Below are 144,179 nucleotides of genomic sequence, written 5' to 3'. Positions count from 1 at the left end.
TATGCTTTCAAAACATATACACGTTGCAAAGCATTTTGCATTCTGCCTTTCAGTTTGATTACAGAAATTTTGCAGAGGAATGTTCAGCTGGTTATTCTGGACCAGTAGCTGAATTTTGTTCTCTCAAGTTGGTATCAGTTTGATTTTTTCCTGAATTTGTGGTATTGTCAATGGTTACGGGTTTACAATATAATTTGCCGCAACAATAACCCAATATAATAATGAAATAATAATAGATTCAGATCATAACTGATAGACTCGCTTACCTGCCCCCAGAATGAAGAACTGAAATTTCTGTCATGGAATGTTCTACAAACTCTAGGTTGGCACTCAGCAACGTGTGATTATTCCAAGTTCTGCTGCAGGACAAGTTCAGTGGGTGCAGTTGTGTAAAGATTTACTTCATCTAGCACTGTGTTTACTAGTGTTAAGGGCTGAAGACCCTTATCGCAAGGGTCTTTAAGAAATCACAAGTCTGAAGGAATTTTTTATTCTTAAAACTCGAAATGTCAACACCTTAAAAATAAGTTATTGGCCCATTTTTGCCATCTCTTTTGCCATTAGCACTGAAATAGTGGGCTAGATTGTTCTGATAATTTCTTTCAGTTTTCCAATTGTAAAAGTCTAACATTACATTCATAAGAACTGGTAGATTCCAAGGTATGAGGCATTTTGGCTTTATTGGCCAGCAAACCAACAGACAACAGCACAGTACAGAACAGTATCTAAAATAGCGCCATTGCTAAAGAGGCACTAAAGGATGTGAAATAAACTACACACACAGATGGCAAGACATTAGTGTGAAAAAGCCCCATCCTTAGAGCTGCTTAAAGGTTCTTTTTCTCATGTAAAAAAACTGCTTGCAATAGAGAAAAAGTAATTTTAAAATCACTGCTCATGAAAAATCACTTGGGGGAAAAAAAATCATTTTTTCCACATGAAAGAGCCAAAATTTTAAGGAAACTTTTGTGAATTCTGAGGCAATTATGAATTCTCTGGGGAACAGAGCCCCAAAAGTGAAGCAGCAGTGAGCCAAATTCATGTCGTTGACATACTGAGAAATAGAGAAGCACCACTTAGTTCTGTGCCGGGATTCCAGCTTCAATATAGGAATCTGAAAGATTTGACATGTTTTAGCAGGCAAAATGAAGCAGTAAGCATGGTTTACCTTTCACAAATGCTCTGATCCACAGCTCTACGCTTTATTTCGGGGCAGCACAGTGAGTCACTGCTTCCCAATCGTATTCTTTAAGATGCTGATCCAGCCTGGTGTCAGGAAGGGCAGTACTAAATAGATTATATTTTTGGGAAAGTACATTCAAATATGAAGCATGTTAGCTGCATGCAAAAGCAAAGTGAAGACAACAACAAGCACCCCAGGTAATTAGAAACGTGCACTGGAGAGGGGATGAAGTGATCAGCAGATGGCATTTTTCTTATTACTTCTTCAGACTGCAGTGCTGAAGTCAAAGTTTTGACCTCATGTTGGGTCCCCTTTGACTGTAAAGCCAAGTCTGAATGACAATCATTTCCAAGAAACCTCTGTAACTGGCAATATGGAAAACACCAGGGAATAAAAAAATATGTACTTTTCCAGTAGCACTGCTCTTGTTCTGAGAGCTAATCACCTGGCTAAGGGCTGGTAAATGTGACAAAAGTATTCTGTAGTAAATGGAAAGCTCTGTCTTTGAAAAGGACAGGAATTTAAACTGAACATTGGATAGTGCAAATAGAATTATTCATATGCCTGTTTCACATTCCTAAACAAACTAACACAATTAAGATATTTGTTTTGGGGGTAAAAAGCCAACAAAACCCAACCCGCAATGCTTTCTTGAAGCAGTGGTTTTATGTTGTGTGAAAGCTACCAGGAATATCGTAACCCTTGTTAGTCTCTGAGATTTTATGATGATTCCTTATGACTTTTTCTGGCTTAGCTGTCTTAAAGCCTTTCCGCCAATATAGCTGTTTGAACAAACACATTTAGCCTTGTATTAAATGTGTTTCCTTTAGAATAATGCTTTCTCTCGTTAATCCCCCCCAGCCAGCATCCACCAAATCGGTAATGTATATGACACATTCCTATTTATTCATAATAAATCCATAGTCAAGACTGCAGGCTATGAAAGAAGAAAAGAATGTTATTGTTAACTAGCAGAATATGTTTTGATACTGTGTGGGCTCACTTTTAGTCTTAGCATTTGAGCCATATACAGATGTGTTACGGACCAAAGAGCTTAGGGTTAAAATGAGAATTACCCAACATCCAGCTGGGATAGGCCTTGTGAAGGGTGTGGAAATTTATTGGAATGCTTTCTGAAATAAATAATAAGCTAGAGGAAGGAGTGGGGCTGCTGTGTGGCAGGCGAGGGATACACATGATTCGTAGCAGTTTGCCTTGGTGCTCAACAAGGTTGGTGACTGAAGATAATGGCACAGCATACGGGCAAAGACAGACAGGTGATGGGGATTGAGGATGTAGTCAGAAACTGTCTGGGAAAACAAATGCCAAGAATGCACTGCAAGCAGATATGAGGTACTGCCCCCAAAATTGCAACCTGTAATACTAAGGAAGATCCCAGCCTATTCCAGTTTTTATGAATTTATAAATATATATATATAACTATAATACCAGATTAAATAAAACAGAGTAATGAAAAAATATGAACTGTAGGTGGATGAGTAGCTTTTGGTTTAACATCTCTCTGACTAGCCCTCACACACAAGAGAGGGAAATGTTTGTAACTTTCTGTGTGGTTTTTCAATGTTCATCTTGCTGGAACATTTCTTTTAATCAGATTTCTGCTTCTGAATTATAATACGATTTACATATAGTTAGTTATGTTTAAATGTCTTGCTTGTAAAGGGAATAAGGTAAAAGCAGTTTCTTTTTATCATAAACTCATGAAATTCTGTCTGTGATGCTTTGTCTCCTTTGCCGGCAGTATCAATCACATCTGCATTTGATGTTTTTATGCAACTATTTAGAGTATATCCCATCAAAGATAATCAAGTGTCTGATCAAATGAGAGACCCAAAAGAAAGAAAGAATGCAATATGCGATGTTGATTTAAGGGTAGTTGAGACTATATGAACAAAATTGTATTACTTTGACTGCCCTCGGGCCCAAGAAATTTCTGTTTACTTGCAGAAAAGTGGAAGTTTTGGATAATTTCCATCCTAATATTCTGAAAACACAAGCCTGGAGCAGGACTGTGCATTAAGAGCAAGAAATATTTTATTACGCTTTTGTTTAGGAGTGCATATTGGAGCAAGAAACTAAAAAAATGCAATACATGCATTATTAAAGAAGTTGAGGGAGAAGTGATAAGGCCCAAACCAGTCATTTGGTTTGAATTAGATGGGAGACGAAGGTTTGGAAATACATTTGTAGAAGAGAACAGCTTATATATAGAAGTAAAACGAGAAAAAAAGAAAAAATGTAATGTCAGTCTACAGAAGGTATATTGTTAGAATCATATTTTTCTTTAATACTAACACTGATAATCCAAAAAAAAAGGAAATTGAAGAAATTGTAGTAAATAATTTTTTTCTGTAGTAGTTGATACAGTATCACTTATGAAATTATGTATTAATTTGGGTAGGATAGGACGTAGCACCAATTTTATAAGGTGGTAAGGAAGTATAGTAGCTGTGAGGAACCAGCAACAGACAAAGTTCAAAAGGAAAGTACTAGACTAGGTAAGGCAATTAGTTTATTTCCTCAATAAATATTTTTAGGCTCCTGGCAAAAGAAACGGGAACGGGCTAATAAATTCCTTGTTGACCTGTAATAGAAGAAGATGAAAAGAAACAGGCAAAGAAAAATAAGTCGGGGTTACTAAGAGCAAATGCCATGAAGAATAACAAACATGTAACCACGGAACAGGTTGAGTCTCAAACTGAGACGCAACTACCAGGAAAGGTTAAGAAATCATTGCAGATGTGCTTTAATAGTAAACAGATGACCAAGAAAAACCTTGATTTAGTCAAAGACCAAACGCTGTCAGTCCATAACACTAAAAAGGGCAGTACATCAACACTCTTTCTGCATCAGTTAACAGCAAACAAGTAACATAATTACATTTAAAAGGGTCTGGAGGATAGGAGTGTTTCAGGAGAGGAAAAATGCAAATTCAGTTTCTGTCTTTTAAAAATATAGCAAGAGGAGAAAGAAATGATAGATTTTAAGAAATGAAATCCAAGAATATATGATAAACTTTGGGGTTTATAACAGTCCAAAATAAATGATCACATACTCTTTGTGAAATACCTGGCAGGTAACCAACCTCATGTGTCATAGGCTGTGTGAATTTTCCAAGAACAAACTATGTTGGCCAAAACAATGTATCTTGCTGGAAAGACAATGGGCGTTACGAGCAGAGCAGAACCAGGAGATGGCATGAATTCTGAATTAAGTTTGTCAGCAATTTACATGACATTTTCCTAATTACTGAAAATGTCTGCATGTTTACTAGAGGGTGGATATAAAATGGACTTTTCCAGGGTAGTTTTTATTCATTGGGTTAGGGTCAAAACATACCGACTAGTGGTCTGCAGAGTCAGATTTCAGTGTGTTCATTAATGATTTAAACGATGGAGTAGATAGTGGGCTTACTGAACTTACAGGCATAGCAAAGGAACGTGGATGGACTAAAACTGTATTAGAGAACAGGATTAGAACAAAATCTTTATAGTCTGAAGAAATAGTCTGAACCAGCTAGGACAGAGTTCAGCATGTACTGCATACAGACAAGAATATCAACTATGTAGTTACGGAATGGGAACTACTGAGAGGGCGTGGAGTAAGAACAAGTCACAGGCTGAAAATGAGTTAATAACAGCTTATTTTTTCAAAAGGAGTTACTCATAATGGGATGTAAAAACAAGAGAATAACCTGCACGATTATAGGCTCTCTATGGTCTGGCTTTGGTCACTGCAGTTTGAGAAAGGTAGAGAAAGTCTATAGAAAAGCGAGGGGGTTGGTCGGTAGTGTAGAAACTGTGATCCATGAGGACAAAAAAAGAAAACCAAACCCAAACCTGGGTTTGGCTAGCCTGAGGAAGAGAAGACTTAAAGCAAACTGAGGCATCTCCCAATATATAAACTCCCTGAAACCTATTAAAGAAACAACTTGCACAGTCTTCATGTTGCAAGGTGGACAGGAATAGCCTGTTCTCCCCGTTTGTGCTGAGTAGGAATGAAATTCTAGCAAGACTGAAGTCTGATGTTCAGCAAAAGCCTTTTTTTAGTGGTGAGGATATGGCAGCTTTGGAGTAGACTGCATGGTCAAGGTATGGTGTTCTCCATGCCTCTGAGTTGGAGAAACATTTCTCTCTAATGACAGTCATAACCGATCCTGTCTTCGTGCAGGGACATGGACTCTGTGACCTCTTAAGGTCTCTGCCAACCACACATTTCTGTGATTGTGTGACTGAATTTAAACATTTGTGTCAGGTGAAAGTTTTCAATTTACTATATTCTTTTGCCTTTCCGCTTGTCAAAATGAAAAATAGCCCATTCTGGCACAGAACTGTTACAGATGAAACTGTCAGCCAGAAAGCTGAATGCCGTAGAAAAGCTGCTTGGCACATGCATCCTGTAGGAGATTTGTTGAGCAGCCAGCATACCGATCCCAAAGGATCGGAAAGTAGGAAAAGGACTTGTAGAAGACAGTCACAACTTCACTGAAATTAGACATCCATCTCATCCTCATCATTGCCCTAGTATTCTGTGGTCAGTAAAACCTGGATAAATTGGACTGCTGTTATTCCACGCATGTGGCATTGCTTCAAAGTGCACAAAGGGTTAACTGCTCAAAAATGGGGCCTCAGGGATGGTGGAGAAACAACTGTGAGCTGGTGCATTCATCACAAATGTGGGCTTTTTTTTTCTAACGTTGTTGCTATACAGGCATAAAAGGTTTCAAGGACCAAATACAAATACTTTACAGAAGGAAGAATAAACCAATTGCCAGAAAACATTTAGTTCTCCAAATCAACCAACCCTAATTAACGGATTGCAATCCTTTTGAAAATGGGACCAGCAACGTAGTTTGGTCTATACCACTTAGAAAACAGTTTATTAAAATAGAAAAAAGCAAGAAGAAAATGTGCAAGTTCCTTGATAACCCAGGTTTCACTAAGCCTCAAAATTTTATACGATGTCATATTTTTGTACCTGTGTTTTTTACCTTTCACGTCACAGCATCCAATGATCAGTCTGATTCCAAAGTGAACATAACCCAGATTTCTTTTGGTTCCTTATCATTCTTCAGTTTAATTTGTGAGAGTAAAAAGATCTTCCCATTTCTTGGCCACTTCCTGGACTCTCATATTACCAGTATATTTGTCAGGTAGAAAGTTTTGGTTTTGTCGCTGGACCTTCAAAATTCATTTGGAGGCTGCACATGCATGTGAATGGACTCTAAGATGAACGTTAATGACTTCCTTCCCTATTTCGCCATTGACTTGCACCATTGTCTGTAAACAATTAATTAGTCTGTTTCTGTTGCTTATGGGCAAAGCTGAGATAGTGCTTCACCAGCTGAGGTGGCTCAGTGACATTACGGCATGTTACTCAACAAGTGAAAATTCTGCTACGGTTTTGCACAAACTGCACTATTTGGACTGTAACTTAAATGATGATTCACTCTGGCATCCATTGCCAATAGCCTTCATGAAATTTCAGGCAAAATGAACCAGTTGGGAAATGATTTCTGTAATCCTAATTTGAGTGCTGGAAGCAGGTTTTCAATTTGAGTTATAAACATATGTAAGGAAGCATAACCCCTGGAAAATATTGACAAGTTCTTCTTTCAAGAAAAAAATATTTAAATATTTTCTTTCGATAAAATTTATTATTTTGGTAACTCACCTCAGTGTTTAAGTATTTTCTTCTTGCCTTGTGCATATTTGGGTTTAGCTTTGCATCACACATTAGAGGGAAGAAATAATTGAACATACATTTATGGAACTGTCAAATGTAAAGTAGAAAATACCCTGAACAATTGTATTGGTTGAATTTAACTTACTATCTAGCATAGGTCATGGATAATTCTTTACTGACTGGCTATCCAGAAACAGTGAAACCCAGATATAGATTTGAATTTTGAGGATAATATTAAGCAACATATGCTTGCAGTAAAACATTATTAGTTATGGTTTTTAAATTACATTCTATTATGTTCTATGACTTCATGTAAAAATCTTTGTAGATAGGCACAGATTATTATCATGCAATAGTTCATGACCTAATAAAAAAATATCTAATGCTGTATATTAGGCATAATGCAAGAATTAAATTATACGCTTAATATATACTTTTACATCAACTCTGAAATGAAGACATGCCAGGAAGAGAAAAATTAGTAGTAGAGAGAAAGAGCATCTAAAGACAATAGCTTCTGTTCATTTACTATTATTTTCAAGTTAATTGAACATCTGTTTAAGGGACCTTGTTACACCAGAATGTCTTCAGTTTATCTTCAGTATTATGCTAGAACCTTCAGACACTTATATGGGTATAAAAGGAACAGAAATTTTCAAATAATCCAACTACTCCAATATCGTGGGAGAAAGATGAAAGATGTTGGCACTTTATAAGACTATGTCTTCACTTCAGCATCCAGAGAACAAATGTCCCTTTCCAGCATTTGCGAATATATCTGCCTGGCAGTGATGATCAGCAGTAGGCAATCTCACAAAATACAATTTCTAGTGATGGCACTGAAATTTGAGGGCTGTGTTTTCTTCAGCACCTGCCTTTCAGAATTCTGTCAGCTATGCAGTCTGCAGAATTATTAATTTCAATTATTTTTCAAACAGATCCCTTAATCTTCATTATAGCTTATGGTGATCTGGCATTTTATAAAAAGGAATAACTTCAAGAGTGATAAGAATTTTCTGATATCATTCCCAAGATGACCTAGATTTTTACAAAAGGGAAAGCTGAAAAATTTGAACTTAAGTTGTGTATCTGGGTGTGAACGTTATAGTGGTCAAAACTGGTGATGATAAGGCAAACATCTATAGCCACACATCTGTAAATACACGAAGAATGGTTGATTAGAGCCTCAGTGGGTCACAGGATGCCCAAGGTACCTTTCTATGTTGATAAGATATTAAAGTGGGGTTTGTTTGATTTCACTTCTTTTACCGTAAAGACAAAATAATAAACCGATATACAGTATGAACAGAAAGTGGAATTTTGTACCAGGATTGCAATCTTTCCCCAACTGCTCTTTTAGCCAGTCAGGATAACAAGCATCTTGTGATTAATAACCAGAAAAGAAGTTTCTGGGGATTACGTACTTCACAAATAATTCTAAATATCTTCATGCAGCAGGTTTCACACTAATACTATTTTGATCCACATCTCCAGGAGCCATAAACTAGCTTCAGTCCATTGCTTTTTGTGAAATAACCCTGATCTATACTAGCTGAGAATACTTTGCATTGTCAGAATTGTCACCGTGTAGTTTCATTACACTAGCTATGAAAAAACAAGCAGCAGCAGCCAAGGCTTATTTATAGTTGTGTTAAAGACGTAGCGGTGCGGTAATGCAATGCGTTTGGGAACGAACTGAGCTGCAGGCGCTCGCATTCACTTTGCAGATGGAGCAGTATTTCGGGGCTAGGGCTGTTCAGCAAACAGGTACCCTGTGACTGGCAATTAGTACCAGAGCTCCTTATGAAATTCCCCTTCTCATTCTAGCTATTCATCAGGGCTTGATTTTCAAGAGGAAAATGTAAGTAGAATAGTAAGGAAGCAGGTTACGTATTATTTCAGGACTTAGCGGACTGTCAGAAGAAAGTGGCAGCGCTTGCTTGGCCTCTGTTAGTATCACTGCTTTTTTCAAAATGTTCTTCATACCATCCTGTGTGAAGCTGCAAACCAGTGTTTCTTATTCCTTTGCTGATCCAGTGCTGGAAATAAACATGCAAGAGCTTGTCCTGGTTTCAGCTGGGACAGTTAATTTTCGTCTCGGTAGCGGGTGCGGCGCTTGGTTTGGATTTGGTGTGAGAACGGTGCTGAGAGCACACGGGTGGTTTGGTTGCTGCTGGGTGATGTTTACACCAAGCCAAGGGCTTTTCGGTTTCTCAGGCCCTGCCAGCGCGAGGGCTGGGGGGGCACGGGGAACTGGGAGGGGGCACAGCCAGGGCAGCTGGCCCGAGCTGGCCATAGGGATATTCCATACCATAGGACGCCATGCTCAGTTAACAAACTGGGGTGGGGTGGGGTGTTGGCTGGGGCCAGTTGATCGCTGCTGGGGCATCGGCTGGGCATCTGTCAGCGGTTGGTGAGCGACTGCATTGGGCATCAATTGTTTTTTTTCTCCCTTCCCTTTGGATTTCATTCCTCTCCCCTTCTCCTTCATTTTCATTATAACTGTTATTATGGGGTTTTGTTTTATTTTATTTCAGTGATTAAACGGTTCTTATCTCAGCCCTTGAGTTTTACGTTCCTTCCCGATTCTCCTCCCCATCCTTCTGGGTGAGGGGCAGTGAGTGAGCGGGTACGTGTTGCTTAGCTCCCAGCTGGGGTCTGACCGGAGCAGACCTATACTGCTCTGCCAAGTTCTTCACCAACATGAGTCCTCCTGACTTTTTTCTTAGTTTGCCTTGGCTCTGTTTTTCTGTGCCTGGTTCCACTTGTGATGCCTGTGAAACTCGAACAAGAGCCTCTGTAAGTTACTGCAGGTCCTGCTGTGCTAAGGCTTCCACGAACACCAGCCAGCAATGACCACTGTGATTCTGTCACCAGGAGACCTTGGGGGATGGGTTCTACAGGAACTATTTTTTTTTTCACTGATCTAGCACTGCCTTAGTTGTGTAAGAATGGCTTATAAATGCCTCACGGATATGTTCTCAGTACAAAACACAGTAAACTTTTCAGGCATTTGAATTAACACATGCCAAGAAATGAACTTTAGGAGCCAGACTGAATAAAAGGAATTGCAGATAAAATGAAATCCATGTCATCTTAAGGTCACTATCAAGTATAAATGAAGTCTTACAAATGTAGTTAAATCAAAGCTTATCAGTTTGAAGAACTTCTTGAGAGACCTGAGGTATGTGGATGCCAGTTCTCAGGTTTATTTTTAACCCATAATTTATTGTGCATAATTTAGTCATATTTGCCTCTTTATTTTGATAGAGATAAATACAAATTTGAGATCTTTCTGGTCTGGGTGTTCGTTGCCTAGTCCTCATGTATTACATTATATGGCTCTTTCATAATTGTAAGGATTTATCTACTGTCAGAATTCTTCCAAAACAGCTCTTCAGGCATAGTTCCAGCATAGGTTATACTAAATAGGAAAAAGACATTTAAAAGCTGAATTAGAGAGCCTAGCTTGGTAATTATTCTTGACTAGCTATTTTGGTAAACTTCCAAATGCAAACAAATCCTAAGAGTTCAGTTAAATACAACCACTGAATACATTTATTGCAGTTGCTGTTATAGTAACCACTGATTACTTTTTTTTTTTTAATTGCTCCATTAAAGTAATCATGGTTGTTACTTTTCAGGACTGTATCTGTCTTGTTTTATTTCTTATTTTCCAGCCAAACTTCACTCTGAATTAGACCAGCTTTTCAGTATGGAAAGCAAGGCTGCTATAATGCCATCTAGAAGTAGGATGAGATTTACCTACTTTCAAAACAGGAATTTTGTGGCTGAAAAATTACAGGCTGTATGGAGAAACAAACCTGGGGTATCTATGAGGTCTGGGGCACTGGCACAACGTGCACCTCCAGTGCCTACAGGTCAGTCACCGCTTTTGTCTTTTGCACCTGGATTTCTCGTTCTAGAGGATTCTGGTTCACATGTCTTCCCAAGGATTAGTTACCCTGAAATCCTTGCAAGCAGTGTGTGAGATAGACACAAACAGACAAACCTCTACGGGATCAGTAAAATCATACTAGAAATCTCCTATGGATTTGAGAAAGGCTGTTACAATTTAGAGAAACAATTTGCTGTGACATAGTTGACTTGTATTCAGTTATATTCAGATGTATGAAAATCTTGGTCACAGAAAGAGTGATGAAATGAGAGATGATAGAGGATAACGACCACGGTTATAGAAGACTTTTGTGAGTCAGACATCTCCTGCAACTCTGAAATGTACCTTGATAGGCTTTCAGTTTTGGGTCATGACTGCATCTCTATCAATAGTGGATTCACCAGTTTGGAGATAACAGATTACCTTTAATAAAGCAAGAAATAAATTTTCAACTAAACAGACACTTCTAGATTTTGAGTCTCTTCATTTCATCAGTTTCTAAATTAAAACATCTCTTTAAACTGAAAAAAAAAATATTTCATCTAGAAGACACTGAAACAGGGATCTGATTTTTTTAGGGTTTATTACAATTTAAATTAATTATACGACGAAACTGAAAGAATTCCTTGAAACTTTCAGCTCCACTTTTATTTTTGCAATTTCTATCTTTCATACTAAAAAATCTTAACAAAATGTTCTAAAACTGTCACTCAGCGCTGTCACTTCTTGGGCTTTGCATTTCTTATGCCTACAGGCTGGGTGCTGAGGGGGAATCTTGACTCACCTGTGATCATCCTGGCAGATGTGACTTGGATTCTGACGGCAAGACAGAACTCCCTCTGTAACAGTGACAAGGGTAAAAAAAAAAAAAAATAAAAAGCAGCAAGGTAGAGCCATGTATTGCAGCATATTTAGAAAGTCGTAGTTAGAAAAATGTAGTGTACCTTCTGTAAATTTGTGGATAATGTTAAAGGAGGAGGAATAATTGCCAAATGGTTGAGCTGGTGGTGAGGACAGAAATAATGACAGCCTTGTGAAATCGAACCAAAATGTTTTGCATGTGCTGTGGAATAAGCCTGTGCATCAGTATAGGATGGGAACAGCCCTGCTAAAAAAGGCGTGGGGTTGATGGTGGCCATCGAGCTGAGCACAATCGCCCAGTGTGCTCTCGCTATAAATGCCACCAGCTGCAGGTGTGGCTGTGCTAGGAGGAGCATGGCAAGGCGACTGACAGAAGTTGTTATCCCTCACCACCTGCCACTGGTATGGCTACGTGTGAAACACTGAGGCCAGTTTAAGGAGGGTATCAAGAATCCAGGAAGGGTGCAACTGAGGGCCATAGGACAGTCAGGGACCTAGAGCAAGTGTTTGACCTGGAGAGGAGACTTTGTAACGCAAGAGCAACCTTCAGCTCATTGACAGGGAGTACCAAAAGCAATGGAACCAAACTCTTCTGCGGTGGATGGTACAGCACAGGGGAATGGCATTGAGCTGCAGACTGGGACGTTCAGAATGGACCTGCTGGGAAAAACATTTTCACTGGCAGTAGTGCAGTATCACAACAAAATTTTCTAGAAAGGTTGTGGAATCTCCAATCCACAGGAGTTTTTAAGGTGTGGGTTGACAAAGCCATGGTTGCCATCATCCATTCTTTGCAACGGTCCCATTTCTAGTGGAGAGTGGGAGTAAATGATCTCCAAGGATTCTTTCTAACCAATACTTCTGTAATCTTAGAAGTAATAATAACTACTGCATAACTTTATCTCAATGCATTTCATTCCATTGAAATCTTTTCCACAGAGCTGGTCTCTGTCACCCTTTTCATTATACTGGCTGCTCATGAGCTTTCTCTACCTCCTCCACCTAGTCAGACACTGATTAGTTTACTAAAATTATTTTAATGGATGTATGTTACTTAATTAGTAATGTACAAATCAACATTAATATGTTGATATACAGCCATCCTTCAGAATTCATGATCTCACTGCCAGCTGTATTTCTGTTGTAGATGCTATTCAATTACAGCCATCTCTCTGATCACAGTTTTAAATCTTTAGATTTTCATGGCTTTTTTTTAAGACCCACAGATTTTAAAAGGTTTAAGAGGATGTGGTTTATTTCAATAAGAATTTGTCCAGAATAAGTGCCAGTAAGGACACTGAAGGATCTACTATAAAAAGAAGCACATGTTCTGCTCTTCAATAATAGTGCAAATTGATTTTTAAAACTTGACTATCCTAGCAGGGGTATGCTACCACCTGCTGCAGAATGCTGCAAAACTGTGGGGCACAGTTGGAATATCGTGTGATAAACATGTCTGTTGATTCTTTTAAGGGCAAAGGAATTCCTTTGAGAGGGTTTCTTCACTGAAACTGTTGACTGAAATAAGAGTTTGTTAAATTTTTTTCTTCTTTGCACTGCAGAACAACAAAACAAAACAAGAAAGGGGAGAAAAAGCTATATTTTGTTTTACTATTGCGGAAACAACACTTTGAAGTAACAGCACCTCTAAAACTAAACCAGGTGAAATAAAAGCTTGCCAAAGGAGTCACAGAATGTATTTCTTTAACTGCTGGCAGAAATGAAACAGAGCAAATCTGTCAGAATTTCTTCCATCTGCTCCAGCTGAAGAAATAAACCACATTAGACCTATTCTCCCATGAAGAATGGAAGAGATTCCACTGTCTTTCAGGAGCAGTACCTGCAGGTAAATTGGGCTGCAGTGTTCTGTAAATATCAAATGAAAAAAGGACAGCAAAATGGGTTTGGCTTTGGAATCCATCAGAATAAGTTCTCTAATGTGTACAATAAAACACATTAGTGTTTAGCAGTGTTTAATGAAATCATTAGTATGATGGAATATTAACCGCATTTGTGATTTTCAATGTCGTTTCCCAATACGACTTCATGTTGTTCTAGTTTAATTGGTTTTGTCAACTTGAGAAGTTTATTTGAGGAATAGAAGATGAGAGTTTAAAGGATTTGCCATATGTTAAGCAAACTGACTCGATAACTTAGCTCATTTTATATGCAAGGGACAGAATTAATGATATTTTAGATGGGTCTGGAAAATTACATTTGCTAACTCCTCTGACCCCATGATGGAAAACCCATCATTGCCATTAAGTTTTACAAATGCAGCGTCTGGAGCCGGTACACTAAGACTTTAGAAATTATATTACCTCTATTAAAATGAAGTTTTAATGCCTTTAAACAATTAAAGCTCAAATATTATATGTCTGTTAATGAACTTCATAAATATTTATAAGGTACCATTAAAGTGCACAGTCTAAAATGGGTGAAGAAAGACTTCAGCTGCCTTTGGCTTAATTTGAAAGGATTGTGTAGCAACTTTGAGACAAGCTAGCTATCTCTTCCGTGCAATTCTGTATCCTTTTACCATAGTAAATCAGAGGTAATTACATCAATGTCAGTGAGATTATACCGATGTGAAAGCATTAAATATGAAATATCTTACTGTTACACAGTGTATTCACTGGCTCCGCTCGGTCTGCACTTTGGCACCAGGACGGCTGTTACGGACACGAGGATGCAGGAGGAGCAGAGAGCGAGAGGGTTGTACAGGCAGGTTTAAATCACTACTTGTTCATGGGCATGTGGGTATATGTATATATATATACTTATGTGTGTATATATATATGTTTATATATATATAATTTTCAGATGTTTACAGTTGTGGTGCAGTATTTGAGAGCTACACTGAGAAATCTTTTCAATGCAGTTTGTCTCATATTCTAATGCCAAGAAACCCTTGTTCCACTTAAATCAGGGCCAGTGCAGTTAATGAAACTTTACTTATGTAGAACGGATATACCTGAGGGAAGGGATATGGCATAGTGGCTTTAGCTCTGCGTATAGCTTTAGATCCTGTTAAATGCTTCTGTCTGCTGAAAATCCTTATTGTAACACCCCCTCTCCGGTTGCAGTTGGGTAGCCATAAATATTTAAGTTGGATAGCTGGGATGCATGTCTGGATAACTGCAATACGTTTCTGTCAAACCAAATAAACCCAATTATATTTGTCATTTATGAGTATTTATGAGCATTGAGGTATTTCTGCTTTTAGGAAGCTGCTGAAGCTGCTAATTAAGGTGACTTGAAAAAATATTCTTGTAAACAAGTTAGTTTAGCCATAGGCTCATTGCACGCAAAGAAAAGTTTTTGAAAAGCTGTCCTTGTTCTGCTTGTTTCCCCTTGTATACATCTTAGTGTTTTCCTACAGATTGTCATAAATTCCTTTCAAATCAGTTCATTCCAACTCTTGGATCAAGACTGGAAGACAGAAAACAATTGCAATATATGTGCTTCTGTAAGGGGCTCACCTCCAGCTGCTACCAACCTGATGTCCCATCTCAGCCCACTGCCTTAAAGCATTTATTCTCCTTTTGTTCTCCTTTTGTTATCTGTCTTGGGGAGTTTTGGTTGGCATTGCACAGCTGCACTTCCACATTAATGACCTTTCATTGTATCTTTAAATACTATTCATATTCATTCAAAACCTATCTTATTATTTCTGGAGGTTTGTTTATTTCCCACTAGAAATAATAGATCTTAGCTGCTTTTCCTCGTATATCTGAGTTTCTTTACCATAGTTGCTGCGTAGCATATGACTTCATAGATGAATCTCTGTTTTTCTCTGTCCATAGCTCGCTGCATCGCTGCTGTTAAACAGCAGACCACAAGGCATTAACAATTGCTTCCCGGATTAGTGTGAAATGCTTATAGTAAGTGTTTGGAAACATGCGGCAGATGAGCATAGCAGTACCCTTTCAGCCCCCACTCTAGTGTTTTTTTTCACAAATTACAAGTCCTCTTCTAGACTGATGACAGATGGAGTTTTCTGAGAAATATTTTCCCTCTTTGATTCTTTAGGCCTTGCTATAGCTGCCTGAGTTTCGTCCTTGGAACCGACACAATTTTAGAGATGCAGAAAATATTCCCTTCCTGGAGAAAGCAGAACAGATCTGTTGATATGACAGAAGTGCCACTTTGTTTTAATAACATGAGAGATCAATAATGAGACAATTTTATTTGTTTAATCGAAGTTATTGTTGTAGCTTCCTGGAGTATTTACACAAGGAGAGAAGGACACTGCATGTTTTTTGACACCTATAGCCAACGGGCACCACATCTTTAACAAAACTTGTATATGAATTTTGCATACTGTAATTATGTAACTGTAATTGTAATTAAAGCTACAAATGCAGAGGTTTAAATCAGAGCTGACTGATCACGTTTAATTTAAATGTCTTAATGGCTGCATTTTGAATAGAACAAGGGTAAAATCCAGGTTTTCTTCACGCAGAGAGAATTATGTCAAAATTTCTAATACTTTGCTCCAAAAAAGCATATAAACTCAAAGATTAGTTCAGGCAACTAACAATTCCACTGAAGCCAGTAATAATCTTACTTGCTTGAAGTTCTTTTTGTATTGAATGGGTTGATATATCAAGAGCTTAATCTTGCAGTAACTTTTTTTTTTTTTTTTTTTTTTTTTCACCAGAAGAAAAACATTTTTCTGGAACATGAATATTTCCCTAGCCTCTGATTCTTAGGGGATGAAACAACAATCTGCCTTTTGCTTTTACATCTGGCATAGTGTATTCAAAGATCCCAAATCTTTTCCCAGGCTGTGTGGGAATTAATTCCATCCAGAGCAAAGTAGGACATTACTTACACCACTGGGGATAATGAAATGACTGGATGTATTTAAATCATAGGAAACGAGGGCAAGTTTTGGCATTAATGTTGGATTTCATCTAATAGAATTTGCTTCTTTCTTTACTCCCCAGAATAAAAAAGTATCCAAACCTTAACAATGGCTTTTTGAAGGCATAGACCAAGCAGTTTTAGGGATAATTACAAGACAGGAATAATGGCAATGTATTTTGAATTGTGAAATTTTTCATCTCCTCTCTTTTTGCCAAATCAGCATTTTTGAGGAGGAAAAAAATGTTGGAACATCATGAAAACACTTCAGTTTGAATTCTCTTGCCTAAGGTCATCCCTTTCGAATAATGACAGTGAATGGAAAACTGGAATGAAGTTTGTGAAATTGTTGGTGTTTAAAATTATATTTAAAGTTTGATACTTCATCTAGTTTTCAAAAATCACCTGTAAGTTCAACAGTTTCTCTTCAAAGATACTAGTACAGAGCTGCTATTGGAAAAGGTAACCATCGAGTAGCCATCTGCACACGGTACACACATATTTATGGCACCTCGTTAAGCTGATTTGTCATATACTGTTTCAATACCCACTGCATTTTACGGCTAAATTTTAAATTCCTGAGCCAACTAGATTTTTAATGGAGTTCTGACTTTATTCTTCTGTTAATCGCTTCCAAAGAGCAGCAGGAACGAGCCCAGTCTACATAACAATTAGGGCTGTTCAACCCAAACTCTTGTCTCTTTTCCGACTGGACTAGACTGACGGGTCATGGGCTTCGGTCATCTGGAAACGTAGCACAACTGAAGTACAGACAGAAAAATAGGTAAAGAACCACTGCTAAATATTTAAAAGAAGGAAAGTATGAAACCCAATCTGCCTTTATAAGCTCTGAGCCATATCTTTGGCTCCAGACCTCCCAAAGAACAAGGTAATAAATCCGTATGAAACCTGAACTTGCTGTGTCTGTGCTGTCCTTCAGCTAGGCTCATTCCCTGGACTTCCAGGCAGCTGCTGCTCTTAGCTTCTTCCTCATGGAGATGTTTTAGAAATATCCATTTACAAACACAGGGAAAAGTTGATCTTTCAAAATTTTTGTTTCCTATGACTTCACAGCTGTCTCTCAACATAGAAAGGGAAGTAACTGCAGTTAATTTCTGTTATCTATCAAAAAATGCTGACTGTATTAATGAGATTAATTAGTCATTTAGAGGTTAAACAGATTAGATGCTATCTTATTTTAATTTTCTGTGTGCTAATGAATATTTTATATTATACATTAATACATACATATTATAATTTTATGCATGCTCTCTTCTCAATGCTTCTGTTTAAAATAATATTAACAGCTCATACACTCTAGGCAGTATTTCATGAATTCAGTTCCCTATCACATTATGAATGTCTTTTAATCAACTGTTTTTGCATGGAGACCTTTTCTCCTCCTTCATCTGTTAAATCATATTCAGGCAAACTTTTTTCCAGACATCAAGAAGTATTCAGGGGCTCTATCCACAGCTTCATTTCAGTAAATTCAGTTTTATTTGGAGAGGCGCCTGCATTCATTCAGTTCTGAAACCCTGACCATGGGAGCTACAGACTCCCGCCCCGTTTTCCCAAATGAGCTTTGTTAGGTCTTTGTTTTGAAGGTGTCTCTCCTCTTCAAAACATTTAGTACCTCTGACTTAAAGTTGCATTCAAGCACAGCAAATATTCAAGATGTATTCCTAGCTCAAAATGTAGTCCAGGCTGTTAACCTCCCAATAAAGGAACTGCACAGAGCTTACAGAATGTGACTAACCTCTGAAATATTTATAGATGATCTGAGAAACGTGGGAAAAGGGTGGCTGTGAAGGGGGAGTTTAAAGGCTACTGCTCCATTTTCTCACTGTTAAGACACAAATTACAGAGCTCTCAGTGCTTTTGCATTGAGAGAATTCTAGAGCCTTAATCTACAATTTAGTAAATTTTATTAAGTCAGCCCATTCCCAGCAATGCATGACACCCATTACCTGAGTCCTGCCACTGTGTTTTTGTTGTTATTGCAGCACATTTACAAAATAGCTTAATGACTTGTTTGACAAATATATAAAATATTAAAGACATTGCTAGCTGTTCTCAAAATGTCAGCATATTCTTCCCTCGGGTTCCCCAAAGCAAGGAGTGCTGATGAATGTGTTTCGTTATTCAGGGCAGCAGTATGACAGAATATCTATGACCTCCGGCACCTTGTCATGGTCCTGGCCACAACCAGTCCTTGTGCTCCTTTACTCCACGTGTAACAAATCTATATTGACCTTCCTCTTGCCCACTCAAACTTGGGCAGAAGCCCTCCATTCTCAGTGGTTGTGGTGGGAGTGACAGCTTCTTAAAACAGTGCGGTGCCTTCTGATACCAAATGAAAACTATTTACAGTAACTAAAAGAATGTAATTTCCCACCAGCCTTTCACCCGCAGATGGGAGAGTGTTTAATTCTCTCCATTTCAAAATAGTTTTAAACTCCAAATGACTGCAACAGGTGAAAAACCAGTGAGCATGGTGTACCCTTTCTTCTTGAAGGTGTTCTGTCATACACATTTTTCAATGCTCTCTCAAAACAGTATATGAAAAATTGCAGCTATGGATACTACCAGACTCAGGACTACACCTTTCCAAAATTACTTGAGTAATGTTGCCTATGCAATGCTGTATCTATTTTCTATTTGTAATAATGGCAACTCAGTTTTATCAATAATGTTTTGGAATGCATAGTTTAAAAAATTATAGTACCTATACGTGTGACAAAAGCCACCAAACATCAAATCCAGCGGCACATTTTTACTTCTGTTAATGCCTGATGCCTTTGTTTGGGAGTTCTGCATCATGGCTAGTGACAATGAGGATGTTCAAGATCACAGTGGTTTTCCAAAGAGAGGAGTACTCAGAGTGAGATGTAAGAAGTCAGGTGGAAGTCCTGGTGAGGATCTCCAGCGGTAGGGTTCTCCCCTGCTCAGACCCTCCAGCTGGGATTTATTTGCAGACTCCACTGAGACTGTGCAGATTCAAGAGACCACAGAGCAGAGACTTTGCATGGATCTGGATGTACTATTTATCAGTAAATAACACCCTTTTTCAAGACCATACCCTGTTGAGTACTATTTTTTTGGATAGGTTTTTCTAGGAAGAAGTCATCAGAGTTCACATTCTTGCTAGACCTGCACCTGCTTTTTGGAGGAAGAAGAAAATCAAAACCCAGTTCCATTTAGCTCTAGTATCTAGAATAATGTGAGTTCTTTTGTGATGCTTGGTTGATTAAGATCTCAGCCTTGGGAATATATCACAATTTCATCTTGTGTTTGTGGTCCCCTTCTTTCCAGTTAAAAGCCTTATCTGATGGATCTCGGCATCTTCCATCCCTGTGTGACCCTGACAGGCTCAGCTCGTGCATCAGCAGCCCTGAAGGCAGTAGCACTGCCTGTAATTACACTGAAAAACCTGCCTGAAAACTTATTTTGTTTAAATTTTTGCTGCACTATGTACACCATGATGTTACTGGTCCTAGCACCGTGGCATTGGCAGCCAATAGGATTTCTTTCCACCGGCACTGGCTAGACCACAGAAGATGCCAGGTGAGGACAATATTTTTGGAATTTTTTTTCGGTTTATTATTAGGTGTTTTGATGCCATGTTTACACATATAAGTGTAACACTTTGCAAATGGGCTATCTGAGCAAGCACTAAGGCAAGGCCTGATGCCGTGGCAGTGCAGATTCACCCCAGCCTCGTGAGCCAGTGCATGCAGCCCCAGGCAGGGAACAGGGAAGGGCCTTGGATCCACCGATTACAGCTAAACCCTTCCCTGAAGGAGTGTGTTCTTGCAGGGGAACGAAGGCAGTGGGTTGATTGACATCGATAACATGCACCTGTGGCCTTGCCTCCAAGGCAGTGGGTTGATTGACATGGATGATGTGCAGCTGTAGTTCCTCCTTACAAAGAGGTTAAATAGCCCTGAGGAAGAGGGGGGGAAGGAGAGGGAGTTCTGGATGTAAAAAGCTCCAGATGAAGGAGGAGCTTGGAGAAGAAAAACTCCAGTGTAGTGGAGACTGGGAGGAGTGTGGTCTGGCCTCTGGAGGATGGAGAAACAGCATGGACAGTAGAAGCAGATTCTGACCATCAGTAAAAGCTTTTTTTAGTTGTTTTTTTGGTGTTTTGTTTTGTTTTAGCTTGCTAGTTTGATAGTGCTGTGACAATTGGTGCCCCATGTGAGGTAAACTGATTTGGACTCAAACTGTTACAACTGGTGCCCAATGTGGGGCAAACTGATTTGGGCATTTGAAGCCTGTGTGAGACTGGAGCTAAAAAGGCTGTGATGACGGTGCCCATTGTCACTGAGACAGGCGGGGAGAGCCTGTGATCTGGATCACCTAACAGATGCCGTGAGAGGTGAGCCACGGGGGACTAACTGATATGGGTGTGTAGGAATAGTTCCTGGCTGCTACAACTCAAATGGCAACTATTGGTGCCCAACGTAGCTAGGAATTAATTGTTATGGGTGTGCAGATTTCAGCAGAGGAAAATTCTATATTAACAATGCTTATGGATATATTTGACTGAAGAGGCATAAAGTATGACAAGATGGCAATAAAAACTCTGCTGGTGTGCTGTAAAGAGAATGATTTGCCGGTTACAGCAAAAAATGTCTCCAGTGTTCAAGTACAGCAGAGCGCTGGAACGTTACTTTTTGAGGCTGCCTCAAGGGGGGACAAAACTGCAACATGTTCTCACCACATTTGCACTTGGATTTCACTTATTGTCTCAACCTGCTTTTGTGGGAAAAAGTGCGCAAAAAGTGTATACCAAATTGTTACAGTTTGTTTATAGGCTGCTGGAGCTACAGAAACAAAGATGAAGACAAATCTGAAAAGGATTTTGGAGTCGTCTATTTGGGAGAGGTCAACATTACCCCATTTTGTTTTCCATTAAACCTTTGCAATATTTAATTGCCTTTATTACCAAATTTTCGAAGTCATCACTGAATGAAGTATTGCTTTTTTCTTTTTATTAACTAAAACAAGGTGTGATTTTTTTTTTTTTCAAGGCATGAAATATTTCTACTGAAAACTGGTTTAATTAACATTTCAGTATTAAGGAAACTTTAGTTTTGACATAAGGCTCTGATTTTGCTAGTAAGAAATTGCAAATCTTTCTGTGTTTCATCTGCAAGTACATTTCAATCTTTTCAATTTCATTTTCAAATCATTATGATAAAACACTTTTTTTTTAGAAAAAACTTGTGAAGTTGACAATTCTTAAAAAAGCTATATATGTATGCCACCCTATTTCTAGTTATGGCATTTCTTATTTGAGCTGTTAATAGATATTTCTACCTAAATAAAATCTTTTTTTGAAATGTATTAAAAAGTTTTTAGGTTTAATGAACTATTTCTGAATTTAAATTAGGGTCCAAAAGATCCATCTTAAAATACCTCAGGGCACAGTTTTAAGCCAGTCTGCTGTGGGAGTGTTTCGTAGAAATCCCTGGAAATCCATTGCACATACTCAATTAAATTAATGCTCTCAAATGTCAGGTTCCCTGAGAAGCTGTAGGCTTTCTGACGTTACATCTCAAATTGTGGGTTTGGATTCTGGAAAAAAAATGTAAGTTTTATTCTGGTAACAGGATTTTCCCTAAAGGTGGAAACCTCTACTTTTTGATCAGCTTAGCTACTAATGTTGAACTGATACTCCAGTAGAATTCCTTTTCATTAGTTTAGACTAAATTACTAAGCAAGCAAAAAGACAAGCAATTAATGAATTTTGTTGCTTTCCTGGCTGTGAAAATAGCAATACACTAACACTAGAAACAGAGACACAGGAAAACTGTACTGTGCAAGGTGAAAAATTAAGTCAGATTACTAACTTGCAGAAAAGGAAAAATTTAATGTTTTCTAACATTTATACTTTGGTATTTTGTTTGATGTAATTGTCATTAATTCATTTGGGATTAAAAGCAATTTCATACTGTATTATCCCATTGTCGTGCTCTTGGCATTCAATTCTAATAACATCAGGATAAAACTGTGAGTATAGATTTTGCCAAGAACAAGAGAGTTAGGACAGTGCTTCGGGGGGGGGGGGGGGGGCGGGGGGGCGGGTTGGAAAGAGATGAGGTATTGTCATAGGCAGTAGGACTCGAGGGACCGAACAGGGTATTCGCATTATTTTTGTTTCTGTTGTTTCCATCCTAGTATTTGCTCTTTGTCCTTAATCATGCTTTGCTTTGACTTAATTGCTTTCTGCGATGAATATAAATTCAATCGCCTCCTAATAGTCTTGTTGATCCAAAGCCAGAGATGTCTGTAAATGGATGTAAACTCTGCATTGCTAAGCAAAAGCTAAAAAAGCTGTGATAACGCAAGAGAGACACAAATCACACTCAGATTAAACTGCACTTTCAGAATTTTCAGAGCAAGGAAGACATTCCTATTTGTCTCTAGTCCTGGAACTGGGAGTTCTTGCACATTTTGGGTGCCTGTATTCCCCATTGGATTTTTAAATGTCAGAGCATACTCGGGAGAACTCGCTGTGAAAATTCCCTTCCCACAATAATTTTCAAATTTCAAACTTCATGCCGCATGAGGTCATAAATATCTTTTCACTTTGTGCTGGGTGAATAAATCAGGGGGATGTTAGGGAGGCTTTGACTGGTAACCAGACAGACAGGAAAATTCTTCCTGAAGTTTTCCAACCTGTCTGAAGGCAGCAGCCAGAAAAGCTTTTCAGCAGGATGCCTGGATCCTGTAAGCATGTGGGAAAGAATATGGTGAAACAGAAGCCCAGGTAACAGGAATCAGCGCAGGAGCTTGAGACTTGGCTAAAAACATAATAGACCTCCAGTGGGAGAAGAGGAAAAGACCAGGAAGGCGGGGAGGAATTAATCACAGTTCTCTCTTTTGAGATTAAAGGGTATTATTTTTTTATGAGCAACATGGTGGCATCTTCTTGGCTATAATTGGCTTGGGGTTTCTCATTCTTTTGCATGGTAGAGTGAAAAATGCATTTTATAATATGTACTTGATTTGCTGAGGCTCATGTCACTCATGAAGACAAACGAGTAGGCATCGTATGCAGCTAAACCACTGGTTACGGCTCATGTCCTTCTCTGTGCAATTGTATCGGGTAGAAGGTTGTCACTGATACTTGTTCGAATAGGTGGGAAGGGGTATAATTGGGGAAGAGGTACCTTGCAAGGAGGATGGAGAATGATAAAGTAGGAGATGGGAAAATGTAGTAGTGGATCCTGTTGCACTTAGGAAAGCAGTAAGGTCCTGTTTGAGGATGGGTAAATCTGAGGTAAAGTGAGACATGTCAACGAAGAGCTGAGGATTGTTGTTGGAGTTACGGTGGCTCATAGGGTTGATGCTCATCTGCAGGATGCAAATTCCAGTAATTTTCTAGCATTCCTGCTCCAGATGTGTGCAGCATCTGGGAAAGAAGGGTAATTGAAACATAAGGCTTGGAGACATAACCAGTGGCATGAGAATAAAGGATCAGAACGTGGGGAGAAAGTGCAGAACTGATGTCCTGAAAAGTTGAAGACAGGAGCTGATGAAAGCCCTGAGCCCTGGGTTCCTGGGATCCATGGGCAATGGCTGGAAGTGCTTATCAGAAAGGTAAATGCCAGCTACTTGAATGGAGAGCTTCCAATAGCTAGCTAGCTGGTATAGACCGTAATTAAGGGAATACCATTGCTGTTAGCCTCTCTCTCTCTTAGCATTCTTGATTGTGAACACTTAAGTAAATTTTTCTGTCCTTTACTCATTAAATCATGTAAAGGGGTATTGGACCCCTTGCTCATGTGGCATATTTGCTAAAACACCTCTTAGAGGTGTGAGAGGAGGTCTTCCTCTACCTAATACATGTGAAAATGAGGGCTAAACCACTTTCCTTACTTCCCAGAAAAGTGCTGAGGGCTATAGGTAATCTTTGCAGAGGGTTTAATCTGCCATAGCTGTAGGGTTTTGTAAAATTAAGTAGTCTCTGGTCTGGAATGAAATAAAGATATCCACAATTGAGTTCACAGCCTACGGGTCAGAGTGCTCTCAGGACATGGCAGAGATGTGAGTCAGAGATGCATCTCAAAGATGCAGGGAATACTGAATCAGGTATGCTATGGAATAGCTCCAGCAGAAAACACTAGGCTATACCTAAGTCACTCTACTCTTTAACCCCCAGTTTCCTGATGCCAGAGAGTTTGGGTCAGTGAAGGAAGAGGAGAAAACATGAGCCTAACAATACTACTAATTTCTTGCTGAAGCACTTGCAAAGACAGTCTCTGAAAATTCTAGCAGATACTACCTGTATACTCACTGCTGTGCCGTGCGTTTATGATATGCCACTTGCCACCAACACTGAGGTTTGCTTGTGGAGCTGGATTTTGTACAAAGCCTGGAGTTCATAGGCTAATGAGCTACTATCTTTTTATAGGTGCTATTAATCTGATGAATTAACCTCAAGGCAAAATGTAATAATGTTCCCAGTCCCATTTCTGAAGGTAGGAGACTTGCCGTTACAGAAAATATCACAAAGTGAGACAAATGGCAATTTTGATGGCTGCTTCAAGAGGAATGTGAGGGCTGACGAACCGTGCCTCCTCCCTCGTTATTAGAGTCACACTACATTGCATAGGTCTAGAGAACAAAGACCATTCATTTGAGAATAGAAAAATTTACAGTGTTCCCAATCTGTATTGTGGCCAAATGGAGACCTGGGGGATGCCAGTCTCCGTGTTCCTTGGGACCCTCAGGGGCATTGGCCAAGAGGACTGCATCAGTCCAGGAGAAAAAAAAAATCAAGGAGTCAGATTTGCTTTCTGTTGAGGATTCTTATCCCTTTTTCATAGTTTGGATTCCTCTGGGCAGCAATGAACTTTTTCTTAAGGCAAAGGGGTTTTACTGCTAGTGCTTATTGTCTCCCTGTGCAGCCATATAGTTTTCAGGATTTTTCTGCCCTGATGCACTCTCCTAAGTTGGGTTTGCTCATCAAGGGGGAACAGACACCTTCTCCAAGGGGTTATGTTCAAAGGGAAGTCAGAAAAGGCAGATAAAGAACTGATAGTTCCATAGACTGGAAATTTGTGCCAAGTTAAGAAAAATACCAGTCTCCTTCATATAGCACAAAAATAGTCAGTCAGCTCAAGGGGAATATCAGCTCTTCCAGATATTAGAAAATTTATGCATTGACTCTGCCTACATAATCAAGTATATACCATCATTATGACAGATGCAATGGAGTTAAGTACTGTTATTATAACTGGTTGAATCTGTATGTATTATTATCAGCCAGCAGTAATATCACAAAGTTAAAATAAACCAAATCCATTCTGGAATTGATACACCACTGCATCTCCTCACACCTTCTTCTACTTAAAATTACTGGACACACAGTCAGTAGTCTCCAAGATATGCTAGTTTATCTGTTTCAGCAGTTTTACAAAAATGTCAGATAAGGAGACGCTGATCAGATTCAAAACAGCCCCAGAACTAAAGGCATCTAAAAGCTATTTTAGAAAGCAGAGTTAGAAACATAATTAGAAGAGAGACTAATGAAGGGCACCTCCTCAATTTCCCTGTGGCCCTTGCTAAGAAATTAAATCAAGTTTGTACTGTATAAGCATGACTGAACCGTTAGAAATGAGAGAAAGGAAAGATTAAAGTGTTACCTTCTAAACAATAAATACATAATGAACAGAAAATGAAAAAGAAAGCCTTTAAAAAAAAGAAAAAAATTCTTCTTGTTATAATGACAAGAAAAGAGTAATTGAATGGATTGTGTAACACCCAACAGTTAGAATTGGCACTAGAGTCAGTCAAGAGTTTGTTTTGATGGAATAACTCCCAAATTTTGGAACTTGAGTGGGAATGGGTTTCCCTGGTATTTCAAGAGTAGTAATGTGGAAGCTGTTTCTTCAGCCACCATCTGCCAGAAGAGGAAGACAAGATGTCCCTGCAGATAGGTAGGAGATGCAATACAAAACCTGTCAAAATCAAAATAAATCTTTCCATTGATGCCATTGGGCTCTGCCTGAGGCTTTAGCAAAACAGTTCCCCTCTGATTCTAGGATGAATTTCATGTGAAATCGCACCTTAGATTCCTGGGTGCCACAGGAGCAGAGAACTGTACAGACACATGCAGCTGGCGGAATAGCAGTAATATGTTTTGCACAGCTGGGAGAGCTGCAGTGATTCAAAATGTTACACACCACCAACCTTCATGCTCCAGAGCTGCCCTGCTTGCGCAGGGACTGAAGAGGAGACTGAGAGCTAAAAAGACAATACATAAGTTCTGCCCATAAAGAAAAAAATGTTTCAATGAAGAAAAGAACAGAATCTCATTTTTGGAGTGACAGCTGGGATGACCTCAATTAACTCCTTTAGCTTACCACAGCTGCTTGGAAAGCATTTAACATGAGGGTGCAAACAGCTTCTACCTTAATTGGGTTATATCTGCTACCTTGTTGATTTACCAGAGCTGGACATGAGCAAACTGAAGGGGTGTAGCTGAAGGTTTTACAATTACTAGCTAGTTAATCTTTCCTGTATATGGTTTGGTGGGGCTTTATGTATCGTCTGCTAAGGAATAAAAGTTGTTGCATGATAAAATGTTCTTATTGGCTTGATCTTGCAAGGCTCTTGCTGAATTTATTTTTTAAAAAATTGATTTACTCATTTAAAAAAGTAAAGTTAAAAATTTTGAAAATGCATGCATTTTCCCAAAGGCAAAAGCTGAACAGGCAAAGACAAGTTTATATCCCAAGGGATATTTGTTCCTTGGTTTTGGTGAGTAACTGATCACCTATATCTTGTGTTATTCTTTCTGCTGTCTAACTGGATAACTGAAACCTGTTAAGTTATAAATATGAGAATGGAAACCAATAAGTAGTTAATTCCTCTGTCTGGTTCTCAAATTTAAATTTGCATAAAAATATGGGTGTTTGTATCAATGTTTATTCCCTAAGTGATTTCTGCAAAAAACACAAAGCAGCATACCAACGTCTGAGCTAAGGCATGGAATGTAAATTTTGTGCATGTTTTTTTAACATCATTTCAGTTCCCAAGACCTTGTTTTCCTACAGTCTCTAATCTTTCTCACTCTCTGTTCTGATTTGTTTAGCTAAATCAACTTACTTTCCAAATACAATGATTGTCAGCACTCAGGTTACCTCTGTTTCTGGAATAAAAAGAGAAATCAGCAATCAGTTTGTGGAACTTTTCCAAATATGCCTAGAGGGCCCTCTTTAAAAGAGTATGAATCTTGGCAAACAACATGGTGTTGCATTAATTAATGCTGCAGACACTTGCTACACAAAAGAGGGAGAATGTCATAATTGTAGCAGATACTTTTTTTTTTTTTAACAGTCTGGGTCCCTATTTATATTATGGGCTTCTGGAACTCCCTAGACTTAAATACAAAAGCCATTTGCCTGTTACATCCTTTGCTTTATTTAGTAGTCTTAGAATAAATTACCTTTTTCCTACATAGCTTTTTCAACCCTCTTACAATGGCATTGCTACAGCTAACTCTCTTTTCTTTTCCCTTGTGGACGATTTTTTAATATTGGTTTGTATTTTTTTTTCTGAAAGCATAAAGTTTTTTTTTTCTCTAGCTACTGCCCAATTGCTGTTTTGGAATATGTTCTCTGTCTTCAGTAACAGGTTCATGAATATTAATACTCCAGCATTTATCACAAGTTATGGGAGAAAAGCCCTTAATCAAAGACACTTGGGTCTGTGAAGGTTACCTAGTACATCATGATAGATGACCCTCCATAGAGTCCATAGCTCACCTCTTTTACTGATTTCACATCATGATAAGCCTGCCCATCTTATAAAGATATGAATAATTTAACCTGCTCCATTACAGTTAATGTCGCTGAAAGAGATGTTGGTTGGGTAAAAATGATACACTTACAAACTTTCTGAAACAATAAAAATGATCAATTTTTGAACCAGCTTTTCCTGTGAAGCTAATTCCTGAGTAATTCATTTTCACTGATTAAATCTGCTGTCTGAAAGTAGGAGTTAGCAGATCTGTGCAGGAAAGCAGAGTCAGCTGCATTTGCAGATGGAGCCCAAACTCCCTGTAGAATGTAATGGAATTTGTATTGAATGAGTTAAATGTTTTATGTGTTTGTGTTTACTTACAGGAAAAACAGGGAATTGTCCCAATACTTAGGGAGTTCTTTGCATTATCATGTTCTTCTGATGTTTCACAGAAGGCAGCCTTTCCTAAACACAAGAACATGATAATCAGTGAAATTACAGTTGTATTGATTTTGCTGGCTCAGCTGGAGAAGGAAGGGTGCTACTCTTTCTGGGATGAAAAGAGAAAGTGTAGCATTTCTATTGTGAAAAGCAATTACACCAGGCATCAGCTGAGAGCCGCTCTGTAACTGGGGTTTCTCCAGTGCTCCCTGGCGAGCTCGCTCAGAATTTACAAGACTCAACATCTTGGAGTCTACTGAGGAGGAAAGGCAGATGCAAGAAATAGCTGCAGCAATACACACATATGAAAATATCATGCCTGTAATTAGCAACACCACCTCTGGAATGGCTTCTGAATCTGATCACAAACAATGGACAGATCCTTCTGGACAAGAAGGAAAGGCACAGACACAGAAATCACTGAATAAATACTGTGCAGTAGAGAAAAACTATCCAGACATCCTTTGAAAGGAAGGGAATCTTCTCAGGACAGTAGCTCGTGTAACACTCTGCGTGAATGTGTCCAAATAGGATTCTGGCTGTCAGTGCAACCTTTCAGAAAGGATAGTTGCCCTCTGGTTTTAGGGCAATAGTTTTAATTTATTAACTTGTAATTAAGGAATTAAGGCAGAAAGTCCACAATGGTTTGTGACCAGATCTAAAGGTGGAAAATAGATACGATTTAAAGCTATTTTGGCATCTTGATAGCTTGTTCGAATAAATGTTGTAAATTGTAACAGCATAGGGCAGAACCTTGATCTCTGCTCATGAAGTTCTGTTTTACTGATGTAACTCTGAATAATTCATTGAGGAAGTCAAAGTTCTTCTGCTGACAGCATTTATGCATGCAGTGATTCCTTGGGTGCATGGCTTGTGCTTCAGCTTGTTCGCAGCGCCCTTGGTGGGCTGCATGTTGAGAAGCAGCCACGTGTATCTCAGGAGGCACTCTACAAGCAACGGTCTCATTATTACGAGGTGGAAACATCAAATGTTACACACCTTCAACATTTATATGCTGTTATAAGGAGGCCCATTTGCTTCTAGATCCCTGTTCTCAGGAAAGTGTATTTCTGTAGGGAAGCATAATCGACCTTCTTTCACCAAAGATGGATACAGGAACCCCAGAATACACACTGGGAGATGTGAGCTGAGGTTACTCATACACTTCCAGGACACTTCAATCCCAGGATCCCTACAGCACAAGGACAGGCAACGACCCTCCACTAAACTGGAGTCGGAGTTTTGCAAAATTAAGCAGATAACATGAGGTATTTCCATTACAGATTTTTTGGCCTTGATTTGAATTCAAGCAAGGATTTAGGATGATGCCCTCTGAATTTGCAAGCTATTCTTCTGTTTCTTCCTGTTAACCTAACGAAATGCTACGGAATGGGAAGTGAAAGCAAAATATCATTCAGCCCATATGCCCACTGAAGATTTATGTGTGAGGTTAACTACATAATTATCCTGTTTAAGAACATTGTTGCATTTCTGAATTAAGACTGATGGCATAGAAGAACAAGTAAAGGTCATTCTTTGATGCATTAGTTCTTCATTGATGGGCAATTTAACACACAAATACTTTGTATTTAGCATAAAACCTCTTTCATGAAAATCACATCCCACTGCCTGTCTTTATAAATATTAATTCACAAAATGCATGTACTTTGTGTAGGTTCTGACAGCCTCTGTGGTGGAATTGACAAGTCAGTTGAAAAGAGGGAAACACACACACACAAAAAGGCTGTAAAGTTTACTCCAATGTGTCAAAAGGCATTAAGATACTTATTTAAATATAGAATTCTGCTGAGTTGCAGAGCATGAGGATCAAGCTGAAGACACTGCGATAGATGAAGATGGAACAGTCAGCAGTATATTCAGATCTTAAAATTCAAGCTGTAGGTGGGAACCCTCCCAAAAGAGCTATGGCAAAATGAAACTGCATACATCAGTTTCATCAAATTAAAATCAAATCAATCAAATTAAAAGAATCATCAAATTAAAAGAAACAAAAAACCCCAAGCCCAAAAGCAAGCAGTGGTTAGATAGTCTCTGAGGCAGAGACTACATGCCAAAGAATGCACGGTGTGAAATGAGAAAGTACCACGATCTGGCAAAAGGATACACCAAGAGGTATTGCCAGATTAATGGAAACTGAGATAGGAAGAAGGCATAGTGTGCATAAGCAGGATGTCAAGATGGAGTTTTGAATAGTTCATCTGGTTTGTGAGGAGCTAAGTCAGAATTTTCCTTGCAAATTGGCAAAAAGTACTGAGCCAGATGGAATTCAAAGGGGGAAAGGTGCTAGGAAAGATGAACTGCAGAGCTGAGATTGCAGGGGAAGTCTGAAGAAATAAGTGAACTGATAAACAGAACCAGCTCTGCATGTGGGTACAGTACGCAGGTCCTAGCAAAGCCGCGGTTCCTGCAGACGTGGAATTCACAAATCGTGCTGGTGAAGGATCAGGACAAGGAAATTCTGAGCCTTTATGAAACATTGTCTTAGAAGGGAATTATTCCCCTAATTCCCATGAAAAAGGTCAAGAATTTGCATTTACATTGCTAGCACCATGTTAAAAAGCTACTGTGCATATCGGTATTCTGGCCCCTTCTTTCCTACCTGCTTTGGTTATTCTATTACTCTCTTTATATGTAGACCTGAAACTGCATATGCTGTGAAGGGGCAGGGGTTTGGTTTCCTCTCCACATGAATATAATATATCACTGTCTGTCCGCTGGAGTCAATTAGCTTTTTCTTGCATTGCAGCCATTCCGTTACTCCAAGGAGCAAATAATTCAAATGAGAAATCTTTACTGAAATGCCCCTTGTGCAACAAGGAAACTTCTGTATATCACGGAGATAATATCACCTCTTGAATTGCTGTCTTTTCTTAGGTGCTTTGCCTTTAACCTGCAAAAAATCAACATGCAAATCCAATTTCAGTGATTAGGTGATCTGCCCCCTTTGCTTAGCTCCTATAAAGTCCCAGATTCCTGCCATTTCTCAAAACAGATGCTATAAAACATTTATCTTGATTCAGGGACATCTATAGCCACTGTACTAGTGCATATTCCAAGAAAATCTTTATAGAGCTAGATCATTAATTTCAAGTAAAGAGAAAATATATCAGAAGGTACAGAGGGATTTTCACAATGGGAACAGGCAAACATCAGCACAATTATCAGAGGTCATGTATTTCAGGGACCTGGCTAAATTCTAAACATAATGCTGGGATTCTTTGCTCCTGTCGAAACAGTACAGTGGGTTCCCATCTGAAGACATCAAAAGAGTTTTATTTCATTTGCCCTCTTAAAAATCTTTTCTGATGGTGCTATACACGTTGTAGTGTGGCAATACAGAAAAGCTGTTTCCAGATTTGTTGCAGTCTGCTTTTGATTTGGTTTCAATAATAAAAACTTGTCCTTTCTTGTTTTGGGACTCATTTCTTACTTTTTACAGTCTGGTCACTTGACAAGGACTACAAGAGGCTAAATCTACATTCTAAAAGTGTATTAATTTGTGTATACAGTAATAGCATTCTCAATATATATTTAGAATATTTTATTAAACTATAAATTCCAATTACTTTAATTGTATTAAATTATGTGATTCTACTCTTAAGTGTTATGTTAGCTCCAGATACAGAATACAAAATACTCTCCTGGAATTTAACGAGTGAACTTTCACTATGGGAGTCACTTTGCATTTCAGTATTACTATAAAGCACCTTTTATATTCCATAGTCAAAATGGTGTATACACATTTTCATCTTTTCTTCATAATACTGAATTCACACTGGTTGTATTTACTACAGAGGTAGCTAACTGCCTAGATTTCAAGAGCATTACTCAAAAAGTAATTTCATTTCTGTAGGACCAAACTAGGTAGTGGCATTACTGAGGGCTAAGCTGACTACATAAATTTATCTACATTCATTTGAGCAACAGAAAAGTGAGCCAGCCTAGAACACCATGGTGGTAAGTTTATTAATTTTTTTTAGATTCACCAGTACTCCACAGAAAACAAATTAATAACTTTATCATTTTATAGATTAGATACTTAAGAAAATACAGCAGAGAAAACAAATACTAAGAACAGGGAGGGGGGAAAGCCGTTTGTGCTTACAATAACCAAATTACAAAGAAAAGTTACTTTAAACATTTCCTTTGGTAGTAGCAAAGTATTATTACAAAGCTGTTTTCAGAGTACAGAAATCTTGAGCATGCTGGAGCAATTCCTGTGTTTTTCTTCATCCCCAGCATAGTTAAGGCTGGGAGGCAAAGATTTTACTGGAAGTACTGTTTGTACTTTTTCCCTGAGCTTCAGGAAATTGTATTGGTCCTGGCATTTATTTATTTTGATCATCCTACAGGAAGTCTACACAGTGGTTGCGCAAACAAAAGCAACCACTGTGTCCATCAAACATTACCCATTTTCATTACATTTTTTAACAGTAATCAAGCTACCAAAAAATTTAAATGCTTCCTGAATTGGAATAGGCAGCTGTAGGTTTTATGGCTGGCTCTGATGTGACGTGATACCAGGCAGACTATCTTACCACTTCTTTAATGAAAGATATAATGATTGAATTTCCGTGTTAAAATCTCTTATTGTTCTGATATTATTTAGTTGAAATTTTCTGTGGATATGAAATGGCTATGTATTACATACAATATTTAAAAGCTTTACTATTCAGAATAAAAGAATTTTTGAGAGTATCAGGGTGCAGTTGCATCACTGGGTTCATCATCTGAAGGGGTTATCTAAGCTGACCTCCTCCAGCTGCCAGCTCCCTCCTGCTTCTTTGAACAAGCACTAATATTCATGCAGTTCTGTGTGAATCATCAGACCAAAAATGTAACCTCCAAAAACTAAATGGTTCATTTTCATTTGAATAGTGAAATGACTGAATTTACCTGGTGGGCCACATAGCACCAACAATAACTTAAGGGTAATTATATCGAAACAGGACCAAGAGAAAGGATGGGATGGTTCCTTCTGGCAACAGAGCAGGCTTAGATTGGCTTCGTGTTGTCTTCTAAGACAATTTTGGGACAGCACTGGCATGCTGGTTACTTCAGAAATGCGGACTCATGGTTTACAGATCTGTGGTGGTCACATCATGTTGCTTCCTTTGGACCCGAGTATGAGTAAGCGATTTAGAATTTCCAGACCTCAAAAGGCAGACTAACCTTAGGGCACCTAGTACAGTTACAGAACCCTAAAACCATAGAATGGATTAGGTTGGAAGGGACCTTTAAAGATCATCTAGTTCAGCCCCCAGCCGTGGGCCGGGATACCTTTCGCTGGATGAGGTTCCTCAAAGCCCGATCTAACCTGAGTTTGACAACCTATGTATCAGGCACTGTTCAAGTCTACATTTTTGAGAAGTCTTGACTACCAACCATGCAACAGGAAAACCTTAGCTGGAGTTCTCATCAGAATCCTCACTTTTAAAAGAGGAAATTAAATACTTCCGTTAACTCTGATTTTTAAAAATTCCTTCAAATAAAAAGGTTCCCATTTCTATTGTTGATGGAAACATAACTATCCCTTCCTGTTTTCATATTGCTACACTCCAGAAACACCAGTCGTAACTGGATCCAGCCTCTGGTCTGTGCCAACCTGAAGTATCTAAGAAGTTCCACACTGAAGAGGAAACCCCCCTTGTACCACCTTAGCCCCTTCTGTAACCAGGCTGCTGTCCTAGGGAGATACAATCACAGAGTCTAGATGTTGCGCATGGAATAATTGCATCATGGTCTGTTTTTGACCTTCTAGGCAACTGCAGTTACACTATAAAATATAGTACATATTCTTGAAAATAAAGGTTATAATGCCATTTGAAGGGACAAGTCTGATACAAATGTATATTCATATGTGACAACTTCTACCCTGCTCTGCTGTACCAGCATATATGGTTCTAAAAATGTATTACTTTATCTGCTGCTTCAATACCTACATAATTTAGTCCCTTAGCAAAATTTCTTTCCTGGGATCCTTGCCAAAAGTTTAAATCCAGACTGATGGTAGTATTTCTGAGAGGATTATATCTCTACAAAGAGCCAAAAAGACTGCACGGGGAAGCTGTCACATAGTCATGCTTCTAGAGCTGTATATGACAAAGCAAAAAGCTTTAATGTCACCGTTAACAAATGTACTATCACTCAGCCTTATCACCTCCCAACACCCCATGACTCTCTCTTCCCAATTTCTTTTTATCTTCTCACTAACCTCAGGTACCTTTCCCTACAACAGCACTTGTTGCACACCAAAAAAGAATTAAGATCGACTGCCGTGGCTCCCTGGCTAATCTTCCATTTCTTTTCACCTTTCAAATGTAAATTATCCAGACGACATGTTTTTCAAATCTCCTCTTCTAAAACTTTAGGGATGTTCAAAACCCTCTGGTCCCCCAGGAAAAATAATGACTCCGCTACAGTGGATTCCATGGAGCTAATCTGAAGTATCAAAAAAACCCAGCGAGTTAACATTTAAATTTGTGAAAATAATATTTAGTTGATTGTCATGTAAATGATACGAGCGCAATTTCACATGCAAAGAGCAATGAGTCAAGTTACAAAAGAGGTTTGAAAAATAATGAGACTTTGCCTCAACATATATTATTCATTCTGTAGATATTAATGCTTGTCTTCAATAATTCATGACTTGCGTTCATTTTTGTGGGATCCCAATGTTTTCTGACACAGCCTCGCTCCCTGGCAAGGGAGGGATGAGTAGAACAGAAGCTCACAGGTGGAAGATAACTGATCTTTGTAACACTGCAGACCTGAGCTGCTACTGGGGAAACCAACATGTGAGGAGCAAGTGCTTCAGGAAGAAACCATCTGGAGCCTTTAGACAGTTCATTATGTAGTTCTGGTGATACTATAGAGTCTTTAACACCAGTTTCTGTAATGATATATCAGAGCGAAGGGAGGATAGTTAGTTATGGGTGTATGACAACTTTTTTTTTTTTCAGAGCTATATCCTTAATTGCATTTTTACACCATATATTCCTGCCTTTTGTAAGTGAAGCTGTGTTTTACTCCGTGAGCACAGTCTGTCAGGGCGCAGTGAGGGTGGCCGTGGTGGGGCAGGAGCTGCAGGTCAAGCCAGCCCCCAGCCCCAGGCAGCTCCCCAGGGCAGGGGCTGGTGGCAGCTGGCTCTGGGAGCTTTCCCAGCAGGAAGGGGCAGCCCTCCGTTGTGCCCTCCTGGAGCTGGCCCTGGGCCTCCCCCCCAACCAGGGGAGGGGGTATGCTTGGGACCCTCTCACATTTCACCTGAAAATTTTCTCTTTGAATTAAAAGTCAAATAATGAGCTTTAGGGTTCAGGAATGAATGTTCCAGTATCAAGATACCTTTCTTCAGGTGTATCAGCCATACTGTGCAACCTGCTCTCGGAGAACCTGCTTTAGCAGGAGGCTGGACTAGATGAGCTCCAGAGGTGCCTTCCAACCCTGACCATCCCATGATTTTGTGATGCTGTGATTCTCTTCTCTTGCCCTTGTTCACATCCCTCCCTAGCCCCTCACTGCACCGTGCAGGACCGTTCCACTCCAGGGCAGCATAAGTACTTACTCCTTGTAAGTATCCAAGCTTCTGTGTTAAAATGTCATTGTTTTTAAACCAGTGGCATTCATTTTGAGTAGCTGTGGGACAGGGTGGTGAATTTTAGCTTTATTGTCGTGAAAGATGGATATGGTTTATCCTACCCATTCATCTTTTTGGACATTGCTGTGTTAGTTCATTTTACGCATTTACTTTGATGCTGTCAGGACTAAGGGACAATTTCTATTCTAGAAAAGCAGAATTGAAGGGAATTAGGTAACTTGTAGGCATTGCCAGGTTGGAACGAAGGGCTTTTCAAGGACCATCAACATATGAATAGGATTACCTTGGATGCACTGGTGACCAGACATATTTTTAGCCTTTGGCAGACAAGAACGGAACCTCTGAAAACAGCGTGACTGCCACTCAGAATATATGAATTAATATGTCAGGAAGCTAGGGAAACACTTTGAACGTTACAGAGGGGGAGCTGAAATTTTTGGAGATGGGGACAAGGAGATAGACAGTTTCAAAAGCAGAGATATATTTTTAATTTTGTTTTTTCCCTTCTGGTTTAGGGATCCTGAAATAACATGTTCCAAATGAGTAATAAATGTCAGGTTGGTTGCAAAAGGCTGCCTGGTGCCACTGCACATTTATGTTGTATTGATTTTGAAAGAGTTCCTAAGTAGAGGCTTATGTTCATTTGAAACACACTGGGGGTCCTGATGAGAAACAGGAGCTGTGAATTTAGCAACAAGCCATGAGAAGCAGTGATTGCCTCAGATTTAAAACTGAAGCGGTGCCCCTGCCAGAGAAGGGGTTGGTTGATGTCAAAAAGCACAGTCTTCAAAAAGAATTCTAGCTCTCTTAAAATTCTGCCTCCTTTTACAGCAGCTTTCAATAATTACCTTTGACTTGTGAACTAACCTTTGTACGCTTATAGCTAGTAATGCCTGGGACCTGCTGAAATCTGTTATATAGCCAAAGTCTCTAGGCTTGACTGCATTCTCTCTCAAGAGGTGGTAAATCAGCTTGAAATTTTCAAATGCAGTGTCACTCAATGCCAAGCTCATGAGACTAGATAGCATGTAATATCTTGTACATGTAAATAAGTGGTTAGAGTTTAATGATCTTATGGTTTAGATGACTTCATTGAATAAAATCCATGCATATCTTTAAATATGTTTCACCGTGGGATTATTTTTAAGCCTTACTAAAAAAATGTTGTCAGACTAGCTTAAAACAAATCAAAAGCAAAATCGCAAAAATATGACAAAATTAGAAAGCATTTTAACCCTCATGAGAACTAAAGTCTTAAAATATTTTAATTAGCTTCTGTTCATCTGTTTTTATTTTATATCCCTGAGAAGCATTATACTCAACCATATCACCATATACAGATAGCTCATAAGGAAATTTATCCCATCATAAATTCTATACCAAAAATAGACAGAATGACCTCCTTTCTGAAGATGCTGCTCTCTCTACATTGACTATAAAGGGAGTGTAAATGAACGTCTTAAATTATACAACATACTAGATGACAAGTTGAGGTGATATGAATACAGTCGGATTCTTGGCTAAATATTCAGAGCTAGGGTTTTTTAGGATCTCAGTTTCTAGGAAAGTCAACAGGGCTTAAATGAAAAATTATTTTCAGATTGGCCTTTTTCATACCTGACATCAGTATATCAATCCTTTTCCATTTCTTCTCTGACCTGCCAATATAGTCCTGGACCAGGACTGTTCCTTATTATATGAACAGCATATAAAACAGCAACACTGATTTAATTTTATTCTCTAAGAGCTGTTTGTAATAGGATTGATAAACAGTGCTAACAATAGAATGTGTTATGTACTTTCATGTTGTATTTATTAGCTTATGAGGTGCTGTGTAAACTCCAATCTGCCACAGTATGGAAGAGCAAAAAAACTGAATGAAGACGTGAGGCTGGATTTACTCTGGACTCGTGTGGCGTAGAAATGGAATAGGTATGTACAAAGATTATTTGTAAAGTAGCAAAATATGCCAGGGAAAGAGACGTCCCAGAAATTCCTGTGAAATTCATGTCGTAACATGGCATAAAAGGGACATCATTTTCTGTTACATGTCAGCTGACTTTTCCACAAAGATCATTAAACTGTGTGGGGGTTAGTGCAGGAGAGGGCAAAAAGACAGAAACATTTTAGCAACCGTTAAAGCATTTTAGGTAGGTTGCTTTGTTTAGTGGTGCATTTTCAAACCCGTTAAAGGTTAGAATCACCAGGGAGAAAACACCTACGTAACTTTTCCCCTTCCCTCTCACTGAGTGCCACGAACATAAAATGAAAGCTTTCTTCAATGTGTTTTTAAAATATATTCTTATTTTAAAAGTCAAAGGCCTTTTTTTAAATAGTAACAACATCTTCAGAAACCATTCATTGACACAGATCTGAGAGGTCTCAGTAAGGAATTAAGTTATGAATACGTGCAGGAGGCTTTACTCTAAAAACACTAACAGCCCTGAGCCAGGATGCACTGAGTAAATGTTGAGAATGTGCTTACTATAATCTGTAGCTTCTAGTATGACAAGGAAGAGGCATTTTCTAGGTTTACTCGTGCAGATACAAGGTATAAATCAGCCAAGTAACATGGCTTGTTTGTGGTCCTTTTTGTAGCAGTAACTGATGTTTCATATCACACTGATCATTAAGCGTAAGGTGACAGAGGTAGATGTCATAAAAAGAAGTAATAAGGATGTATTTTTCTTGTGTGGAACAAATCCGGATAATTTTAAAACCCCACGTGTTACTTGCACCTCCCATATGTAGTTTCATGACCGAGCAGAAGGTGCCATTTACAATTGGCATTAGAACTCATTAGAGCAGCATTTGCTCCCATCTTCTTTCAGGGATTTGGACTCTTAATCCCAGGGCTTTAGTTAAACCTTTCTGAGAGATTCCGTCTTGTCTCCTGAGCCACTTCTGACCTGTCACTTGAACCTCTCTCTAGTCAAGCTTGACTCTCCCTTTTGCAAAAGAGATAATCTTGGTAGTTGCTGCATATTTCATTCTCACACGGGTCTCTATGACTCTCATAGAACAAAGATTCCTGGGGTATCTCTTTTTTATTACTAGATGGTAAAAAATTTTAGCCACGATCTGTTGCAGCGTACTTCTAAATTACATTTGTTGTCTTTTTGAGCTCTCACATCCTTCAGAAAGCTCCTGACGAGCTTGGGCCAGGATGCTGTTCATAACAGATCACAAAACTAGGCAGGAGATTAAATGCTGAAACCCAGTCCTTATTTAGTTAGGCTTTCATGCTAGAGATTTGTGTTGTGTTCTCTTCCTAACTCAGCTTTAGTGTTGACCCATGTCATCAGTTGCACACTGCATATTTCCTTCCCTTCTGGATTGCAGAAGTGATGATCCACAGCTGGCTGGCAGTAATGTGCTGTAGGATCTTGCAGGTTGGTCGCCCTTCATTCGATGGATTCTTGCCAGCGTGTACTACAAATTCCCATACCATATGGAATTTTGTCTCAGCCAGAGGTATTTTGTTCTATATGCCTGGGTGTCTTTTGCTTTTCTTAGATTGTATAGGTCCTGCTTATCTGTAGTTACTAAATTCGAAGTAGAATAGATATGTACTGATCAACAGGAGATCTACATAAATCCATATGAACTACTTCTTCTTTTGTTATTCAGCTCAGTTTTTGGTGCAGTTACAATGCTATACACTAACCAGGATGTTTGTATAAGGTTAGATGGAAAATAGGAATTAACTTGTATATAGCACTGGAACTTATTTCCCATTTCCTGGTCTGCTTCTTGGCTCTTAACTAGGAAGGGCACCCTCCTTTCAGAAGTGAACCACTGTAAAAACAGAGCATAGCAAGCACAGATGTAAACGAGGAGAAACGTTTCTTTTTTACAGTCTCCAGGTAGTCACTCCAGTTGCCTCAGATGTCTATTTTAGCATTCACACGTTCATTTGGCCAACAGATAAATACAGGAAAAGGGATTCAGAGCAGTGGAAAGTGAATGAACGCTGGCTGTTAGCCTGGGGACGGGACCACAGCTCTGCTGGACTGTCCGTGATCTCCCTCTCCGGCACCTTGCATGTTTTTTGTGGAAGAGCAGATGGAGTCAGCAAAGGATCATGTCATGACAAAAGGGTCTGAAAGGTATCCAAGCCAGCTCCCACAAGTAACCTGCTAGGCACTCCAGTGGGGTGGTGGATTGTTTCTGATGTTTGGGAACCTGGAAGCCTGAACGGATACACAAGCATTTATTGGTTGCAGTATTGCAGCTGATATCTGAAGTTGCATCATTTAGCGTATTAGCACCAGGAGTGTGCTCTTTGAGGGAATCTCCAGGTCATTTCCACTTACCACAGTTTGGTTGATGTCACTGTGTCTCAGAGCACAGGAACTGAGCTTTGGTTGGGTGAAACTATCTGGAAGGTCCACCTAATCTGGAAAGTGGAAACTTTATCCAATCAGTTTTTTAATATAAACTCATCTAATGAATGCCCTCACACGCATTCAATTCAGGGCAGCAGCCTGGAACAACAGTCTGGAGCAGCCCCCCCAGATACACATTACAGACTCCAAGTGCTCAGCACCGTTTCCTGCTACAACTCCACTCCTAGTAGAGCTGTGCTACCTGCTAATGTACTGGTAAGACCTGTTTTCAAAACTTTCCTGGAGGTGTTCCTCATGAAAAGAACTCCAGAACAGCTAAAAGATAAGCAGAGGTGTTACAGTAGGATTTTGCTCTTCTGGGATCTCCTTTGTTCACCACCTATCTTGTTTTCCTTTTTCAGAGGCTCCATGGATATAATCACAGCTGAAAGCACAGCACCTTAGCCCTAAGTTTTTCCAGTCCTGCCCAAACCTGAAATGAATAATTTGAGAGTCTGAGTTTATCTTTCTTTGCTCAAGAAATGTTATAGGAAATATAAAATAATTTCAGCATCCCATAAAGTTCCCACCCCCCTTTCACTTTTGAAGGGATCCCAATATTTAACTGCACAGTCTTGCTGAGGTAAAATACATCTTCTGCAACTCCAGCTTTCTGTGGGACATTATTCTAGGACAGCCTTCAGAGTTTTCATCACTGCGCCATGACTTAAAATCTGCTTGTTGAAGGGGCAGCCTCCCGACTGCTTTCTGTTGGCACACAAAGTCAACTTTGTGCAGAAGCAAGGGCTGGGGGTTGTTGAAAAAAGGAAAGGAAGGCTGAATGTTTCACTGTAATGCTCCTTTCATTAGATGTGAGGTCATTTGCTCTGCAAGCGGCGAAACTGTCCCTATTCTCTGCATGTATGCCAAGATCTGCCAACTTGGGAAGAAGCTGGTAGTTCATAGAGAAATCACTGTTTCAGTAAAGCTTATCAGACACTCTACATTTCTGTGGAAAATAATTACTTTTTTCTATTTTTTTTGTTTGTTTTCTTTGTTTGGTTGGTTTTTTATTATTTTTGTTTTGTTTTGTTCTTGAGAAGCAGAATGTTTCTACTGTTGGGTCTTGCAGGAAAAATAAAAATAGATTTCCCAGAAATTAGATCCTTTCAATGAAAAAATTCATTTACTGTAAACCTCCATTTTTCAGTTTTGATCGAGTCTTTTCAACCTGCTCATTTCAACAGTTTTTTTGAAACAGGAATTTAAAAACAAAACATTAATGTTCACTGTAATTGTATTTTGAACACCTAGAAGTGACAACTTCTGCTTTACATTTTTGCATATCTATTAAATGTACCCTGTCTTCTTGCCTTTTATTAAAAATGATGTCCGCTTGTGACACAAGGTCTAAGATCGCTTTGCACGTTTAAATACCTTGGAAATATGGGGATATTTTTGTTCATGTTTCACAGTTCAAACTTCTGGCTGAAGTTTCCCCTAGAACTCAGCACCACCTTGGAAATTCTTGGCTCCCACTAAAGGGAATGGACTTGCCTGAAGACACACAGGTTGGTGCAAGAAACCCCAGATCTCTGGGTCTATGGGAGAGAATAAAGAACCCAGCGTTTTAATCATAAGTTGAAATAAACCTGAGTGTCATTGCTGCCTCTGTCCTAACAATGGCAATACAAAATGCAAGCTTTTGAGAGTAGGTATTACAGTGTTTATTACGGCAGTTATTTTACTACAGATATGTTGCAGGAAATAGATTTGAAATTAGGCAGTAAATAACAGTAAATGAAGTAATAGATAGCTTTCCCATATGGCATGGCAAGGTTTAATTCATTCAACAATTTGAGCTATTACTTTGATAATAAGTATATATGCAAAGTAGTGTCTATGATAGATTTGGTAATATCAAATATGCTATTTAATATTTATGCAATTCTTTTAAAAATTACAAGTAATTCTTACAAGGCTATGAGCTCCAGAGGCTGTGGTGCTTTGGTTAGGAACTGGTAGCTTCATCTCAGTTTAGACTGCGATGGCTTTGTGTGCCTTTGAAATGGATGTTCTCTTCAAAGCGAAAAGACCTTCAAATGTTGTGGGCTTTGTCTCTTTCAGCTTGGAGCTGTTTTGAAACAAACTCAATTTCGAGTAAAAAGAGTGTTCTAGATTTTAAAATGTTGATATAAATACTGCATGGTGTCAGTGTAAAACAGGTGCACAGGACTGTGGTTTTACTTATGTGTGATCTCTTGAACACCAAAAGTGTCAGACTGTTGTGGAAGGGTCTTTATAAAAAAGAGCTGGATGACTCAATTAAAATTGCACAGCATAATGGCAATATACATTTACATCTCAGGGGCTGAACTTAAGTCTTTTTTCTCTGTCACTCTCATTTTTATCTACATGTATCATTATCATCTATACAGAGTTACAATGTTTTGAAGGAATACCTGATTTTTGATGCCTCGATTTTTTGATTTCTTTATTCAGGCACTTTACATTTCAGAGAGCGAATTAGTCACTTTAAACACCCAGACTCACTGCTTATATGTTTCCTGACCCTTATTTTCTGTCTCTAGATACAAAATAAGTTGCTGTAATAGGTTTACTAGCAAGAAGGAAAACTCATGAAGCTTTAGCCTCACTTTTCTATTCTCTTGACAACAGTTCAGCATTGCTGTGATTCTGCTGTGAGTTTGAAAGACACAGAAAATTCAAAAGAATTGTGGCTCTGTGCCACAATTAAGAAACATGGATTTGTCCCTTGCAGGAACTTCTGCTGTGGACTCTTTTCCATCACATGTCTGATGCAAAAGATGTGTGCCTGCTGACATACTGTTGGAGGACAAAAGGACTCAGGTCCCCCACTGATACATTCAGAGCTGGAAACCAGTGAACTTTTGCTTCCCACCACCACTACCAGCTCCCCAAAATCCATGCTTCTGCGTGACTTTTTGAAAGTGCTTTGGATATAAATTGAAACTGGTCTAATTTGGATTACCATTACTGCAGGGTCTACCTAGACAGCAGGTAGCACAGTCTCCGTTTTTCAAAGACTTAAGTGCTCCAGCACAGCGCTTTCCCCGTAGATTATCCCTGCTAAACCAAAGTTACACATTTCTCTTGCTGCCAGGTCTCTGAAGCTCATACAGTTGCAGAAAACTGTTGTAGTGTCATTTGCTGAAAGGAAAATTGTGAGCAAATATCCATGTTCATGACCTACAAGTATTTCCAGATGAAAAAATGCCCCTTTTCTACCTAAAAAGTGATTGTGTGTGTTCTACAATATTTGCTAAACCTTTCAATTACTCTCTTTTCCCAATTTACAGTAAACTGAGATTATGCTTTTTTATCACTCTAGTCATGTAAATTTAAATTTAAACCTGGTAAACATACACCTTAATGCCCTTCTCAAAAAGTCACTAATCAGATTATCACAATAATTAAATTATACAATTGTTGTGTCATAAAAACACAACAATAAATAAGTGGGAACATTGCCAGTACTTCGGAGACCACTGAAGATTCAGTGGTATGGCAATGCATAGCTTGTCAAACTGCAGCTATATCTTTTCATTAAAAATAAATATCTGTCCTCATACACCAGAAGTATGTCATGAAATATTAACTTCATGGTGTATCCAGATGCTTCCTTTAAAAGCAAGGAAATAATAAACCCAAACAATGTTTTCTGGGCTAGGATCTAAAGGACCTAGCCCTGAACGAAGTGATGGGAATTTTCAGCCCAATTCCTGGACTGAGAGCAGCGTTGAAACAAATCATAGCGCGATTCCCTTGTTCAAAAGTGGCCTTCTCCACTACACTGCTAAACCCCTTGTTTGCTGCTGTAAGTCTAAAGAACTCCTTTTTTCACTGCCTCTAGCAGGAATTAGAGACACAGCCTTTCAACTGCTCTTTACTGTTGCAGAAAAAATTAGAAAGGAGGGCAAGTCATAGTCACTTCAGAACTAATGAGAAATTGAGGTTATTTTTGGATTATATTGGTGCGAGAATGCTTTCATATTTTTTGTACTGCTGTGAATCTAAACGTCTCTCAATTCTAATTCTTGAGCATGAAAAGGATCACTCCTATTAACGATGTTAATACCAGCATTAAAACATCAGCTGGTAATTTATCCCCTTTCTCCATCAAGACTTGTACTGCAGCTCAGTAAATATATTTTGCTTATCCAGAGCAAGAAAATAGGGCTGGGAAAAGGCATAACTCTTTGATGGAGGGAAACAAACCAAAAAGACTGTGGAAGGAGAAGGAGAAAAGGGAAGAATCAGATGAGACATGGAAAAAGAGAATCAGAAAATCGCAGAGGATGGAAAAGTAAGCGTAACTGAACCTGCTGTTTGGCTGCAGAAATTCATTCATTCGACTTATTCTACCCAAGTGTAGGAAGGATGGATGAAATGCCAATATCCAAAACACTATGTCCAAATTTCAGGAACGTTAGGCAAAACGGGGATCCACAGTTTTGGAACCACCTTAAAAAATTAATAAAATAAAACTTTTAAAATTATTATTACTAAGGTTAGCCTTCTATTTTTATATATACAAATAATGAATAGTTCATGCCTGCTGTTTACGAAATACTCAGTATTTTTTACCAGCAGAAAACAAGACTAGATGATATGAGTTCTAATAGTCAACTGGTAAGAAAAGATTGGAAGACAAAATAAGATTGAGGATCCTGAGAAAAGGAAATTCTTTTAAGAATGTTAATAACAAGAAAGCAGTCTGATGTGTTCATGCATTCTTTTTTGCCATATTCAACACAAATCTAGCATAACTGATTACTTACCACATTTATACTTTATCATTAACAACACTGGGGACCAAAGGGGACTGAATTACCCAAGTAAAAATTGTATAAATATACACTTGAAGACATCGGGTTTTCATATCTTTCTAAAAGCAACTCTCTTTTATTTGTACTACTCTTTAAAATAAAAAATTCAGTAGTAAAAGAAAAAAAAAACCCTCAGAATAATCAGTGAAGTCAACCTAAAGGAAGAATTAAAAGAGCTTTATAGCTTACACAGGAATTTTCCAGTGTGCTGAATTAAATGCTTTCCTAAAGATTTTAAAACATTTTAGCTAATGTATAAGTTTGCAACTTTACACTGGCAGCCCAGTGAAAGAGCCTTTAACTTAACTCTGGTAAGTTGCTTTCTAGTACCTCACTTCCAATGAAGTTGAACAAAATATTCCCTCTAGAACAAATTAGAGCAGAGAACATGTCAAGCCTTCCACTAAAAGCCTTGGAAACTCTAACAGAAAGCCTGTTATATTTGTGGGCTGAATTGCTAACAAAGATGCTCTGTTCTTTTTTGTTCGCAGAGACTAAACATTCAGAGTAATATTAGGTTCTTTCCTAAAACCCAACAATAAGTAGCTAGTCATTATTACTGCTATGGTACCACACTGATTATGATAAATACATGGAACTAATTTCAATGAATACGGAATTCTGTTAGGAATCCCACAATTTCATTTAGTTTGAATCAGTATCCTTTTCAAAACCATGTCATTTGTGGTTGAATCCACAATAGGGTCCTTTTGTAGGTAGTGGCACAGCAGAAAGAGATCCTTTTGCCAAAACTAGTTCTAAAGTTCAATATTTACACGCAGTAGTATTGGTATTGTGTAATATTAAAGGGCTTGCTTTCTACCATCATACAGTATAGAAAGTTATACTTTAAAGCTAGTTGATTAAAATCTGTCTGCAATTGTAGAAAGTAAAGCATCTATGTACTGATTTTGCTCTAGTTTTCTCAGTTATCATTATTTACAAATCAGTACATAAAATTTCAGAATATGTTTTAGAAGTCAAATAAATATTTAACATTTGCCTTCGGCTTTCCCAGGGAAAAATTGCCCAGCAACAGAATTGCTTATTTCTCCTTCTAAGAGGAGACACAGTTGCCTCATAAAATGAAACCTAAATATTGATTATGTACCTAGAGTGGTTGGCATCCACATTGCTGTAGCCTGGGATGGCACCGAGCTTGGTGGAGCTAATTTAAATTAGCTGCCTATCATTTCACTTCCTCGTTATCAACAACTGTTACCATTTTCCACCTACATATGGCAAATCAGCCTCTGGCTTACCTACAGAAGTGTGTTTAGATTTGCCAGCTCATGGAGCTGCTGATGTCCAGAACTATAGGGTTATTACACACGTGGTGTGTACTTTCCCTGCTAGGCAACTTTCATGGCTGGTGATCAAGCTGCCTTGGAACACAGGGTGCTTTATGTTGTAAGCTGGGATTCAGCCACTGTGCTTAATTAATTAGTAGTCCTCACTTTAAAAGACTAGAGCATGATGTGCAAAATTAACAGTAACATGCACATACGTACCCAACAAGCTCCTGAGCCTACCCAAGTTGATTTTTTAAATAGAGATAATATAGAAGACAAAGAGAATGAAAGTAAGTACTGAGGCTGCCACAGTGCAGCTCCGGTAAAAATAAGCCCCAAGCTTTCTCAGGCTTTCCCAGCCTACCTTGCAGAAAATAATGAAATTATGAATATGTTTTCTAGGCATCTAAAAGGTAATATGCCCTGATATGTGCTCTGTCCTTCCTCTTCTTGACTACTGGTAAAATATATCCTTTACTACATATTGGAAACGATACAAATTGAACCACATATCTTCATGTGACAGAAATCTACATCATGCGAGATGGGCCAGACAGCGATTACTTCTGTATTTAAACAAGCACATGAGTTACGACTAAGTGCTGTGTGGCATGAATTCCAGGGTTCACGCTGGAGAACAAAGTTTTACCACCTCAGTCACAAGTAGCATGAAGTGTTCAAATCTAATTTCAGTTTGCCTTCAGTGGCATTCATGGAAACGGGTACTAAATCAGGATGTTTCTGCCCTCCTCTGACCTGTGTTACTGTATGACAAAACATCGTTGCTGTATTCCAATTAGCCATGGAATTAAAAGTGCTTCTTCTACTCCTGCAGTTACTGGCTGGACAGGTCAGCATTCGATAAGGTAAGACATTGATGTGAAGATAAAGTAAGTTGCTCCTTCTGCCGCAACATGGATGAATGCACCCAATCTCACAACATCACAGAATTTAAAGATGAATGAAGTCCCTGGTGTTGTTTCCTAGTCCTGGGTTTAGAAATCGCTTTTGCAGTAGCTCACAGCTACAACTTAGAAATGGGTCTCATTCTCATCTAGCAGAATATCCTGTTTCTCCTCCTACATGTCACTGACATGACGGGTGGCTGAGGAAGCCCACAGAACAGCAATAAAACATGATTCCTGCTGGGAAACCCCTGGCGCATTGTTCTTGAAGCTCTCGGATACCGCTGCAGTGAGCACAGTCACCAGAACACAGTGTTCTCCAGTGCTGGGAATGCAGATCCCTGTGCACTCGAGTGTGCCGTTACAGTCCGATTCCTAAGGCTATGCAACAAATGGAATGCTTAAAGGGGAATGCAGGCTGAAGCTGTATTAATACACTGCCTCACCCCATTTTGCTGTCCCCACAACTGTTTCCTATAGAACCGTGTTAGAAGGAAATCCTGCTCTGAGTAGCTTCTTTATTACACAAAATCCAGACGAAGCAGCTAGCAGTTTCAAAAAATCCAAGCAAAAGATGAACAAATGGTCTTTTATTGTTACTAAGTACTAAACCATCAGGCCATATTCAAACTTCAGAGTGTTTGCTTTGCAACTTCTGCCCAGCCCAAGTGCCCATTTTATTTTGTTTCACGCTACTCATGGTTTTAGACCTTATTCTTCCATTTACCTCCTATACTTAACTGTCCTGCTTCGTTATGTTCCCTTTTGGGTCAAGAGTAATTTGAAATGACGGTGGCAACTGCTGGCAACTTTCTACTACATTTACAAGCAAAAAAAAAAGAAAAGGAAAAAGTAATTACCCAACCATTTCATTGAAGTCAATAAGGCCATTCTTGGCCTGAAGTGTTACTTACGATTACAGATAGCAGATGTCTGCTTTTAAGTCATGGTCTCCTATTAAATACTGCACAAGAATACTAAATATTATAAATGTTAAAGACTTGAATTTATCACACGTTTATTATGAAAGCTTTAATACTTTTATAAGTGTAACCCCGCAACTATAAACACAGTATAGTACTAAGGCTACAGTGCTGCAAATGTCAATTGGCTCATAAATAATATACATCAATTTCATATATGCACAAATTTAATTACTTAGACTTATCAAATTTCACCTGGATGCTGATTATTAGATGCAATAGTGTGCTGGCTGAAAGTATGCCCCTATCCATCATGGTCAAGCACAGTCATAACTGACATATTTTGAAACATGTAAGCAAGGGTTCAGCAGACAAATTCCACTGAAGGTGGAGCCTGCAGGGCTCGGTGCCCCGTGGGGTGGGATGCCCGGGGTGTGTGGGGACAGGCCAGGCAGCAACACGGTTATTGCAGTGGAGCCCAGGGCCACGAGATGGCTCCAGGCACATACATTCGAGCCTAATAAATTTTCAGACTCTACTTGTCATAATTTCATTAAATGGCAACTACTGAAATGTGCTGATACATTAACTTTTAATTAGGCACAATCATGAGCCAATTGTCGGCACTTGTGTAGTAACCAAACAGAAACGTTATTGATTTGTTTTTATAAAACTTTAAATATGATATCTAGGGCAATTAAGAAATGCACGGTTCCATCATGCTGATTGAGGTTTGTAATTCCTTTGAGCTTTGTTCTTTGAAGTTGATTTTGCCCAACTGAGTACCAACAGGTACAGAGGGAAGAAATCATCAGCAGTATAGATGGAATAGCAGACAAGTCCACCGATGATGGAAACTTCCCAGCTGCCATATGCATCTGTGTAGACAGGTACAGAGTAAGTAAAACGTTCTCAATCTTGGCTCTGTTTTCTTCAGCAAAGCCCTGCACGACTTTGGAGTTACTCTAGTGCTATATCTACAGCTGTGCAGTGCACCTGGGTGTGCATTATAGAACAAACTCTCCAGTAAGACCAGCAGCACTACTTAGGTTTCTCTACTGACCAGGACACCTCTTCCCCTAGGCAATACTTATGAAGTTGTTGAAGCTTAGAACTAGAATAAAGGCTGTCTTTCCATTGACATATACTGATTTCGGAATCCTTGGCACACGAAGACATTTGTCCTATACTAGGCAAAGATTTCTGCTAAGCCCTAGAAACAGGTTTTGCTGGTATGAATTAATTCTCATACAAAATGAACTCACCAAAATTAGCAAACTAACCTGCAATGGACTAATAAAGTGTAACAGATAAAATCTCCTGAATTAAAGTATTTGAACTATTTTGTGCTGGCAGTGTTCCCCTACTCCAAGTAGTCTAACCAATTCAGAAAGCTGAAATTCTTGACTGACATAAACTGGCCAAAGAGAGTTTAAAGTTGGCTCTTGGCTGCCACTCCCCTAGAAGAGAGCTCTGCCTGTACTTCAGTCTCGATTGCTCCAAATGTCAATCAGCACAACGCCATTACATCAGGGTAACTCGGTGAGTATGCTTAGGGAATCAGGATACGTGGTGTATGGAAGAGGAAGAGAAAATGAGGGCTTTTCCCCATGGTGACCTAGATTTAATTAGTCAAGCAGACATGAAGAAGAAGAAGAGAAGCAGTAAAAGGAAAAAATACTGACAGGTATAAAGACAGTGTAAGAAAAGAACTAAAAAGGCCGTTCATTTATGTCTTTGAAATAATAAGTAGATTCTTTTAATAGATTGTAACTGCTGTAGATTAAAAAGCTACTCAACTGTCTTGCCAGGCCTGAATTTAGTGATTGCTTGGCCAGCTGTTTTTGCTACAGACTTAGGCAATGGGAAACTGGAAATTTTGTTCATCCACATACGTCTTAGTGTATGATCTGAATGGATTTGAACCCACATCAATTTTATGTCCCGTGTCAAAGCCAAGTGTAAATAACTCTAAAATGAAAGTTGGCTGCCAAGCTGCACCTGATTTTGCATCAGAACTATGAACAGTTGACAAAATAGTCGAGCTTTAGTCAACATCACTTGAATCATTCTTAAAACATACAGAATTATTTCACATATATGTGTTGGGGTGAAACCCTTGCCTAGTTTCGGGGCTCATTCCAAACTCCTTTACACGGGTTTACAAAGAACCGATGCTCTGCCTCCTTCATCCTACAAAAAAACCTGTGTCACTTAGAGGCAGTGCTAAATTCGAGCTATGTAGTAAATCCTATCTAATATACGTGTAAGATATTATTAAATGCTGGAGGCATAATTCTTACTGTCTGAAAGGCTCTTCCCGAAAGTACACTTCCTATGGACTTGAATGGTAGCAGGGTCCTTGTGAAGAAATATAAACCAAAGTTTTCTGCTCTCAGATACTCCTCTCTACATACAAAGGTAATAATAACCAGTGATTTAATGCCATCAAGAATGAGGCATTTAATCAGTAAAAGCCTCAGTAAAGTTATAAGGGGTACGAAAGAGGATGTTTGGTCCATAGACAGCATACTTATTTCAGGTACTCTAAAGAAATTTCTCTGCATGGTATCTTAAAATGCTACGTTTGGCTTTCTTTTCTGGGGAATCTTTTAGACCTCAAGGAATCCTAATTTCATTAGTAATTACTGGTGATAACTCTAATTTGGTAATAACACAAAACAGTGGCCATTTTTCACTGTTAAGTAACATGCTTCTGAAGTAATTTGTGTAGATCTGATGCACACAATGTAGTAAAACCTGTCACATAATCTTCCTGTGGGCAACCAGCTAAAGCATTCTGTAGATGTGCTTTTTATCATAGAAATTAAGAACAAAAAATATAGGCTAGGTGTTTCTGGTATGAGCTCTAGTAGTTAAGAAATCACTTGTGCAGATTTAAGAGCTTCGCATGAGTTACTCATACATATACATAGAGATTTTCTCAGAAAGAAATTGTGGATGACAGACGGAGGGGGGCTATGGAACTATAACATTTTGGAAAAAGTTCAGGGAAGAAAGAGAAAAAACTGTGACTCTTCTTCACTGACTTATATGAACTGTTTGCACCAGGTCAGCTTAATGGAAGAGTTTCACGTGGTTAATAATGCCACCTCAGAATCAATGCGACTGACTTGGGCAGATGCCTAAATCTATACAAAGCCCTCTGGTTTTCATTAGGTACTCAGGCACACGAAAGGGCCTGTCTGCACAAGATGAAGTCCTCAGGTTGTGCGTGCGTCCTTGGGTTGCCCACCGCTTTCAGCCTCACTGCCTCAGCGGGACCGTGACATCCCTCTTCCTCCCAGGGACAGCGCTTTTAGCTGAGTAGCACAGGAACGTTGATACTGTCATTGCCCATTTGCTGCCTCATTCGGGTAGAAGAGCTGACTATGTGCACATGCCACCTAAACCCCCGTGTAAGGTACACTGGGAGTGCAGCTCAACCAACTTGCACTGCACTCTGCCAACACAGAGGTAGGAAGTCTGAGCAAAACCTTACTCAAGAACCGGGTGTACAGGTGGGCCTCAACTTGCAAGTCTTGACCCTTACAATGAAAACCTGGACTTCTGAAAAGTGCCTAGATCCACAGAATTCTTCTTTCAAGCAAAAAGGAAAACAAACAAACAAACAAACAAACAAAAAACAAAAAAAAAAGAAGAAGAAAGTGATGCAATTTAAAATAGAGGAGATATTCCATTTCCATACACTTTCAATCAACAGGTACACTTTGGGCATCTAAACCTCTTTTCCATTTAAAATTTATGTTAATCTATGACATTATAATTGAATTTATGTGATTTTGTAAAAAATATACCGAAGTATTTGAATTTATACTCATAGACACTAATACTAAGCCTTGAAAGAACAAAAAAAGAAAAATACACCTTGCTCAAAAAAGTTTAAAACCAGAGTGAACATAACCACTACTTTAAATGGTTCAAGAATGAATAAATGTAAAGTCCTAATAGTAAACATCCTTTTTTTTCTATCAGTGACAACATAGAGCTTTTTTGTGAAATTTAGCTTTAAGTGGAACTTCTTGAGTGAGCACAATGACAGGATTTTTTCAGGATAATTTTACTCTCTTTCATTTGGAGATATATGACAGATTTTAACATCCTGAACCAGTAGAAACTTTTCTATCAACCTCAATGAGGCTTAAATATGGCTTTCAATCTTTTACATTTTTCCAGTGATATGAAAAAGAGGTTGTTTAAAAGTATTAATCTGAATTACGAAATAATTGAACAATATGCTTTCTTAAAAATTGATCCTGCTATCGCTTCCCCTACTGAAACCTATGGATTTTCCAGTTGATAATACATTCATTAGGATTGAAATACTTTTCTTCAACTTTTGAAACACTATTCATGAATCTTCATAGATTTTTTATTCTTCACCTGTGCAGCCTAGGAATGCTTGATTTATCAATTTTTACAGGTACTACTTGTCTCTGATACAAAACCATAAAAAATACATAGATGGTGACTGTGAAGCTGTCTAACAAACATTCTGGGCTGGACCTGGGATTTTTCTTTGACTGGCGCATGTAGCCACAGAAGACTAAAAAAAGTTAGACTTTCATGTAAACTTTTAAAGAATTCTTTATACGGAAGAAAAGCAATCATCAGCCCATGAAACTCTATGGACTTAAGAGCTTCCACAATTGCAAGACCTAAGAATGAGCCAGACAACTTTATTTGTAGCGAGCTTTTTTGTCCACCAGATCCCAGAGGAGTTACAAGCTCTTAGGAAACAGAAAAAAAACCCAGCTTCTGCTGTACCAGTTGTTACTACCACTTGGGGTTTTGTCATGTCTCTTTTGCTGCAGGTTTGTTATTTTCCACAGCTTTTTGGTAGGATAAAGTTTATCTGCTGTGATGGAAAAATCACTCTTTTTTAAACTCAGTTCACCACGAGCTGCAAGATTTTGCCCCAAGGCAGGTAAGAAGTATGCACACATCCTGCTGCATTGGCAAGAGCTGTAACCTCCAGGAAAGCCATATCAGCTAGGCAGCTGTTTCTGCTTGTGAACATCTCTTTGTGAACTGAAAGTAGGCTGCAGGTGGCTCAAATAGAGACTAACCCTTGTGAGAGAAAAATACTGAGAACCCTAGCTAGCCACCTAAAAGGCTTGATCACTACCTCCACCAGAATGGGATCAGTTCTCTCTCCTTTGTAGTCACAGGGAAGAAAATGAACGGCATGGAAGAGCACCTGCTGTGCCTATGGTAGGGATGGGATGAATAGGAAATTGCGTTGTTCCCAGGGTCATTACGGTTTGCTCTGAGAATCTGCTGCAGCGCAGTGACTCTGCACTGCTCCTACTGCAGGGTTGTAGCTTAATGCCACAGTGTAGCCTGAAATCTGTTCCTGGCCAATTATGCCTTTAACTCGTATTTTGTTTAAAAGTCAAAGCAAGTTTTGTTCAGCAGCCAGCTGCAAGCTGGGTCTACTTTCAAAAAAAAAAAAAAAAAAAAAAAAATCAATCTGAAGTACTTATGCTTCATAAATCACCATCAGCTGATACAAATTTGAGAATCAGAACACTGCAAGCAGATAGCTGCAGCAGGACAAATTTTGTTTAATTTCTGATTTATAACTAGTATTGTTTATTAGCTCTGCTGATAACAGTTGAATGATTCCAAATGCTAACACAAACCTGTGAGGAAAATCCCCTTTTCTGTAGCCGGGTAGTAGCAAAGGTGCTGTAGCACAGAGAGGCTGAAGGATCCACAGGCTAAGGCAACAATGTTGAGGAGATACATAGAATTCCAGGACAAAAATGAAAAGGGGAAGAGATGTGATTGTTTCCCCTTTAAACACCATGTACACGGTGTCTAGGTGCTCAGAGCAAACACAGCTCAGTCACTTCTGCCACCTGCCTCCTCCACAGTTTGTGTGGAACTGGTAACTGCAGTACAGACTGCCAGCGCTATCTGATAGTCTCTGCAGCTCCTCGTTTCAGGACTGGCTTGATTCACACAAATTACGAGGCCGTTTCTGTAAGGAAGGGCTATTCACAAAAACGAAGATTTTTTCTTGTGCACAGCATGTACATCCACGTTCAGTCATTGGGGGCACAAAGTAGAGGAAGTCTAAATATTGGACAATAGAAGACAAACCAATTGAGTGTGTCTTCAAAGGAAGGGGACATGACCTTTACCACCACCAGCAGCTTAATACGGAGATTTCACAATTTTGCTTTGTTTCCTGAAACAGAATCACATTTTTAAAAATCCAGAATATAAACAGTTGACCATGCTCTGTCTTGAAAATTAGTGGAATAAGGCATACAAGGGAGAAGGATCTCATTTAAGTAACACTAATATTTTAAGCGCTCTCTCCAATGCTAGTCATACACCTGTGTTTTCTGGGCTTCAGTCACCCTCCTTGCACCAGATCTAGCACTGGTGTAGTTATCCATAGGTGAGGTTAGTAGGGAAGCTGATGCCTCTGTTCTTCCACAAACATGGACAATAAAAGTTTTACTGCATGGTAGTTAATTCAGAGTTCAAAGTTTCTATTTGATGCATAGTGGATATATTAAGAAGATAGGCATAATAAAGCCTCTCTGGCATTAATTCCCTAGCAATAATCATGTAGTAAAGCGAATTGGATTCCTGTTGCAAAGCTGATGGTTGTTTTGTAACTATGTGCAGTACTAATAGCTATGAGCGCTTTCCTGAAGGACATGCCTTCAAAGGCCACAAGAAAGCAGATAATTAAATACATTTAAATGTGAATTACTTTGCTGCATTTTGTGGCTTAAGGCTGAACCTCTCTTACAATAAAGATGTTCAGGATTCAATCCCTCCATGCAGAGAGGAAGTTAAATGAACTCTGTGCAGAACTAGGCTAAGGCAGTGCACGGATGAGGGTGGCTCAGAGCTTGCCGTTGGGAGGAATGGAGGACGGATCGGAGGAATGACAGCAGTAAACCAAGGCCATGGTTGTTCTGCTGCCTTTCTCCCACCCCAGCAATGTGCAGTCCCACGTAACTCCCTACTCTGCCTGTTTGTTGGGCCGGGCCGAGCTCTGGGAATGAGCAGACACTGAACTAAACAGGCATTTAGGGCAGTATCTGACCAAGCGAAGCAGGAGTGACACGCTGGGTTATTGAAGCAGGGTTCAAAATGGCATTGATGTCTACGCGTGTGGAAAGCTGGTTATACACACACCCCAGAAAGTACTCACACCTCGTTAATCCTTTATGCAAAGACCCAAGGAAAGGTGCCAGGCTGGGGGGGGGGGGGGGGCTCATAACTGCCCGCTGCACCGGCGCCCAGCACCTCAACTCTTCAGGAAGAGCTGCCATGACCCGTGCCCGGGGGTGCCCAGGGGTGCCCAGGGGTGCCCCACCCCCCGGTTTTCCGGCTCCATTTTTTCGGGAGCACAGTGCCCCATCCCAAAGCAGGGGCGAACGCCGGGAGGCCGGCCGGGCTGTGCCGTGCCGTGCCGCTGGGTGCGGGCTGTGCCCCGGGGCGCGGTGCCAGCCTTGATCGACTCCCAGCTGAGGGGGGGGGACAGCGAGGGGCGCCAGGGACCCCCCTCAGCGCCAGGCGGGGGAGCAGCCCGGGCCCGCCCGGGAGGGCCGCCCAGCCCGGCGGCGCCGGGGAGCCCCGGGGGGCCGGGGCGGGGGCGCGGGGGCGGGGAACTCCCCAGGACGCCCCGGCCCCCGCGCGGGGAGACACGGCGTTAGTCAGCGGGACCCTCCCCCTGTGCCGGCGCTCGGCTCCGCCGCGGCAGCGGCCGTGTCAGCCTGGCGGCAGCGCGGCGCCTGGCTCCCCGCACGGCCCGGCCCCCGTGAGGCGCGGGCAGCCGCGGAGGCTGGGCGGGGGATGGCGGCGGCCGGGCCGCAGGGCGCGGGGCTGTGCGCGGCGGCCGGGCTCCCCCGGGGCGGCGGGGCGGGCCGCCGGCGGGCGGCGTGAGGCGGCCGCGTTACCCCGGGTGCCCCCGCCCCGCGCGGGGAATGAGAGGCGGCGGCGCGGGGCTGCCGGAGCCCGCCGGGACCCACCATGCGGGAGCTGGCGATCGAGATCGGCATACGGGTCCTGCTCTTCGGGGTCTTCGTGTGAGTACCGGCCGGACAGCGGGCGCGGGGGGCGGCCCCAGCGGAGCGGCGCCGGCGGGTACCTCCGGGACCGCCTCAACTTTCCTGCGGCGCCCGGTGCCGCTCGGGCGCCCGAGTTCCCCCTCGCAGCCGGGCGCGGGGTGGGATGGCGGGGCCGGGGCGGTGCGGGGTGGGGTGGCCGCCCCTCCGTGCGGGCTGGCGGCGGTTCGGCGGCCCCGCAGCCCCTGACGGGGGACGAGCCGCCCGCCGGTGGGCTCTGCCGGGGCCCCCCAGGCTGCCGCCCGCAACCCCGAGCCGGGGGGAGCCGCCGCCGCCGCCCCGTCCGGGGTGCCGGGGAGGGCGGGTTTTCCCCCGGGGCGAGCCGCTGCAGGAGCCGCGGGGAGCCCTCTCTACCCTGGGATTTTGCCGAAGACCTGCGGGAAATTTTGGTCGGAGAAACTACCGTTTGTGAGAGAAGTGTGCAAAAAAGCAACCGGCAAAGAAAAAAAAAAAAGCCCAAACAAAAACCCCCAAACCCAAAACCCAAACAAGCCCTGCTGCTGGCTCCGTGTGGAGGATTATCGTTTCTGCTGCGAGGTCTCGCCTGCCGGGGCTGTACGCGCACCTCCACCGCTGGCTTGCAGCAGCGGCAGCCCGCAGCCAGCCAGCGGCGGGGCAGGCGCCCGTTGCGGGAGAGCCGCGGCGCTGGTGCTCGGAGCCGGGGAGGGACCCCCGGCTGAACGGCGGATGCGCCGTGTCTCAGCTGGCTTGGAGATGCGTGTCCGCACGCTGGTGTGCAGGAGGGAAAGGCATGGAAATGTGGCTGCTGAAAGATGTGCAGGAGGAGCACTCTTTTTGCCTTCTTTAGGAGAAAGCAGTCACATATTAATTTGCTCCGTGGATTTCCCCCTTTCTTTTCAGGGCTGTACCCGTTTCTGTTTTTCTGGCAGTTTGTGTTCTCCATGCATTTGAACAATGAAAAGTTCCACTCTTCATCTAAGTTTGCATTTCACTTGCTTAATGTTTAAAGATGAGTATTCTCAATCTTTGTGATCTCTCAAAAGCATCACAGAGACTGGATCAGATCCTGCTGCCGTTTACTTGTCTGCTGAAGGGTGGATGCTGCTGGTCACAGGTGCAGGCAGTAAGGGTATAGGGCAGCTATTAGTGTGTGATACTGCCTTACAGCTGGTGATACTGGAATTCTTTGATGCGATTCCTTTCTGAACCTCTGGTGCTTAATGAATAACTTGCCCAATTTACTGGTATTTAAGTTTTCCCTCAGTGCTCATTTCTCCTGAATATTGATGCAAATCTTCTGATTTGCAACGTTTGGTCGGTGTAATCATTTTAGGATAAACTTTGACATCTTCAACAACCTGTAAGGTACCTTTGATACCTTTCAGTTCAGTTGCATCTTTCTTTGAAAGCAGGACCTGTTCTTCTCAACAGAACTCTTTTCTGGTATATATGGAATTACAGGGTAAGCAAAGACCTCAGAATCTCATGCTACCTCAGAACCTTTCTCTTCATTATGACTTCATATGTAATTCATCACTTACGCCATCCAGTAAGAGATCTCTTTATATAGTTCATTACCATGATATGTAAATCACGACCCATTATAAGTAGTATTTTCTCGGTTATGCTGGTCTTCTGTCTTCATTTCCTCCTTAACATATTCTCTAATTTTCACTATTTTTTATGCTGAGGTTCTAAAATTAACGGAGGGGTGGCTAAAGGAAAAGCTTTCAGTAGAGTCACCACTATGGCAAATGCCTATGCAAGCACTTTTCATCTTTTCACGTAGCTCAGCTCCTGCCTTCTTGGAATCCTGGGGAATAATTCTGACATTGTAATAGATCATTTAGAGTATTAATTGCCATCTAGAAGTACTGAACACTATAGTATTCTAAATTCAGGCTGGTGCTCAGTTTCATGAAGAACTGCACTTTATTTACTTGCAATGGTTGCAAGAATAGCTTTTATATTCAGATGATCTTAGCACCAAAGTAATCATTTGCTGTTGAAATAGCATATGATATTTCTCTCAGTTTTTCTGAAGAGGCAGTTACCCATATTTTGAAACTTTTTTGTTTTGGAGGTTTAAATACTGTGTTTTCTGTGGTTTTGTAGACAGCCAGGGCAAAGATTCTTATGAAGCACTGAATTAATTGAAATATCTTGTCAAGTATGAACAGTTACTGGTGAATTTGGAAGCCCTAGGCCTGGAATCCAGGCAGCAGCGATGTAAGCTGTACTGCAGAACCTATTTCTAGGAATGCAAAGGCTGTACAGTTCCCACCTCCCCTGGAAAGGGATACCATTAACATCAATGGTCATCATCTACTAGGGCCGAGATGCTCTCACTTGTGAATGCCAGCTGCGACACAGATATTTGTCCACCAGGAGCTGGCTTGAGGAGAATTAGTTCATTCTGAAAAGGTTTTGATGACTTTGGGTCACTACTAACCTTTAGTGGAGGTAGTGTTAGAAGTCTGACCTTCAAGATGATGGTTCCATATGCTATTTGCCAATTGTGAACCATCTGTGCTTCCCAGATGTCTTTTTAGCTCCAACCTACTGATTAATATAACTCAGACTAATATACTGGCATATTTTGTGCCATAAAATGCAAAAGAAAAAGGTGCATATGTGCATATTCCATGTTGTAGTTTTGCTTGGTGATAAATGTCATTTCATAAAAATGGAGGTGTGAAAACTTATGTTGATGATTGCTGAAATTGAATGTATTGCCAATTTGAATGTGTTTTACAGCAACAACAGCCATATTTTCTATTCTTAAGACTGGCAACCCTTCCCCCCCCCCCCCCCCCCCCCCCCAGTTGCCATAATTATCAACTTTAGTCATTCCACCCAAGGCAAAAATCTGTACTTGTTATTTAAGTTCTCTTCTATCATGCAAATGTACACCATTACAAGTAATACATATTTTTTGGTGGGTTATTGGTTTAGGATGAACTCAACAGACATTCATGGACTATAATGGTAACAACTGACTCGGTTCTAAATGTGTTCTTAACAATTGCTAAGTGCTCACATAGCAATTAAAGACAGGTTTAGGTACTGAAATTCACCAACTTGTGTTTAGGAAGATCTGTGTTGAAGTGCATTTTAGCCTTCAAGATTTGCTAGTATTGAAGGAGGGATTAGTTAGGAGAGATTTATTAGAAGAACTACAGCTGCCTGAAATTCAGGAGGAGGAGTTAAAAAACACATCCAAGTAAAAAAAAAACCCAGCCAAAATCCAAACACAACTGGTTGCAGTCAAAAACAATGCACACTTTACTGGGAAGGTAAAGAGACATTCTTTGAGTACCTTCAGCAAAATAGCTTTCAAGCCACAAGTTACAAACTGTGAAGAGGACAGCGATATTTCTGTTCTGCCCTACAGTTTTTTCCTATTTCCTTAACAGTAAGAAATTAATTTTTCATTTTCAATATGTTTAGCTTTACACCTTTTGACTGGGCTGAACTGATCCTAATGAGCATAGGTGGCTTGCTACTTCCTAGGCAAAGAACATTTTCATGCTGTAATTTGACCATTATGTTGTTACTATGTTATGCATTTTCAAATATTTTTCAAGTAAATCTTGAGTTAATCAATTCTCACTTCATGTTTTTGTTTGTTTAGGTTTTTTATTTATTAAGAAATACCTGTGAGTACAGAACTGGCCTTTTTTTTTTTTAAGTTTTTCATGGTAGGTCTCGGAAGTAGAAATTGTCTATTGTTTAGACTGTGAGCATGTACTTTATAATAGCAAAATTCAAACACTAATTCTAAGAATGATTGAATTAGGGTCTTGCATCTCTCTTTTCTTCATTTTGTACTTATTACTATGGCCTGGAGCATCTTAAGATGCTTGTTGAATGCTAAAACATGTTAAATGTGGTCAGTCTTTCATCTGCTCCTTGTAGATGGTGGCATTTGTCACGTACTGAATGCTTGATGAAAGCAAATTGTTTTGACTGACTTGGCTTTATTCAGTTCAGGCGATTGTAAAAAGATTTGTGAGCAAGTCTGATATTTTTACACAGGAGTGAAGCCTTTAAAACAATGTTCTTTATCTGTCCTAAGAAGAATTCATTGAATGGTAGTTCAGAGTGAACCTGTAATTGCCAGCCGGGAAGTCCTGGTTTCTTAGCAAAATACTCTGGTTTAGATATCTCCTTGCAAGGAAAACTTTTTCAACAGTTTCCTAAGTTTTGTAAGACCACGTCATTGTCTTGGTAGGAAGACAGAAGAATTTGCATGTGTGGTAGTGTATTTAGCCCAATGACTTGTCAACAACATATCGCTGACGTTTCTAGAACTGTCTAATCGATTAAAAAGTCTTTCAAGGATTGCTTCATCAAACCTTGAGCTCTTCAGTGAGTGTGATGTGATTAAAATATAAATGTCATTCACAGTAAATGGATATCTTCCTTACAGCACAGTCTCATTAGCAGCCTCCCTTGGGAGTAAATGTTTACCTGCAGGCTAACATATGTATATGTTACACACGTGAGTGTACAATATTGACTAATGCTGACATATTTTGTGTGTGTGTGCCATGTTCAGACTCTGGTTTAGCTGATTCTGTGAATATTGGGTTTCTTACATGTTTACAGTATTAAGATTTTAATCATGTTATGAATATGCATGGAATGATTTAGCGTGGAAAGCTCTTTCAAGTAGCTCACTCTGTCATGGGTGGTGATCTGGATATTCTGCATATGTTGCCATCATAAGTGATACTATGTATTGTCTTGTTAACACAGAAAATCAATTAGCTGAGGAAATTTCACAATGCTGCTGTTCTGATTTACTCTTCTCACAGTTTGTGCTTGCCTTTTCTTTGTCATATCTGCTGGATTTTTGGAGGATAGACTGAGCTGAGAATCACAAGCAATCAGAGATCTGTAGGTAATACAAGCCAAACGGTACTGAGAAGAAATCACCAGTCTGAGACATTAAGACTTATTTCCTCATGTTTACACCAATACTGCCAAATTAACACGAATCAGTTGGACCAAGATTTTGAGGCACCTTTTAAGCCTAGGTGCTCTTTCTAGCTGCATGTTTCAAAGCAAAGCAGGTATTTGGCCACATGAACAACTTGGTCTTTTAGCGACCTACATTCTCAATTTGAGTGTCCTGTAATTGTTTGTTTAGAACTTGTTTTTTGGCTTCTAATCTTAGAAGTCTTGGACTTCATTCGTGTGTCCCCTAATTTCTCATCAAGAAAGGAGAATAATACTTCCTTTTCTCACACTCTATTAATTTAACGGATAAATTCTTTGTTGTGAGGTATATGGACAGTAGCCAAACTCACTGAACACTGGAGCTTTTTCAGTGTTAGTTTCACAAATAGAAATGATACTAGGAAGTGAGAACATACTAACCTGTTTAAAAATGGCTGCTGTATTGTGAACCATAACTTAGATGATAGTAAAATGAGGAAGAAGTTTAGTTCTGTGGCCCAGATTGAAGTCTAGCTCACTGAGCCCGGTTAATGAACAGTTAAGGGAAAGACCTGCTGTAAAAAAGGCCTTACCCTCTCTGGTGCTTAGGATCTGAGAACATTTATCAAAGCTTGCATATTGAGCTCCAGCGGTAAGCAACACACTTGTTCCAGTGCTCAGCAAAGTCTGTTATACCTTTGAAGTGATGGGAGAATTAGAATGCCACGGAGCTTCTGTAACTCGCTGAATACAGCTCATATATCACAAAGTAACTTGAATTTTAACTTTGCTCAGCTCTGCGTCCTTGAGAGGTTACTGTAAAAACAAAAGGCCATAAATACCTATTATACCTAGTGTAATACGAAGCACACAATACGATGACTGTGTGCCTGTCCTATTAGCTATGAAATATCGCCAAGGTAACAGAGACACCCGGTACTGTGTGGGGCCGCGGGGGCTGCGGGCGCTTCCCCCCGGCCCCAGCAGCCCCGGCAGCCCCTCCCAGCCGGGCCCGACGCTGGCCACGGCCCAGCCCAGCGGCCGCGGGGGGCGCGTTTCACGGGGGGGCACAACCCGCCCGGGGACCCTGGCGGTGGGGAGCGGGGCAGGGACGGGGCCGCGGGCACCCGGGGCCGGGCCGGGCCGGGCCGGGGGGGCTCCCCCCACCCGCGGGGCAGGGCAGCCCCCGGCCGGGCAGGCGGCGCCCCTCGGCCCACGGAGCCCGCGGGGGAGCGGCTCCCCCCCGGGGCAGGGGGTGCCGGCGGGGGCCGTGCCCCGCGGGCAGCCCGCGCCGGAGCGGCTCCCGGCAGGGCCTGTGGCGCCGCGGGGAGCGGAGCCCGGGCCGGGCCGGGCCCGAGTGTGAGGAGCCGCCCGGAGGGGCCGGCGCGGCAGCGGCAGCGGCGCCGAGCGGAGCGCGGCCCCTGCCCGCCCGGGGGGAGCCCGGGGGGGAGGCCGGGCCGGCGGGCGGGGCGGGGGGAGGCGCGGGCCGGGCCGGGTTCTCTCTCCCGGCCCCGCCGGGCTGTGAGCGGCACCGGCCGGAGCCCGTTTCCCCGGCGGAGCCGGCGCTGCCCGTGCCCCCGGCCCCTGCGAGCGCTGCCCCCGGCCCCGGAGCCTCCCGCCGTGTCCCCGCTGCCCGGCCCGGCTGAGGCGGGCGGCGATGGGCAGGGGGCTCCGCCGGGCGCCCCGCACCCCCGGCCCGCAGCGGGCGCTGGGCCTTTCACTGAGCCGAAGCTTCTGTTTCCGTTTTTATTTCATTTATTGAAGCTAGGGTAGGGTTCTAGTGGCTGTGGTAACAGCTATTCAGGAGCAAATGTATCTGCCTTGTTGTGCAAACTTTGGTCTGTGCCGGAGAGACTGTTCTGCAGACTGTTGTATCAGTGCTTTCAGATATTGCAACTACGTTTATTTGATTTGTTTTCCCTGAGTCCCACGGGGCAAAAAAAAAAGGGGGATTTAGTGGCAGGAATTCTAATTGTCCTGTTAATAGGATGGGATTTACAGTTGATGTCTGTGGCTAAACTCTCAGCTGCATACATGCTAAAGAAGGATGTTGTTGTAAGTGCCAAAGCATCTGCTCCAGATTTTCGAGGAGTAAATGGTGACTTTGTGTCTTTTCGCGTTGAATCCTATTTACTCACTGACTTTGGCACTTTGTATTTATTTGCTCCAAGCCCTGATTGAGGGTGCTTTGTAGTGAGAATGCAACTAAGACCGACAGGGTTTCTGTAAGGGAAATTTTTCTTTAAAAATATTGATTTTTATACTTTGATCTAAGCACAGTCAAGCTGTGTCACAGCTGTGATTCTTGTGGCAAAGGCTTTAATAAAAGTACAGTCTTACTGCTGAGAATGCACTCATACCTGGCACGGTAAACCAAGATGTTTATAGTCTCCCAGTCTGCTGGTGACTTTGAAAAGCCTGAAAGTAGTTAGCAGTTATTGACGCTAAAAGTGTATTGGGGATTACGTCTTATATGTCTTGTAACTTTTTTCCTGTAGTAAGCACTGTACTGTTGCTGAGCGGGGGACATTTGAGTGCTGCATCTATATTGACAGGGATTAGTGGACAACGAGAAAGCTAAAGACAACACATATGACCCTAGTTCAGGTATTGGTTGTGATGCACTAATGAACATCAGGGATTTACACTTGAATGATTAAGGAAAACTTCACTGGTTTCTGAATCAGAGTAATTGCTTTACAGATAATCCAATTAGATTGTCTTCACAGAATAGACAAAGTAGTCATCAGATGTGGCATTTGAACTGAGCTTTTCTTAACTACATGGGTTTTAAGGTACTTTCCATTCATGTTTTTCCCTTGCCTTGTAAATGGTAAACTTATGATCATTGAACCACAAGTCATTGCTGTGCAAGAAACTGTGACTGATCTATATGATTCTGCAGAAAACTAGTTTAAGAATATTTCTTTGTTGTAAATCAAATTGGTACCCTCCCTGAGTACTGTATTTATTTCTCTGCATTACAAAACACTTTTAGCTTTTACTGTCCAAATGCCTAAATATTTTCTGTGTTAAAATTCCTCCGAATTTAATTAAAATTGCATATAGATAAAATTCAGTAAGTGGGAATTGTTTTACTGTAGGCTAGGGTAACAGGGTTTACAAGTCATGTTTACATAGTAAGTGGCTGATTGAGATTACTCATGCACAGTTGAATTTCAGAGAATTGGGGAGGACCGAGAAAGACGGTAGGAGGGGTATAGAAAACACCTTTTCTGAGCAAAGATAGAAATAATTGAGCTGTTTAAACTAGAAATCTGAGGAGACATGGCAGTAAACTTCACCTCTAAGCAGCTGCCATAAAGATGTATGAAGAAGACAAACTACTCTTCATGTCCTTTGGGAATTGTGCAGAAAGGAAAGATTTTTAAACTTGTAGCAAAGGAAACTTAGGTTGAGTGTGGGGAAATGCAACCTAATTGTAAGGACTTTTGAGCACTGTGGTAGATTACCTGAGGCATATGTAGAATCTCTGCCAATGGAAACTTTAAAAAGCAAGTTACACTGAAGTATCTTGGGAGTATTTTATGTAAAGTTTAGCTTTGCTGCATGGATATGAGGAGACAGATTAGGTGGCCTCGTAAATTGGCATGGATCAATTTAGTGGAGTGAGGTTTATACCGCCTGAGAGTGTCCCAGAGTGCAATGCAAAAGAAAAGTTGAAAGACTTTAAACCAGAATTTCTTGTAAGAGATTTTTGGCTCATTTTGATGGGTATGAAAGAAAATGGTGTTACCGATTCAAAGTTACTTGGAGAATACTTTAGCAAAGACTGAGCAGAGGTTGATGATACTTTCTGGCTGGAGGGCACTGCCATGCCAGGTGCCATATTCTAAATATGCTGCATTGATGAGACTGTGGGGAAAATGAAATCCTAGAGTAGGTGAAATATTTCGCTCTGCAATCTTGCAGTTCAACGTTTGACTCTATTTTGAGTGAACAGTTTTACTACTACTTTAGAATTTACTATGGAGGTGTAAATGTCAGCTCAGAAATATTTTAACTTTGAAGGATTTGTGGCACGCTGCCAAGTGTTGTGAAACCTTGCAAATCGAAAACAACAGAGGAGAGTATCATTGGATATAAAATGTTACAGTTTCATTAGCTGCCAATTTTCACTAATGGGAGAACAGATCTAATAGCCTGCCTGTACTCTTGTGGCCTGCAGAGAGGCCATTAATAATTTCATTCATCTAGTGTCCAAGGTGCTTTACAGGAGTGTAACTATTGCTATTGGCCTTTAGTGAGTGCTACAAAATGCTAACCTATTCCCCATTACTATAGCTTTATTTTTATTTATAAATTTATTTTTAAAATCATTACAAATGCTCTGGAACATGTAGTTATTCACAGAAGTGGTTTTGGATTGAGTGATTTTAATGTACTTGGATTTGACTGTGAATATCATTAAGCCAGTCTTTTTCTTCTCATCCTTAGAGAATAATGAAGTCATTGCATACAGCAACTGTGAAGGAAAAACTGGAACAAAGTAACTTTAAAATTTGTATTAGATTTGGTAAATAACTTGGTCAAAAAATTGTCTCTTAATTATTGAAGTGTTTTATTTTAAAATTTATATTTTTAAATGCATTCTGTATTAAAATTAGTTTAATGGAGGCCTAAACAAAATATTTCTTTTCAGTTTGGGTTAAAATGATATGTTTCTGCTTGACCAAAATTTAATGTTTTAATTTCACGTAAGGACACTCTTGATTGAGCCTTCTAGATTGGGCCAAAATATTTCTCTCCCTTCTCTCTCTTCCTTAACAGCTCTTGAGTTTTTGGTAAAAAAAAAAAAAAAAAAAAAAGGTCTGAGGATGTGTTTTGGCACTTGGCTCTGGTCGTGGACAATTTGTATTTAATCCTCACTGTTATTCAGCCTGTCTCTCTCAGGTACAGCATTATGTGGAGACAGGCTTCGCTGCCATGCAGGTCCTCTTCTCTTTCAAGGTCATGTCTCTATCTGTTGTATATGCAAAGGGAAGAGCAGATGTAGGGAATGGCATACAAATCATAAATGTCCATATGATAAACATATTCTAGATTAAAATGGCAGCAAATTATCCATATTATTAAAATTCAGATTCTGGTAAAACACTGAGTGAGAGAGAAAGAAAATTTCACATGTAGAAGTGGTAGGGTTTTTATATGGGGCTTCTGAAGAGCTTGGGCAAAGGGGGCAGTGGCTGGATGAAGACAAGATCCTGCAGCACGGAGGAAGATGTTAGTTAGTGTCTTTTAGAGATTGCTCCTAAATAAGCTGCTAGGGCCGAGTTGTCACTTCCAACTGATTAAACCTTGTTCCAAGCAAGATATTAAAGAGCTATCGCAGGAGGGACAGGAGTGAGAGGCATTGAAATGAGCGACCTACAAAGGGACTTTTGAAGGAGTGGTGGAGAGACAGAAATAACTGAGAGGGAAAGCTTTGATCACTAAAAGAAACTCGGCACCTTTGTGAGTTTAACACCTGACTTTCCTTCCAGGTCCAGACCTATAGTCAATAGCAGTGTGGCACCAGGTATGGAAACAGAAGAAACTTTATCAGACTACTCAGCTCTATCAAATTGCTGTGAAGCTAGGATAGTTGTCCAAGGAGCCGTTGAGAGTTGTTTGGTTGAAAACAGTTCTAGATGTAATAAAAACAAGCATTAAAAAACATCAGAAGCAAAATTATGACCGTCTGTAGTATGTTTTGGTTCATTATTCAGATACGTCCTTAGGTTATTTAAACCTGTAATATGAATTCTGGTTTTCACTTCAGAATAATGTACAACTGCCAGCTTTGCTAATGGCTACATCAATGTTCATATACTGATGATTTCCTTTCTCTATACTCCCTCCCCCGCCCCCAAGCACAGACACATTAAAATGGCTTTTGTGAGATAGCTTACATCATAGGGTATATTTAATAAGAATAGAGCATAGAGGCAACAATTGATACCTTAAATCATGCTTTTTATTAACTAAAATGAGAGATAATGCAATGAAAACTGTAGCTGATCGTTTTCCCTTTGTTGGTATCTATTATTTCTGTAAGACTACCGCTGCTGATTATCTGTGTGACAGTAGTGCAGCTGTACTGGATTGCCTTAAGTGTTGTACACGGATATAATAAGTAGCAGCTCTGACCTGCTCGCCCTGTGCCTGAAGTGCACCGCTGCTCCACGTGAGCAGGGATCGCAAGACTTGAACTGCTTTTTCACCTCAGGAGCAGCTAAATGCCAAACCAAACATGTTTTTGTTTCAGAATGGTTTATTTTATAGTCTGCTGACTGGAAAGCAGATGTAAAGATCACTTTCAATATTAGGTCAAGGAAAGTTTTGAAAAATGTAAAACAAGCCAAAAAATGTCAATTTGGTTCATTTTGCAGTGTTTTTTCCTATTTCAGTATAGCCTGTCTTGTCTCCTGCTCTTCTGTTCAAAGCTGCAATGCAGCATGACCAACTGATCCCTCTCTTCCTTTCACTTTGCTGGTTTCCAAATATTCTCCTTCTGGAAGAAACGATGGTGAAAAGGTTGTATCTAAGCTAGTTAAGTAGTTTAATGCCTGGATGCCCATTTTTATTCCCACTGAATTGGAATTTTTGAGATTTAGTTACTTCATACTGGCAATAATTACACTCAGCAACATTTAGTGCTACTTGCATTCAAAGTGCTCAGTCTGTGAGCAAGGAGAATATATGGACTGGAAGTTTTTGCATTCTTTCAGGTGCGCAAGAACAACTGGCTGGCTATGTTAATTACTTGTTCTTGTGCCGCTCATGCATACTCAGATAATCCTTTCCCTTTCCTCTTAGATTTGGTGTGACTGGAATAATGTCACAGGAAGGAAATCGTTTACCCAGAGAGAGTTCAATGCCAGGGCTTGAGAAACCAGTAGAGGTGTAATTTAGGTACTAAGGAAACTAACATTAGGTTCTAAAACTCCAGGCCATTCGTCCTTTTTCAGCATTGTAAAAAGATTTCTGGTTCGCTATTTCATATTAGGTATTCTAAGAACATTTGCATATCATTTACATAGTATTTCATAAGCTGCAGGACTCCTGTTGTGAATCTATATTGTTAGTTCAAGATTTGAGCTTTTACGTGAGCCCAGAGTCCCCAGCTGTTGCCTCCTTGCTGATTCATTTAAATGATACTGTTTCTTGGATTTGGACCAAACAAGGCAGAGAAAATTTGAGCAGAGGGGGTTGGTTTTATCCTGTTTCTGTTCATATGTACGTTCAGTGTGGGTACATGTAGCTCAAGCCATGTGCTGTAGCAGCCTCAAGCCTGATCTCAGGCACAGCTGTGGAAGCCTTGATAAATACAGCCCCAGATGGTGTATCAGAGAAGGGTCCATGGCTCAATAATCGTTCAGGCACACAGATTGGCACAGACTTCATCATCTAGACATGTTTTAGTTGAAGAACTTGTCTCGCACTATGGCTGGCTTTGTTGGCTCAGTAACAGTACAGCTCACCCTGACTGGGGGTGCAATGCTAGCTGCAAGGAGGAGAGTGAAGAGGATGGCTGTTTATCTTTGGAAGAAGTCATACCCCAATATATATTTGTTAAATTAGTGGATATATGAAGCAAATCTGGGAAACCTGCTGGTAAGACTGAAGAAAAATACTGAAAACCCTCCTTCAGCACATCTAGGAAATATGATAGCCATGGTAATATGTATATTTTTAAAATTGCATCCCTTAATCAAAATGATTTCTCATATATCTGAAGGACTAATGTGGGCATATGTGCTAATTAAATGTCACACTGCAATTGCTAGCTAATTTAAAATATTCAGAAATATTTTACATCAAGTGATACTGACTCATCTGAAGCTAAACCTACCCTTGAGTTCTCTACTTGCCAGTGATATTAAATAAAAAACCAAACATATTGCTCCTGCCCTTTGTCCTCATCAGTCCCAGAATTTAATTCCATTGACTTTTGCCTCCTCCCTACTTAAAAGTACACCCATAGAACTGAAGTGGGGAAAGCTGTATACATTCAGATCAGAGTATTAAATGTTTCAGGAAGTGGTATGAAGGCCTTGTTTCTAGCTTCTTAAAAATACAGGAATTTTAAAAATGCTATCAACTTGCACTATTCCCAGAGCTGTATTGGGCACTGAATAGAGACCAAATTAAAGAAGCCTCTTGGAATGATTTTCTTACCATTTACTTTCTGCCAGTACTGCTTTCAGTCTTTGTAAATACTTGCACCTACAAACAGAAGGTTACTGCAAATGAAGAGAGGCATCAGATCTAGCAATAACAGCTTCTGAATTACCTTTGTAGGGTGTTCCTGGTGAATATTAACTACCCTGTATCCTGCAGGACATACAGACCCAATAAAGCTGCATATTAGGATTATAGATTGTTAATCAAGAGTGGTAGGTGTATACACTGCATGTCATTGTACTGGGAAATAAACATTTTTAGCTGTCAGAAAGGCAGAGATAATTTATTGATACAGCTGCTTCTGTGTCTCTTAGTGCAAGTGTAAATTACTTAATGAATTGGTTTTAGCGTAGTTACAAGATGATGGTTATAATAACGTGTTTCCATCAAAGCCTATGAAGAACCAATAAAATAGTAATTTCTGTTCTCATGTACGTGCTTCTTATGCAGTCCACATCTATTGCAATATAAATTCTAAAATATTTTACAATTTAACTCTCTATTTTTTAGTTCCATGGAGAAGTTAAAGCTGTTGCTTTTTCCTACTTGAATTCTTGTCAGCAGTGCACACTTGGCATATCTGAATACCAGGCCAATTAATGAGCAAGCTACAGCATTAGGAGTCTTGCTTTGATGCCGATATCGACTTTTCTTGCTGGTGGGAATTGCCCTGCCTTGCTTTGTGAAACAGTGGCAGAAAACATCAAATCTCTTGATACGCAGTGTTGTGCCTTAACTATAGGGGAAGTTTCTCTTTCTTATCTATTCTAGAGTTTATATTATTGAAGTGAATATTTTTAAATTCATGTCAGCTTCTTCGTTGGTGAGATTGCAGTTCATTATTAATAGTTGGGCCTTGGTTGTATTTTTTGTACCCTGGGACGTAATTCCCTTCTTGAGGGCTGAGGATTTCCCAAATTGCTTTAGAAATTAAATGGCTCAGATCTCTTTCCTTACGCTAACTTCAGAGCTAACACAGAACTATCTCATCATACTGATATGCATAGTCAGCAGCATTTTAGCAACTGAACTCCGCCAACTCTGTGGTGAGCAGAATGACGGTGATGAATTACAGGCATTGTTTCTTACCTCACCTCATCACTATCTTGTCTGCTTCAGGTCTGTTAATTTTGCATTCCAGCCACAGACCATTTCAAGCTTTGCATATTTTGTCTGTTTGTGCAGGAGTTCCTAAAATAACCACTAAAAGGTTATATTTTTTCCCCTTAATATTGCCTAGAGAGAATAAACAAGACTAGGTTCTCTCATGGCATAAGAGTAAGTTATTCTCTCCAGGTATATCAAATAACATGACATAAATGCTTTTCCCGTTATCAGTATGTTTCAGAATGGATAATTTGAAGTGTTGGATTCAAATGTGAGGAAAGGTGATGCAAATAAGCGGTGTTCAATGCAATGTACCCAGCCGCTGTAAACACTGGGCTCTTTCTGTTTAGCCTAGGTCACTTGTTGGAAACCCCTAAAGCAAATTCTGTCTTTCAGAATATAATTTTCTTACCTCCACTGTTGTTGTGCCCTATGATACATTCTGATTTATGGCTCTTCATTCAGAATGCTGGGGCTGCGAATCTATTGCATGAGAATCTCGCACTGAGTTATGTATTGTGTATGTACTCGGTAATTAGGCCAGCCTATACAGACATCAGCATCACTGATGATGCTCGCAACTGTGCAGTTCTAGTGTCGGGACAACTGGTTGCACAATTTAACATGGCAGGTACACTATAAAAGCTTCTACTGCTAGATCGGAGACCTAGTTTGGGGAATACTCAAGGAAATCTCCATGTAAGAATGTGCACGCTGGAGTTCCAGTAGCACAGTTGCAGCTGACTTGTTTCTGTGGGAGAGGACGCAGCGAGTCTGCTCACACAGGGTTCTGCAGCTGGGGAATGGTGGTCAGAGCCCAACTTTTTTCCTACAAGCCTTCAGAGGTGTTTTATGAGAGAGATCCCTGAACACCTGCTGTCTCCTCATTACTGGCTGCAGTGAGGAACTGCATACAAAAATATTTTAGCATCAGATCTGCTTATGAACAGATGAAGCTTAGAAAAGAGAAGGGTTGGTCATTAGGTGTTTGGTGTGAAAGACTAAGTATCACAATCACAAGCTCACATTCATTCTCTTCTGGTGCTTTGTCATGCCGTACGTACTTCTCTGTCCTCTCTTGGTTATTATTACCTGGGACAAGCCTTGTCTGCAAGAGACAAGGCAAAAGGCCCCCCCACCAACAAACAAAAAACCCCACCTTTGTACATGCCTTAGTTGATGCTCAAAACCAGGAAGCAATATTTAACTTCCAGTGTGCTATGAACTCTTCTGACGAAGCAGACATCTAAGTCCCCAAGATTGCCTGGACCAAAGTGCCTGTGTGATTTCATGTTGTTACTCTCTGCAAGTGGAGCTGTTGGCCAGTGGCAGCCCTTGTAACACTGGCAGGTACTTCTAAGGTGAATGCTAGTCACGGTTTCATTGCTGGTAGTGTCTGTCTTGCTCTAACAGGACACAATACAATCCTAACGTCGGGCCCATCAGTTCTGTCCCTATCCTGCTCTTGTTGCTAGATTTGGAACATAGTTTTCTATTCTTAACATTTAAAGGTTTCTATCTTACCAGCTTTGTCAGTGCAGTAGCACTTACTGCTATTTCTCTGATGTCAGCAACTTCCAAATGTTACTGCTGCTGGATTTCAAGGTGCTGAGTGCCAGGGAGCGGTAGCTACTGTAAGCAGCGTTTGACACGGTAAGGCAAGGTGCTAAGGAATGCCCTGCTGCTACTTCTGGGAGGTGGAAACCATGGTGGAAGCACAGGTCAACGACTCTGTGAGGATATTTATGCAATGTTTGATTCGTTTGCTACCAGTGAATGGTTTCATAAAAAAGCATTGTTAGTCCGAATTACCACAAAACTACTGTGCACTTCTGCCTGGATCACTCTGTTGTGTGGCGCTTGCATAGCAGTTGGCTTAAAAGGCTGCATGCTGTGAAATGGAAATGAAGTTAATCTAACTTGGAAGTGCTTGGGTCCTCAGAAAAGAAGATTTTTGTTTAGTGTGGTGTCATAGGCAGTAGTGTTGAGATGTCCAAAGCAACCTCAGGCACTTGGGCACCTGTTCCTCACTGATGCTTTTAATAGAATTAGGGCTCCTGTTTCCCTTAGGATGCTTTGAAAGTCATAGTTAAAGGTTCTTGAAGTTAATGGAAGTCCTTTTATGCCTTAAATATCTGTTATCAGGCTGAAATGTTTGAAGTCTTGCTTGTTAAACTGTTAAAAATGCTGGGCGAATATGTAAACATGCAGAAAATATAAGACCAAAAAGCTAACACTAAAATTTCATGTACTAGTATGAAGTAAGCTTGCTAAGTTACCCGTCTGCTACCAGGGGATGTTATATGATTGAGCTTGTATTTTCAGCCATAATAGAAAATGTCTAGAAACCAGTTTTCTTTATCCAAGGAGTACATTCATTTCTAATAACATCTAGTCATTTAAACAAGCTTGTGCTGGCTTATGAATAGTAATGGACTGACTTTTGGTTAGGACGAAGGAACATAAATCACTAAGTGTCAGGCAGCTTAGAAACCAGTATGTCCTCATGATTGTTTAATAGAGTACAAAGGGAATTGCCTTCAAGCTAGTGAAATCTCGTATCCAGGCGTCCATTGGTGATGCTTCAAAAAAAGAAGAGAATTGTTCTCTTATGAGTCTTGGCATAAAAATTTAATTAGCAGCTGAGCTCTTTTTGAAGATGAAAAAAAAGTGATTTCTTTTTATATAGTCACTTTAACTGTTTACTTTGTATTTCTGTATTGCTCATACAGTCAAGATCTGCTGTCTTCTACAGCTACAGCTATTTTTTTTTCTCCATCAGTAGTGATTCTGAAATGATTTTACCTGGTTGTAGCAAATGAATCTTCTTTTTTTTTTTTGTATTAAGTTTCAACATATTTGAACATTGTTGTTGGAAGACATTCAAAATGTAACTCAGAAAGAAGTGGATACATAATCAGATTTAATATGTAGTGGTTACAAAACTGCGTAACTCAGAAAGAAATGGATACATAATCAGATTTAATATGTAGTGGATACAAAACTGCTGTTATTAAATAAAAGAGTAATTATAATAATTATTACTGTCATACATAGATTTGTTGAAAAGAATGTTTCTTTAGAAAAGCACCAATATAGTGAATGCATACTAATCAGAAAATACATCTTTAATTGGAATTGGATACTATTTATGTTATTTATTATACTTTCATCTCTTTAGCACATGTCATTTTGCTCTTAAAGAAATTAGATCTTATGATTTAGCACGTATTTGCAGTGTCATGGTATGATTCCTGTGAGAACTATGAATTTGATTTTTGTTTAATTTCTCAGATTTAAACAACTATACTTTAACCTTAGTTTTCTTACATTACAAGGAGACAGGAAACAAAAGAACAAGAAGAGCCCCAAACCTTTAACTCTGTTGGCATTTGCTCATAATCTCAAATGTCTTAATGTCAAATTAATTAAACTTCTGGTCTAATGTGACACATTTTCCAGAAGTGCCCTGGTGCATGGATGTACTGTGATCACCTTGAAGCATAAATCTTTGTGTATTGTTCACATTTTGCAGTTAGCAGAAATGCTTCAAGGCCCAGATATGTCAAAGAACATGCGTCTGCTTCAAGACGTTCCTTGGCGTATCCCTAATTCCCAGTGTTTTGAGAGCTGCCTCGGAACAGTCAGGGCAGCAGATACCTAAGGGAGTATGTCAGAAAAAATGTGACTGGCTGGAAGATAAAGTCATTGAAACTCAACTGGCTTGTTTAACTTCTTGTATGCCCAGACATGCTTGTGCTTATCTATTTATTTATGTTGAGATGATAGTGGTGAAGTACATCCTTGCCATGGAGTCTGTGTACATCTTCATAACAAAAAAAAATTAAGTCCTGGACAGTGTAGCTGTGATCTTTGCTGTTCAGCTCTCCCAGATGACACATACTGGATGTTCTACCCAGACCTGTGACTTTATTTGGCAAATGAACCCTTTCAACCAGCAGTTAATTGCTTCTAGCTTCTGTCAATGTCTTTAAAAGACTGAAAATAAAAATAATATACTTAAGGACTTTCAGTCGAAATTTGGAAACAAAGTTGCTTGCATCATCTAGAAATCAACCTTTATTTTTTCTAGTCGAAGACAAAAATCATGAAATGAATTTTTCATATATGAGGGGATTTATTTCCTGGAAACAGTCTTCTCTAGAAATGTTTCCCTGTTTTGTGTCTTGCCCAAGCCATGTTTTTTTAAACTTCAAAAAGATTTAAGTTTTCATTTTGAAAACACTGAAACAAAGTGTTTTGACACTTCTGAAATTCACATTGCACCTTCTTTAGAGAGTGGGGTCAGATACTCAGCGTTTGAAGAAGCTGAGTATAATAGTAAATATTCTCCTTGCAGAACCAGACTCCTTAAGTTTCCAGAAGAATGTGGTTGTCCATGTAGGTCAGTAGGGGAAACATAACTATCAGTACAAGTGACAACACTGTGTTTGACTTGTTTGGTCCTCAGATTTTGTTGTTTTCCCTAGGGAAGAAGTTCTTTGGAGCTCTTTTTGGAGTAAACGGAGAGTTTTGTGCCTTCTGTCTAGCAAAAGCATGTGCTGAGGTAAAGGGGGGCAGGTAGCAGTGTGTGCTGGGGAAGTGGGAGACTGCTGCTAATGCAGAGATTGTGGACTACAGTGAGAGAACAAAGAGCAGCTGGTCAGCCCTCGGAAGAGATAAAAAGTAGGAATTCCTAAGACCCAGAAGACTGGATAAGGCTTGTTGTTTAGGAAGTGGCTGACCTGGCTAGATTCCAGGACTTGTCTTCGCAAGGGGGAGATGCCTATGTAGGGTTTCATTTTACTTTGCTTTACAAATTGCTTCAGTTTTTCCTATTTACAGAGTCAATTGTTGCAGCTTTTACTTGTATAAAACCTGGGTTTGGAGGGGTTTAAAGCTCCGTGGGCTTTTTAGGTCAGACCAAGCTGCAGAAGACTGGTCCCTGTGTCTTCTCTCAACAGCTATTCTTTCAGTCCTAGTAAACTAGCCTGGAATTAGTAAAGGCAAAACTTCCCGGGAAGTCTGGTGTGACTTCAAAGCTAAGAAGAGTTAAGGGATAGTGAAAGACTCTGAAAAAAGCAGTACGGTTTAAATGAAGAGAGACAATTTATGTAGTCCTGAAAAGCTTCTGAAACTTCTCACTGCAGTCAAAGATCACAATTCCTGCTTCCTCTTTCAGTACTGAACAAAAGATACCCACACAATTTACTTTCTGTGTGACAATGTAACCTCAACATTTTATTTTGTTGCTTTTCGTTTCCAAATAACATAATTACAAAGCTGTATGGGGTTTTTGTTATTGTTGTTGTTCGTTTAAGAGAGATAAATGACATGAGAATGGAATTAAAATGGTCAGTTTTGGTGGAAAGAGACATTTCTGGTAGATTTAGGTTCTTAAGCTTCACAACCAAATCAAAATACTGGCAATCTGAAGAAAGAGATTAGGAGTAAGCATTTTTTGGTGATAATCTCTGAAGTTTTCTGTTCTTTCTATCAGTAGAGGGAATTGCCTGGGCTGCTTCTTTCTCCCTGCAAACACAACTGTCATACTTCAAAGTCTGGATCTTGACATTTGAAAGACACATTTTGTATTCGGTATCTGGTATATAATTTCTTCAGTATCAACCATCTGCTATGTGATTTTTCTAATCCCACAGTATTCTTTGCACACTTTTCCCACAAAAAATAAAATGACAATTTTTTTCTCCACAGTGAAGTTTATGGAACTTTTATAAAGTTGTAGAATCTAAACTTTTAAAAATCATTTTCCTAAGGGTATATTTATGAAGGTTGCATTATTAAAAAGCAGTGAGATAAGGGTAATTCATGCATGCCATATCATAATTAACTTTGGGGGAAGTTTTAAATCAGCAGGACTCTTCTGGGCTTTTTGGTCATGATTTCAAATTGCAAAAAAAATTGTATCTTTATTTGTCATTTTCAGTTTTACAGAATTTTTGGATCCATTCCAGAGGGTTATCCAGCCAGAAGAGATCTGGCTGTATAAAAATCCTTTGGTGCAATCAGACAACATACCTACGCGTCTTATGTTTGTAAGTACTAAAGGTTTATTAGTCATTCAATGGCTGTAAACTAAGTACACTTTCATTTGATAAGCAGCAGGAAATCTTTCAGAAGTATAGGATGTTCCTTTAATGCTATTAACAATTGCTCTCCAAAGCAGGGATGTCATAAGTGACAAAATGTGGGAAATCGTGGGGAGTTTGTAAAAAGCAGCATTACTAGGTGGCTGAATTTATTAATGTTGATTCTACACTTTAAGATTTAAGCTAGTGTTAATTTAGAAGGATGCTGGAGAAAAGATTAGAGAAGCTTTTTGAATTAGCTGGTTGGGTGACCTGACAAAACCTTGCCATGCTCTTATTAGGCTAAGTGCTTAAATATTGAAATCGGATTTGTTTTAGGCATGTTAGGCACAGAGGCATTTGCCTCTAAGTACTTTTTTTTTTTTTTTTTTTTTTCTTTCATGTAGACAAAACCTTTGTTTTAGCTTCTAGTACCAACAGGTGTACTAACCATATCATAGAGCTGCTGTCACCATTCTGGTTCTTCCCAGTACAGCTCATGTTGACAAGCAGACTGTCTGTCTGATTTTGATGGTTTGCCTGGTTGTCAAAATTCATGGTTTTGGTAACCTTCACTAGCAATGATTAAGAACCATAATAATTTACACCTATAAGAGTACACTAAGATAGACCACTACAGAAATGCTAAGAAATCGCAGGTGTAGTTCAGGTTATTAAGGCAAGTAGGTCAATCTTTACAAAAGCTTCATCAGTCAAAGTGGAGATTTTGCAGGAATGAGCATGATAGATGTGGTCAAATCCTATTACCCTTATGTCAAAGCATCTTTTGCTGTGTCTTCAGTGAAGCCATATTCAGAATAAATGCAAATCAGTTATGTAATTTTTCTTTCTTTTTTTTTTTCATAAGGCTCTGGCTTTCAGTTACAGAAAGTTTTTAATAAAGGAACACCTTGAAGGTGCTTCCTGTTTATGTGGCAGCAACATATCCCAGCCTTCTAAGACAGAGACTGAAGGCTTGGTTTTAGATTCACCAACATATTGTTTATATTGCATTAAGAATAAGCTCCATTAAGGACTTTTTCAGCCTAGATGGCTGAAAATAAATGTTTTTTCCTGGAATAAAGTGGAAAACATGTTCCATTTCCTGAAATAGAAGCTTTGTAGAAACAAAACAAAAAACAAAACCCACCACAAAACCAAACATTAAATTTTTGTGCTAGGAAAGAATCTGAATTTAATTCTGCTGTTTTTCCTTAGGCTGAGCATTACCTCGATACGTTTCTCCGATCTGTGTTTGCAGCTGAAGTGTTCAAGAACCAATAGCGAATCATTGCAAAGGGATTTTCTGCAGTGGTGGAACTATTTTTGAAACCAGTTGGGATAATCATTAGTCTAATACTTTGTTCTCTAGGCGGTAGCCATTGGGAAGCACAATTCTGGGATATGTGTATTACCTTTCCCTGTTAACCACTGCCCATAGAGCCAGCTTTTGGTATACTGCATGGTAGGTGGAATTTCCAGGCAGCTGTGAGTCAGTAATGTTTGTATAATCTGTGTTCCCCTTCTGACTCAGACCACTGACATCTCAGTAACTCAGCAAACAGCTTCTGAAATGAAGAAATGTAGATAATTTCTGAATCTGTTTTCTTATTTAATTAAAAAGAAGAAAAATCCAACTCCAGCATTGATGACAAGTTTTCATTATGTAAAGAAACTCTTGACACTAGTGTTGTACTCTGATATTGAAATGCATGGCTGTGGCTTGCCAGAAAGCTGTCTCTAACATTTTACGAACTGCTGGATTATTTTCTATACCGAGAGATTTGAATAAAGAGAAATGTTGTGAATACTCAAACCCAGATCAAGACTGGACAAAGTTGACTTCTGCATGGGTAGCAAGCAAGCCACAAGGTCTGGGAAGACCTGACCTTTGCTCTGTCTCTCTATCAGTGGATATTCCTTGTCTTGGAAAGTAGGTACTGTCAGCTTCTCTTGAATGCATGGAAGGATGTGGGAGTCCCTGTAACTTTAGCACATCTCTCGCTTACTAGGGTGAATAATGAACAAGAGAGATTTTGTCCATGTTTCACAAAAGCAAGGCAATGTTGGAATATTTCACTGCTGGAAAAGAAAACATTATTGAGATGCATCTGAGGAGTGTATTGCTCATTAGGCTGTTGCCAAATCTGTTGCAGACATGAGCCATACAGAATCTTTTTGCAAAATAAAGTAAAAGGAGTCTTTAGCAAGCCAAACTCTATGTGTGCATTTTGCTGCAGAATAAAAAGCACCTTCCAGCTAATGCTCTTGTGTAAGGAACAGCAATGTACCGCAAACATGAATAGTTCTTCATCTTTCTCAAAAATCCATATGCTTGTGAAATATAAGGAAATCTGCAGGTTTACCAGACTTCTGAAGATTGATTGTGAAATGGTTTGGAACAAGCTGCCACTTGAATTCTATTCATTGTTGATATTTTCTGCTGCTCCTGCTTGTTCAAAAGATTTCTAACTCCATTAAACCACCACTGTAAGCCTGTCAGCCTGGCTATATTTCTACATGTTCTTCAACAATGGAATGCAGATATCTTGCTTTTGCTTTTTTTTTTTTTTTTTCCCCCTGGTGGCATTTTTTTTATTTCACTCTTTGTCTCTGAAAGCCGAAATGAAACTATTGCTGAAGATAGAGAGGAGTGAATGTTTCTGGACAAGTAACACAGCACTGACATCCTAACTTGAATCTCTCTCACACACTGTAGACAGAAGGGAGTTTTAAGTCAAAATGGTGCATTTTTTTTTTGCACAAAACCTGGTGCCTGCCTTTCTAAATGTAAAAAAGGGGAGCACACTCCAGACTGTGTTTTAGTCTGCATGGCTTGCTGAGTTAGATGGTATTTTGCAGATGTGGGTGTGGGGAATGTGGTCCAAAAGGCACTACCTAAATAACAAATATAGTGCATTTTCATGTTGTTCCCTACTCAGATATTCTAAAAGCATAAAATGAGGACTGGGATTAATCTGTATTATAGAAAGAAGACAGTCACACATCTTTTGTCATAACACGTCTGTCCTGTTTTTTATTTCAGTGAGTCACTTTAAAGGAGTAAGGCACTGTTCAGCCTCAGTATAAACAGTATAATCTTACTTAAGCCCTCGTGCTCCTTGTGCCATATACAGCTTAATTTTTGCCTTGTTTAAAAACAAAACAATTATTTTCACTTTTCTTCAAGAGACTAATTGCTTTTGAAAGACCTTGATTTGGTTTTGAACAAATGTGATTGTGAAGAGGATTGTAGATTCCAGAAAGGAACTGGATAACTTAGAACCAGCAAGAAGCATAAACATACTACCTTGCCTATAAGCTGCCTTTTACCTCTGCAACTGAAGGTCTGAGATAGAAGGGATGACGGAAGGACCAGTTGGGAACAAAATCATAGTTTCCATAGCAAGCTACTGATGAAAAACTCCCTGGTATTGTGCTTAGGATAAACTGATACGTCTCTTTGGAAAGAGACGGTAAATACCCTGCTCAGGGAGGACAGGCTGCACTATACCGACACTGCACGAGGTGGGATGCTCCTCAGATAACTGGCACATTTACAGTGAATCATCAACCCCAGTCCAAATCGCTCTGTGATAGTGGAGATGCTGTTCATGGAAATCAAGTGTGTGCATTGATGTGCAGATGCCATTTCAGATTCCTTGTAGGAGGAATCCTGTCGTGCAGCACTGACCATAAAAGAATAAGGTTCTGCTTAACCAATGAATATACTTGTAAATGTTCAGGTGTTGTTTTTCTGGTTTGGAACAAAATCAAGCAGTTTGGTCCCCATCCAAACACTTGTAAACAAAAGAATTATAAAGATATGATCTCAGTGCATTTGAGAATGACAGTTAAAAAGAAAACAAAAATAAAATAAATAGCATTTTAAAACATCAGGAAGTAGGTGCTGGAGTCTGTTGAATACGGTCTTGAGAGCGCAGCCTGGATGGGCTGCCTTCTGGGGCAGTGCTTAGTGTGGAAGCAATGTACAAGATCTGTATGCATCAGCGTATGAATTTTGTGGACATTATAGACTGTTGCTTTTTCATTTATGAAGCTGGCATTTTAAATGCAGCTCCAGGCAATTACAAATCAATTATAACCCACAGTTATGTTACAATGTTAATGTATCCATTGCCCTGTAGTTGCAAAGACAAATCATCCCAATTTGCTTAAGGTCAGGAGTTTGATAAAAGATCATTCAGCCTTCCAGTTTAAATGGACCTAACTGAAACTAATTATTAATCAGTAGGACTGGAAAGGAATTGATGCTCTCACACATGATATTTGTTATCTCTTACAGGCAATTTCATTCCTTACACCACTAGCAGTGATTTTTGTGGTGAAAATAATCCGGCGAACAGACAAGACTGAAATTAAAGAGGCTTTCTTAGGTAATGTATGTCATACTTCAAGTTGGAAAATGCATGATAGCTCTCAAAGATTGATTCCAGCTGTACTCTAAGCCCTGAAGAAATCTCGTCTCCGTTACAGTCCATTACAGTAGTTTTCAGTGCACTTATAGTTGCAAGCCATCTCACAAAAGCCTTTGTTTTTATGTATGTTTCTAAAAGTACAAATTCTGTGCCTTAATTCCACATTCTAGCTAGAAAGGGACAGAATTCAATCAGTAAAGACAAGGCCATCTGAGAGGCTGTTCAGATGTACATTTTTCTGTCACAGCCGATCTATTATTTACCTCTTATTTATACTTGCAGGTATTGTAAATTAAGGGTTTGACTGGAAAGTCCTGTGAGACTCAGCTGCTTAGTGTAGGAAATTACTCCTCTCATTGTTTTCACTGACCTTCTCCTGGAGTTTACTCTTCCCTGTTGCAAAATCCATGCTTATGGCTCAGCTTTTCTAATCACAAGCTGATGTTTCATCTTAAACTGCCAGTGGAGTTAGTTTTGCACCTAATCCTGGACTGGGAACCGCTATGGCTGTGTTATGGGTGAGGTCTAATTACGGCTCTAGGCAGCAGCTTCAAGCAGAGGAGCAGGTAGACGACAGGGATGGTAAGTCTTAAACTGTTCCAGCTAATTCTGGCTGCGCCTCTCTTTTGAAATCTTTTAGTGATATATGCCCAGATCCTTTTTACACAGACACCAAAACTGACTAAAACACTTTCATTGGCAGAGGATACTTTGAAGCACTAAGAACTGCAAATGTTTTTGTTGGCAGTGTGTTTGAAATCTGCCCAATACTGAAATTCTGCTTTACTGGCTAATTTACACTTTAATTTATTGGCCCTTAGGTCACAAGGTCAAACCAATACTCAGCCTTGTCTTAGCTAGATAGGATGTAAATGGCACTATGCCTTTGAGATTTTTTTTTTTTTTTTTTTTAGATAAGGCTGCATTCCCATTAGCTTGCTCTTTCTCCAGTTGCTTTACCACAAGTGTGAAAACATCCTAGTTTTGTTTTGGCTGCTGCCAGTCATTTGTACTAACTTCTGAAATGTCTTATAGTGATATTTTACTGGCAAGTCCATTCAGTAGAAATAACTATTGATTCATAAAATGCATACAGTCACAGTTCTGAGTTTCACTTTCTGTTGGGTAAGGAGTGGAGCTTTGGATTAGAGTTTCTCCATCACTTATTCTTACCACCTTTTTCTTCTGCAGAGACATAAGTTTTTTTCTGCTGTTCTTGCTTTCTGTTTGATTCCCCCTGTAATGTCCAGTAGAAAACCTGCCAGCTTCCCCAGTATTCTCCTTGCCACCCAGACTTTAAGGAAACCCCAACCTTGGATGTTCTTCTGTGGTGTACCCCTACTTAGTATCTGCCATAATTGTGGAACTTGTGGCTTATTTATGTTCAAGTGTACTGTGTATTGATATGATTAAATTTGTTAATATGTCTGGTGATGTGAGACTGCTGTGAAAATTCATTAACTGTGGTGGAGCTTTACTAATTTGCTGAGATCTGGCTCATAACATTCATAATGAATCATCAGGAAGTCCCCCAAAAGGTGAACTTCTTCAGGTATCATATGTAGAGGAGAGCAAAGGGTAAAAGGGTGTGAAAATGCTTTGCCTCTTGTATAGCCATTAATATAAGAAAGGTGAATCAGTGCATCTAGGGTCTGGAATAGTGAGTTTCCTAATGTTGGTGCCCTTAACCCTTCCCCTGGAAGTGCCTACATCTCTACTGACTAGATTATATAACTTTTGGTGGGAAGTATGAATTTTTTCCTAAAGGGAGCAAAATGTCAGCAAATACAACTTGTTTACCAGCTTATATTCACACGGTCATTTGATACTTGCATTGCCATTGCAAGGAATAGGCAGCAGTGAACACGTGATTCAGTCAGGTGTGCAATAATGAACAATCAAGGCAAAGGTCAATGAAAAGAGTAAACTTTACCACATGTTTCAGAAAGCAGATAAATCTATGTGTCCCGTTTTTTAGAAAGGAGACTGTAGTACCACGTCATTGTTGGTCATATGCGTTTGACTTTGTGGAATATTTCAGTTCGCCATGTAATCACCATGAATAACAGAGAGAAAATAATTGAAAGGAAAAAGAGAACATGGGATTGAGTGGTCGCTGTGGACGTGGGTGTTGAAAGTGGAAGACTTTTTTGAACAATGTCAGTGTCTCTAGGATTGACTTGTTCTTTTATTTTTGCTGGCAGCTATTGCTATAATCTGAGAAAACCCTTGTTCTTCCTTTGATGGAGGACCTCCTTTTTTTGTTTGTGGGGGTTTTTTTTGTTGTTTTCTGTGGTGGTTTTTTTTTTTTAACTTAAAGAAAAATAGATCCTATAACATACGTTTTTATGATATATAATATCCTTAGGCAAAGATTTTTATGGAGACAGGATGAGTGCTGCTGAAGTGCAGCATCTGGGGCAGCAGTCCAATGAGAAAAAAGCTCGTGGAGCTGGCATAACCAAAAGTTATATTACTGTAACTGTTCTGCTGGAAATCAGAGATTTGCCTAATAGTTTTTCTTTTTCTGATGGGGAATAAAATTCAGTGACTTTTGTGTCATACCAGGGAGCTATGCTGTGGACTGCAACATTAAATCAATTTTAATCTAAAAGGAGTGTATGCATTCAATTCACATGCTGCTGAAATCACGGCAGAAATCTCCACAGGCTTTAGATGAGGTTCTTTGGAAAGTCTAGGGACTTGGCATGCAAGTACAAATAAAAAAGATGATTCAGTCATACCTAGTATGACAGTTCCTGTTCATTACTCCAATTTCATTTGGAAAATTGGTTAATCCTGGGGGCAAGTGTAAGGGGAAAATTTCAGGGATTTTAGACAAAACATCCACATCCTTTTGAAAGAAAAATAATAAAAATACAATTCTAGTTTTAGTGAAAAGGCAATTATTTAGCTTGAAAGTGGACTGTTTAATTGCATTGTGCATATGCATATATATACAAATACGTAAACACACACATGTGTACATATATATTTTACTTATAGGTCTATACAGGAATTCTCCTTGACCCAAAGAGCATAATATTTTCATCTAGTAAATTGCAAAACTGATACATACAGTGCTTGATTCTCTAATATTTGTTCCCATCTAATGATGTATGCCTGTGCAAATGACACTATAGGAAAAGCGGCTTTGTATAAGGAGATAAGATTTCTCAAGAATAAAAGCAGAACAAAGTCAGTCATGTGGTTATTGTGATGCTCTGGGGTCTGTCCTTAGTCTGGGTAATAAAAACAATAGGCTGCAAAGGTCATTCAGTTTTCAGTCCAGTAAAGGTTTCAGTCTGTAAATCAAATGCTGTACTGCTGCAATGTATAGCTTGGTATTTAGGTTATTATTGTTCTGTTTGTTCATTCTGTTTTGTAGCTGTTTCCTTGGCTCTAGCTCTGAATGGCGTCTGCACAAATACTATTAAATTAATTGTGGGAAGGTAAGTCTTGGCATGTTATAAATGATAACTTGAACTGTTAAGAGAAATGAAGAGAGGTTGAAAAATACAATAGACCTTGATAAAAAGATAGCTGCTGCTCCAAAGCACGTTGAATTAGAACAGGCTCCTGTGAAGCTGTCCTTCCCCTGGTGCAGGTGTTGCACAACTTCATTATGTGACGTCCAACTGTGGCAGGAATCTATGCCCTTGTGTTTTGTCATTTGTTAGACCAGTTGGCAGATCCAGACAAACAAGGAGTTTGAAAAGAAAAGTGTGAGCTGAAATCAGATCATTAAATAGGCAAGACAGAAGGGGAGAATCACGGCATGTGGCAGTTTAGATGCCAGTGCCACTAGTCTCATTAAACGGGAATCAGCTGAGTGCCTATATAACCGAGTGCCTGCATTTCGTGTGAAGCATAATTAGTGAACGTGGTATTTCCAGGTAACATCAAGGTCCGTGGCAGAACTAACCTTGGAGCTAAGCAATGAGTGGACTCCTAGGTAGGACATTTTTTTAGGGAAGCATAAATTTGAATGAAGGCCTCGGAAAAACATTAGCAATCAAAAAAATAACATTTTTTTAAAAGTATTTTTTGGCTTTAGATCAAAATTTTGAATAATTTTAAGTCAAATATATATTTGACTTGAATTCATACACTATTTAATGGAGTCCAATGCTGCATTTGTAATTCACCTGTTTTGCAGCATTGAGGAAACAGTATTTGTGCTCGGTCTTTGGTGAACCCTCTCTGGTACAGTACTGGTGCCCTGACAGTAATGGTACCTGGCACTTCTATTTTAAGAGTGCTTTTGAAATGTAATTAAGAATGCCTGCACCATCTTCTTCAGGCAGACGAGCTCATTTTGCTTGCAGTCCAAGCCAACTTGTTGCTCTGTCAGCTGGTGTCTGAATCTGGTCGCTTGCCTTGCTTGTCTACACGGTTCATAAGCTCAGGCTCAGTGTGACACCAGGCAAACCTGTGTGCTATCATTCACCTCGGCAGGGCCAAAAGAAGCCTGGGGGTTTATTCAGTGCAGCTAGAATCAGCGTCAAGGCTGGCATTAGAATTTGGTGGTGGTTTTGGTGCCAACCTTGTAGCCTAAGCTGTAGTCCTGTTCATGGCTGGATGTGTTGGCAAGACTCGTGCAGCTTTGTGGGGCTGCTGTGCCCCTTTGTGCTGGAGGTGCTGAGCAAGATTGATGGCTCTAGGCAAGAGTAAGGCCACACGCTGGTTTTCAGAGACAACTCCCACTCGCACGCTGCACTGGAAGCTCCCTTCAGAGAGCCTGCCTGCCCAAAAAGTGACCTTGAGCTGAGGGACTTGGTTTAGCGGTGGCCTTGGCAGTGCTAGGTTTACTAATGGACTCTGATCTTAAAGGTCTTTTCCAACCTAAATGTTCCTATGATTTCTTGTTGCTGTGTTAAGGCAGGAGGGAATGAACTCTGTATGTAATAAGCAGCAAATTTAATAATCGCTTTGAGATTTATTTGTTACTACAGCTTTTATATTTTTAATATCCGTGGTGTTTTTTGTAGACCGCGTCCCGATTTCTTTTACCGCTGCTTTCCAGATGGAGTAATGAACTCTGAAATGCACTGCACAGGTGATCCCGATCTGGTGTCTGAAGGCAGGAAAAGCTTTCCGAGTATCCACTCTTCCTGTAAGTTCATTTAAATGCTGTCCCTTTTTTGTCAAAAGCTGTTCTATCTATGTTTTGGAATTGCTTTTTTTTGTGTTATATCATGAACCTGATTTTTGCTGAAGGGGTCTGGACTTCTGTGTTAGGTCACCACTCCCAGAAATGTCTTTCTGGAAATGAAGTTGTGAGCTTGTGACCCGTCCTTACCTGGAGAACCACCTGACCTCACTGAGAGCCACAGCAGGGCCATCAGTAGAGTGAAGCTCTATTCCAGGTTAAAGAGAGTGTGATTCAGAGGGGGTGTCTGTTCCTTAATCAGATCTCTGTATGCAACCTTTGCCTATATAGTAAATAATGATTTTTTTATATTCCATTCAAGTATGAAGTGTTACAAGGCATGTTTGATCTGCGTATTTATGACAAGATCTGGTTGATATCTTTCAAGTCCTAGATCTATTCATCCAAAGCTCAAGTCACAAAGACAGTTCAACTGCTTTTATCGTTAAGGTTTCTTCATGGGATGTTGTGTGCTCGAAGGTGGAAGGGGTAGGAAGGAGTACCCGGAGATCATGTTGCATTGTTTTGATGCTGTTCATCCTAATGAACTGGGTAGAAAGTGAGGTTCAAGAAGTCCCTGTAGCACTAGAAGCTGTTGTAATGTACTGGAGAAGGACAATTCTTTCATTCTTTGTTTTCTGACTCTTTTGAGAGTATCCACTTCTGGCTGTGGCTAAAGTAGGGATCCTTGTCTGTGTGGGCCTTGATTCTGAGGGGTTCGATGTTCAGGTGTCTACTGCCACTGGGCTGCTTTGCCTGGGGACAGGTGGGAGGAAATGGTAGCTCTGTTCTCAGCAGAGGAATCTTCCTTGCAAGCAGAGGAGAATAGGTAGAATGCCCTGACTTGCTCTCTGCAGCTCCCTGAAAGGAGGGTGCAGGCAGGTGGGGGCCAGTCTCTTCTCCCACATGAAAAGTGATTGGAGAAGATGAAATGGCCTCAAGTTGCACCAGGGGAGGTTTAGATTGGGTAGTAGGAAAAATTTCTTCATGGAAAAGGTGGGTAGGCATTGGAACAGGCTGCCCAAGGAGGTGGTGGAATCAACCATCCCTGGAGGTATTTAAAAAACACGTAGATGCGGCTCTTAGGGACATGGTTTAGTGGTGGCCTTGGCAGTCCTGGGTTAACGGTTGGACTTGATGATCTTGAAGGTCTTTTCCAACCTAAAGGATTCTATGTGTCTGTGACTCTTGTCAGCACAAGACAAGTAATGGGGGAAGAGGTAGCATGTAATGGGGGAACAGGTATATCGATAGCATTGTATTTAGAGGAGCAGGTAAGCAGGAATCAGAGGTAAATTTGGCACAGGTTGGAGTTTCTGTGGTTTCTTGTCTGCTCCTTGGACAGCACTCCATTTGGCTTTGAGGTGGTCCTCAGTCTAGGTCAGATGGTTTGATAGAGTACTCCTAGCTTATGCTGATAGACATTTAGGTCATCTTGTGGAAACTTGTACGTCTTATTTAATTAGGTGTATTAACTCAGGTGTTTTTAAAGGTTCCTTTCACTGTCTTGAGGAGCTTACTTCTGGAGTGTTTTATGTCAGGTGTCTAATAAAACTTATTTTCGTCTATAAAATAATATTATTACTGTGAGCTTTTTTGGTTGGTTGTTTTTTTGGACAGTATTGTTTGTTGCCTTGTACTGTTCTGTTTCCAAGAACTGCCAGTTGAGTACCAGTAAGTCATATCTCTGGAATTTGTTTCTCTAATCTTTTTTTCGAGTAATAACTTCAGATTGTCTAATTGTGCAGAATTGTATATTGCAAAGAAGTTGGGTAATGAGATGAATGAAATTCTGTACTGGTCTTGCTCACTTTTTCTTGTTTGAGGCCCAGAAACAAATAAGGGATTAGTAGATGTGTGTGGATGTTTTATAATCTTTATAATCCTAAACAATAAACCAACTTAGCTGTCTTAATTTTTGCTTACAAGCTTCGATTACATTCAAGAGACAATAGCAGAATATATCATGTGCCATTTAGAATGAATGTTTTTAATTGCTGTTTGTAGTCTCTCTTCAGATTTGGTTGTTACACTTAACTGCAATCATCTTGTTTAAGTATTTTGTCAGCGTATAACAACAAAAGCTTAAAATAAGTGCATGTATACATTGATGTACTAGAATTTACAGATTAGCCCTCAGCAAGTGTTATAGTTGGTTACTTTACTAAAACACAACAGTGTACTCTGAGGCTGCAAAGTGTGTGTTGCAGAAGACACTCAATGTACTTTTTTTTTAATATATTTTTTTTGGCACAGACTAGAAACACTGTATGTGTGCCATGCTCTGGTTAGCTCTGGCACACATACTAGCTCTCTTACCAAGGCTGCTTGTCACACAGTCAAGTGCTTTTTGTCCCTCTGTCAGTGAGGCAGCCATAGACCACACACTGGGGTTTTACTTTGAACTGGTATTGGTTTTAAAAGCACAGAGTTATGTTACTGTAGCTCAGACAGAATTTAATTGGAGCAGAATGATGGCTCAGTGTATTTAGATCAAAATTATGGGAACAGCTTTCTCCATCATTAATGTAATATTAGCGTGTGGCTGAGTTGACTGTATTTCCCACTACAAAGCTTTTATTACAATGCGATAAGAATGAAAAGATATTATATATGCAGTAATTTTTATCTGTTGTTAAGTGTGTGCTAGGGTGAGGCAATTTTGCAGCTGCTTGAAGTACTTAGTGGTTTGAAGCATGATGTTATAATATCTAAGTCTCTGACAAGACTGTTTTGAAACCTCAAAATCAGTATGTATTTTAGTCTCATAATGGAGAAGAAAACCATTTTAATTTGCTAATCTTACAATGCTAATCTCTGCTCCTTCTGTGTAGCAAAATTATTTAGATAACCAGGATTGTCAGCCTCATTTTATCAAGACCACTGTTACTTCATCTCACACTAGACCAAAAAAGTGAAAAGCAAAAAATATTATGAGAAACACAACATTATACTACCTTCCTGGACTTATGAAGCAATGAGGCTGTTGAGAATATAATAATAAATGTTTGGAAATTTTGCAATAATTTACATTGTCAGTATTTTTTATTGTGTAATGTATGAACTATACCTCCTCTACCTCCCACTCCCTGTGAAAAATTATTCTCTGATCTCAGTTTTAAAAAGCTGTCCTTCCTGCCTTCTTAACATGAAGGCAATTGCAAACTTTCCTTCCATAAACTCAGCCCAGGATTTTTTCTCAGCTTCTTTCTCCCTTCCTTCAGCATAAGATTGCTACTAGGTAAAATGAAGGAGTTCCGTTCTTCTGATCTCTGTCATCCTTTCTCTGTGATGGAATTTGTGAAGCAGCACCAAAAAAAAGTTTTTTTTTTTTCTGTTACTGTTTGTGTTGTGTTTTTTTTTTTATTATTTTCATGGCTGTGAAAATGTGGAAGTATGAAGGATGAGATTTGACATAAACTATAGTACCTTTCTTGCAGTGATAGTTACAAGTAGCCCACTACAGTTTGGTATTTTCTACTTCACTTGAACACACGAAGGAAATAAATCACAAATAAAAGCTGCCAGGCAGCTCATAAACAGAGGTGAAAAGCTTCAGTCAAGAGCCATTTTCATTTTCAAAACAGTTTTTCATAGAGCATTCCCTGGACAGGCTGTCAATCCAAAACTTTGTTATACCAGGATCTAAAACCTCATCCATACGAGATGAGGCCTTTAACAAAAAAAGTCTGAGGTGCTGTGGATGCTGTGCTATAGGGAAGTAGCGCAAAGATGTATAACAGGAGTGGCAGTACTGACATCCCCAGCTGGCCTGGCCTGACCTCATGTACTCAATAAAATGTTGTGAACTCCCCGCCTTCCACTTTGGGAGTCCAGCTTGTGCCCTGAAGGACAGTGCGTTCTTATTAGAGCACAGATGACTTTCTTGGCTTAAATTGCCGTGTCTTTCATCTCCCTGTGCAAAGGAATGCACATAATACAAATATGAAAAATGAACGAAGCAAAAACTGTTTTGTAAAGCCGAAGAGTGACTTGCAGGTAGACGCAGACTGTACTTGCCTGAAACAATTGAGGCAGTTTGTACCAGATTGGAACAGGAGGTGGACTGTAATGAAACGGTGGTGGTGTTACTACCTTCTCTGAACGAGGAGCAGAACTCTACCTGTACTGGCTGCTGAAAACATACTTTGAGCTGGCATAGCTCCTTCAAAGCTGCTGTCTCCTAGTTCTGTATTTTGCTGCCCTTTTCTGGAAAGGCTATTGAAGTTATGGGACTCCTTTTGATAACTTTTGACAACAGCAACTTGAGTTTGGAATCTATACAAGCACAACCCAACATTCAATGACTCCATTGAAATTCACCCAGCTTGTTCTACTGGATCAAAAAAGTCCCTGGACCTTCTAGATTGTTTGGAGCATGTTTTGCCTCTTTTCCAGTTGAACTGCCAGTGTATCTTGTTTGAGAGCACCAATGCTTGGGGGTAGGGAGCCAAGACTCCTGCTTGGTTCCAGTAGCTCAGAGGTGCTCCTGAGTTCCAGGTTTATGCATAGCCATTCTGACCAAAATGCTTCAAAAATGTAGGTCTATTTCTACATATTTAATGTTTCCAGAATCCGTTAATGTTTTAGAATCCGTTGGAAATTTTATGCTGTTTAAAGCTACTACCTGTGGAGATACTGTGCAGCTTCTCTATGACCATACTTCATGGAAAGAATTATGTTTATGAGGATCATAAAGGCAGCATCTCTTCCTCCGGCCTGTGTCCTTCCTTGTGTGTCTTCTGTAGAGATATCTTGCAGAGAGCCTTAAGGCAGCCTGCCTTGGAGACACCTCGTGGCCTCCTAACCTCTCAAGATATGTGGAGTAAGCACACATGTTCTTCGGGGTTTGCTCTGAACGTACTTTGCAAGCTTGTGATCCAAATAACAAGCAAGTTTCTCTCAAAGATGGCTCTGAGAACAGCGGAAGCTTCTGAACGTCCGAAAGCCAGTTACACCATCTGAAAGTGCTGACCCTAGTGAGGAGTGGAGGAGTTCAGCCATCTCTGCGGTGACCTTCTGAAGGAACTTTTTATGTTTGGTGGAGTATGGTAAGAACTGCCCTTTGCTGTGAGAATATATTGTTTCCTCAGATTGCTCCTTGCCATGCTGGGAAGTACATAATGCAACTGCTGATCGACCGATACAAGACCCTTTACCTTTTTTCTCTCCTTGCGGCAAGGTTCAAAGAGCAGCAGCAAGCAACAGATAAAAAATGAATGTGAACAACAAATGGATGGACATACAGACAGAATGATTTAGTGTATTTAATGAAACAAACAGAACAAATTATGCAGAAATCAGTATAAACCTTTTGTTGTCTGGAATTAATGTGTGCTGATTACCCAGCATATCAATTGGTGAAAAATGCAATGTGTGAATAAAGAGTATTTAACTGAATGCAATGCATGAAAACTCATGGATGAGAGGAAAAATATGGTGAATAAGCACAGAACGGTTAATTGGGTAAGCCCAATACGAACCTAGAGTCCAGTAGTGTTATTTATCTGAAAATCAATTATATCTAACGCTTAACATTTGTTGTTGAGAAGTTACCATCATACAGAAGCCTCTTGTTAAGTTTAATTATTGCCCAGTATGTTATTGTGCAGAAAAAGTGTATGGGAAATAAATGGTTATAATACCAGGTTTAGATCTAGTGGACAAATTCCAGGTAGACCAGATATTCAGTGATTAAAAACTGGAAAAGAAATCAGAGGGGTTCTTTTCAATAAAAGCTGTTTGTTATTGTAAATAGCTTTATGGGTTTGCCAGTTCACAAAGATTTCACAATGTGCCGTTCTTTATATAGGCTACAAGCAGTGAGTATTTGTTTGTCCAGTGTTTGTGTGGACAGAGAGGTCTGAGTTTATTTTGGTGACAAAATTTGGAATTGATTACCATGGAATCTGGAAGGAGAAAGTCAGCTTTCTAGTTCCTGTTTTAGTCTTAAATTACCGTTGCTATAACCGGATAAGTATCTTTGTTTAGAGAATGTATCTAAATTTCTTCAGGGAATGTGTTCAGCCTACAAACCACCAGGGTTTTTTTCATGCACTAGGAAGGCTGATTCTGCTTGTGAATAAAAGACTGTATGTCAAGTATGTGTTTAATTAAGGTGACAGAAATACTGAGCATGTTTTCCATATGAGCTCACATTTCTGTAAAGCATGTACTGTTCATGAGTTGCAGCTTACATTGGTTGCAAGGGAAGAAGGGGGAAGAATGCCCTGGGACCTCTGAAGTGTTCTGGGAGAGCTGCACACGGTGACAGTGCCAGATGTAGCTGTTCTCCCTAAATCAGTCATGCATTATAGCTTTAGGGATGGTGACAAGTCCAGATTTCAGTTGCACACCAGTCAAAATTCAGTTCTTTTTCTAAGCACAGGGAAGTGTTTTAAAATACATGGGGTGACTAGCATGTCCGTTCCTTCGTTATGCAGGAGATTAAACCTTTACTTTCCAGGGGTAGGAGATATAAAAAGTTAAGTTAATTTGTTGTCTGTCTCTGGTTAGATAGTAAACTGTCTTCCAGATCCTTGGCGGCTGCCACAAGGTTGCTGGGGTGGATGGGAGACGCATGGCAAGTCACCAGCCACAACAGTTCATTAGAACTTCCACATTAGAACTTCCATTCACAAAGAACGGTGACTTGTTTGAACCACATTAGTGCTTCATCAGCTGATGCTGACTTTGGTTTTAAACCCCTCTGTGTTCTTACTCTATTCACTGGAGCAGCAAAAGATGCATGTTCAAATCCAGCAGTTTTGCCAGCAGAACAAACGAACTACAGGAGACCTGGAGCTGATCCACTACGATTATGCTGCTAGAGAAGGTGGTGTTGACAGAGAGTCAGAGGAGGAGAAAAAATATGACCAGTAAGGTAGCTGTGACATTGCCAGTGGCTGTAAGCAGGGGGACAACTAAAGGGACAAATTCTCATTTCACTTTATGGTCCTGGTACTGTCATAAATGTAAAAAAAAGTTCTATCAAATGTTATGGGTTAGTTTTGGTTTTCTTCCCCCCTGTTTTGAACAATAGAGCTCAGTTGAACCCTTGAACTTTTAATATGCAAAAAATGTTCAGTTTGCATATGAAGTTTGGGAATATCTGCTGTCCTCTATCTCTTTTTGAAAGGTTTGACCTGGAAGCCATGTACACTGAAATCTTACAGAATTCCATTGGGAACAGACTTCATCTTTCAGGTCCACACATAGATTCCTAGACACTGAAGATAGAAAAGCCTTCTTGCATCATTTACAGCATATCAGTTAATTGCTATACACAGATGATTCCTGACAAATTAAAAAAGTTATTTTCCTATATTAATTTTAAGCATCTTACATAGTAGGATTTTCCTGCAGCTTAAAATTAGGGTGGTTATTGCATGGTTTGTGATTTCAGCCTAGGATAAATACCTCTCTCTGATCTAATCTTGAGCCACCTAATTGGACATTTCTTTTCTGAGCTTGGTGCCTCATTTCAAATTGCTCTGAATTCATCATGTCAGTATGATTCTCCGCTATTAAGCTACAGTTTAATATTACCGTTTGCTATGTGTTCCAGTAATTTCCTGCATAATTTGTGGTTTTACTGTCATGCTAACTTCATTTTCTGTATTTATGTACATCATTGGTAGTGCATTTGCTTGTTTTTCTCACCAAGTGTGCTAATAAGGAGTTCAGGAGATAATTCTTCGGGCTACTGCACTGTGGAAGTCTCCAAGTGTTGAAAATATTGGAAAACATTGGAAAATATCTAATCATGTCTTAAAGAATTGTGGGGTAGAACTAGATACGATGGTGTGCTGGAATGGACAGCAGTGGGTAAGAAGTTCCCATCTCCCTTGGTTCTTACACTGTTTGTGGGGACTGGTGCAGAGACCCGACCGCCAGCTAATACAAGGACCAAGGTAATGGTTTAGGAGCTGTCAGAGTACCACTGATATTCTCTTTTAAAGCCTGTTTATACGCTTCTTGGCAAGTGATAGAGCCATCACCAGTGCATGTTGTGATTGTACATGCTGTTAGTTGCAGGGTTCCCGTCAGATAGTATCACTTGTGGAATATGCTATGAAGAACAAGTGTTTGAAGACAAATAGATATCCTGTAAAACAGACGCTATCACAATATATGCTTTAGTCTTCTGCAAATCCTGAAGGCACTCTACAATGCAAAGCAAGGAAATTAATTTCAGGATGCATTTAAAATCTGGCAATTTTAGGAGTGGAACAAATGAACTGAAGCAGATTGCCATTCCTTACGTCTGAAATCTTTGAATGACTGGCCTTTGTATCTGGCAGAGTTTTTACTTTTTCTGATTTATTTAACAAAAGAGACTGTCAGTTACAAATAGTTTTATTACCAGTGCCAAAAAATGGTTTTATGCAAGATCCTTTGAAGGATCTTTATGGAAAAAGCAACGGTTTTGCAGTGAATGGATGGAGTCTTTGACCAAGAATGAACACATATCTACTTTTCTGGATATTGTTAGACTATTTGTATGCTGAGTGCTGGTTTATTTAAAGCACCGTTTACCAGGACTTCAGGTAGATTTCTGCAGGTGGAGGAGTTGAGCATGTTTTGTGTGTACGATGAAGGAGGACTAGTAGGTAGTTTAGGGTATGAAGAGGGGGAGACTGAGGGATACTACAAAAGATGGGAAAAACCGCTCTCAAGGGAAGCATGTTTTAGAAGCACAAGTTTGTAGAAATCCAAGTCTTTTTCCTATTGCTGTCTGAAATTAATTTCCCTAAGCTTTTAGCTGTGAAGATTTTGTCATAAAATATGAATGCAGATCATCTTCCCAAGTTTGTGGTACAAAGTTTCAGGCACAGAGCTCTAAATCATAGGCAGAAAGGTGTGGTCCATGGCATCTTAACTGAGTCTTTAACCCAGAATTGGAGGACAGGCCACTAACAGCAAGGAAAAAAGTGCTGCAAAAGTATTAACGTGTTTACGTTAATATAGTTTGATGAGTGAGTATTGACCCGTTGCCAAAACCGGCTCAGCTTCCTGATTCAATCTGACCTTAAATGTTTGCTTATGTTCGTTGTGTTACTTACCAGAGCAGCCAGTAGATGAACCAGACACGGCTGAGCTGGCAGTCAGCAGTAGGGCTGTGCTGCATCCACCGCGGAACGATCCCGCGTTCCTGTGTCTGGTTATGGACGCTGTGACCTGCCATGGTAGGGAGGGTTGAGGAGAGCATCACGGAGTGATCTCAGAGTGTGGGGCTCTTACTGTCACAACCCGCCTTCTCTTTCACATCTGTGGACTTTTTATTGGGTAGTCGTAAGATTTTGTTACTATTATTATTAAAGTGCTAGAGGAATATCCAAAGCCATATAGTATACAAAAAGTATACTATATAAAAGTATAGATATAGTAGACAAAAAGGGTGTGTCCAGGGACCTATTTCATGCCTCAGCTCCACAAGCAATAGACCATTCTCATGTAAATGTAGCTTTGCAACAGCAGCAAAACCCGTAGTATTGTATTCGGATCTGCTTGCCATGTAAATGATTTCTGAGTTCATTATCTCCTGAAGCTTTCTGAGAAAAAAGTAGCAACTCGGGCAATACAGACTTGCTTCAAATATTGGTCAGTAAAATAGGTTGTTTAGGTTTTAAAAAGATAATAATTTTCTACACGGTCAGATATCTTACATGCTGGCATGACTGTAGAAATGAAGTCCTCATATAAGCAAGTATGGGCAAATAATAGTAACACAACACATTTTATTTAGAAACACCAAAAATTCTGTGTGAATGAAATGCCAAATTCTTGACCCTGTTTGCTGCCTTAGAAGAAGTGATTAATTCATCATGCTATAACACCCTTCAGGCTCTTATTTTACTCAAAACGTGTGCAAGCAGATTGCAATTGCCAGAGTTTCGGCCTCAGCTTTATTTAGTGACTATTTTTGAATGTGTTATTTCTGAATTGGTCAGAATTACTTAAGCTATGTTTTTCAGCTAAGGGATTGCTGTTGTAGATTTGAGGAAGCTGCATGAAGCTGTTTTTTGATACCGTTGTGCTGAAGGAAAAAAGAAACGGCTTGGTGAGAGTTTAATTTAACCTCTTTGGAGCCTGTACTGCTTAGTATCAGCAGTCAGCGGCCGATTGTGTCTGTGATCGCCATGAATACCCAAATACGCATCCTGAAATAGATGTGTCTGCTAGGAATAAATGAATAATCACTTGGTAGTCTGGTTGGTATGAGCTTATCAATTGATTCACAGAATTTTTAGGTTGAAGGTACCTCTAGAATTTGTGAAATCCCACCTCACTGCTCAAAGCAGGGTCAGTGAGTGTCCATTCCTCCAGGACGGTGCCCAGTTGAATTTTCCATGTAACTGAATATGGAGATTCCACAAACTTTCTTGTAGGGAAACCTGTTTCGGTGTTTGACCACCCTCACAGTGAAAATGTTGTTTCTTATGTTTAAATGCAATTTCCTGCACGTCAGCTTGTGTCTGTTGTCTCTCCTCCTTTTACTGGCTCCCGCTGAGGAGTCTGGCTCTACCTCCCCCAGCACAGGGCTTTGCAGTTCCCTGTGTTGGACTTCAGGAGATTAATGTTGGCTGTTGATAGAACCGTCTCATTCGATGCTAGTGGATTTCACGTCAACTGGCTGAAAAACAAACATGATAAAAATTAATCAATTGAATAACACGGTGGCTGGAGAGATGATTAAAGTTACAATTTGATGTTGGATTGGATAGGTTCATGGGAATAAAATCAATTAAAAAATTATCATTTTCTGTATAAAAGTGCTGTACTAGCAACAAAATAAATGAAATACTTATGTGACTATTTTTGTAGCTGCAATTCAGTTACTTATATTAATTTGAAAAGTTGAATTTTGGCTAAATTGTGCCATTGATTATTTATTTATTTATTTATTTATTTCTAATAGGAATCTTTATCGATTCCAGAGGTTCCCTTTTGCAAGGTAAAAACAAGGTTTGAAGGAATTATGTTGTGGTAACGTCTCAGTTTGCTTTGTACAGCTTCCAGAGTGAATGTTAACATCATGCTGTGTAAGCTCGTATTTCTTGTGTGTGCTTTTCGTTGTTGATTGTGGTTTTTGGTTTTTTGTTTTTTTTTTTTCTTCTCTGTATTATATTGCCTGAAAGAGAGTTGTAGTGATTACTGTTGAATACTGCTGAAGAAATCAGAGAGTTCAGTCGGAAATCTGAAATGAAGCCTATAATCAGACTGTGTGGTTGTTGGAACAATAACAGTGACCGTTACATCATATGTTTTTTAATTATCTCCTTGATGAACGAAGGCGTCTCAATAAGTTTGAGAGAACAGTGGCCTTTTAGAAGTGAAGAAGAAAATTATTTTCTCTGCCTTTCAAAGTATAGTTCAGACTTACCTTACAGTCCTCGTAGACAAGATGGTAAATTATATGTAAACAGTCAACTTTTATGTATTGGTTGACCCCATTTTTATAAGGAATTCATGTTTTTCAAAAAAATGGTTCCTTTCACTGTTTATTTTTAATAAATTGCACTTTTAATGAAAATAAGACCTAGGTAGTAATCTGTCACTGCTAATTGTCACTGATGTTTGCCGTGGCCAGATTTGCAAGGTTGTGTCAGTTCTAACATCATGAAGAATTGATTTTTCACAGTGTCATTTTTCATGATGAGCCTTTGCAGGTATAAACTCATGGCAAATCAAAGTAAACATCCACTTCCAACATAGGGCATAATCTTGCTCTGATCAAAATCAATACCAGAACTGAATTGCCTGAGAATTCTAATCTATTAATAGTCATGATTACTACATCAGAGAAGTCATCAACAAACAGGGTTAATGGACCAAGTGACCAAGGAATTAGGATCTTAATACCTACTGTGTACTTTAATAAATTGTTATGAAAACATTGCTAGTGGAGCATGTTACACATTGTAGATTCTGTTTATATTAAAAGCAGGGTATGCACATTGCAAGAGTACTGGATATGAGGTCATTTGTGCTTGTTTGTTGGAAGAAAGAGCAGTGTCTCTAGGAAAGGAAGTACAAACAGCAACAGGAAAAAAGCAATTGGTTACTGTTTTCTGCTGGCGTAATAAATGAGATTACATCTTCAGACCAGCCCTGAATAGTAATTTCCTACTTTAATTGTCAGATTCCATTAGGAATACAGCAGTAATTATTCAATCCGTTGTAACAAGCTTAAGAATATACAAGAAAATTCTGCAGAGATCCCCCAGCCCTGTCTTCGAGTAAGGAGAGAGGAATCCCAGCTGACTATTCTTGCTGCATTAACGTCTCTTCCTTTGTGAGTAAGATCAGCCCCCACATCCTACAGATGTTAAGAACATGCATGCCTTTCCCTCCAGCGTCCAGGTATTTCCTGGAAGCGAAGTTCTGTATAGCTCCTTAGGACTGCTCTTCAGTAAGGCTCCTCACAGAACGAGAGTCTCGGCTGGAAAGCTAATGCTGCTGTCGGTATTTGCATTTCATGATTGTCATTGAATGCAGGTGGCAGTAGGGGAAATGGCCATGAGTATCGCCAACTCATCCCTTACAGAGCATCCTATCTCCTCCAGGAACGGCAGCATACTCACCTTTAGAGGCAGTACTCGGGAGATAGTTCCCTTATGCAGAATAGAGATGAATGCTGAAGGTCTGTGCCCCGCTCTTTTTCTAGGAGGAATCAACAGCTGATTTCCACAAGCTATCCAGAGTTTGAGTATAGACTGGCTCAGGTGACAGTTTATCAAGCAGCTATTAATGCATATTATTGGGATAAATAAGGTGACTATTTAGCCACTTTTTTTTTTGGTTACAAAAAGGTATAGCCATGCAGGTACGCTATTCATCTTTGTCAATGCTTGCCACTTACCTGTCTGAGACTCTACTCAGTCTTAAGGTGAAAGGCAAGGTCCTTACCTTTCCATCAGTTTCTCTGCAAACAGTAGGCTTCTTTCCAAGCCGTGTAAAAGCTCTTTGCTTCTCACCAGCACCCAGCCTTTTTCATTAAAATGACTAAAAGAACTGAAGCATGAGATGTTACATCTCTCCGCTGTCTAGCAAAATTCAGCAGACCTTCTTGGAGAAAAGCAGAAAGTAATGTGATTCTTCATGGTAACATGTTATTTAGCAATACAAAGTACTGCACGAAAAATCAGAAAGTACCAGGTAAGCCTGTTGCTTTCTTGATCTCAGGACTGTGGTTTGCTGACTTGCAGTCCACTGTAATTTGTGACTGACGTAGGATACTAAAGAAGAGGTGGTGGGGGCTTGTTACTTGGTTTTGCTTTTCCTACTCAGGAGACCAGGTCATACCAGGCACTCGAGTAGAGTGAGACTTCAGAGGAAAGTAAGAAAAAACATGAAATCATCTTGAATCCTGGGTCATTAATGAGGAATAGAATGAATGACTCCGTGAGTCAACATGCTTCTTCCTCAAGAGCTGGAGAGCTGAAGTTAAAAAGTGAGCTGGGATTATAAGCAAATCTCTGAGCCTAGCTTCGATAAATCAGTTTTCCCAGCAGCTATTGCTGTTTCTTGGTTATTGTAGCTGTTCACTTTGCGTTCATCTGTGTAGGGAATAATTTTAATTACCTTTTGGTCTAATTCTTCCTTTTCTTTTACCTAACTTTAGCATTTTGGGTAAAATTCACAATCTAGGATCAAGTTATATGCTTGATTTCACCGCCTGCAGAAGACTTCGTTGTGATGTTGTAGACTTCAGCAGTATGTAAAGCTAAGACCATTGTTCTTCTGAGTGACCTTTTCAGTTGAGAGGGCTTTGAGTTACACTAGAGATCTAAGGATCAATTTTCATCTGTGAGCAGCAGTGACAGCTCTTCTCTGGAGCAAAATGGGTCAGAAACCTCAAGACTAATTTGAAAATGGATGGCTCTCAACTTAACTCAGACCGAGGAGGCTGGCTCATCAATTTCTGACCATCTTTAAAGGAAGAAGTCTCATTACAGCACTGGCAAATATGGAGATTCCTTGAAACTACCATTGCAGCATCGCGCTGACAGCATGCCCCCAAATCTGTTTGATATGCTTTTGTGTAGCATTTCTGTTAAGAACAAACCAAACGTAGAGATGTTTCTAAACCAGAAGTGTTGTTAGCTCTTCCTCAGTAATATATTCTTCAGCATAGAGCTTTCTTTTTAAGGTAGGTAAACTCAACAGTGGGCAGTTTTAGGCAGCACTTGGGAGGTAAGAGAAGCTTGGCTACTGCACTGTATATGAGAAGCAGGTAGATGGCCAATGAAAACCATATCTGGCTTGCATATTTACTGTATTCACTGCATAAACATGTGTCTTTGCTCTCTTCTAACTTTAATGTCAGGTCAGACCCTGGCCTTGTGAAGGATAACCCTTCCTCCTCCTCTGCAAAGAGGAAAATAGGGAATCATAGGTCTAGTCAGAATTCTTATTTTGAGAACTAGAAGCTGGTGTTTGTGTATGAATTTACCCCCAGTCCTGTCAGCTGTGAAACATTTTGGCCAAGTTTGATCAGGAATGACTGCTAGAAGCAGTTCTTATTCTGCTTATCTCAATAGGGTAATTTTCGACATCTGTAGAGTGTGAGGGTAGGGCTTTCTGTGGCAGCAGTTTCATGCTGGTCAGGCATACGCTGTGAAGACAGTGTTGACAGTCCCCTCTTGTAGCACTGTTTCGCGTCACGCTGTGGTCTTCGAGCCCACGGTAAGGATAAGCCAGATTATGTGTGAGAGTGCTCTTATGTGTGAGAGTGCTCTGCCTAGACTTGAGCCACTTGCAAGGAAGGAAGACTGATCATTCTGTTCCCATGGGGACTGTGAATCTGTATAGAGGGTGATCAACTTCATGAGTTGGGGGTGTGTGTTTTCCACTCTACAAGAGCTAGTTGTGACCAGTCTCCAAATACTACTTGTTGACTCAGACCCCTTCTGAGCAGCAAGAGTGAGAGAGCTGACTCACATAAGTACATGTTCTTGTACTGCAAATAACTGAATCAATCCAGAATTATTTCAGTAAGAGTATCAACTACAACTCTACTGTAAGCAAAAGAAAAATAAATCAATAAAAACCTTGAAATTAAATTATAAAGTTAAAATGCTAGGCACCTTTCTTTAGAGGCTGCTGACTGATTTATCAAATTGCAGAAATCTCAATCATAAATATTTCTAAAAACATTAATTTAGGTCTCTTGAAAACAAAGGGATATTAAGTCTCTTGAGATAAAAGCTATGAGATAAATGCAGGAAATCAAGCATACTGTTTATGCCAGAAAGACAAAAATACAGAACATCTGCAGAAAGCCTCATTTGGATTTTGCTATTACTGTCAGCTCAATGTAGAAAGCACCAGCTATTACAGAGAAGTAAGTAGGTAATTTTTTTTCCCTCCCATCTGCAGAGGACTGAGCAAATAATGAAGTCAGTGTTTTATCAAATGAAACCTACACAAAAAATGCTTATGCAAAATATTTTTAAAACTAATACTGCTTTGTTGCAATCAACTGATTTCCCTGGTGATTTTATCTTGAGACTTTCAGTTTCTGCTTCTTTCAGTCTGAACTGAGGCAGTGGGTTTAGAAGTCTCTTTGTCTAGGGTTCCTACGTTCTGTTTAAACAACCAGAAAGTTTTGGAGAATCAGTATGTTGGAAAAGTGTCTGATCATGTTGGAAGCCAATGTAAGTTGGACTCATGGGTGAAACTGACAGTGCATCATAGCATAGGGGATCTTTTTTAAAAAAAAGAAAAATCACTTGCAGGGGAGGAGGGGGGACTGAAAAAAAGTCTTTGGATAATGTTACTGAGGGAAATAATCAAAAACAGAAATCAGAATTGTTGGCCAGATGGTTTTTATGTCATAGCATTTCCAGAGACAGTCAGGTCTAAATATGATTTGTGCTGGTGAGAGGTGCTCAGGGATGCAAGAAGTTCTCTGTTACATGATTAGTCGTTTTATTCTTCATTGTATTAGCCTGACCCCTTTGCTGTTCTCTTTTCCCTGGTATCCAGTGATAGGATGCATGGGAATGGTTCAAAGCTGCACCAGGGGAGGTTCGGACTGGATGTTAGGAAGCAATTCTTTACCAAGAGGGTGGTCAAACACTGGAAAAGGCTTCCCAGGGAGGTGGTCGATGCCCCAAACCTGTCAGCGTTTAAGAGGCATTTGGGCAATGCCCTTAACAACACGATTTAACTTTTGGTCAGCCCTGAAGTGGTCAGGCAGTTGGAGTAGATGATCAGTGTAGGTCCCTTCCAACTGAAAATACGTTATGCCATTCTGTTCTCAGTCTTCCCCGCTGTTCCTGTTTTCTTTCATTACTTGCTTGACATCGGTAAGTTTGTGTGCGTGAACACAGCAAGATCCTAGAAAATCAGAACTACTAGATGCAGTAAATAACAAAAAAGTCTAAAGGCAAGGGTTAAAAGGTATGTTATCAAGCAACAGAATTAGTATATCACTTTCTGGAATTGTTTAGTAGGGCAGGAGGCTAGAGTCTGAATGAGAAGAGAGTATCACTGTATCCAGAGAACGCCTGTTGCTGTAGGGTAGGTAATGGGTAGGAGTTAAATATGAGGAGTGGGAGTGTAATTTGGATGTGTCTATTTATGGGTCTGGCTTTAATTCTGTTACCAAAAAACGTTGTATGGCATACCTTGGAAATGCCTATTTATCTGCACCAATTCTAGTCTTGATAACTGGTTCACATACCAATATCTGCATTTGTTTGGATGTGTCCCAGTCCAACTAGTTAAACTCTGCTTATTTGGGCAGAAGGTGTTCTCAAGATTACTCCTAAAATAGTTTTCTGTCCAGCCTGCTCCTTGGGTTTGGGGGAAGGAGAGAGAAATGTCTTGGTTCCCGCCGCCCCCGCTATAAAACAGTTATCTATATATTAGACAGTCAGACTAGGTGTCTACTCGGTGTGAGTTGTCATCTTAGCCTGGTGAGGACTACTACAGCAGTTCACAAAAGCAATAGCCCCTCTGCTGTTGACTAGCTGATTGTATTAATAAAATAAAAAAAATAATATTTTCTCTCTTTCTCCACAACAAACTGTTCCTCTCAGTGCTTGTCACTGCCTAGTGCGTTATCGTTGTATTGCTCCCAAGGAGTTGCCTTCTCTGACGACATCAGAGCTGATTATGCAGTTCATGCTTGCGCCAGTTTTGCTTGATGAAGCACTAATTAAGCGAATGTATTTGTGGTGTGCCTTGCTGTGTCACTAAAAATCAAAAAGGAGGCTGGGAAGTATTATGTCTTTAGAGTGAAAGGACAGCTAGCTTAGCTCCTCCTCCTCTTTTTCACGAAATAATTGAAATTAGTCAGTTGTAAAAATGAAAATATTTTTACAATTTAAAAGGCATTAATTTGTTTGAAAAATTAAAAATATTTATGTGCTTCAGAGTGAAGAAATTACTGAATTTCGATAGAATTGTTTGCTATCCTATGATAATTTATATAAAATATTACCACAGTACATGTAATTATAGTTGGGTATCTAAATTTGAACTGTTAATTATCTTTAGCTAGCAATTTCATGGAGGATAATCATATTTCCTTCAGTTGAAAGTGAACATTTTAAGTAACAGATGAGCTATAAGCCACAGGTTTTTGGCAGTAATTGCTGCTGCTCCCCTATTTTCAAGATAAATCTCTTAATTAACAGTTGTATGGCAGTGTCTCCCTCAAATATTTCATCCTGTTAAAGAAGAATCCAGGGGAATAAGGAATGGATTTCTTAGATATGCAAGGAAAAAAATACAATCTCCTGTGGGGTTTGTTGACTTTTTAATTCAAACTGTAAATATACTCAGGAATGGTTGTGTTTAATGCTTTTACCTCTTCTCTGACATATTTACCTCTCGGTACTCAATAACAAAGGCTGTTTGAATTCATGAGGGACTTGTGAGATGAACTCTTTAAAGTTTAGTTTTCAGGCTCTAATAATAAATCAACTCTTGCTAGTCTGTTAGAGGTTCAGATTATGTATAGGCGTCAAGCACACCTCCGGAAGACTGTTTTTTTTCTGAATTTATAAAAAATGTGGGGGTTTATTACATGATATTTCAATGTAAAGCAGTAGTTCCTCACTGGTATTTATCCTGCCTAGCAAACATGTTCTATGCATCGTCTTTTACACTGTAGCATTTAACACAATAAGAATTATTTGTTATGGTAGTAAATGGTAATATATTTTCTCCTTTTCTCTGCTTGATTAAAGAGATTAATCCCAGTTCTAGGGTGTACTCCAAAGGGACAGATAGCAACTTTATTTTTGCTCTCTTCAGAGGATCTAGACTGCATTGGAAACGAAGCTACCCACTTTCCAGTCCTGATTCTCTCAAGACGGTTAAAGTTTCTCTCGAGGGAGTTATTTACAAGTTTGGAGTGTGCATGAAATTCAGTATATGATAATGCGCAGCCACTTTCCTCTTGATGTTCTCACTTTGCTACATAAAGTGTGACTGAAGAAGGCTTCAGATTGCTTGCCTTTTTTTTTTTTTTCCCCTCAAACCCTTCTTCTTTACACGACCCCCCCCAATGATAAGTTCCTCTTGCGAATGGTGGATGGATCAGGCTTCATTGCTTTGCACTTTGCAGTGTAGCAGGAATAAATAACATTTTCCTATTCCTGCTGGGTCTCACAGCATGAAAAGAGAAGTAGAGATCTTCTATATAACCCTACTGCTCTGGATGTACATAATCTTGGGGTTTCCTTTGTTTCTTTTTGAAATATTTTGGGGGATTATTTGCAGGCAGTACTAACGCTAGTAGAATCCAGCAAACTCCTTGACACTGCCTACCATGCTGCATTGTGTGTTTGACAGAATCATTCTGATCCTCCATCAGATGATTGGAAAAAGTTTCTTTCCATCAAGGTCGTCTTCAACATGTCTTTTAACTGCATTTTACATGCTCCTCTGTATGCTTCTGCAATTCACTTCAAACAAATTTTAAATTAAATGCGCATCCCTGAAAGACTGATACAAATACTTAGCATGGTGAATAGAAGGACATGGAGTTGAGCAGGATGTGATCCGTTATCAAGGATACTACTGATGACATATGTATAGCAAAGCAGGAAGTAAGAAGTTGCCCGGGTCCAATGTGTGGGACTTGGTATATTCCAACATTGAACTGGAAAGAAAAAATTGCGCTAGACAGGGATTATTTGTAGCTAGGTATCTCATAAATCCCCCTATGGCAATGAAATGAAGAGCTGATGGTCTAAAACTTGTGGTTATATAGTGTATTGATACCGAGATCTAGCAGAAAGAGAAATTTATTCTCTGGTTATTGATAATTGACAGGGTAGTAGCTGTTTAATTAGTTCTGACCTGTTTGAATTAACCTGGCAACTCTTATCTCTTTTTTTTTTTTTTTTTTTTTTTCTTTTTTTTTTTTTTTCTCTAGAAACTAGAGGTATGGTATCAGGACTTTATTGCATAAAGGGATGCACATCAAATCTAACAAAAAATAATTCAGTCAACACTTGGTGTTCCTGATACCTGTAAGGAGGAGAGTATATTAGCCAGGGACCACACTAGAGCAGCACCATCATGGGTGTGTTCAAGGACCAGTTGCATCCTGATGTCATTCTGTCCTAGGTTTAAATCTGATACAAGTTCATTAGGTGGACCCAATTCACCAAGTGTAATTGAGAAGCGTGATGATTTTGGCAGTGTGTAAAGAGTAAAAAACACACCAGGCAGAGAAAAGCCGTCTTTCTGCTCTGACACAGTTGTGTGAGCAGGGCTGAGTTTACAAGACAGCCTCTTGTAGCTTGCGTTAATGCTCAGGCTGCTTGGATTTGTGCGTGAATGCTGACCCCTTCTCCTCAAAGTGACTCCAGGATCAGAGCCCTTTTAGGCTTGTCTTTATTGTGATCTCAGAGAAGGGGTGTGTGTGTGTGTTCAAGGTTTCTGTCAGCAGAAATGGCAAAGCAGGCTATGAACAGGTTCACTTTTAAGACTTTTTGTAAATGGCGTCATTAGCTGAACAAATCAGAACTTAGTTCTTATGTTTTGGTAGCAATGAGATGCACGCTGAGACCACTTTAGATATTTCAAGTGTAATGAGGTATCTTGAAGGGTGCATGAAAATAAAATATGTCAGGAAAAAACAAAAGAAGTTCAGGAGAATTCACTGTGACGGTCCTGCAAAAAACCCCTAATGAATAATGCTCTAATTACTTGCGTTTCAGATAATACAGGTCTATTTTTATTCTAACATGTCTCTGTCTCCAATATCTCCTTGTTTCCCCAAGTCCGTGCATACATTTGTGATTTTGTGATGTACTTTTCAGGTTGCTTCTGCTGAACTGTTCCTCTTTTTGAAAAGAAATTAATAAAGTTAAGCCAAAGGGAAGGTGATTGACTATCCCACTTGAAAAAAAAAAAAAATTGCCTGTGATAATAAGCTCTAAACGTTCTCTGGGAATTGTACTTCTATAAAATGCTCTTTGAATTGAATTTCAGCATTAAAATTTATGCAACCATTTGGTATCATACTTTTTCCTTCAGGAAAGATAAATATTTCAGTCTTTGAACAGTGTGAAACTGAAAACGTTCACCATAGCCTTAGCTAAAATTGCAGTAGGCTGCTGTGCAATTCCAGTGATGAATAGTATGTGTTTGCATTTGGAAAATATACAGTAATCACTGCAAGCATAAAGCATTACAGACAAAGAGATGGATCATTTTCTCTGATTGTTACATAGGCTGTCTGAGTGGTTGTTTTGCAGTTTCATAATTTGTTGCCATTTAAATAAGTTGAGAATTTTTTCTTCAGCTCAAAAACTGCTTAGTGTAAAGAAGACATGGATTGTGTGCTTAGCAAAGCATCCGTTAAAGCTTGAGAAGCTGAAGGTCCTCATGGGGTAGTTTAATTTCCAGAAAACACCCACAAAAGCAATTACATTTTTAATGAATAATTTACTTGGGGTGCTTTAGATCAGATTCTTGTTCACGGTTTCTCACATTAGGCATTTCAACGTGGTAAGTGGTTTGGTCCATACAGTTAGGTTTTTTAATTCACCTAGATCCCCTGGCTAGAGAAAACTGGATGTCAGGATGGAGTCTGCAGCGTCTCCAGATGCTACCATCTGCCTTATTTCTTCTGTAATATTTTTTTTTTTTTTTTAAAGAAGGTGATAGAAGCAAACTGAAAGATTGAGTCTTATGTAGTTTTATTTATTCCAATAATGATAATGCCTGGGAGGATGCTGGTTTTTGACATGCTTCAAGTGCCACTATGGTACAGTTTTAAAATGTGCTTTCCAGTAGCAGTTCCAGATACATACACACAACAAGTTGAAAGGCACTCTCTTAAGTTGGTAATTCCTAAACCACTAGGATATAAAGGTCAACAACACTTTTTTGTCTTCACACAGAAGTCTACAGCTATCTAGTTAGTTCTAAAACCCTACTCAATTGGGGGTTTTTTTGGCTCTTCCATTTTTTTACCCCCTACTGGTTGCTCATTCATCAGAACTGCAAGGCTTGGACCGGGTACCTTTACAGAGTGCCGTTATCCCCTGCAGGTTTTTCCATGGTGGCAAGGTTCTGCACCCTTTGATGCAACTGCAGGATGAGGAGTTAGTACATAGACTCTGTGTGCAGAAGATATGCCAGGTTTTCATTTTTTTCTGTTAAGTATTTTGCTCGTGTCGTTGCTGTAACAGTAAATAAACATGCTCAGATACCCCCTTTTGCTTCTACCTCAGTAGGTGCTTGTAACAGAGTGCATCAATTCTGCCTGTGCTTGATTGTTGCAAGTGGGAGCAGCAGTTCTTGTAGGAAAACTGTTGGAGAGCCTTTAGTGATTTTTTTGCCTACATAGCAGTGTTCATATTTCTCTTTCTATTGTAAGCGTTGTACTGAATCTGATCCTCAGATGAAGGTGGCCCATGATGATGGTGGTTTACCATTTTATCATGGTTTTGTCAGAACTTCACCAGGTGGCTGGCGTTACAAGTCCTCTTGCATCCAAGATAATTCTGCTCCTCTGTCTTCAGAGTATTTCTCTGAAAATTATACTTTATTGAAACTCATTCTGGTGCTAAGTGGATCATACTTACTGGTGTGATATGTAGAAGGTCAGATGGAAAGGTCAGCTGGTCCCTTCTGGCTGCCAGCTGTGAACTTTTGAAGACTCCTTATTCAGCAAGCAAAGTAGGCAGCGTTATCTGCAGGGAACAAACCCAGCACACTTTGTGAACTGGACCGACCTAGAGTGGTGGCTTCAAGTTGATTGATCCAATGTGTAACTGGTATTCAAAGGTCTCATTCCGAGAGTGGGAATAGGGGATTCATTTTGATGGGCAGACAAAGACAGTGTGCTTGCTCTCTACTGCCCTGCAGGCTTGGGCCGTATGACAGAACTTGCAGTACAGTCTCTGAATGGTTTATACCCGTGTTGCAAACAGAATCAGACACCTGTGACTGGTAGGTCTACAGAACCAGGAGGCTTACGTTACAGAAAAGTGAAACAGCTAGAACAGGCGTAAAAAAAGGGAACGGAAATCATTTTGATTTTTCACAATCTGACGTTTATTTATGACTAGATACCATGACTATCTAGGTACTGTTAATATTATCTGGAGAGTGGGTATGCATTATTAAAGATTCTTTGTAGATTATGGTTTGAAATAAAGCCATACAAATAAAGCAACATGCATTATGAATCTCAGCTGCCTTCAGAATCTGTTCAGAAAGGTATAAAGATTTGCAAATCCAGGATTTTTACTGGTGTTTAAATAACCCTGTTGGCCCTAAACCAGTTACCTGGTGCTATCAGTAGAACAGGAAATGGAGTAAACAATAACGGGACAAATCGAGTGCCGCTTAAGGTGTTTTCCTCTAATTTCAAGTATTTTATCCCATTGAAGTTAGCTCATAGCACCTGTTCCTGTAAGACTTAAATTTTCCCTTTTCAGACCAAAATTCCCTTCATCTGTCTTCATTTCTTAAGAAACCATCGCTGCCTGATTTAAAGGGAACAGCTCAGTAACAGCTTTCAGCGGCAGAGGGAGAACCGTGAGGCAGCACAAGCCTTGAGCTAGGGCACAGACCCTGGTGCTCCAGGAGCCAGGTTTCATCCTTGACTGAGCAAATCCCTTCTGCTCTCTGCACTTCACCTTGCCTCCTTTGCCTTCGTATCTTTAGTTGCTAAGCTTCGTGGGACGGTGTCCTCTCTGTGTGTTTCCATAGCACTTAGAACAATGATAACCTTGTCTCAGCTGCGATCTTGCAGAGATGCTACAAAGCAAATATTCCATTTTCAGTCTTTCAACGCATTTGCAAACTCTGCAGCGTTTTCTCAAGCCCTGACAGAACATGCGGCTTGTCTCGGGAGAGGTTATCCTGAGTTCAGCAACTGGTAGTGTCAGGGCTTTGATTTGAGTTAGGTACAGCAATAGTTTAAAATATCTGATTGCTTTATACTGTGTGATTCATTCCTTTCTCCTCTTCCAACACTTAAAATCAATTTTTTGTCTGAAATTTACCAAAAAAAAAAAATGTGTCTGAAATTTACATCAACCTCTATCTTGAGTTAACACTGTTTTAAACTAAATCAGACTGCTTGTCTTATTTTCATTTCTTTCAATGTCTCTGAAGAGGTCTGCTTGGTGTTGTATGTTGTTCTTGCCTTTATATAAACAGAGCTTGAATTTCTAATGATCTAGGAAGAAACCACCTTCGCAGAAGTATTTGTGTAGATAAGAAGCATTGCTTTGCTGATTCTTTGGAATCTTTCTTACGCAGAATGCTAATTTTTATTATAACATTAGGCAGTATGTAATACGTTAGGGCATGTGGTGTGTGCATGTGTGTGTTTCCGTTTTCTTTGTGATAAATTGAGGTACCGACTCTAGCTGGTGCAGAAAAAAATGCTCAGGTATATTTCACTGATCGACCAATTCTTCAGTGTAAGTATTGCCTATAGGCCCAGGATTCCTGAAGAGTCAATTGTTTTCCTTAATGTTATTGACCGGCATCATTTTCAAAATAGAGCCATCAGGCAGAGTTGCCTGCATGGAGTGCACAACAATCGAGTTGTCTTGAAATATATAGTTACCTTTATAATGGGTACTCCCACATCCCGGAGTGTTTCGCTCTTAATTCCACGTTCTTTTCTGCTGACTCTGCACACACTGGGGCTGTTGGGCCAAGCAGCTCTTTCTGGATGTGCACGCTGCAGGGTGAGGGAAGTCAATCTTACAATATTGCAGTGTAAAGCTGCTCTGCAGAACACTAGTTTCATAGCCACAAGCTAGAGCATCGTTATATTACTTTTCCATCTTAGATTAGGCGTAAGTTCCCCTGGAGGAGTGTTGGCGAGTCTCTTTTCTACCTGAACTTTAGCTTAGAGGAACACATCAACCATCTAAGGCAAAATCTGCCTTTACGTCTGGTGCAAGTGTAGATCCTGCTGAACTTCCCTATTCATTCATAAGCACCTCCTTCTGGAAATGTGGCAGATCCTGAAAAAAACCAAATTCTGGGGCAATAATTTTTAAGAAAATATCACAAGTTTTGCTCTAAAGCCCATTTAGCTCAATCTGCTGCGGCTGTCCAACACACTGACAAGTGCTAGCAAAATTGCCTGGCAAATGCTAGTAATCCTGCGTAGGAGTCTGTGGAGCTGAACACCTACTCTATAGTTTGGGCAGTATTTCTTTAAGCCCTTTAAATTGCTAGGCGGTGTAGATTGCCTGAAAATGAAGCCACAAAGCACTTGATGCTTCTGCCTGGAAATACTGTCTTCAGATTCCAGTTCTCCTTCTTCTAAAGATCTAAAAAAATAATAAACTGAGATAGAAAATGGAAATATGAAAATAAAACTAATTTTTCAGAGGAAGTATTTGGACGTATTCATTCCAGGATTGCACTTGATATTGAATATCAAAGACAGAGTTTTACTCACTCCATTTACTCAACTGGAAGATGGAACAACGCAGAGTAGCCCTGTCCTTGCAGTCTCAGGTAAGTTTAGACGTGTTTCTAGTTTCAAAGGTCTGCAGAATGGACAACCCCTATGTCTCCTCACACAGATGCAAATGTGTGTTGTTAACCATCAAAAAAACCCTATAAAGAGCTGCAGATCTTTGGTGCAGATGCCACCAAAATTATTTAGTGCCACAGGGAGAGCACAAAAGAGAGCAGTGTTGTCTTGTCATATTCCAGTGGCTAATCTAACAAATGTGAGAGGCACAAGACTGGAAAGAAGAAGAAACGTTTATTTGTTTTAGGTGTGTCAGCCTACCCTGGGTTCTAAGAGTTGGAGAGGATATTTGCAAAGGGAGGGCGTATTCCAGTTTTCTGAGCTATGTTGTCTCATAGATTTATGTCTTCTGTGGTGGCTGTAGCCTGGTGCTCTGACTGTGCATCTCACAGCCTGTTTCTGTGTACGACATGCTACTCTTTGGAAAATACAGTCATTTCAAGAATACCGTGATGTAGAAATGTCAGAAGAAATTATTTTTTGTCTGATAGATAGTCTGAAAGTTAAAGCAAGTTTATTTGACTCTCAAAGGTCTGTACACAAGAAGGTAACTCAGTCTGCAAGAAATCTTCTATTTATTCAGGATTGTTCATTATATTTTAAGGTTTGCCTCCCACTGTCTTCTGACAAGTACAGAATCAGCACTGGTTGAAAAAGCATCTAGGAAACAATATCTGTGGTACAGTGGTTTGATGGCTAATCAGCATTCTGTCTTGCTCTGCCACAGCCAGTCTGAAGAAGTGATTTATCTGTGTGTTTGAAGATGAAATGCAAATCTTCAGTAATTGCATTCAAACAGCTGTGTAGTATAAACTTGCAAAACCACATCATTGTACTGTCAGCTAAAATTGACCATCCCATAGATTTATCAGCAGAACACAAATAATTACTTTATCACATCTAGCACTGGAGAACATGAGGAGAAGGGCATTTGAAAAGCCCTAGCAGGAGATTTGAAAAAAGATGCCTGTCCGACTCAGCACTGATGGCGATTTTACCATTAAGTTCACTCATATCAGAACAGAATTATGTATTATGAATGGACCTATGACCTCTTATAGAGGTGCTTAGATACCACAAACATGAAAAGTATAAAGGTAGTCAGAAAAAGGATTTCAAATGCTTGGATAAATATAATCTTGCTATCTGTGGTTTATGTGCTTATGTTCTATTTTGATCTCTGCAGTCAGCAGAAAATTTGAGTATGCTATCTGTGGAGAAAATAGATGTCTTTCACAGAGGCACATGTTCAGCCACAGCACTAACTTTCCTACAGCCAAAACTAAAAATCAAACATTTTTTACAAAAATTAAAAATGCATATAAAAATAAAGAAATCCATCCAGTGTCTCTCTGGAAGGTGAACAGCTGCAAGAGCAAAGAAGTTCATTATAGAAACTTGGAGCCTGAGTTCTGTCATCACTGCCAGTTGTGCATGTTCTTTAGAAATAGGATAATGGAACCTAAAAATCTCATTTAAGTGTAATTCAGTGGCAGTCCAAAGTGAATCCTTTTCTGCTTTGAACCTCAGCTTTTTAGAATAGCTCTAAAATCAGGAAAGATGTGCTAAAGGTTAAGCATGAAAGGACTTTTGTGACTCAAGTTAAAAATTTGCCTACATTTTTAATGTGCAAATAAAATCAGGGATTCTTTCCACAGCTGATGTCTCCCCCAGAGGAAAAAGGTAAATTGCTAAAGGGAAAAAAAATAAATTGTTGTTGGATAGATGAATGTCTAGAGGTACCACTGTATTTGCAGACATGTCAGATGACGTGAAAGCTGAGTATCTATGAGAAGGAAGTTCCTTTGCTTCGCAGTGTTCGCTTGCCTGATTCCTTGCATTGCACATAGGTAACACTGCTGCTGTGGAAAACATACGTATGTCATGGATCTTGTGGGACACTACCCTTTCCCATTCAGCCCCAAAGAACAGTGTTTTTTTTTAAGTTTGTAAGCATGATTTCTGTAATAAAAAAACCAAACCAAAACAAAACAGCCCCCTCACAAAAAAACCAAAAAATAAACCCAAACCAAACCAAGAAAACTCTCTACCTAGGCTATTTGCTACATCCCTTTTAAAATACTCGGTTATAACAGCATTGTTATATGGTTACATGGGAATCGCTGTTTAAATTGTGAAACTCCCTTGATTTTTTTTCAGATGGGTCTTCTCAACTTACCTTAGCTCCTAATATCACCCTAGAAAATCCAAGACTTTTCTGCAGTAGAAGGATCCTGCTGTCACATCCTAAAGGATCTTAAGGGATAGTGTTAACGACAAAATACTGTAATTATGTGTTTCTCTTTCAGTTGCATTTTCAGGCCTTGGCTTTACCACGTTCTACTTAGCCGGAAAGTTACACTGCTTCACGGAAAACGGCCGGGGGAAGAGCTGGAGGCTTTGTGCAGCAATTCTCCCACTCTACTGTGCCATGATGATCGCCCTGTCACGTATGTGTGATTACAAACATCACTGGCAAGGTGAGTTACAGTGATACTTTTTTCTAAGGTTTTGGGGTTTTTTTTAGTAGCCTTGTATTGCTTTGATTCTATTTTTTTTTTTGGGGGGGGGGGTGTGATTAAATCACAGGAATTAAAAAACAATAGTATGCTATAGATTTTCCTTGCTCCTGGATCGATGTTGAGGGTTTCAACGTCTGAAAATACTTCAGGGGCCCTTTATTGCTCTATATTTTTATATAGACAATGTACATTATCATATTTATATACAAATCTAAGTTTGTGGGGTTTTTTTACATCATTTTTTTACAAATGTACACCAGTGCCATAGCTCTCCTGGATGGATCGATCCAGCTGTAGGCTGGATCTGGCCCTCAGGGTAGCTCTCTCATGTGGCTTAGTCCTTCCCACTGCTTTTCTGGGTATCTGCTATGTACCTGTTGGGTACATGAGTGACTGCTCATATGTGGTTGCATGTGCATTAGACTAGACTGAAGCATCTGTGTGTAGCTACTCATTGCAAACATGCACTCAGCCGTTTGTCTACGTTCTGGTCATTTGATGCACGATTCTATGGTTCTATGATGTAATACACTGTTTTTCATGCAAATCATACTACCTTGGGCATGGGGTGGGTTTATGGCCCCTCCTTGAGAAGAATAGAAACATTGCATACCAAGTTACATAGCACAGGCTGTAACAGATTCTGCCCACACTGAAAACCTTGCTGCAAAATTCGATGTTTTCTGTTTTCTTAATTTTTTTTGGCCACGGTTGTAATTGCTCCCAAGGTGCCCATTCCACACTTTCCAAAGTCAGGAAAGGAAGAAAAATACTTAATCTTCTTGTTACATCCTATTAACAATTATTTTCCATAGTTTTGGACTGCAGATATATCCAGGCTGATGTTTTGTTACACTGACTAGGTGTTAGCGTGATGGATTCAGTATGAATAGTTATTAAATTGTAACTGCAATTAAATGCTGAATGTATTTGGTATGGATGAATAGGTCATTGGAGCAGCGTGCAATGTATTTTTTGATCATAAATTACATCCACAAAGCTAAAGAAACATGCCACACAATCTTAAATCTTATCTTTGCGAGGGAATGACAGTTATTGACAAGGTGGAAGATGGTTTTAAAGACTTAACAGCAGTATTTGATATGTGGGTGAGTTGTACAAAATGTCTGTTCGTGGATGAACCTGCATCCTTAAAAATGACATGTAATGAACAACAGGGGATATTCTTAAGTGAAGCATCAGCAGTCTGAAGGGTGCTTAATCCTACTCTCTTTTTCATTTATTTCTTATTGTCTTTGGTGGAAGCTCTGGATATTCATATTATGTGAGCATTCTCATGTAAATGAGGCATTGTTATAATACAATTTAACTAGAGCAGATACCTTTCAGCAGGTTTCTGAGTGAGGTTGAATTAACTAGCAGTGACCTCACAGCTTCAGGGCTATGCCTCAGCATCCCCGCTTCCCTCCCAGTAGGCACTTCTGGCGTGCAGCGCCAGTCAGACCAGCTGTGTCTCTCACAGGAAAACTGTTGTCTCAGAGTCCTTTAACATTTGGATGTGAGATGTAACTGATGTAGGAGGCTATGCTGTTCATGAACTATGCACTTACATGACAAAGTTAGAATTCTGTGACTTCATTCTGTTACACTAGAGTTATATCATGCCTTACCCTCCCACACCGAGTCTTTCAGACACGGACCTGGTGGACAGTCCGGTCGGTTGCCCACATGGCTTCCCTCCCGTGTCCACAGCCCAACTCACTACTGCCCAGCAGCGTCCACACTTCCACTGTCAGAAACCCCTCCTGGCTCTTAGTTCTTGTACCATTTCTTGACCCTCTTTTTTGCCGCCTTTGCAGGTGCCTTTCTTCAGTCATGTATCCTCCTAAGTAAACCAGCCTGTGATCGCTTTTCCCCGATTTGTCTCCGTATTCCTATCAGAAATACCAGACTTGGTACATCTGATCCTGTTATGTAGGTCATCTTGGCTTTACGCGGTGTTGCTGGTACAGCACTGCTGGGCTGGCAAATTAGACTCTTCTCAAGGTCCCGAGTGCTCCTTTCAATGGTCTGGTTCATACTGGTTACATATTGTTTGCCTGTTTTCTAAGGCTGTGGCAGGACGGGTGGGCCGGGGGTGCGGGGTGCCTGGCAGAGCCCCCTGCCCATCGCTGTCCACCTCAGCCGGGCCGGGCAGCGGGGACACGGCGGGAGGCTCGGGGGCTGGGGTAAGGATGGGGACATCCCTCGGTTACTATTCACGAGCAAAACAAACTCTACTTGGAGAAATTAGTTTAATTTATTACCAATCAAAATCAGGGGGCTGCTGGGGCATCGCTGCTGCGTGGCCAGGGGCCCCTCCTGCCCACTCCTGCCCGTGGGGCTGTGCCCCCTGCGCCACCGCATGCCCCTCTCCGGCTGCAGCTTCTGTCATTCAGCAACTTGTTCCCCTTCTTATGTTATCATGTGTTATGGTGGCTTTGTGATAAAATCTAAACTGTGCTGCTGGGAATGAACAAGGACCATCAATATAACGTCCAAGACTTAACATACTGTAAGTGAAATATGGAGTTGGAGCATCCTCACATTAAAAAGCCATCAAGGAGGCTCAGAATGTTAGTGTTATAAGTACTTTATGATCTCCCTTTACTTTGGCTGGAGAACGTGTAATATTCAAGATCTTTGTGTCAGCACTGGTGAATATTAGGATATTTTATTATATCCTGGTATATATATCATAGTTGTGAATGTATTCACCGCTTTTAAGTCCCTAGATCTCTATATAGGCTTATAACTCTGAAAACGTTAATATGCTCTTGAAAGAAATGAAAATTCTGTATGAAAAAAGTAAAGGTAAATACCGAGACTGAACGAATACTATTTTTCCTTTATTGGCAAAGGAAAAAAAGAGAAAAAGAAAAAGAAAAAAAAATGGAAGCTGTGGCTACCATGATACCATGAGCTCAAACAAAACACAGAATGTTCTCTTCAAAAACAGGAGTCAAAATAGCTGCCTGTGTGTTCGCGCATTACCCCCAGTCAAGGTCAGTAAGCTACAAATCTTTGGCATAAATCGTGTAGAGAATTTGTGTTGACGTGGTGCTCAAACTGAGGCCCAGAATTACATCATTTGCATGTAAGTATTTTGAAAGAACTTATCTAAGCAAGTTTTCAGCAAGTCTTGAAGTACCAGGGAACTCGTAGAGTACTGTCAGAAATCTGGTGGTTTTCCATGATTAAAAATAGTAATCCCAGGCTTGACCTCATTGTTAAGCAAAATAAAAAAGCAGCTGGAACAGTATTCAGGCAACCACAGTTAAAGGAGGGTAATCTGAGAATTGCAATCAACACAGGCTTATAGAAAATGAATCTCACGGTAACTAGATTTTTCACAAGTTGATCGATGCTGTAGTAGTAAACTATAGTGAAATTTCTTGCCCGTGGTGCCTTTTATACCATGACAATTTAATAGGGATAGTCTGAATGGTACAAAATCAATCAGCTTCCAGTATGGGAAAAACAGCCTTGTCTGCTTGCAAATACTATGTCCACACAATCACCTTTTAAAATCTTACTTGAGTCTCTATTACATTTGTTTGCGATAGATTTCTTACATCCTTTTGCATGTCGAAAGAGAATATAGGATTAGAAGGGATCTCCTAGGTCATTCAGTCTAGTCCTCTTCCTCAACAGACAACTGTGACTTATAATCACATTTCATAAATTTATCCATCTCAATTTTAAATTTTTTAGGTTTTCTTGCCCTAGCTAGTCCTGTCAAAAGGCTCTATTTATTACCTACTGAAAACCAAACCACATGCCCTTTGTTCTAATATATACTAGACTGACAAATGAGGACATTTAATGTGTATTTAAGCATTTTAGACAAAAATAATTTGTATTGATTTACCCTTCTTTGTCATTGAATTCAGTGATTCACCATTTTTATTATGCTGTAGTTGCTTTTAGCCAAAAGTGAAATATGGAAACACAGGTATACGCAGATGATACGGTGCTTAGTAAGTCTTGTTATAATAAAACGTGGTGTCAAGTCATATTCTAGCCAGTGCCTTTTGCCTCACTTCATTATGGTTTGTGTTCACATCTGAGGCTTTCAAAGTCAGTGTGGATTTTCAGTGAAATTTTGCTCTGGTTGCTTGAAAATGAAACACAAGATCAGGCACTCGAGTGTATATTAGTAAGAGGCAGGGAGAACCTGGCAACAGAACGAATCCTCTTACCCTTCAGGCACTTGGCGGTTCCCATGGAAAGCTTAAAATTGCCTCTGTGTGAAAGCTGCAAATATCTCATACAATGGCCTTATTTTATCTCCTTCTGTTTTCTGATAGAGTATGGGATAGCAAAGAGCATCTGAGAAAGATTTTCAGAAGGTGGTAAATCAGTTACCAGGCACGTTTAGTCTTTGACCTTTCCAGGTGCTTAGGAAGAATTCACCCTGCTTGAAGTTGCTCTTGACACCTGGCTTGGTCAGGGGCCTTTCAGGACCTGCAAGTGAAATGGATTGTCCTAGCTGCAGTGGCCCACTTCCTGAAGGAAGGTCATTTCCCATCTTACATCCTACCTGCTCCCTGTCTGCGCTGGCGAATGCCTTCTGGGACGTGAAACCCTCAAGAGCAGATCCAGCACTTTAGCTGCCGGTTTTCCTGGGGGTGCTTGGGCAGAGGCGAGGATCAGGCTGCAGTCAGTGCACTAGTGCCAGCTGTACCTGTCAGCAGGAGAGCTCTGGATGCTGTAAATGGCGTAGTGCACCTCTGTTGTTCATAATGGAAAACTTGGGGGTGGTCACTGTAAATCATGGCAAACGGGAGGCAGGTACGTGGTTGCCTACCCACAGGCATTGGTCAACAGTGATCTGGGACATCATGAATGTTCAATGCCCCATGGAGACCGTTCTGTTCCCCTTGTTCATCTCCTGAAAGGTAGCCAACCATCTACATTTTGGGTATTCAAAATGTTGGTGATGTCCCCAACAAAATACTGATTTTATATGTCCTACATGACTGTGATATTCGGTTCCCAATTCTTTATGGAAATTTAAAGTTCACATTTTCTGGGTTAAACTCTTCCAAATGAAATAAATGGTTTTAATTTACAGTTATCACTACTGGCTGACCTTTCTGTGGTAACATGCTTCTGCTTTTCTTGCTCTTCTTACCTAGATGCTTTCGTTGGAGGGATCATTGGCCTCATTTTTGCTTATATTTGCTACAGACAACACTACCCTCCTTTGGGTAACACAGCTTGTCACAAATCTTACGTCAGCCTGCTAGATCAGAACTCTGTGAAGAAAGAAGAGAGACCTACAGCAGACAATGCAACTGGCCTGCCTCTAGAGGGAATAACTGAAGGTCCTGTATGACTTCAAGAAACGTGCAGAATGAACTTTTAGCCTTCTCACATTTGCTCCAAACTGGTCTCTTAACACAGTGTTTCTTACTGTACCTTTTTTTCTTTTGTTTCTTTGCTTTTTATAAAGAGAAATCAAATATTTTATTTTCATCATACTTTTAAATTTTTGGTTCATATTGACTTGCTGAATTATCTGTTTTTAGTCTACTGCAAACAGATAGGCTACTTGAGGGAAGGGGAACAAGCATTAACAAAAACAATCCCACTTAAAAAATAATTATGAGAGTAATTTTAAGAAGACGTGGTTGAGGATATATAGTAGATCTGGAAACAGATTTTCTAAAGTACTCAGAATCACCTAGAAAGTTCTGGTCGTCTTCAGCACTCATTGATTTTGATGAGTGGTGAGTACACACAGCACTTTTCATCAGATGTTGTGGCCAGCCGTTTCTTTATATAATTTGATAAGTTAGGGTGTCATCCTTATGTTTATCTTGTTGTCTTCACATTAAAAAAATCTCCACATGCTGGTACAACTTCATATTAATTGCCAAGTTTTGACAAGGTCATTCTGAGCTACTAATGATCAAGCAGCCAAAAGGTATGAATGATTAAGTGTGTGCAAGAGCCAAGCCTCGTGCATTAGTAGTTCCACAGGGTGATTCTAACATTCAAGAAATTCCACGCTGTTAAAATTATAAATTTTACAGTAACATACGTTCATAGGATGGGCTAGAAACTTGGTATTACATCATTAACAATTTTTTGAGAGCTCTTGCAGTAATTACCATCAAAACAAAATGAAAGAAAACCCATGACACTCAACAAGCTGAAGTCCTGAACACAAATTTTTATAAATCCTAAAACTGTGAGGACAAAGAAACACTACGTTTTCCGTGAATCTCGGTGTGCCATATTCATTCTTGTGTAGTGACTCACTGCAGCATTGGTGATCTAAAGAAATGCAAAGATTTTCATTTGTGACTTCGGGCGCACAACCGTGAATGCTTGTGGTGGTCTCCAGCACTACAACATACCCAGAGGAATGCCGGAGACAGCTTTCCACTAGACCCATTCCACATTTTCAGCTCATCACCTTCTTGAGTATGGTGTTTGCAAAGGTTAGCTTGGTACCTGAACTTGAAACTCACCTGAATCAAAACACTGTTGGTACGGAGAAGATTACTGAGTATATGGCTTTAGTTAATTTATTATTGGTAGGATCCTGTTTTGTTATGTATGCACTATGCAGTATACATCACATTCCTGTGAAACGATGTAACTTTGGGTGGCAGAATGTCAGATTCCAGAACTCTTTTTTCTTAGATGTCCTGTAAAAATGCAGGCAAATGTTCCAGACCACATCTTGGCAGCTGAACATTTCTTAGCTGGAGCTGCTGGTTAATCAACAACCATTATTACGGTGCTTTAGACTGGAGGAGACTGCTGCCATAATTATAATTTATGTGTTCCTGTTGGAATATGCATTGGCCTTGTAGGCATTTTGTGATTCAGACAGCTCAGTGTCTTTATGTAAGGCTTGTCATTCACTTTTCTCAAAGGTAAGCTTTGTAGATTTTTTGAGAAGAGCTACTTCCTGATTGGCAACACTTGAATTTTGGTAGAAGGCAAGTAAATTGGGATCCCCTTAAAAATAAATGTAATAATTGTGTGCAAGGGGACGCCCCCTTGCTATTATAAACTTATATGATGTTTGGAAATAACATTAAAGAACAGAATGTAATAGGCAGGAACCTAGGAGGGTTCTGTAGCAGTTAGGCCTGATCTACTTGTAAAACTGGTACCAGCTTGCCTGTGTCAGTTATGGGTAGGTTTTTTACTGATAGTTACAGTATTCTGACCTCTAGAATAGAGACAGTTACCCAAACATAACTGTGGTTTTGCTGGCGTATATATGCTAGTTCACAAAGCTAGCGTCAGCAGAGTAAAATTATTCTGGCATTGCATTTGCACTGGATTTGACAGAACAGTCCTCTAGTGTAATTGAGGTCTTATTCTAGAAACCCACACAGTTTAGTGGAGGTTTAATCTTTCTATAAAGTTTTTAAACCATCCTACAGAATTCTGTAACAGGGATATCATTTTCTATTACTTCATACGGGAGGATCAGTGAAAGCCCTAGAGTAATGGTATCATGTCTTTACGTTGTGTAGGGCTTGGCCATTAGCTTTTTCTTTCAGCAGGAACCCTAGTCTTCCAGGTTATATGCAAATGTTAAAAAAAAAAAAATAATCCTAAATCAAAATCAGAAATTTAATACTGATGCATAGAGCGTTTTGCATGTTTTTATATAGATCTGGCTTATTCTCAAAAATAAGTGGGGCCTCCTAAAACTGTGCTGTATACATTCCCAGTATTTTAATGGCTTTTGATACAAACAGGCTATCTTCTTTGGGATGGAGAAAGCTTATACATCCCTCAAATGAATAGTGGCTGCTAAAAGATTGGAATATGAAGTGTAATGCAGCATAAATACTTACATTGCAAAAGTAATTGGTGAACTTTGCAAAGCAGTAAAGAATAACGTATTTTAATGGGAATAATTAAATTGAAAGTCGTAAAATAAACAATGTAAAAGCTTTGATTGTAATGTAATTAAAATTATGAAAGAGTTAATGAAATGAAACTTACAGAGGGATCTGTAGGTGCTGTAATTACCAATGCAGAGTCAGTGTAGGGAAGGCATTTTCGTGGATCAATGTATTTTAATCTCATGCTTTCTCAATGTGAAGGAAATGTAATGTTGTAACGCACCAATAAAACAACACATGAATGTGGGTTTGTACATCTGTGTGTTATCATTTTTTTAAAGAATAAAAGTTACCAACTTAATTTCATTAATAAATCACGTGGAGCATTAAAAAAAAAAAAAGAAAAGAAAAAAAAAAAAAAGAAAAAGCTGTAATATGACTTAATTATTGATAAACAGCAGTTCCAAAAATCATTATTGATACAACTAAAATGGGACAGCCTTTCTCCTTTAATCAAACTATGCTATCCGACTTTTATCCAGGAGAAAGTACAGTGTAAATCTGCAAGGTTGAAAATTTTGAAATATTTGACCAGCTAAACTGCAACAGGTCCGTTTCATCTATTAAGTTCCATATCTCAAATGATACTAGGAATGGCATATTTGATAACAAATGTGGTTAGACTAGAAAAGGATAGCAAAATCTAAACAAAACCAGCAGAAATATCCTGAAACCAAGAGAAGCATGAGACTGCAAACCGGTCAGCAAAATGTCCCCACAAGGAATGTGTATCTCAGGCGATGTGTTTGGAATAGAGCTGGAGCGTTTATGCCGATTCAGTCTCAGATTTTGTTGTGTACAATTTAGTCTGATTTAGCCCTCTAGTCTTTCCCCATGCATACAGCAAGTTCTTTCTATTTAATGTGGAAAGAGAACCTCATCTTCCTTCCTTCATTCCATGGGAAAAAATACCATGCTATGCATGGTAGGGCGGGGGGGGGGAGCCTTATTTTTATGTTACGGTACTAAAATTGCATTGACTTCAGTGGAACTGCTCTGGATCACTAAGCACATCACATCCAGTAGGTGGAATAAAACTTTCACACAGTTTTTGCTCGCACTCTTACATTTTTAAGTATAATTAGCAAAACATTGCAACTAATTTGTCTACAGTTTTGTTTTCTCATAATAACATATATCCCTCCTGGGTTAGAAGACTGTTGGGTTGCTCTGACCTGACGGAATGGGAAAAGTCTTGAACACAGCAGCATCAGAATGATGGGAGTGAGAAGGTTAGACACATGTTTCTGTTGCTTTTGATGTTCAGAATGTGTTCAGAATTGCCACGATCAATAGGTAACAATGATTATAAAATTTCTGTATTGCCTGCTCACCAGTGTTACTGCTTACAGTGGTGCCATGCCAGCTGGCACAAATACGGTACGGGTCCTGTACTGAAGGGTTATGCTATGTTTATATTAATTCATGGAAAGAGAACAGAAATTCTGCTCTTATTTACACCAGGGTAACCACTGCTGTATTTCATGGACCTACTTCACAATAATTCTCTTCTTATCAAAGCAAAATTTGAGATTCTGGTCTTGTGTCACTGTAGGCTGGATCTTGCTTCTGGTAAACTCTTCTCAAACATGAAAAGAAGAGCCTATAGTGCTTTTCTAGATGTACATGTTATATTGCAGTAGTCATCTTGTGCTGTGTGTGCTCCAAACAAGGTAGAGTCTCAGGGTTTGTGTGCCTGAACGTTTGTCCTGGGAAGGACAGTGTAGAGATTCAGTTACTATTTCAGCAGGCCAGGAAAACCTTCAGTGTCTGTCTGGATAATGAAGATGTTTAAAAGCTGCGTGATTCTCATCCATGTAATGGAGAATTCCCTCCTTGCAAGAGAAAATGCTGAACACTTGTTATTTTTCTTCAGTATTCTCAATGATCAAAGAGTCTAAGCATCCTCGCCGGATGTTCCAGTGTTTTTCTCTGATTTTTTTTCTCAATTCTCTTACAAAGGCGATCATACATATAGGCAGCTCCCTTGATTAGGAACACTGAAAAAACCAGAACAGTATAAATGAAATAAAGAAATTAAGCATATAAATCAAAATTAACAAACTTGGCAAAATTCAGTTTTATGCAGAGAACGCAAAAAAATGTCATGGTGATCAAATGTTATTTGTAACTATGCATTCAATAGGATTGGTAATCTTTAAGTAATGCTGTAAAATAAAATGCAAGGCCATGGTAACATGCTTCAAGTCCAAAAAGAACAAAGTTACATAAATAAACACCAGTATAGCTGGTGGATTAGACACAATGTGATCAGTTACAAATAGCTCCAAATTGACTCTATTTTAAATACAAAATCAAAGCACCTACTAGGGTTTTATTCCCACAGTTTAAGGTGTATCTCAAATTGCTAAGCAGGACCGTATTGTTGAACAATTAGGATTAACACCCCATAGGATACACCCAGTTTCACATCATTTATTATATAGAAACTCCTGTTATACAGGTGCGCAAATTATTCCCTGCTCAGGAACATACTCTGAACAGACAGAAAACATCATTTTGCCATTAATTTAAAACTTGCTTAGCATGTAGGAAATTAAAATTGAGGCATGATTTAGTGGTGGACCTGGCAGTCCTGGGTTAATGGTTGGACTTGATCTTAAAGCTCTTTTCCAACCTAAATGATTCTGTCATTCTATGAAAATCACAGAGCGGTTTGGGTTGGAAGGGACCTCGAAGCCCACCCAGTCCCACCCCGTGCCCCGGGCAGGGCCCCCTCCCCCCAGCCCAGGCTGCTCCCAGCCCCATCCAGCCTGGCCTTGAGCACTGCCAGGGATGGGGCACCCACAGCTGCTCTGGGCAGCCTGGGCCAGCGCCTCGCCGCCCTCACGGGGAACAATTTCTGCCTCACAGCTCATCTGCATCTCCCCTCTCTCAGCTTAAGGCCATTCCCCCTTGGCCTGTCACCACGTGCCCACGTACAAAGCCCCTCTCCAGCTTCTTGCCGGCCCCTGTAGGTGCTGGGAGCTGCTCTAAGGTCTCCCCGGAGCCTTCTCCTCCCCAGGCTGAGCAGCCCCAGCTCTCCCAGCCCGGCTCCATGGCAGAGGGGCTCCAGCCCCCTGACCACCTCCGTGGCCTCCTCTGGGCTCGCTCCAACAGGTCCGTGTCCTTCTCATGCTGGGGGCCCCAGAGCTGGTCGCAGCGCTGCAGGGGGGTCTCACGGGAGCGGAGACGAGGGGCAGAATCCCCTCCCCCGCCCCGCTGGCCACGCTGCTGGGGATGCAGCCCAGGGCACGGGGGGTGGGGGTGGGGGTGGGGGTGTGCTCTCTGGGCAGTGGGAGGACATTGAAAATGACAAGACCAGGCAGGTAATTCCTGATACACTGAACTGAACTGGGATTCCTTTTACAGATGCTTGGCACATTGCCTGAGCGCTACAGGGGTTTTGCTTAAACTTGCAGAGACAGCCAAGAAATCAGCATTCAGACCAGATTTGAATCTTGTCCGAACCCAGATAACTATACTAGAAATATATGAGCTGCAACAGATGTATGCTGAAGCTACATAAGTAAAGCTCTGCCCATTATTATTTTGCTGCCAGCTTCTGAGAAAACTTTCCGAAGCGAAAGGAAAGAGGCATTTGGAGGTAGCCCACTATATGTGATCTGTGTAGCAAGGTATGAGTGGGGCCTGAAATAAAAATCCTTACTCAGCTCTTTGAATTAATAAAACCACCACATTGATGCATTTGACCCGTTCATGAGTGCTGCAGAATGTCAAGCATGAAATGCAATTTAACCAGCTCTGTAAACCTTAAACATTTGGACTGAGTTTCTCTGTTAGTTCGCCAAAATGGCTCTTAATTTCTCTGCAGCTTTACAGCTGTCATCTGTTATTCTGTTGACCTATTAGAATTTAACACTTGGTATTAAGACCTAATTCAGATGGTCTGAAACAAGTTTTATTTCCAGAAGTGGACAGGGCTGGGCACAAGTAGGCTCTGGTTTTCATTCCAATGATTATTTACGGTTTGCTTTTATTTGGTCTCTTGTTCACAGGTATGAACATGCTTTTTAATTAACCTCCCATGTCCTCTGAGCTCCTTCAAGTCCCTTCTTGATTTTTTTTCATCCCCAGAGCAGCTACTCTACTGATGAAGGGAAGGGGAAGAGAAGTTTTTGCTGACATCTATGCATACATTCTTCTGGATAGTGTCTTGTCTCCCTCCTCTCCCTCTTCCATCCTTTCTATAATAATTCGAGAGTTTAAAAGTGGTCTCCTCTGTTGTTTTGCCATATATTCTCTTGCTCCTGTTTGAAAACTGCCTTTTTCTGAAGTCACAGCTTCAGTCAGCTTGATGCACACAACAGCCACCCCTCCCTTGGGGCACTGATTTAGTTCACTGACTGGAATGATTTGACCTAACATTTGCAACTCCGTTATTTCCACACACTGGGAAAGGAGCCAGCAGTTACTTTGGGATCAGCTGTTTGGGTTGACTTTCACTCTTTGATGTAAATGAATAAATAGGTGGACCCTAAGGGATCTGCACCTGTAGATTGGTGCCAGTGGGAGAGCTCACAGGGTCACGAACGCTGCGACTCCAGCCTGCCCTGCCCTGCCTCTCCCGGGTTAAGCGATGCCGTGCTGATCTCCTGGCACCCGTCCCGCGGCATGGAAACGTCTGCCCAAGCGGCATGGAACCTGTTCCAGGCCTGCTCTGCGAGTAGGAAAGCAAAGTCTCGCTTCCTCGCCAGCCCCTGCTATGGCTGCCCTCCGCAAGCTGGTATGAGGGAACACGATGTTAAGGTTTGCACATTGCAAAAATCTCAGGAATGGGAAAACCTGGAGTACCTGCACTTCATACGAACAACAAATGGAGAAACTGAGACTTCTGAGTAGCAGTAGTCATACTGGGGCTAAACATACATTAGTAATGGGGAACCACTGCAATAAAAATAGCTTGGAATACTAAGAATTAAAACTTATGTGTAACTACCTGTCTCAGCTTGATCCCTACACAGACACGTATCCCCTAGTGGGAGTTTTTGTATTTGGGGTGAACAGAAGCATCCATATTTGTAAGTTTCTGAGTCTAATTAATGCACTGGTATATTATAAACAATATTTACACACAGCACAAAATGCAGTTCTTAAGGGACTAGATATAATTACAGAATTGCCCAGCTGAATCAGAACAAGCTTTGACAGGAGCACTCAGGTTGCGATTGTCTCATACACAAAACTGCTCACTCTGAAGCCACAGGGCGCTGTTAAGAAGCAGCTTTTACAATTCTTAGTAGTGCAGTGAGAAAGGGTAATAAGGAAAGAGAAGCATCCAAATACAATTTGGCTCTCAAATTCAAGGGAATTTTTATCCCGATCCACAGCTGGAGCAGCAGCAGATTTCTGCTCTTCACATTTTTGATGTTATAGGTTGATGAAACGCACCTCTGATCTGCGAGATGCTGAGTGGCAGGTGAGTACACTTTTACGAATGTGGTTTGGAGACAACAATTCAAAAAAATTCCCACTTCATGATGCCTTCAGAAGGCAGCCTGCCAACACAGCTACACTCACAGCAGGCAAATGTTTCACTTTTAAGAACCTTCTGAGATCCCAAAACTTCTTAGTTTATCCTGTTGCCAAATATCGCTCGCCTGGCACAGGTACTGGTTTACCATCCACTTAAAGAGAGCATGAATCCTGATGTGGCTACCTCAAGAAGAGACAGAGCACGTCAAATAACACTGCTTTTCTCCGGACCCCTGTCTAATGAAACTACGTTGTTAGCACTATTCAGTGACATACAAAAGCTTGGGAAAATAATTTGTTCTGATTCCCTTTGTTCCGCATGACCAGCACTGCGACCTTACCGCTGTTAGCAGCCTATTTCTGTCCTCCAGCTTTTTGATGTGTGGTCACTGCAGCAGAAGGGAAACACTCTGTGAAATAACGACAACGACAATGCTGATCTGCCCTCATAGTAGCCAGCTCTGTGAGAGCCATCGCTAAGGCAAATTGTGCCGGGATTCTAGTTAGCATCGCGCTCTCAAACTGACTTTCTGACACCTGTCGGAAGATTAAGAGTGAAGAGGTGCTAATTAAGATACGTGCCCATTACATCATTGCTGGAAGAGATCTAAACAAGGGAATGTTTGATTTCTTTGTTCCAACAGCCTTGCCCATTGCTCATTGCTGGTCACAAGGAGTAGGTGACACCGAAGGCTCCCGGGAATCATACTGTTGTCAAAAATCTCCTTGAGCTTTGCATTCAATTCCTTGTATTGGGGTCATTAGGAGAAAGGAGCCCCCACTTTACCGAGGGTGATGTTTGCAGATCATTTATTGTTACTCAAAAACTGTTGAATAACTATCTCCTTTACCAGACAGGCTGAATATACGGCACTATTGTATTAATCTGTATTCTATGCACATCCTTCCTTATCAGCATTACAGAGCGTTTGTGTGTACAAAACTGCATTTCATCTTCATTTCCAGTCCAACAGATTGAAGCCACAATAAAAGATTCAGATGCGAGTTCTTATTGAAACCAATATAACACTGTAAAAAAGGAAGGGGAAAAGAACATTATGGCAATGTCACAATGTCACTCTAATCTAAGAGGCGTAAGCTTGTCAATGGAGTGAATGTGCTGGAATTCATATCTGCAGCATTGTCCAACAAAGATAAAGCAATTTAAAACATCCTCTGTATCAGTAAGTGTGAAAAAGACTGGAGCCTGCCTCTTCAAATAAACCATTTAATGAAACAAAGGGCCAGAAATCACATTTCTGAGGCTTGTTTGGGAAGCAGGAACTCCATTTCACAAGCATGTGAGGGGTTAGAAAATAGCTTTAATTCTGTATGTTAACAAAACTCAGAATGTTAGGAATATTTTGATGGAAAAACGTTTATGATCCCTCTACACATTTATCTCAGTGTATCAAGACTTCTGCCAGCATGTGGAGAGAATGATTTACACCTTTGCTTTTTTTATAGGCTTCCAACCCACTCATGCCAGGCAAATGCCCATAGTAACAGGGTTATTCTCAAGTAAGTGATTTTTTTCCTTTCCTAATTCTATCCTGGGCTGAGAAACCTCCCCCAAAATGTCAGTGCAACTCTGTTTCTGTGAATTGTTCTGATGGGACATAGTTTCAATTTAATTTTGACCAGTTTATTTTTAACCTCAGCTAGAGTCCTCTCTTTTTAAACACTAAAAGAGAAACTCCTGTGCTACTAACCGAAAAAGAGAAGAACACAGCTGATCCAAATATCCCATCCAGGCTAATAGAGAACAAGCACCGTCACAGACCAACCCAGCCTCCTCCATCAACATTTCAAGCAAGAGCTGGTGAGCTCAGGGAGGGAGAGCTGGCTGGCGGTGCAAGGACAGGTGCTACAGGAGCTTCTGGCTAGTAAGTGGATTTATGTTTTCCATAAAAAAAGCAGCCTCTGTGCTATTTGGAAATTTGCAAGGTTGTGGTTTTGTGTGAATTGCATGTTGTGCATTCATTTCAGCTGGGCAGTTCTGAAATTTAAGCACTGCATGGTTTAAGGCAGTGAAATTGTAGAACCTTTGTATTATGGATGGGGTGGGGGGCAGGAAGCACAGAAGAATTGGCCTTGTTTTTTGATGACCCTTAGTTTATGGAAGGTTTCTGCAGCAAGGAGAATCAGAATCGACCTAGTGAAATTTTTCAGCCTTGTGTTTTTTTCCTAACTTAACAAGTGGAGAATCACCAGGATTTGTGTTCTTAAGAGTATTCCGATCTGCATTAAATAAAGGCTAACTTCTAACTTGATGTGTACTGGCTTATAAATCCAGGCTATTAATTTGTTCCATCTTTACTTTTATGGAATGGTTGTTCTAAAGAAGTCAACTAGTTCTTTGAATATGTATCTATTCAATGTTTATAGTAGTTTCTAAAGAGTTATGCAGAACTGTTAGACAAGTAAATAACAGATTTTTTGCCACTATGTTCTCCTGGCTAAAAATAAAAGGAAAAGTTGCACTGCTTCTACTACTATCTTCCTGTGATACTGTAGTTGTGACAGGATGATTTATTGAGTTTAATGGCACTGGTAATGGCTATACAATAAGAAGCATTTATAACGCAGTAAATGGAGCTATGAAGAAAGGTGCTTACAAGTTAAATCCTAGAAAGACTGGCTCATTATCTTGTGGTAATCCCCTAAGTATCTAAAGTCACTGCTGTAATTAGTATCACTGTTCAGAATTGTACGTGCTGTGTAATACCCTCAGAAGCTAGTGTAGTAAATCATACATGAAGGACTGTAGGCTTGCATTTGCTCTGCTAAACCTTTGCTGGTAGCATTGCTGACGTTCACCTAGGTGCATCAAGATTGAGATTAATTTATTTCAACACCAGAACTAACAGGTGCAATACAATCTAAAACAATCCTGTGACCTGAATTTCCATGGTTTTGCTAGGAAAGACCAGAACACAAATACACCCCGTTGTCATCTGAACTCAGCTAAGAGCTTTCCTGTCACTTCCCCGTCGTGCTGAATTTTTCCTTAGTTTCAAAGGAGGGCAAGAGCTATAACTGACTCTCCTCAGTGTGTTAAAGGAGGAAAGGTTAGGTCCAAAGGGGGAAGCTAATCACGTAATGCTCAGGTAAGTAAGGAAGAATTCACAGATGCTTTCCTCTTCTAGCCCTGTCTTCGGTGTAGCATCACAACTGCTATTTTATGGTCCAGTGATGTGCTTTCTTAAAACACACCATGTCTGTCTGTCTTCAGGCTAAATTATGTGTTTATGTATTGGGTCAGTTTGAAATGCGTACATTAGTTGTCCTGCTGACTTTGCTGAGCTACTGCTACTACACAGGAAAAACCGTGCAGAAGCTGAGCTTTTAGGTGTAAGGAGTTTTAAAATGAGCTGTCAGTATCTTTTGTGTGCAGTGATTGCTCGCTAATATTAAACAGTGATACCCAAAGGTGGTTATTTAAGAAACTGAGATTCTCCTGCAAAGCACTGGATCTTACTACATCAACTAAATTATATTTTCTTTCCTGCTTTCAGTAGTGCAGGGTACACAGCTGAGTGGCTCAGACTTTATTCAGAGAAACTGGAGCTGGCTCATGTAAGTGGGGTCTGAGTCAGGTTTCACCCAACATCAAGCCCTTAAATGAGGCTCTGGGATTTCTTTATAGTCAACAGACCATTGTGCACTCGGACTGCTCTACAGGAGGTTTTAAACCTCCAGCTGCAAGTGACTCCCTGACTCGGTTTAGGATGAATACAGATATCTGTCTACAGACCTGATAAGGAAAATTTTATACCAAAATTAACGTCATTACTGGTCTTCGAGAAATAAACTCTCTTTGGTCGTTGCTGAAATCAATGGAGGCCAAATGTAGTTGGGGAATACCAGCATCATACTGTGTGTGATTTTCTACAAATTTGTCCGTGGCAAGGTGAGCTGGCAGGCATGCTTATGCTCTTGAACAAGTCATTGTAAACTCAAAATAGTCCTTTACATAAGGAAAAGCTTCCCTGAAATCTGCAAGTGGGTCAGTCAAGCTGTTCCATTTCAGCAAATCCTGATATCAGTTATTCACACTGATACTTGAGTTCTGATACGATCTTTCACTCTTTCCTTCTGCACAGTAAATGCAGATAGTGGGATGGATAGTTGTCTGGGATACACATGGGCTGAATCGCTTCTAATCGCCTATAAAGGTTGCTTGTGTGGGTATTTTATTTTTTAATTATTATTATTTCTGAATACATCCAGTGTAGAACGTGAAAGGGCTTGAGGGATAAAAGTAGCTCTCATCTTTTCTTTTGCTCTTCTGGCATTAAACTCCACTCGGCAGGAGCCGTTTTCCCACTCACCCTTTGTTCAGTGCCCATTACAATAAAGGCCATTGATGCTATGGAAGCAAGTTACCATCCTGGTACTCTCAAGTCCCCCTTGGCTCTAATATCTGAGCATCAACTCTTCATCTGTAGTAGTGGAATTGCCAAAGCAGAAGAATCTCACCAGTTAACCCTTTCCAGGGTCACAGTAGCCAGGTGTCAGAGCACTCATTACAAATTTTGTATTGCAGGTTGCTGACGTGCAGGTTTTGTTCAATGAAACGTAAACCTGACTCGATCATGAGAGGGTTTGTGTTTTTTAGACAATTCTTTTTTGAGGTCACATGTACCAGAAGCAAGTGTTTATGGCTTAGATCTGACAGAAATAATTTCTAATGTTTAGGGCTGTTCATCCCCACAGATGCCGTTTCCTAGGAAGAAGCAGTGAACTGACAGGCTTTTTTTCTTCTGTGTTTTTATGGCTAAATGAGTCCAGTGGCAATGTCTTCCCCCTTCACATGTGGTGTTCCAAAGGAAAATAAGCATGTCATACTGGATGCACGGCAATGATTCAGATATTTGCATCAATACTATCAGCTTAAATAAAAGCCCCTGAATTTATTTGCACTGAGCATCCCAGCACTCTGTTATTCTACAGGAAAAGCCTGGAAGAGCACCACGCTAACTCGTCTCGCTTCCAGAGGTACCACTTGGATGCCTTCTGTTTCTTGCCGGAGCCCAGTTCGCTGTGTTCTCTTGTGCATATCCCTTCCCACACGTCGAAGAGAATACGAGCTATGTGATCGTGTTTTCTAAGAATACATACTTCTACTACCCTTTTTCTGAAGCTTCAGAATAGATTTGATCCTGCTGGTACTGACAGTTACTAACTCCAGAAGACACGTACCTGCTATTCAAGCCTGTAGCTGCTGTCCATGATCAAGCTTTGCCACCAGCATGGGAGAGAGTGGATGAAGTGCCCCTTCTAGAACTCTCCCAGGATGCGTTTAGGGCATCGTTATTGGTAGCCAGGCCAGTAACTGCTTGAGCCGAGCAAATGAATGTGAAGAGTAAACTCAAAGACATTTTGACATCACTACAACTGTGAAAATTATATTGTAGCCTATGTTGAGCCCTGTATTTATACAGGCAGTAGATCTGGAATATTTCAGGTCATTAAGTATTAATGCCTAGTTCTAATTAGAATTATTCAAATTTTTATTAAGTGCTAGGTATTAAATAAACCTTTCTATCAGGTTCTTAAAATCAACTAGGTTAATTATTGATCACACATATTATGCTTTTCTCTTCTTTTAGGTTTTCTGCAAAGTGAAAATCTTGACTGGGGTTTGAACAAGAAACGTGGGGTTACTCCCTGCTCTGTGCGTTCTTTTATTTGTGGGCAGTGGGGTTCCCCCCCCCCCCCTTATTATTTTTTTGGGCAACAGAAAGCTTTTCATTGTTAGGTGTGTGTGCTGTCCCTACTCTTAGCGTGCCTGGCTTGAGGGTCACTCCCTAGGTTAGTGCGGTGGGATGACAGCAGAGGGCTGAGCCAGGGAAGGCCGCAGCTGAGGCGCTTGGAGCTCAGCGTTTTGCTTCTGTGCAGGCAGCGCTGCCTTCATTTTGACTGCCTTATCTTCGTTGCTAAGTAAAAAAGGGAGATTCAGGCAATCTTTCAAGGCAAGGTTTATCTTTTTGAGAACTTGAGCTGGTGAACGGCTGAGGTGAGCCCCAGAGGCTTCCTCAGTGAAGTGCCGCTTTATCCCTTGTGCGAGGGCACACTCCAATGGCCCTTCCCTGAAGCAGGTGGAGATTAATCCCATTCACCTGACAGGGCATAGACAATTTATTTTGGATACAGCTAGGAAGAGAATAGAAATGGTTTGCCTCAACCCTTTTGTTTGTTATAGTTCTTGTGACTCACGAGGCTGTAATGTGGAAGGAGGTCTGATTTTTTTTTTTTTTCCTTCTAAATTTCAGTGATCATACTTTACTTGCCAAGCAGTTATTCATCGTGAACACTTTATGGCCGTATGCAGTAACTCATCTCTGCAGTGGTCCCTTATTTCTGTTTTAATGAGGAGAGCTGTGGAGTGTGGAAAAGAGCTATATGTTGTGCACTATAAACCTTGAGCCTGGGACTACAAAAGAGATGTTTCTTCTCAGGGAAAAAAAGGAACAAAGACAACTTGCACTTGAATATACATGCTATACAAGAAATAACGAGAAACATGTCTTTCACGGTGTAAGCCATCACTAATGACCTACTGCATTTCTGTATGGTTCAACTTAAGCCGTAAAACAATTAGCTGATATTATCAAGCCAGGAAACTTGTTACCTGTGAATGAAGGAGAAGATTGATTTGCCACAATGCTAAACCCCAGAGGCTGCTTGCTTGGATTTGTCAGATCCATAGGCTGCGTTTTAAGGCTAAGTTAAATTCTTCCATCTAACATTTCTATGGATTTCACAGGTAATTTGCAATGTGGCTCTGTGCACAAAGCTGAAATACTGCAAGCATTAGCAACCCATATACAAAATTATCAGTGTCTCAGCTGGCGTGCCATCCCCTGGTGGGTATCCATGGGGTACACACTCCTTGCATGGGAGAAGGGTGGTGTTGACAGCGTGATTAGCCACCAGCATCATTTAACACAGTCCTGCTGTGAATGGAAGCCTGTGAGACATCGTGTTATCAACATGGTATGTGTGACTGAGAAACAGGGATACTGGCTGGGCATTGGGGAAGGTATCCCTCATCTCACGGGAAAGCTTCTGTCATTTCTTGACATGCAGTAGTGAATAGAGCGCTAATCTAACTTGAGATAACCAGGAAGGACTGTAGTGACATTTTTTTCCTGCCTCTGGCCTTGATCCAAATGCATTCATTAATTTAAAGTCACTTCTGGAAAGCACCTTTAATTTTTCAGGTTTTGTGGCTCCTAGTAGAAAAATGTGTCAAAGCCTTTTTATTGATATATTTGGGATCTTCTGCTTTGTGTATGTTTCAGGATAAGAACATCTGGAAAACTGCAGACAATGACACTAATAAATTATCCTGCAAACTTTTTCAAACCATATAGTCTGAATTTGGGTCACTCATTTGCAAATGAGTCTGCCTGTCCTTGGTTAGATAGATGTACTGTACTGACTCCCTGGCACCTAGCTGCAGGTCATGTAGGAGATCGTTAAGCTGGCTGCTTTACATGTCCAGCTGTTGGTCAAAATTAAAATCTGAGAGCTGTGTGAAGTGCAGTAGTGTTATCCAATGCGACTGCAACGAGATCAGGCCCCAGACTTGTAAAATATTTGGCAAAGTCAGAAAAGGAGAGAAAATGACAAACCAGGATACCAGGCAGGGTGCTGTGGACCACCTGTCAGAGTACATCTGCGCTAGGGAAGTGGTGGTTTCCTTTGGAACCCCAGTCTAACTTTCTAGAAAAAGCCTAAAATGTAAAGCACTTGCAGGGGGAAAAAAAAAAAAAAAGTATTGAAAATTTCCATCGTGCATGACATGAAAGAAAATATTTCAGGGACTTCCACTAAATACAGTTTGTAACTTTCGGCAGAATGAAGATGAACATGTGGGGTTAGTTAGATTTATTCTGAACATAGCTATAAGGTCTTAAAGATAATGCAGAATCCTTGTAGAATATTTTATTTCTGAAACAGGTCAAATTCATCGCTTTGTATGATATCTTGATTCCCAAACAAGCCAGGTTTTTTACCCCCAAATAGTCATCTGCAGTATTGCCTTTGTTTTTTTTATCTGGGGACTCTGTCCCATTCCTGGGTGTCAAGAAACTCCACACCTTTTCTGATGTTCTTTCTTGAAGTGTGCAATGGTGATGTTCAGCTTATTCTTCACTGCAAAATCAAAACTCTGCCCCAGGAGGGGTTTGGAGCAGGACTTTAAGCAACCTACCCCTTATGGTAGTAGAGACGGGTGCATTTGAATAACCCATATTCCAAAGATAGGAAGGAGTTTAAGGCCAGGGATTCAGGCAACAACATTCCTCAAATCTAGAGCTTTGCTTCAGGTTAGTACAAGTTCTTAAACAACCAAGGACCAGGAGCTTTGCAAGGAGCTAAGCGCATTGGCTGTGCCTCATTGCAGCCAAGTAAATCAGTTCTTTAGTCCTGTATCCAAAGACTCATAACGATGTTCAGGGCATTCAGAAGATGCCCTTGCACATCCTGAAGGAAAAAAAAAAAGTCCACTGAGATCCAACAGCTCGTTAGCTTCCTTAGGTGACTATCCAGTTTGCTACTAATTTACTCCCAGAACTTATCTGTCACTCTGACCTTTCTATGATGGTCATCTATAATAACCTTACATATGTATTAGTATCAGACATCTGTATCCTGTTACCTCCTATTAAAAGTTAATGTTAATCCATATTTTTCCATAATAGAAAACACTGCATTGACTCATAAACTATATAAATTCTTCAAGTTAAACCACTGTTTACTTTGTGTTTAAGGCGGGGGGAAGATATTGCCAATACATAAGCAAATAACTATTAAAGGTGAGAAGATTTGTTAGCTAAGATTAAATACAAAATAGTGGACTGGATTTCCTGGAAAGAAACACTTGCTTCCTCAGCTCAGTCAGTTTAATGTCTTTGGTATTTTACTCAGGAAACTTCTCTATTTTTTTTATTAGCACAGCTATTTTTCTAAAGATCCTCTGTTTCAAACTTAGGCATCTCTAATTTATTTTTAGCTTGTATATTAAATTTCATAGAATCTAGCATGTTCTGTTTCTCCAGTTAACATCAGTAGTCCTTTGCACATGTCCATCAGAACAGCATATTTCAAAGAGAATGTTGCTTCATAAAAGCAAAATGAATTGTTGAAAGACAGGCATTCATGTGGCAGCAAACCTTGTAGCTTGCTTCTGTGAGTTCTAATATTTAGAGGAAGCCTTAATGATGCTATTAATACAGATCATACCTATGTCTCTGGAGAAGGAAGGTTTTGCAAAAGTGAAAGCCCCTGAAGAACCTACAGCCGAAAAGCAGCATTGCCTGCACCCCCAGCGCTCTGCGGTGCAGGCTGGCTGCGGGCGGACTCTGCTTGCAAGGATGCTGCCTCTTGATGAGCAAATATCAGATGAGTTTTGGCACAAACTCACTTTTTGGCTTCCTGAATGGTACTTCTGTACCTCTTGAATTTTTACCAACAGTTTATGTATGAAGAGCTTCTATTTCTTCTACGTTAATTTGTCATGAATTATCCATTATAGATGATATACTTAATTTTATATCCACCAAGGGATAAATCTGGAAGTATTCAAGGAAGGCTGTGGATCAACTACATGGAAAGCGGGCTAAATAACCTACATTTATTTCTACTAATGAATTCTAATGACCGATGGCATATCAATCACTATAATAGTGCAGCTCTGATGCACCAGAGCTGGCAGGAAATCCTTGCCTACCAGGGGTAGCACGCATTCGGCACACTGTACATTGACACCTACCTCCGTGTTGCAAGGAATAGGCTTACGTAGCTGAAGGCTTTAAAAAAAATTGAATGTCAGGGTGAATATTTAACCCCTGGTTGAAGGTCCTACAACCTGTTATTACACTGAAGGTAGCATCTCAAAAGTAAACATCAAAGCTTGGAAGAAGATCTGGTGGTAGAAAGTCTGAGACAGAAATAGTCGAATTGGAAATAAGTTTCCCCTTTCCTAAGTGAAAAGATGTATTCCTAATGATTTCTGGTTGTTAATGATAAGTAGTAGTAATATCATCACTATTTGAAGACTATACATCAAGTCTTTCTAAAATTTGTATTTTAATTAAATCTCAGGTTAATGGGAAATCAGGCTAAAGAAAAATCATCATATTTTTTTCTTGGTTAAAATCTATTAATCTATGTAAGTGGATGATTAAACTTGTAACCAGGAAACAGTTTCTGGCTTTAGAATGTGGACTGTGTGACAAGTAAAAAGGTCCAAAGGAAAAATTTCAGAGAAGTTCCTGAAGTTGTCATAATTTCCTTTTCATCAGTTTGCAAGGGAAGTTAGTCTTCAGGATTTACTGGAAGAACACGGATGCTAAATACATATAGATTTATTTTAGCAGTGCTAAACTTTTCTCACCTGTTTCCTACCCCTCACCCCACAGTCTCTTGACTGACAAATATGCATTTAATTTTCCAAATTTTTATTGCCAAAGCTGTGAGGAGGAATTTTTGTTGTATTTTTCCTATTTACATATTTTTAGTTACTAGGAGATGATGGCTTTTTTTAGGTTCTTTTAATTTTATAATTCTGCAGCATTAAGCTGGTAATGCACACAAGCAAATAGGCATATATTTTATGTAGTAATTTTGCAAGCAAAAAGAAATTAAGTGGGTTTTGGCTCTAGATACATGAGCTCCCGAGGGAGATCTACCCACTGCACTGAAGGCTTAACATGCTTTGTGTAACTCTTGTCCATAACTTATCTCTGGGCCTATCTCCAAATTGTGGAGCGAGAAATCTAATAATTTGGTTCATCATAGTCATTTAGACTTGATACTAATAAAAATACCTCACCACCTGGCATCATTATGGTTCTTATTGCGGTTTTCTGATTAAGCAAAGTCTATAAATTATTAACCCTCCAAAAATCAGGGGTTTGCAGTGGTTTTGGTAAGGATAGTCACATATCTGAGCTCCTGCTCCATCACAGCTAGGTAAAACATTTTTGCATGTGCCCTGTCCTGGTAGCTCACCATGCTCTTGGAAAGGCTGATACATCTCCGACGGGGGACAGCGGTTATCAGAAATTCCCATGTCGATATGGATGTCTTTGCAGGAGGCTTTTTTCTTTCAAAGGAGCTTTTAATGCACGCGTACCAGATACCTAAAAACATGCGTGTTCTGCCATGTATTTGTACGCCTACTTTCAATTATATTAACACCTCGGGTTGTTGGAGAATTAGGCAAATCCTCCACGTAATCAGGAGGGCTAGCAGTGAGGGATATGGGTAGATTTCAGCTTAGATCTGCAGCCTGGTTACATGGGTAATACCCTACACAGCATGATTCTGTGCTGTTTTCTTTGTGAGCGTGTACTGTTAGGAACATAACAAGCCTTAGTGTTCTGGGTAAATAATGAATAATGTATTTGTTTAAAACATCAGCTTAAACTATACGTGGAAAACCTGGAGGAAGCCTTGTTTTGCATCAGTACAGCTCAGCTCTGTTTTCTAGGGTGAGAAAAAACACTGCCAGTGTGGGATGTGTCCTCATCCCATCAGTTCTCCGGTACTGACAACTGCCTAAACTTTCATGTATCTCTTAAGCTGATTAGCAGTCACTTGTTAAATGCAGCGTGCATTTAATCACTGCTCATCACTGTTTCCCAGCAAGAATCCCTTTAGGAGAAGTCAGCCATCCTTCCCCTGGCGTTTAGGGCACAATCCTTTAAGAAGGTGCAGTCTCCTTTATCTTCCTTTTCAGGCAAAATACAGCAAAAACCTTCATAAAACCCAACATTCATGCAACGCCGAAGGCTGGTGCCTGTATTTGCTAACATTGCCTTGTTTTGTACTGATCTCTGTTTTTTGTTAGCAGCGCTGCAGTTAACAAACTCCATTAATTTTGGTTATGATGCCTGCAGTGCAGCTGTCCCTGCTTCCTGAAGTTCATGTTTCTCAGATTTAGATGAAAGACCCAACTTAGCATTTTCTACATCCACCTTGGGGACGGCAGGTGACCTCGCCTACTATACTGTACATATCTTTGGAGAAGCAACTTTGTGTAGCCATCAGGCTGCTGCAGATAACCTACCCTACTGCCACGTATGAGCACAGTCGCCTATTTCTGATGCATCCTGTGTCAGTCCCGTGTTGCCATGGTGGAGCTGTGACCCCTAAACCAAGCTATACTTTGCAATGCTCCCTCTGTAAGCTCTCACTGTGCCTAGCATCGGTTCTGTCAGCCCTGCCAGCTCCCGGGACCCTTCCCAGCCCGGCCAGTGCCTGAGGGACAGTGCTGGTGGCTCCTGCAGGCCTTGCCCTTCCCAGATCTGCTGGGAGAGCTGTGCTGCTGGGGGGCTTCCCGGACAACTGGCTCGATTAGATGGATGTGACAGTTGCGTCTATTGCTGCTGTTTCTGTGTATTTAGGTCAGTGAGAGGGAGTTATTTGCACAAACACCAGCTTATCATTGAAGCATTGAGACCAGTATAAAGTACGATAAGATGCTGAAGTACCGTTTGAAGAGCATTTTGTCAAGAAAATTTTCCGTTGCTGCTGAAGCTTAACAGCTCAGACTTTTCTAAAGCTGCTCTTCTCAGCCTTACATTATTGGGATATTTGCCTCCTTGCTACCATTACACTACTTGCCATGCTTCTCTCTGGAGTGCCTGTGGTGCCAAGCATAGCTCAAGTAACTACCACAAATTCTTTTTTTTTTTTAATTATTCTTAGAGACAACATCCATAAACCAAGTGATGTGCAGTATTTAAATATTTTCATTCTCACTCAGAATTTTTTCTGTTATAGGCAGCAGCGTATGTTCCTCTATCTGTTTATCAGGAACTGTTGGGTCTATAGGGAAAGGATCAGGTCCTCTTTCCTTGTGATCAGCCAACACACCGCAGCAGGAGGGCCGAGGGATATATTGTTTGTGGACCGCACAGATCCTTTCAGCTCTGATCTCTGCCTGCTCTAAGAATCCATCCTTACTCACTGTATGGGATGTTTTCTTCCCCTGCTTTGCTAATGAACTCACTCTTTTCATCCACATAGCAGACAATGTATTTTACTAAACGTTCTCCCCTGATATGTGTTTAGGTCCCACATTTTAGTGACAGCTCGCTCTTGATGCTCTGGCTGTTTGCTTTCTATTGCCTGAGGCATCTGGCCCCATCCTGGCACATACACCAGTATCCAACACCGTCACACAGTCAGGATGCTTCTATTATCCAACTGATAATCAGAGTTTGCTACTTTTCACCAAAAATGTCACATTCATTAGAGCGCGGTATCTCTGTTTTATTGGTTTCCTCTAAAATAAATGGCCCCAACCCCCATCTCACTTTCTACAATTTAGCTAACTATCGCTCTCTGCGCTGCTTTACAACATACCATAGCAGATGCTTTTTGCCTTGCAGCTCTGCGAAAGCTGGTGGAAGCAGTTAGTGTTTTCATTAACCCTTTTGACAGTCAGCTGTGCAGCATGTTTTCTGTTTGCAGATTTGTGCTTTGTCTGACTCTCTTGTCAAGTTCTTGCATTTCTACAGTTCTAGTGCTGTCAATTGCTGCTGTTGTTCCTTCTGCTGTTCTTAATGAAATTTCCCCAGCATGCCTGTTCAGCTCAGACCTCTTTGCTGTGTGTTTTTGATTTTTTTTTCCATTGCATTTATAGTCCCCAGTCTGCTGAGGCTGACTGGTCCTGTTGCCTTGCAGGTGCTAATTCACCTTGTCAGGGGCTAATTCTGGGCCAACTGCATTTCTGTGTGGCTTTTCTCATTTCTCGTAGCAGCCAAGGTAAGGTCCCAGAAAGGACTTGCTTAGCCGAAGTTGTAAGGCTATTCACCATTCTAATTGGTGAAACTGAAGAAAATGTCTGCTTTTTCAGCTCCCTCTAAACCACATATTTTGCACACTTCATGTGAGTGCATGGCTCCTCAAACTCCTGGAACATGATGACAGTATTTAAATTCATCTTCCTGAGTTAACCGAATACCATTAAAACAACAAGTGCCTCAAACACAGATCTTGTCAGAAACAAGCTGTCTTCTGACTAGATTTGTTAGCGTCTGTAGCTCATGGGTGCAGGGCACTTATGTCTTCTGCTGTTTACATCCTCTTTCCATCCATTCCCCCCAAGGCTTTAACTACCATCCTGCTACTTCTGCTACCTTCTACTTAAGGTGGTGTTGTGGTTTGGTTTTTTTTTTTTTTAAATTTGCTTTGGTTCTGCTAGCTGTTATTTTGGAATCACTGAAGGACACTGACAGAGATTTCCATGCTAAAAACCTGAATTCCAGCTGCTGGACAGGGATGAGGTGGATAAGGTGCTTTGCATAAGGCACTCGCTGCTTCTAGCTCTTGCGTGTCAAAGTGGTTCTTCAAGGTAACCAGGTTTTTTTTTACCCTGTGGATTGACAGACTTACCTCATTACCAATAGGAAGATAAAGGGTTAGATGAATCCTCACAAAATAATTATGTGGACATCATGCCTCAGAGAGCTCTACTCCAGCAAGAGATAATTTAGTCCTCTGTTAGTCCTATTTCTCCTTGATTAATACCAACTTGAGGTTGCTAATTGTCTCAGAAAATAGATGTACTGCAGCTATAGTGTGCCTGGCCTTTCTGACTGCATCCACCCACAAGAATATGTTTGTATTACCCAATGGTTGAGTGAAGTTTAATAGATATCATTACTGGGCCAGTCAATAAAGAAATGAGCAGAAAGGCTTACTGCGGATTGTGTGTTTGAGGAGATTCAACTCATTAATCTAATTATCTACAAGCTCTCTAAAAATGTCTTATTGACTGTGGTTGTCGAAGTAGCAACTCAAACATAAGGAATTGCACAGTGCTGAGCGGACACGAAGCCCCTCCGTCCAGGCAGTGCAGCCCTGTTGCAAATTCCTGTTCTTGCTGCTGACCAGCGCTGAGCAAAGGGGACGTGCTGCCCCTTGCTGCCCTGTGTGTGAACAGAACTCACAGCAGTGTGCTTCTGATGCAGATGATGAATGGTAACGGGGTGAAGAAAGCATACAACCCAAAGAAAAGTTATCTTGGATTAACAGTCTGTATGCAAAATGTTCGCTGATAATGCGGTCGGTTGCGAAGCCCATGCTGGTGTTGCATGTGTGGCTTTATCACACTGAACAGTAAAATACTAGATAAGAAAGCAAATATATGGGATTTATTCTGCTTCATAGTGATAAAACTTGAATGGGGCAATTGCAAGGCCCAGAAGCCAAGCCTACTGGCTTTTAAACTACCAAGCTGTCCATGTACCAGGCTCGCTCCACAGTTTGTGTTGTCCTTTTTGGAGGAGTAAACGTGTCTGTCAGGGCTGAAGAGGTGACCTTGAACCAGGACAAGCAGAAACCAGCCAACATTTGAGTTCAGTCAGTCTAAGCCCTGAGGCTGCTTCGAGCTTGATAAAAATGCCTGACAATTTTGGCTCCAGGTCATCTACGCGTAGCTGAGGAGGAGCAAGAGAACAAACCTTGGTGGGAGCTGTGCCAGGTCTGGTGGCAGGCCGTCTGGTTGCTCAGCACTCGGGAGGTTCCTGTAAAGCAAGTTTTGCAGATATTTTCAGTGCCAGTGGGGCTCAATGAAGAGCTGCCACAGAACAGACCAATAAAGCAGTAACCCAAGTGGAAATACAGGCTTTCAGTGTTAGGATTTAAAAGTAACCCCAAGGAGGATAAGGTTTCTTTCTTCTAGAGAAGAAAGAACACACAAACATTTATTAGCTTACTGGGAACTTTGTAACACAAACTAAACACAGATGAACGTGAAATTAAATTTTTATATAAATGCGCTGGATAATTAGATTTATACTGGCTTAATTAGAAATCCTTTCCCCTTGCCAATAGTAGTAATTATAAAGGTCTTGATGTTTTAATAAATACATTTGATAAGGACAAGTTGGACTTAGGGAATATTGAACTGTTGCCTTAAAATGAGGAAACAGCTGTATGGGGAAAAGGCTCGTGGGGAGAGCCCTGAGCCATCACAATGTAGTTCACAAAAGCGGTATCAAGCGAGCTATGACGATTTGTCCAGCAAGTCCAAGATTATCTCAAGCTACTACGCATAGCCCAAAATAAACACAGACCTCTCTAATATTCTACAAGAACATACTTAAAATTGGAAAAAAAAAAAATCACAAGGTGCTAGAAGCTGGTTTCATAATGGAGCTTTAAAAATGCACCTGAAGTTCTTGTGAGTGCGTGATTTAGGCCCTTGCAACCCTCTGCTTGCATGCTTTAAGCGGATAATTTTGCCTCTAATGTCATGCCTACATTCAGACAGACAGATAAATCCTTCTCAGCTCTTTTGGACTTGCAGATGAGGGGTCCAGTACAAAACAAAGAGATGAACCTTACAATTTTCAGGCTGTTAAAAATTTGAACTGAAAGTAGTAGTTTTTCACCTCTAATTTCTTAGTCTGTACAAGGTGTGCATTAAATGGTTAACTTTTACTATCCATCTAACAGAACAAAGACCGTACCTTTTTTTTTCTTGGGAAAGTTTTCCAATCTCAGAGATATTGGAATTAAGAATGTTTTCTAATATTTTATTTGAAATTTACTATTTCTTTTAACTTCTCAGGTTTTAGTCTCCTGTAGTAACTTATTTCAAATGTCAGTT

At 40.1% G+C, this 144,179-nt stretch overlaps 1 protein-coding gene across 1 annotated transcript; it reads left to right on the top strand.

The window, feature by feature from the left end:
• The first annotated feature begins 56,199 nt into the window (after window positions 1-56,199).
• On the top strand, window positions 56,200-122,298 carry PLPP4 (phospholipid phosphatase 4). Its single transcript, XM_055793626.1, has 7 exons — window positions 56,200-56,730; window positions 76,916-77,024; window positions 81,364-81,454; window positions 84,885-84,948; window positions 86,488-86,612; window positions 113,949-114,119; window positions 119,303-122,298. The coding sequence occupies exons 1-7, from the start codon at window positions 56,675-56,677 to the stop codon at window positions 119,500-119,502; spliced, it is 816 nt and encodes a 271-aa protein (XP_055649601.1). The 5' UTR covers window positions 56,200-56,674; the 3' UTR covers window positions 119,503-122,298.
• The last annotated feature ends 21,881 nt before the right edge of the window (window positions 122,299-144,179 follow it).

This window comes from Falco peregrinus, chromosome 1 (genome assembly GCF_023634155.1).
Source record: "Falco peregrinus isolate bFalPer1 chromosome 1, bFalPer1.pri, whole genome shotgun sequence".
Taxonomy (NCBI): domain Eukaryota; kingdom Metazoa; phylum Chordata; class Aves; order Falconiformes; family Falconidae; genus Falco; species Falco peregrinus.
This window is presented reverse-complemented; position numbering and strand designations above follow the sequence as displayed.

Bases quoted from the DNA above. Each gene is read 5' to 3' on its own strand.
- PLPP4 (XM_055793626.1), top strand. From the start codon at position 56,675: ATGCGGGAGCTGGCGATCGAGATCGGCATACGGGTCCTGCTCTTCGGG. The intron at 56,731-76,915 runs GTGAGTACCGGC...TGTCATTTTCAG, and splicing joins CTGCTCTTCGGGGTCTTCGT to TTTTACAGAATTTTTGGATC. The intron at 86,613-113,948 runs GTAAGTTCATTT...TTTCTCTTTCAG, and splicing joins TCCGAGTATCCACTCTTCCT to TTGCATTTTCAGGCCTTGGC.